Here is a 102,521-nt window from a genome sequence, read left to right on the forward strand (position 1 = left end):
AAAGACACTTGCTCCTTTAAAAAAAACAACTATGACTAACCTAGACAGCATACTAAAAAGCTGAGACATTAGTATACCGACAGAGGTCCGCCTAGTCAAAGCTATGGTTTTTCCAGTAGTCATGTATGGATGTGAGAGTTGGAATATAAAGAAAGCTGAGTGCTATAGAATTGATACTTTCGAATTGTGGTGTTGGAGAAGACTCTTGGGAGTCCCTTGGTCTGCAATGAGATCCAACCAGTCCATCCTAAAGGAAATCAGTCCTGAATAATCACTGGAAGGACTGATGCTGAAGCTGAAGCTCCAATCCTTTGGCCACCTGATGTGAAGAACTGACTCACTGGGAAAGACCCTGCTGCTGGGAAAGATTGAGGACAGGAGGAGAAGGGAACAAGAGAGGATGAGATGGTTGGATGGCATCACCAGCTTGTTGGAAATGAGTTTGAGCAAGCTCCAGGGGTTGGTGATGGACAGGGAAGCCTGGTGTGCTGCAGCCCATGGGGTCGCAAAGAGTTGGACACAACTGAGCGACTGGGCTGAACTGATTCAAATTCCTAAAGGCTCCAAATCAAAACCAGAATTAGATGTCACCTTAGATCTGTTGAATGACTATTTTTTTAAGTTTTTATTTTATATTATAGTATAGCAATCCACAATGATGTGATTTCTGGTGGAAAGTGAAGGGACTCAGCAATGTATATACATGTATTCATTCTCCACCACCTGTCCAGGCTGCCACATAACATTTAGCAGGCTATCTTTAAATAGATAAGACACAATATACTAGCAAGGATGTGTAGAAAAAGGAAAGTCTTGTGCACTGTTTTGGGGCGTGTAAGTTGGTATAGCCACGATGGAAGACAATATGCAGTTTCCCTGAAAAATTAAACCAGGTGGGTTCTGTAATCAGAATCTACCTGAACTCACCTCTTCCTGTGGACACATTGAATCTACAGTGACAAATAAGAAAAATTTCCTCCAAAAGCAATCCAGAAACCAGCTGAGCAACTCCTATGCATTGAGCAAATGAGAAAAGAAACCCACATTGTGTCTTAGCCATCCCTGCCTGTTTCAGTCTCAACATCAACCCCATCCCTGGCACAGAGACACACATTCAGCAGGGACTTGTAACTCCCAGCTTCCCCCTGAAGAGTGAAGGGTTTCGATAGGGACAGGGTAGGTGATTGAATAGTTAATCCCACTAGGGGAGCATAGGTAGAGAGGGTCTTTCGGGATCGCTCCAGAAAGCGCGCCTTTTCTCTTCCCAGCTTACTCCCCTCTGCAGGGAAGTCTCTAGGTCCATGCACATCTCTGCTATTAACACATACAAGTGGAAAATGGTACTGGCGTACTAGCGACAGGGCAGGAAAAGAAAGAGATGCAGACGTAGGGAACCGACGTGTGTAACACTGGGAGGACGCGGGTGTGGGGTGAGCTGGGAGCTGGAGGCTGACCTGTGTGCACCGCCATGTGTGAAACAGATGGCTAGTGGGACGCTGCTGTACAGCCCAGGCAGCTCAACTCTGTGCTCTGTGACAACCTAGATGGGTGGGGTGAGGGGAGTGGGAGGGAGGTTCAGGAGGGAGCGGGTATACGTGCACATCCGGCTGATTCACTTTGCTGTACAGCGGAAACTAATGCAACATTGTAAAATGTTGTAAAATATACAAAAAAAAAATTTTATACCCCAATTTAAAAAAAAAGAGAAAGAGAAGAAAGCAGGCTTGCTTAACTCATGAAACAAAGCAGGCTTGCTAACAGCAAAGCAATAAATCATCAGTTATACTTGCACCCTGCTGGTTGATGCCACCAAGTTAATGATCGCTAGGACATGCACCTCTGCGCACACTAAAAATAAAAATACAGTGGAAAGGGGACATTACACTGAAACCTGAGATGATTTAGCACATTTTAGTATCTTCAACCACCTTTTTGTTCACTTCCATAGCACTGTGACAGTCCCAGCTGGGCAATATAGGGTCAAAAACTCCCCTGCCCAACACGTAGAAGGAGTTAATGAGGGAACAGTCAACCTTCTCCAAGGTGCCAGGGGATTAGCTTTAACTACTGTTTACACACACACACACACACACACACACACACACACACTCAGCAATGACCCTAGAAGCTCCGAGATCCCAACTCTTTCCATCTTACGCCTCTGCCATGTGGCCCAAAGTAGTCGTTCAAGCTCTGGCCATCACTTTTTCATTCCACCCCAGAAAAGATAAGTGGGAAAGAAGGGAAGCACTCCTTTTTCCCAAGGCATTTGCCAGAGGTCTCACAACACCTACGCTTGCATTTCATTGACCAAAATGAGGTCAATGCGGCCACACTTGGCTACAAGGGGGAGTTAGGAAAGGCAGTCATCCGGCTGCACAGAAGTATTCCCAGTCTGACTCTAGACTCTTTCCACAAAGAAGGGGAGAACTGATATTGGCAATCTCTGATACCAACGCCAAAATAATTTTCCCAGGCCTATCAGCAGATGCCTGCAATTGTTACTGCAGTTGCTTGTGTGTGTGTGTGCGTGTACACACACGCACGACTGCATGTTCCCTACTCCAGGGTGTGGGGGAAGAGACATGGTTGTCTATCTTATCGATGTATGAATCACAGTTCAGCTGACTCCAATCCCCAGTTATACCTGGACTTGGCAAGACCATTAGAGAGCCTGATATCAGTCAGCATCCTGGGCTGTGCATGGCAAACATAAGCTGTGTGTCCATATATCAGAGGCAACTGTTGCTAATGTTCAGTTCAGTTCAGTTCAGTCGCTCAGTCGTGTCCAACTCTCTGTGACCCCATGAATCGCAGCATGCCAGGCCTCCCTGTCCATCAACATTTCCCGGAGTTCACTCAGACTCACGTCCATCGAGTCAGTGATGCCATCCAGCCATCTCATCCTCAGTCGTCCCCTTCTCCTCCTGCCCCCAATCCCTCCCAGCATCACAGTCTTTTCCAACGAGTCAACTCTTCTCATGAGGTGGCCAAAGTACTGGAGTTTCAGCTTTAGCATCAGTCCTTCCAAAGAAATGCCAGGGCTGATCTCCTTCAGAATGGACTGGTTGGATCTCCTTGCAGTCCAAGGAACTCTCAAGAGTCTTCTCCAACACCACAGTTCAAAAGCATCAATTCTTTGGCGCTCAGCCTTCTTCACAGTCCAACTCTCACATCCATACATGACCACAGGAAAAACCATAGCCTTGACTAGACGGACCTTAGTCGGCAAAGTAATGTCTCTGCTTTTGAATATGCTATCTAGGTTGGTCATAACTTTTCTTCCAAGGAGTAAGCGTCTTTTAATTTCATGGCTGCAATCACCGTCTGCAGTGATTTTGGAGCCAAAAAAAAATAAAGTCTGACACTGTTTCCCCATCTATTTCCCATGAAGTGATAGGACCAGATGCCATGATCTTCATTTTCTGAATGTTGAGCTTTAAGCCAACTTTTTCACTCTCCTCTTTCACTTTCATCAAGAGACTTTTTAGTTCCTCTTCACTTTCTGCCATAAGGGTGGTGTCATCTGCATATCTGAGGTTATTGATATTTCTCCCGGCAATCTTGATTCCAGCTTGTGTTTCTTCCAGTCCAGAGTTTCTCATGATGTACTCTGCATATGAGTTAAATAAGCAGGGTGACAATATACAGCCTTGACGTACTCCTTTTCCTATTTGGAACCAGTCTGTTTTTCCATGTCCAGTTCTAACTGTTGCTTCCTGACCTGCATACAGATTTCTCAAGAGGCAGGTCAGGTGGTCTGGTATTCCCATGTCTTTCAGAATTTTCCACAGTTTATTTTGGTCCACACAGTCAAAGGCTTTGGCATAGTCAAGAAAGCAGAAATAGATGTTTTCCTGGAACTCTCTTGCTTTCTCCATGATCCAGCGGATGTTGGCAATTTGATCTCTGGTTCCTCTGCCTTTGCTAAAACCAGCTTGAACATCAGGGAGTTCACGGTTCACGTATTGCTGAAGCTTGGGTTGGAGAATTTTGAACATTACTTTACTAGCGTGTGAGATGAGTGCAATTGTGCGTTAGTTTGAGCATTCTTTGGCATTGCCTTTCTTTGGGATTGGAATGAAAACTGACCTTTTCCAGTCCTGTGGCCACTGCTGAGTTTTCCAAATTCGCTGGCATATTGAGTGCAGCACTTTCACAGCATCATCTTTCAGGATTTGAAACAGCTCAACTGGAATTCCATCACCTCCACTAGCTTTGTTCGTAGTGATGCTTTCTAAGGCCCACTTGACTTCACATTCCAGGATGTCTGGCTCTAGATGAGTGATCACATGATCATGATTATCTGGGTCGTGAAGATCTTTTTTGTACAGTTCTTCTGTGTATTCTTGCCACCTCTTCTTAATATCTTCTGCTTCTGTTAGGTCCAGACCATTTCTGTCCTTTATTGAGCCCATCTTTGCATGAAACGTTCCCTTGGTATCTCTAATTTTCTTGAAGAGATCTCTAGTCTTTCCCATTCTGTTGTTTTCCTCTATTTCTTTGCATTGATCGCTGAAGAAGGCTTTCTTATCTCTTCTTGCTATTCTTTGGAACTCTGCATTCAGACGCTTATATCTTTCCTTTTCTCCTTTGCTTTTCACCTCTCTTCTTTTCGCAGCTATTTGTAAGGCCTCCCCAGACAACCATTTTGCTTTTTTGCATTTCTTTTCCATGAGGATGGTCTTGATCCCTGTCTCCTGTACGATGTCACGAACCTCTGTCCATAGTTCATCAGGCACTCTATCTATCAGATCTAGGCCCTTAAATCTATTTCTCACTTCCACTGTATAATCATAAGGGATTTGATTTAGGTCATACCTGGATGGTCTTTCGGTTTGCCCTACTTTCTTCAATTTAAGTCTGAATTTGGTAATAAGGAGTTCATGATCTGAGCCACAGTCAGCTCCCGGTCTGAACTGAACTGAGTGTCAAACACAAAGACAACTTATACTTCTTTGTACACGGGGCTCCAAAAGCCTGCTTCAGGATAAAGCTGCGCTCTCACCACGGAGAGGTCTACATGCCAGCGACCTCATCTTGCTGTCTCCTCAATGTTCTCATGTTACTATTTGTTCTGTTCTGCAGACATCATTGTCAGTTATTCTATTAAGTTACACATAGTTTATCTCTGACAAATTGAAACGTACACACAAAACAAGTTCTCACCGTATGTCAGGCTTAAATATGTCACGGAGCCTAAATTAGAAAGGACGTGTCACAGCGGAAGCTCCCTGCCAGAGCATGGGTCATATCTGAGGAAGGATCCAGGACAAGCAGGTGGCCAGAGGGGCTGCGGCTCGAAGGCAGCTGGAGGTCAGGCCCCCGTCTGGGTACTGAGCCAGGGACCTAAACAGTGCCTGGCTCAGCTGCAGAGCAAGCAGGACCAGACCGCGAAATGCCCTGGAGACCACGAAGAGCGTGACTTTAACCTAGGAAAGGGGAGTCCCTGAAGGCTTCTCGGAGGGGGAGAGTGAGATGAGGCTTGTTGCAGTGACGGGGCGCTGGCAACAAGGTGGGAAGGGTTTGAAGCCAGGCAGCAGAACAGCAGTCCAGGCGAGCGGAGACCAGATCAGGACTCAGCCAAGTCCCTGGTGGCAACGGAGAAGACGGAAGTCAACAGGCATCTCTTAAGAAAGGAATCGGAATAAAGAAAGGCCGCCAGCCACCTGGATGATATGTGGGATGTGCAGGTATGAAGCTAAAGGAAGACTGAAGGCAGTTCCATGTTTCTTAGCACCAAACTGAGACGCTTCCAGGAAAAGAGCAGGGTGGTGGTGTTGGAGATAGTTTCTGCTAAGAAAATTTAAAGTTCTTGTCAAATTTCCAGGCTCAGATGTCAAGAGGGCAGTCTGTTTGTTGTTTGTAGGTCAGAAGATATCTGTGGATTTGGGGGTCATTAGCAAACAATGGGGAGAAGGCAATGGCAACCCACTCCAGTACTCTTGCCTGGAAAATCCCATGGACGGAGGAGCCTGGTAGGCTGCAGTCCATGGGGTCGCTAAGAGTTGGGCACGACTGAGTGGCTTCACTTTCACTTTCATGCACTGGAGAAGGAAATGGCAACCCACTCCAGTATTCTTGCCTGGAGAATCCCAGGGACAGAGGAGCCTGGTGGGCTGCCGTCTGTGGGGTCACACAGAGTCGGACACGACTGAAGCGACTTAGCAGCAGCAGCAGCAAACAATGGATGTGCCAAAATCAGGGGTGGAAATGGGCTCACTCAAGGATGTCTGGGGATCTAGAGGGGCTGAGAGTGGGATGGGGTGGGGAGGCATGTTCAGTAGGCAAAGGTTGACCACAGACAGCTTTGAAAAGGCTGAGCGAAGGACTGAGCATCTGACGTGGGGACAGTGGTCTGGGTGGAGGCGACAAAGTGGAGAAAGAGATGGCTTTTAAAGCATGTTCTCTCAGAGTTTTGTAGTTTATATTTATTGTAATATCTTTATAGTTCTTTACTTATTGCATGCATTTTATTATTCTTAGTGATGTCATTTCCCCATGAGTGTCTTCTTTTAAAAAATATGATGTCCCAAAGTGAACTACCTTTCAGGTATTTTTACAGATAGGTAAACCATCACTGGATAGGTACTATGTGGTAATCATAGTCAAGAATTTGGTGTTCAGTGTCTGAAAAGTAGAAAAGCAGTTCCTTTTACAAAATTCCAACTGTATAAGGTTTGCTTCTATCTGAGAATGTTTGTGGTAATATTCAAAATATGCTACCACTGCTATGGCAGTATAAATTAATAACTAAGTAAAACACATTTAAAATTCTTTTTATTCTCTAAATTAAAATGTATAAGATTATGTAACTGCTTATTCACTCAGATAAATTATTCATCTAGTGTAATAATTTTCAATCAGTTGTTGATTTATTTAGAAATGAATAGCTTGATCTTTTGTTCGTCATAGCTTTTTCTGACTAAATGTTGCTCTGGTCTGATTTGATTCTGGGAAGCATGTACATTTCAATGAATTCTTAATTAAAAGGATAGTGAATGTTTCTGGCACCTTAAAAATAAAAATAAAAAAAAAATAAAAGCATGTTCTCGGGTAAGAGAAACACCAATGGGGGATCTCAAAGAACTGCAGTAACTGAGGGTAAATCTTGTAATAGAGGCACTCTCAGGGGAGTGTTGATGGCCAAGGGCATTTACCAGCTCTAGTGAAGGGGGAGGGGACAAGGACTGGGGGCACTTTCAGCATGAAGAAAGTTTGAGCCAGGTCCAGATGGTTGAATAAGAGGAAGAATATTCCAGCAGAAATGATAGTGCTTACAAAATGCTAAGGTTCTGAACAGCATGGCTGTCTTAGACAATGTAAGGGGCTTGTGTGAGCGCAGCTTGGTTTAGAAGGCGGTGAGCAATGGAATATGGTGATAGAAAGGCAGGTCTGGACCAGACTGGGAAGAGCTTCACAGTTGTCCTTAAGAGCACATACCCTAAAAAGTTTTAACAAGTCTTAGCAGGACTGTTCCTATAGAAGCAATGCAAACCTACTGAGAGTGGATTAGGTAAGGGAATTTATCGTGAAGAACCAAGGGACCTGCATGAACCTGATGCTGGGAATTACAGCAGAGAATGGGCATGCCTTCCTCTCCCTCTTTCTTTCGGGGCACATGGGCTGCTTGCAATGTGCCTTTGTCTCTCTCAAAGGTCATTTGTTCTTCTCCCAAAGCCTCAACACGTCTGGTTGGGGTTTCCAAGGCACCGATTGTGAGTGCAATTCCACATGACTTCTGTGCTCCAGTGTTTAGTCCGGTTTGGCTCATAATCTGTACCTGATGGTCTGTGACTTCATTATCTTGGATCCAACACTGGAGGCTGGAGAGAGGGATTCCCTTGTACAAACCTGGGTCTATAGATCTGTCTCAGTGCCTCTGAGGAGCAGTGCCAGAGACAGGGGCATGGATTAGGAGAGCACGCTCTGTGTTTCTACATAGTGGCAGTGTGTTGGGATATCAGCAAATCCTAGACAAAAAACATGGCACATCTTCCTGGAGTGCAAATTTTCTCTTTAATTCATTCAAATTTTAATTGTTTATACAGCCTGGATCAATGCCTAGAAAATAAAGTAAAAACACCAAGTCCTATCCCTTTAGGAGCCTACCTTATTACAAGGGAGAGACAGCGCATACTATGTCACATAGAAGTAAATGCAATGTAAGCTAGAGAAGGGGGGATTAGGATCAGGTTTGGCTACAAATAACAAAATCCTAAAATAAGCTTGAACATGTTAAGAAGGATTTTTTTTGTTTTTGCTTATAAGAACTCTGGAAGTAATAAGTACAGTGCTGGCATGGTGCACCACAGTATCAGGAATTCAAGTTATTTTCATGATTGTTCTGCTCTGTGTGCCTGCCAACATGGCTGCTGATGCTCCAGCCATTACATATGACTTCACCCAATAAGAGGCATACACAGTGCATCTTATACCCCACATACACCACTTGCTTTTATATTTCATTGGCTAGGCAAATCATCTAGGTGCCCAAAAACTGGGAAACACCCTCTTCTTTTAGGTAGTCATGTCAGGTAAAAATCAGAAATCTGTTATAAACAGGGAGTGTGGATATTGGGGAAAACTAGCAGTGTCTGTTGCAATATGAGCAAATAACGGCAAAGTGGCACACGTCACTCAAGACGGTTAAGAGACAGTTTCTGTGAGAACAGATAACAGAGACTGGGAAAGAGAGAGGGGTCAAGCATGTCCTTATATGGGGAGGAAAATGCCAGGTCCTGGGAAGGCCTGTGCTACAAGAGATCAGGACGGCTGGCTCTTCAAAATGACCATCAGAGGAACTCAGGGACCCAATGAGACCTGTTCTTCACTGCAGTAAAGAATATCCTCATGCAGATGGGAGAAGAGAGGACATTCATGGGTTTGGAGGTGTGGGTTTGAGTGGTTTATGGAGGCTGTTCAATGTGGACACCTCACTGGAGTTGGGCAGTCAGTGATAGGAGTTCCCATCTGGCGGACGTGGCAGGAAAGGACCCTCGAACTGGGCTGAGGCCCCTGTCTGCTCAGCACCCTGTGGAGGGACCGTCCACCAGGGAGGGGTCCCCTGCAGGAGCTGTCTGCTGTCCGGAGGAGAGACTGCCCAGCTGCCCTTCAGTGGAATTTTGAGAGATTTCCAAAGAAAACAGCAGTTACTGGTTGACAACACTATCTTCCCGGGACAAAGAGCAAAGTCAAGGTGAGGAGGGCTCAGTCCTGACACTTACTACACAGCTGCAGCTGGGAGCCTGCAGCTGCACTGAGGGTGCTCGCCCACCCCACAGAGGGGGTTCCTGGTGAGGGTGCTTGCCCGCCCCACAGAGGGGGTTCCTGGTGGGAGGGTGAGGGGCACAGGCGGGACTTAACTTGGGTTTTACTCCGAGATGGGAGGACAGTTGACCATTGAACAACACAGGTTTAAACTGCAAGGGTCCAGTTATTCCTGGATTTTTTTCAATGGTAAATACTATAGTACACGAGGAAGCACCTTTAAATACTCCAATTTTCGACAACGTGGCGCCCCAGTGCCCCTAACTCCCAGAGTTCTCCAAGGGTCAACCACCTCGAGCAGAGAGCTGACGGAAGGATCACCTCGACTGCTGTATTCATTCACCCCAGCTGCTGCAACACAGCTCCACAGACAGGGCTTATTATTGTTGTTCAGTTGCTCAGTCGTGTCTGACTCTTTGTGACCCCATGGACTGCAGCACACCAGGCTTCCCTGTCCTTCACCATCTCCTGGAATTTGCTCAGACTCATGTCCATTGAGTTGGTGATGCCATCCAACCATCTCATCCCCTGTCGTCCCTTCCTCCTGCCCTCAATCTCTCTCAGTGTCAGGGTCTTTTCCAATGAGTTGGCTCTTTGCATCATTGTAACAAAGCTCCACAGACCAAGGGCTTAGAGAACAGACACTCTGCCACAGTTCTGAGTGCTAGAAAATCAAAGCCAAGGTGCTGGTGGAGTTGGTTCCTCCCAAGGGCGGCAAGGAAGGCCCTGTCCCAGCCCTCTCTCCTTGGCTTGGAGATGGCCGTCGCCTCCCCGTGTTTCTTTCCATCATCACCTTTTTCTGGTGTGTCTGTTGCAATTTCCTTCTTATAAGGACGCCAGTCCTTTTGCATTTAAGTCCACCCTCAGGACCTCATTTTACCCCACCCACCACCTCTAAGACCTGTCTGCAAATACAGTCACATCCTGAGATGCTGGGGGTAGGACTCCACTGTGTGGATTTTGAAGGGGATGGGGCTGACCCATGGCAGCTGCTGTGCAGGAGATGCAGTGACTAGGGAGAGGGAGGAGCTGGCGGGTGGAAATAAGGGGGCTGCGACGCTGACCTGCGTGAGCCAGGACCACATGTTGATGCGGTGGGGAGAGGGGGCTGGGTTCTGGGGGCACCGAGATGGTGAAATGATAGTTTACTGAAGGGTTGGATGTGGGGCGGGCTGGAGCAGAGTCAAGAATGACTTTCACACTGTTGGTGGGAATGTGAACCGATACAACCACCATGGAGAACAGTACAAAGATTCTTTGAAAAACTAGGAATAAAACTACCATACGACCCAGAAATCCCACTACTGGGCATACATCTTGAGGAAACCATAACTGAAAAAGACACAGGTACCCCAATATTCATTGTAGAGCTATTTACGATAACTAGCACGACAGAGGATGAGATGCTTGGCTGGCATCACTGACTCAATGGACATGAGTTTTGAGTAAGCTCCTGGAGTTGGTGATGGACAGGGAGGGCTGGTGTGCTGCAGTTCATGGGGTCACAAAGAGTCGGACACGACTGAGCAACTGAACTGAACTGAGGACATGGAAGCAACCTAGACGTCCATCGTCAGACGAATAGATAAGGAAGTTGTCATGCATGTACACGATGGTATTTTACTCAGCTATATAAAGCAATGCATTTGAGTCCGTTCTAATGAGGTGGATGAACCTAGAGCCTATTATACAGTGAAGTAACTCTGAAAGACATATATCATTTACTAATGCATATAAATAGAAAGATAATATTGATGATTTTACGTGCAGGGCAGCAAAGGAAATACAGACATAAAGAACAGACTTTCGGACACAGTGGGAGAAGGAGAAGGTGGGATGATTTGAGAGAATAGCATTGAATTACCTTAGATAAAATAGACAATCAGTGGAGTTTGCCATAAGACGCAGGGCACCCAAAGCTGCTGCTCCGTGAAGACCTGGAGGGGTGAGGTGTTGGGAGGTGGGAGGGCAGTTTGGGAGGGAGGAGACACACGTGGCCTACGGCTGATTCATGTTGATAGATGTGCTGTCTGTCAGTACTGTAAACGAATTACCCTCAACTAAAATAATTAAATTTGAAAAAAGCAACAAAGTTTAAAAAAAAAAAAGAATGACAATGAGGATTTTAGCCACTGGTCTATTAGAGCTGCTGCTCACTGACCTCCTTCCTTCCATCCAGCCTCAGGGCCTTGGTACTTGTTTTCTCAGCTTGAAATGCTCTTCTTTTCCTTTTGCTCCTCGTTCCATTTTTTAATGTCAGTGTCCCCGCAAGAAAGAGACAGTTCCTGACCTTGTGATTTAAAGGGGCGGCTGCCCAACCCTCTATCCAGTCACCCTGTCTGAAGTCACTGCGTGTCCTGGTAACTCGATCTGTCTCTCACTACTGACATGGCAGAAACGTGGCACAGGGGCCTGCCTGTATTCAGTTCAGTTCAGTTCAGTTGCTCAGTCATATCCGACTCCTTGCGACCCCATGAATCGATCGCAGCACGCCAGGCCTCCCTGTCCATCACCAACTCCCAGAGTTCACTCAGACTCAACGTCCATCGAGTCCGTGATGCCATCCAGCCATCTCATCCTCAGTCGTCCCCTTCTCCTCCTGCCCCCAATCCCTCCCAGCATCAAAGGCTTTTCCAATGAGTCAACTCTTCTCATGAGGTGGCCAAAGTACTGGAGTTTCAGCTTTAGCATCAGTCCTTCCAAAGAAATCCCAGGGCTGATCTCCTTCAGAATGGACTGGTTGGATCTCCTTGCAGTCCAAGGGACTCTCAAGAGTCTTCTCCAACACCAGGTTCAAAAGCATCAATTCTTCGGTGCGCAGCCTTCTTTATGGTCCAACTCTCACATCCATACATGACCACTGGAAAAACCATAGCCTTGACTAGACGGACCTTAGTCGGCAAAGTAATGTCTCTGGTTTTGAATATGCTATCTAGGTTGGTCATAACTTTTCTTCCAAGGAGTAAGCGTCTTTTAATTTCATGGCTGCAATCACCATCTGCAGTGATTTTGGAGCCAAAAAAAATAAAGTCTGACACTGTTTCCACTGTTTCCCCATCTATTTCCCATGAAGTGATGGGACCAGATGCCATGACCTTCGTTTTCTGAATGTTGAGCTTTAAGCCAACTTTTTCACTCTCCTCTTTCACTTTCATCAAGAGGCTTTTTAGTTCCTCTTCACTTTCTGCCATAAGGGTGCTGTCATCTGCATATCTGAGGTTATTGATATTTCTCCCAGCAATCTTGATTCCAGCTTCTGTTTCTTCCAGTCCAGAGTTTCTCATGATGTACTCTGCATATGAGTTAAATAAGCAGGGTGACAATATACAGCCTTGACGTACTCCTTTTCCTATTTGGAACCAGTCTGTTGTTCCATGTCCAGTTCTAACTGTTGCTTCCTGACCTGCATACAGATTTCTCAAGAGACAGGTCAGGCGGTCTGGTATTCCCATCTCTTTCAGAATTTTCCACAGTTTATTTCGATCTACACAGTCAAAGGCTTTGGCATAGTTAATAAAGCAGAAATAGACGTTTTTCTGGAACTCTTTTGCTTTTCCCATGATCCAGGGGATGTTGGCAATTTGATCTCTGGTTCCTCTGCCTTTTCTAAAACCAGCTTAAACATCAGGAAGTTCACGGTTCATGTATTGCTGAAGTCTGGCTTGGAGAATTTTGATTATTACTTTACTAGCGTGTGAGATGAGTGCAATTGTGCGGTAGTTTGAGCATTCTTTGGCATTGCCTTTCTTTGGGATTGGAATGAAAACTGACCTTTTCCAGTCCTGTGGCCACTGCTGAGTTTTCCAAATTTGCTGGCATATTGAGTGCAGCACTTTCACAGCATCATCTTTCAGGATTTGAAACAGCTCAACTGGAATTCCATCACCTCCACTAGCTTTGTTCATAGTGATGCTTTCTAAGGCCCACTTGACTTCACATTCCAGGATGTCTGGCTCTAGATGAGTGATCACACCATTGTGATTATCCGGGTCATGAAGATCTTTTTTGTACAGTTCTTCTGTGTATTCTTGCCACCTCTTCTTAATATCTTCTGCTTCTGTTAGGTCCAGACCATTTCTGTCCTTTATTGAGCCCATCTTTGCATGAAATGTTCCCTTGGTATCTCTAATTTTCTTGAAGAGATCTCTAGTCTTTCCCATTCTGTTGTTTTCCTCTATTTCTTTGCATTGATCACTGAAGAAGGCTTTCTTATCTCTTCTTGATATTCTTTGGAATTCTGCATTCAGATGCTTATATCTTTCCTTTTCTCCCTTGCTTTTCGCTTCTCTTCTTTTCACAGCTATTTGTAAGGCCTCCCCAGACAACCATTTTGCTTTTTTGCATTTCTTTTCCATGAGGATGGTCTTGATCCCTGTCTCCTGTACGATGTCACGAACCTCATTCCATAGTTCATCAGGCACTCTATCTATCAGATCTAGGCCCTTAAATCTATTTCTCACTTCCACTGTATAATCATAAGGGATTTGATTTAGATCATTACCTGAATGGTCTAGTGGTTTTCCCTACTTTCCTCAATTTAAGTCTGAATTTGGTAATAAGGAGTTCATGATCTGAGCCACAGTCAGCTCCTGGTCTTGTTTTTGTTGACTGTATAGAGCTTCTCCATCTTTGGCTGCATAGAATATAATCAATCTGATTTTGGTGTTGACCATCTGCTGATGTCCATGTGTAGAGTGTTCTCTTGTTTTGCTGGAAGAGGGTGTTTGCTATGACCAGTGCATTTTCTTGGCAAAACTCTATTAGTCTTTGCCCTGCTTCATGCCACATTCCAAGGCCAAATTTGCCTGTTACTCCAGGTGTTTCTTAACTTCCTACTTTTGCACTCCAGTCCCTTATAATGAAAAGGACATCTTTTTTGGGTGTTAGTTCTAAAAGGTCTTGTAGGTCTTCATAAAACCGTTCAACTTCAGCTTCTTCAGCGTTACTGGTTGGGGCATAGACTTGGATTACTGTGATATTGAATGGTTTCCCTTGGAGATGAACAGAGATCATTGTGTCGTTTTTGAGACTGCATCCAAGTACTGCATTTCGGACTCTTTTGTTGACCATGATGGCTACTCCATTTCTTCTGAGGGATTCCTGCCCGCAGTAGTAGATATAATGGTCATCTGAGTTATAGATCCTAGATCAGGGCACTCAAAAATGTGACTGAATGAGTGAGTGAGCAAGTGAATGAATGCCCTAGTGCCAGTGGACGTAGCGGGTGAGGAGCAGGGATACAGAAGAGGTTTCCAGCATGGAGTACTGGGGAGATGAGAGAAACCCAACTCAACGTGGCTTTAATAGAAGCTCGTTTGCTCATTAACAAGAAGGTTGAGAAATGATCTGCTGAATCAAACCAGCTGTGAAATACACCCTGAAGATTACATCAAAGGCTTCTTGTCCTATTTCGACTCTGTCTTCAGGTTGAAGCAGACTTTCTACAGAGTTCCAAGTTTCACCCCAATATTAATTCATCAGCCCAAAGACAGGAAGGAGCATTTCTGGTAGCATTGTTGGCAGAGTCAACAAGTTTCATTTTGAGAACCCCCAATAACCTCAGCTTGAGTCTCGGGAGCCCCAAGGCGGCTAGTTCATCCCTAAACCAAATTACAGTTTGGTTTGTCCTACAGCCACTTTGTCCTAACGCAGGCATCCCCAGCCTCTGGGATCTATGCCTGATGATCTGAAGTGGAGCTGATAAAATAATAAGAAATAAAGTCCACGATAAATGTAATGCCCTTGAATCATCCCCAAACCATTCCTCACTCCATCTCCCTGGTGTGTGGAAAAATTTCTTCCATGAAACCAGTCCCTGCTGCCAAAAGTTGGGGACCGCTATCCTAGATCAGTGGGGGTTCAGGAGCCCTTTACACAAACTTTTTTTTTTAAACCTAAGTTATACCGATTGCTATTTACTATATTGGAAATTAAAGTGAGAAGTTTAAAATATTTGGTAACTCTTTTTAGGAAACAGTAATAAGCCCTTTATATGTTAATATATTTTATAGGAAAGAATTTCAAAACGAATTTAGAAGAGCGACACTTTTAAATTTTAAGTCTCTTTAATGTCTGGCTTGGTTGAATACAGCTGGATTCTCCACATTGAATCTGTTGCTGTAGGTTTGTTTTTTTTTTGGCTGAGGCATCTGAAGAAAATCCAGGCTTAGATGTGATTGGAAGAGGGAAGGAGTTTAATAGCCTTCAGATAATATTATTTTATATTATACTAAAACACAGGAACTGGTCATTTCTTAAATGTTGTTAGCAATGTAGAGTTTGACACGTCAAATTTTTGAACGCTGTTACACTGAAATCCACTGGTCTGCCTTGCACTTTGAAATTTACCTATGCAAGATTTTTAGACCCCAAGAACTGATGTATAAAAAAATGCTTCACTGCGTTATGCTGGCTTTCTAAATGTTGATGTGATACTGAAAACACAAAAATTATCACCACAGAAGTAAAAATCAGTCCAATTATTGCAAACATGTCAAGTTCACAAGAGCAAAAGTAGGTTTTTCAAGATCCTAATTTTCATTTAAAAGCTCAAGGTTTATTATTATCAGCAATACAGTCAGTTCTTCCTTGAAGTGACAGCACCATTTTGTTCACTTTTGATAAAAAAAAAAAAAAAAAAACCTATGGTTATTCTGGCAGGTATACCTGTTACTCGAGTAAAAATTCTGTTCTATGAAAATACTAGCTAGTTGAGCTCACAAATCAAACTTTTTTCTCTGAAGAACTATGGTACATCAGATGGGGTGCATCAAATGGGCTTCACACAAATGATCATTTACTCACACAACGTTATTGATAAAAGGAAGTGTACTCAAGGTCATAATTTAACATAATTAATGTTTGTTGTTTCATCGAGGGTATTCTTAAGTGAAATGAATGGTTTTTCATGAGAGTCCATGGTGACGGACACATGGCCACTATGCACTCTGGTATTGATGCCAACTTGGCCTTGATGCCAAGGTGCTAGTGGGTTTATCCACCAACATGACTCCCAAGTTCAACACAAATAATGTTTCAGTGTCATTAGGAGTATATTTTTGACTTTGGACCATCTATAAAGGTCTTGAGGAACTTCAAGGGTTCAATGTCCACAGAAACAAAAACAAGGAAACCCACGAGAAATCACTGCCTGTCGTGGGACAGGGGTTGGAGTCAACTTTCCCCAAAGCACGCGAGCTGTATCAGGGAGCAGCAGACATCTGATCTAAATGGGAATCAGGGCTCTGAAGAGGCAGACAGGACAGGCGGCTCACACTCCTCCACTAACAGCAGCAGGAAACAATAACTAGAATTGTTAATTACAACTGTGAGCAGGTTGGATTCGAGACAGCTGTGAGGACAACTTCATTTCATTCAAAACTCCAAACAGTGTTTAAGCGTTTTAGAACCACAGTGCCCTCTCATTTCAGTTTTACAGGTAAAAATAAATGAAAACTCGAGTGGAGGCGGAGTGCTGGACCACGTTCTAAGTTGCTAGTGAGGAGAACTAGCCTTATTTTTCCTCATCTTAAGGGAAGTGGAGAGGAGCTTCCCTTTGCTTCTGTGGGTGCTACCGTTCAGATCACACCTTCTGTTACAACTAAGTCGTAGTCAATTTACAGTACAACTGATCAGCTTACAGCTTTCTTTAATTACATTCCACACCTGAGTTCAGGTGGCATCACCCAGGGTGGCCCAGGGCCCTCAGACCTCACAGCATTCAGCATGTCCGTTCTGTGGCTTGTCACACAGACACAGCCAAGTTTATTCAACTCTGCTCTCTGATTGCTCCATGGAGACGCTAAGACCTTTGGAGAATCAATACTTAGTATCATGCCAAGTAAAATCTCCTCCATGTGAAGACTGCAGAATGATTACCCTGTATTTTTAGTATGCTTTTTTACTTTTTAGGTTAACTGTTATGTGTAAGTTCCCCCACTACTTGGCTTTTATTTTCATGTAGGTTGTCATGTTTATAACTTTTCCCCAAAATACACAGAGGTAGTGACATTTTTTGACTAATTCATTCGTTCCCCTCCGATTTTAAATGCCACTTTCGTGAGACCCGACACGAAAGACACAGACACCGTAGTACCGGATAAAGATTTTGCCCTCCTGAGCCATCCGCCTCCTCGCTCGCAATATAATATCACAGTCACATTACAATACTTGTAGTGCCTACTGGGAAAATTCCTCAGGCTACAAACTGTTGCTACAAAAAATCACCACATAGTTAAAAAGTTAAATAAAACTAGCTTATCTTACAGTTCTGAGGTCAGAAGTTTGGAACGGGCCCCACTGGGGTTGTGAAAGTCCGGAGCAGGGCTGTGTCCTTCCGGGGCTCCGAGGAACGGTCCACGCCCTCGTCTTGCCTTCTCCCTGGCCCCAGCCCTTCCTCCATCCTGCAAGCCGATGGGGGGCCGAGGGGCCGAGGGGCGCGTTCGCCCCCCCGCCCTCGCCCCGCGCATCTCTCTCCAAGCTCCTTTCCTGGCCCCTCCTTACATATTAAGGTGCCTCGTGATTCTATGGGGAACACCTGACTAACCAAGGACTACGTCCTTCAGGTCATGGGACTGGCAGTCCTGATTCTGTCTGTGCTCTAAGTTATTCACCAGCTCCAGAAACTAGGCGGATGTTTTCGGATGGCCATCACTGCACTGTTTCCCTACAAGAAGATTACAATGCTTTCTTTCCTCTTTTCTTTTTTTGGAGGCACAGGGTGAAATGTGGGGACTGGAAAAGACCCCAGACAGGGGTAGAACTGCACCACCTGCAGTGGAATTGTGGAGTCCTAACTGCTGGACTCCTAGGGAAGTCCCTACAGCGCAGTTTTCTTGTTTTTGTTCAGTCGCTTAGACGTGTCCAACTCTTTGCAACCCCATGGACTGCAGCACGCCAGGCTTCCCTGTCCTTCACTGTCTCCCCAAGTGTGCTCAAACTCATGTCCACTTAGTCAGTGATGCCATCCAACCATCTCATCCTCTGTTGTCCCCTTCTCCTCCTGCCTTCAATCTTTCCCAGCATCAGGGTCTTTTCCAATGAGTCAGATCTTCCCATCAGGTGGCCAAAGTATTGGAGCGTCAGCTTCAGTCCTTCCAATGAATATTCAGGGTTGATTTCCTTAAGGATGGACTGGTTTGATCTCCTTGCAGTCCAAAGGACTCCCAAGAGTCTTCTCCAACACCACAGTTCAAAAGCATCAATTCTTCGGTGCTCAGCCTTCTTTATGGTCCAACTCTCACATCTATACATGACTACTGGAAAAACCAGAGCTTTGACTAGACAGACCTTTGTTGGCAAAGTAATGTCTCTACTTTTTAATATGCTGTCTAGGTTTGTCATAACTTTCTTCCAAAGAGCAAGCGTCTTTTAATTTCATGGCTGCAGTCACCATCTGCAGTGATTTTGGAGCCCCGCCAAAAATAAAGTCTGTCACTGTTTCCATTGTTTCCCCATCTATTTGCCATGAAGTGAACGGACCAGATGCCATGATCTTAGGTTTTTGAATGTTGAGTTTTAAGCCAGTTTTTTTACTCTTGTCTTTCACCTATATCAAGCAGCTATTCAGTTCCTCTTCACTATCGGCCACAAGGTTGGTGTCAACTGCATATCCGAGGTTATTGATATATCTCCTGGCAATCTCCATTCCAGCTTGGGCTTCATCTAGCCTGCCATTTTGAATGCTGTACTCTGCATATAAGTTAAATAAGCAGGGTGACCCTTGCTCAAATAATTAAATAATCAAATAATTAAATAATTATTTAATAGTAATAATTATTATTATATTAAGGGACAATATAAGCCTTGGCATAGTCCTTTCCCAATTTAGAACCAATCTGTTGTTCCATGTCTGGTTCTAACTATTGCTTCTTGACCTGCATACAGGTTTCTCAGGAGGCAGGTAAGGTGGTCTGTTATTCCCAACTCTTTTTCACAGTTTTCTGTGATCTATACAGTCAAAGGCTTTAGTGTTGCCTATGAAACGGATGTTTTTCTGAAATTCTCCTGCTTTTTCTATGATCCAACGACTGCATTCGTGCTAAGTTGCTTCAGTAATGTCCGACTCTTTGTGACCTTATGTACTGTAGCCCACCAGGCTCCTCTGTCCAAGGGACTCTCCAGGCAAGAATACTGGAGAGGGTTGCCGTGCCCTCCTCCAGGGGATCTTCCTGACCCAGGGATCAAATCCGCATCTCTTACATCTTCTGCATTGGCAGGCAGGTTCTTTATCACTCGTGCTACCTGGGAATCCCAAAGGCAGAGGAACCAGAGATCATATTGCTATGATCCAGTGAATGTTGGCGATTTGATCTCTGGTTCCTCTGCCTTTTCTAAATCCAGCTTGAACATCTGGGATTTCTCGGTTCATGTACTGTTGAAGCCTAGCTTGGATAATGTTGAACATTACTTTGATAGCATGTGAAATTGTGCAGTAGTTTGAACTTTCTTTGGCACTGCCCTTCTTTGGGATTGGAATGAAAACTGATCTTTTGCAGTCCTGTGGCCACTGCTGAGTTTTCCAAATTTGCTGGCATATTGAGGGCAGCACTTTAACAGCATCATTTTTAGGATTTGAATTAATGCAGCTGGAATGCCATCACCTCCACTAGCGTTTTGTTCCTAGTGATGTTTCCTAAGGCCCACTTGACTTCACACTCCAAGATGTCTGGTTCTAGGTGAGCGATCACACCATTGTGGTTATCTGGGTCACTGAGATCTTTTTTGTACAGTTCTGTGTATTCTTACCTCCTCTTCTTAATATCTCTTGCTTCTGTTAGCTCCATACCGTTTCTGTCCTTTATTGCGCTCATAGGCGCAATAAAGGACATTTGTTCCCTCGGTATCTCTAGTCTTCCCCATTCTATTGTTCTATGTCTCACTATGTTCTTTTCCTTTGCATCTCTTGCCCCCACAGAATAAAACCAGTTTGGTGGACAGCAAGATCAAACCAGTCCATCCTAAAGGAAATTGGTCCTGAATATTCATTGAAAGGACTGATGCTGAGGCTGAACCTCCATTATTTTGGCCACCTGATGGGAAGAGCTGGCTCATTGGAAAAGACCCTGATGCTGGGAAAGATTGAGGGCAGCAGAAGAAGGGGTGACAGGGGATGAGATGGTTGGATGGCATCACCGACTCGATGGACATGAGTTTGAGCAAGCTCTGGGAATTGGTGATGGACAGGGAAGCATGGCGTGCTGCGGTCCATGGGGTCTCAAAGAGTTGTGGACATGACTGAGTGACTGAACTGAACTGTGAGGCTGAATATCATGAATCCTAATAATCAAGGATAAAAACCAAGTTTACATTTACCATGCTGAAAAGGTGAGTACTTTCCTGTACATAAAATATAAAATGTTTTTCATAATCAAAAGAAAGTTACACTTTGGTGTATCACCAATCTGTGATACAGCTGGTCTTCCCAGATGGCACTTCCAATGCAGGAGATATAAGTACATGGGTTTGATCCCCTGGAGGGCATGGCAACCCACTGCAGTATTCTTGCCTGGAGAATCCCATGGACAGAAAAGCCTGATGGGCTACAGGGTCACAAAGAGTTGGACACAGCTAAAACAACTTAGCACGCAGGCATACACATGGTACAGTTATATAATAAAACATTTTTCTGAGTATTCTATTTTTGTGGTACATGAGCCTGTAAACATTTATTTTCTCATTCTAAATAAATATCCATATTAAAATCCAATTTTGTATTTGTAAAGTTATATACTTTTATTTTTTCCCCTCCCTAAACTTATGTTCTTTAAGTGCTCTCCTTTGTCCCGACTGAGGAAGTTCCATGCCCCACAGAACCTGTTTCCACCCTTCAAGGATGAAACCAAACTCCACCTGGTTTACTCAAGCCTGAAACTGGAGAGGCATCCTTCACTCTTCCCTCCCCATCCTTATCACTAAGGTCAAGTAACGCCCTCAGATCACACCTTCTGGCTATCTCTTGCCAAAGTCACCTCTTGGCTTGTTTTTCTGAATTATTTTTATTTGCCTCTGTAACAAATTAATCCTATTATCCCACCCCAGACCAGCAAAGGTCATGGCCTCAGGGTTTTATTTGTTCTCTCTTTATCTCTGACACCCAGCAAGAAGTGGGATGTGGAATGCTGGATACATATTTGCTAAATCAATATTTCTTTGTTAAAACTTGAAATGATACAGGAAGTCCAGCTGACCTTCATTTAATCTTACTTCCTCTCCCCTGAGAAAACCACTGTCTTCAGTAGTTTTTGGACTTTTACATCTAGAAATATAGATTTTTGTTCTTTTTTTTTTTTACAGAAATGTGATAATAGTGCATATATTATCTAGCAGGCTTCCCAGATGGCTCAGTGGTAAAGAATCTGCTTGACAAGCAGGAGACACAGGAGACTCGGATTTGATTCCTGGATCCAGAAGATCCCCTAGAGGAGGAAATGGCAACTCATTCCAGTATTTTTGTCTGAAAAACCCCAGTGACAGAGGAGCCTGGCAGGCTATAGTCCATAGCATTGCAAAGAGTCAGACTCTACTGAGCATGCATTATCCAACAACTTGCTTTTTTCACCTCACAGGCAGATCTATGATGATACATTTGGGTCTACTTTTTTTTTTTTAACTGCTGTGTACCATTTCATTTCTTGTGTCATCTTGGTGTATTCATGTAACCACTCTGCTACTGACTGTTTAACTAGATTTATTGAGTCAATGATATCTGTCCATTTGATCTGCCTGAGAAGATTCCAGGAGTCCAGAACACCTTGTATTTCACAATGTCCCATTCACTTGCCCCTTCTCCATCTTCCATATGATTCTGCACTCAGATGGGAAAGGTGTAATAACTTTAGCACACAAAGAATAACAATTTCTTTTTAAATTAATTTTTAATTGAAGGATAATTGCCTTACAGACAGCTTCCTTTAACTGTTGTTCAGTTGCTCAGTAGTGTCCAGCTCTTTGCAACCCAATGGACTGTGGCATGCCAGGTTTCCCTGTCCTTCACTGTCTCCTGGAGTTTGCTCAAACTCATGTCCAAAAAAGAAAAAAAAAAAAATTAAAAAAAACCCTCATGTCCATTGAGTTGGTAACTGAAGTATCATTAACACAAGCTTTATTTACAGTAATTATCAGATTTTGTGATATACAATGATTGAATTGTGCATTGCCAACAACAGCCATAGCTCAATCCAGAAGAAATTTTAACTGTTAGGAGCCCTGATAGGCTTCCCTGGGTTCAGAGGATAAAGCGTCTGCCTGCAATGCAGGAGACCGGGGTTCGATCCTTGGGTTGGGAAGATACCCTGGAGAAGGAGATGGCAACCCACTCCAGTATTCTTGCCTGGAGAATCCCATGGACAGAGGAGCCTGGTGGGCTACAGTCCACGGGGTTGCAAAGAGTCGGACACAACTGAGCGACTTCACACACATAACCTGAAAACACAGTCTGATCAATAAAAAAGACTTGGAAGCATAAAATATATTCCGTGAGGATAAAATGATGTGGCAGAAGTGGAATGAAAATGTTTTCAAGGAGATAAAGGATCAGTGTAAAATTCTAATTGGGAAAAATCTTGTTGATGTTCAGTCACTAAGTCGTGTCCAACTCTTTCTGACCCCATGGACAGCAGCACTCTAGGCTTCCATGTCCATGAGATTTTTCAGGCAACAATACTGAAGTGGATTGCCATTTCCTTCTCCAGGGGCTCTTCTTGTCCCCAGGACCAAACTTGAATTTCCTGTGTCTCCCACATTGCAAGCAGATTCTTTACCCACTGAGCCAACCCATGGGCTCCACTTAAAAGATTTCTGTAATCATTTAATTTAAAATTTTATTCACAACTCATGGGAACTTACTTCTTTTTTAACTGATTAAACTTATGATAAAAATAAGTGTAGATATTAGCTTAAAAACAAGTGAGGGAAATACACAACATACTTCTAGGGGGCACCTGAATTTAAAAAAAAGGACACGTTACTTGTGGCACACAGTTTTCCTCAGCCTTGAGAACCTGTGAGCTCTTAACTTCAGTCCTGCAGACATGTTGTTCTCACTTGGAAGGTGCTTCCTCCTCCTTCTCATCCCTAGTTTTACCCTAGCAAGCTCACACTCGAGTTTCATGTCAACTCTCTGCCTGAGAAGCCTTCTATGTGCCCAGCCTAAATGAGATCTCGTTATTATATGTCCGTATGGTACCATGAATTCCCTCTTTACATAAAACTCACCCCACTGCAAGGGGTTAAAATACGTACAAGGTTAGAAAGTAAAGGCAGAAGGTATGGCCTGAGTACAGCCTAAGAGGTGGGCAGGAGAGTAAATTTGTGACTGGGAGTCTGCAGATAAGGAGGCTGCAGGGCACAGGGGATAATCGAGTGGGAAGGGGCCAAGTTTGGATATAAATAGAGGACAAGGGCAGCTCAAGTTCTCAGTGTCCCCATGCCAGAACCTGGCACAAAACTTTACAACCTGCGGACCAACAGTAATACAGGGCTGCTGCTGCTGCTGCTAAGTCACTTCAGTCCTGTCCAACTCTGTGCGACCCTATGGACAGCCCACCAGGCTCCACTATCCACAGGATCCTCTAGGCAAGAATACTGGAGCCGGTTGCCATTTCCTTCTCCAATACAGGGATAATCCACAAGAAGTAACATATTTACACATATCACACACATTTACTGACTTCATGTGTACAGACTGTAATGTTAACATTGAACCAGTTTTATCCCTTCATGTCTGTATGCTTAGTAACTCAGTCCTGTCCAACTCTTTGTGACCCCATGGACTGTAGCCCGCCAGGCTCCCCTGTTCATGGGATCCTCCAGGCAAGAACACTGGAGTGCATTGCCATTTCTTTCTCCAGGCGATCTTCCCAACCCAGGGATTGGGAAGATTTCTTTCTGTTCCTTTCCTCCATTGCAGGTGGGTTCTTTGCCTTCTGAATCACCAGAGAATCCTATCCCTTCATGCATTTCCCTAATTGTACAGATGTCTGGTCTCATTTAAGTCAAGGAAGCATGGGGACACTGATTGTGCACACTATCCATATCCATGACTTTTCCCCTCCAGTATGAATCTAGTTCTCACTGGGCATTGCTTTCCACATAAAAAGGGGTGTGCTTGCTTTGGCAGCACATATACTAAAATTGGAATGATACAGAAAAGATTTGCATGTCCCTGTGCAAGAATGACATGCAAATTCAGGAAGTGTTCCATATTAAAAAAAAAAGAAAGACCAAAAATCCTGTTGAAAATCTCTCTACTGTGAATGCTTACCTGCTGGCAATATACCTGTGCAAACACTTGTTCTTTGAGCAATTTCCATTCATCTGGCTTTGTCCCTCAGGGTGACCATTTACCAGTCATGTTACATGTCAACTGTGTACAGTCAAATCAGGTAGCCACTGTTCTGGACCTGATTACAATTTTCCACAAAATGCCACTAAATGCGTTTGGCTGGGCTTCCTTGGGTTCAATCACTGGGTCAGGAAGATTCCCTGTTGAAGGAAATGGCAACCCACTCTAATATTCTTGCCTAGAGAATTCCATGGACAGAGGAGCCTGGTGGGCTACAGTCTTTCGGGTTGCAAAGAGTCAGACAGACACTTTCACAGGCTTGCATTCAGAAAAAAAACTTTTTTTTCTTTTTTCACTTAAAGGATTACACAGTAAACCACACTCATTGTAGTCAAAGGATGGTAGAAGAATCCAGAAGGCCTCGGAATCTGTTTCCATAACAATAAAACAGCTGCCCTGATGTCTTAGATTTTTGTGAAAGTCACAGAAGTATGTCAGTACTTTATTCCCCATATCCATGCAGACATGGCAACCCACTCCCATGGGTTGGAGGGAGAATCCTGTGTACAGAGGAGCCTGGTGGGCTACAGTCCGTGGGGTCCCAAAGAGTCAGACATGACTGAAGTGACTGATCCACCACCACCACCGTGCAAGTACCTTCAAGAACTACACAAAAAATGAGGCTAAGCATAAGCTATCAGGAAGACATTAAACAGCCAGGCCTGCGGAAGTGAAGCAAGAGTGACTCTGATAAGCCTGGAAGGGGAGGGAGTTTGGGTGAGAACGGACCCATGTATATGCATGGTTGAGGCCCTCTGTTGTCCATCTGAAACTATCACAACATTGTTAATCTGCTACGCGCTGTGCTGTGCTTATCAGTCCTGTCCGAGTCTTTGGACCCATGGACTATAGTCCACCATGCTCCATGGGGATTCTCCAGGCAGGAATACTGGAGTGGGTTGCCATGCCCTCCTCCAGCGGATCTTCCTAACCTAGGGATCAGAGCCCAGGTCTCCCCACATTGCAGGCGGATTCTTTACCATCTGAGCCACCAGGGAAGCCCGTTCATCTGCTATACCGCAATATAAAATAAAAAGTTAAAAAAAATAAAATTTGGCATCCAACAATTAAAAAAGTAAGAGTGAATCTGATCAATTAAACAACCTTGTAAAAAGGCTGTCCAGCTACGCGTGAACGTACAGTGATGAGAAAGAAGAGACCTGATTCAGACACAAGCTAGAGGGCGAGTGAAGGGCAGGAAGCGGGGTCCTGGGCACCCGCCGGGGAGCAGAGGCAGGAGCCGAGGCGAGCGGGTGGGCGCCGCCGTGAAGAGGAAGGGCAGCCTGATTGTAGAACCCAGGGCGAGAGCCCCGAGAGCCTCTGTGGCTCTTCTGTAACTGCCCCGATTGTCTCCTGCTGGCCTTGACCCAGGCGGCCTGACGAATCTGTCAGCCGGGCAGCCAGGGTCTGCAGCCCCTTCTAGGTGCCGAGCTTCACCTGTGCGCACCACGGGAAGGGGACGACTCGGCTCCAGGGCGCATCCCGGCGTCCAGGGGCCTTCGGTCGTACGAGCAGGTGGTGGGGCGTCCCCTCAAGTCCACCTGTGCTCAGAGCCCGACCACGGGGCGCCCGGCCACCTCGATCCCCTCGCCGACCCGCACCCACAGGACCGCATCCCTACAGCCAGTCACCGCGTCGCTCCCGCGCGCGCGCCCCCGGAGGGGGCGGGGCTGAGAGACCTTTGGAGCATGCGCAGTTGCCCGAACGGGGCAGTCCACGCGGCTGGGGAGCAGCTGCGTTTCAACCGTCTACAGCGCTCACCAATCAGGAGGCGAATTCTTGCCGCGGGGCCCCGCCCCCGGCGGGGGACTATAGCAACGGGCAGCCTATCGGGAGGCGTGTTGTTGGCGTGGAGCCCCGCCCCCGGCCGGGGCAGAAGGTCATGGGGTGTGAGCGGTCTTGAGCTCCCCAGCCCTTGAGGGCCTTGGCGTCCCTTGCCCCGGGCCGCGATCAGCGCGCCCCGCCCTTCGCTCGCCAGCGCGCCCGCCCTCCGGCGGCGGCCCGGCCCATGCGGCTGGGGGCGGAGGCCCGAGCGGGCGCGGGCCGGGCGTCTCAGGTGCGGCGGGCTGCCGGGCGCGGTGAGGGGGCGGCGGCGGGGCCGGGCGCGGCCAGCTGATTGGCCTGCGAGCAAGGGCCTCGCGGAGGCGGGAGGCGGCGGAGCGGCGCAGGGCCGGCGGAGCGCCGGGCGCGCGGAGACGGGAGGATGCTGCTGTCCCTGGTGCTCCACATGCACTCGGTGCGCTGCGTGCTGCCGGCCGCCGTGCTCCTGGGCGCGGCGCCCACCTACGTGCTGGCCTGGGGCGCCTGGCGGCTGCTCTCCGCCCTGCTGCCCTCGCGCTTCTACCAGGCGGTGGACGACCGGCTCTACTGCGTCTATCAGAGCATGGTGCTCTTCTTCTTCGAGAACTACACCGGGGTGCAGGTGAGGCCCCCACGCGCGGGCCGCCGCCCCTGCCGCTGTCGGGGGACCCGGCGGCGGGGTGGGGGGGGGGGGTCGCGGGCGCATTTCCCAGCTTCGACCCGCCGCGTGTCCCCCGGCCGGTGCAGGTCCGGCCCTGCGAACACGTGCCGCCACCCCATCCTCGCCCTGCGGGCCACGTTCACGGTCGCGTTCCGATGCTTCGGTGCGGGCACCCCGAGTCTCTGGGTATAGCTGCAGGAACGCTGTTCTGAGGCCACAAGTGGGATCAACCGCTCCCTTTTCCCGCTTCTGTAACTGTCTGTCTCGTGCTTGGCGAAGTCGGTGCAGATGGACATTTAAGTAGGGCAGGCAGTTGACAGTTTCTGGCGCTTGGTCTGAGAGGAGATGGTCATGCTGGAACTCGAAAGTGCGCTCTTAGAAATCGGAGACCTTCTCTGCAGACAGATTGGTGTTACTCTTTGGACAGGCAATGCAACTTTGTGTTTCGCGTTCTTCCCCAGGATGCTTGAAAGCTGGGTATGAAAAGTAATACATTTGTTACTGTAGAAGCCTTACCGGAGATAACATTCTTGCCAACTTTGACTAGGCTTAAGTGTGTGGCTAATCTTTTTTGTTTTTCTTTCTGTTCCTTTCCTTCTCTGTAGAGAATGGATTATGTGTAGATTAAATTCGTAAAACAAAATGAGAAGGCCCTCTTTATTTAATTTTTTGAAGTCTTACACAAAAATAGCAACTATGGGAAAAAAATGTGAATTTTCCTTTTTTCTCCAATTTGAGGAGAAAAATAGAGCTTAATTGTTGGTTTTCCTTATACCCAGCACTCTTCTTGTTGCGGGTGGATTGGAGTGAATGGGATGGCATTATTATTATTTATTTTTTTTTTTTGTCTTTTCTCCCCCCTAGTGCTGTTGCTTACACCCTCTTGTCCACCAGCTACTATTTTGAATTTGCAGTTGCATTGCTGTTAATGCCTGATGACTCTGAACTTGCCCCAGTTGGAGGTTTGAGGGGTGGAAACTAGAAGCCAGGGCCTCTGTTTAAATCAGTATTTGTGTTTCCTAGAAAAGAAAGACTGCTTTTCCAGATAACAGTTTCCTGATCTTTGACTTTTACAATGGGCTTCATTTAAAATTTTCACTAATTCAGAACAGTCATTTCCCCACTGGGTTCTTACTTCACAGTTGTCTAAACGTGAGATTTTGTCATGGTACGTATTTAACTTTACATCATATGTCAGTTGGTGCAGGCTAGGAAACAGAACATATAACACAGTCATTTACCTCTTCGAAAAAGAATTCTACCTACAGTGTAGTTGTTGTTTTTTAAAATTTTAGTTAAAAGCCTGTAACATGTCCCATGCTATGCAACATATACGGCTGAAATAATTTGTGTAATAAGTTTCTTATTCTAAAAAATGTGTCTGAACTTTCCGGTGTTTCTGAAGTTGTATATCTCACCTTACGTCTGTTCAGTATAGACCTCAGCACGTGGTTTTTTAAAAGTTTAGTCTGTTGATGATCAGTTCTGTTCAATTCAAGGATTCCTAACAGACTTCATCAAGGACCCACGCTAAATAAAATTTTGAATTATACTTGAGACCATCAGATATCCTTTTATAAATACATGAAGAACCAGTATCTAGTGATAATCTTCTAAATGTCAGGATTCATTTTTCTTGTGTATTTAAAAAAATGTTGCACTTTCTCCTCCTTCTACTGGAATATAGGAAAAACTGATCATTGATATTTGCAGACCAAAATATATAGTGATACACAACATGCCTCCTCATTAAAACCTAAGTATTTTAGTTACCATCTTCTTCCTGTTTAAATCAGTTAGTAAGAACTGGTTTACTTTAAAATAGATTTTACATTAATGATTGCTAATCCCTACCTCCCTAAATGCTAACATGATACATTGTAACAGTCAGATATGAAATTCGGTATGAAATAAATTTAGTTTTTCAATTGACCTGTTTCAAATATAAAATAGTTTAAATAACACTAGAAGTAAGACAGAATTAAGTCCAAGATTTTAATGTTTATATAATGTGTTCAATTAGAATACTCTAATAATTTGTACATTTACTTTAAAGGTTGTTTCAAGTTCCTCAGAAACCCTCAAGGCCTTCATATCTGGAGGCGATTTATAACTAGTTCTTTATTTTGGTAGCACTGTGTCCTCAAAAGTAGTGCTAAACTCTTAATGAGATAAATTTGTATTCCGTATCCTGTAAAAAGCGGGCTTCCCAGGTGGCACGGTGGTCAGGAGTCCTGCCAATGCAAGAAACTCGGGTTCCATCCCTGGTTCAGGAAGATCTCCTGGAGGAAGGAAATGCAACCTACTCCAGTGTTCTTGCGGAATATCCCATGGACAGAGGAGCCTGGCGGGCTACAGTGCATGAAGTCTCACAGAGTGAGACGTGACTGAGCATGCATCTTGTAAAAGCAGCTAAGCTATTAGAATGAAAGGTGTGTTTAGAATCAGAGAAGGGACCTCACAAGTCAAGCCCTTTATCACATTTGGATTCTTTCTTCACTTCTGGTAAAATGTTGCCCAGATTCTTCTCAAATATTAGTAGTTCTATGTAGAATGTAAATATTTCCTTGTTTCCTTTTATTTTCTCCTTCTTCTACTTATTTATCATTCTCGTGAAGACTTTTAAAGACCTTAGACTACTACCTTCAGCTCAGCTAGGAGGCGCAGAACCCGGAAGATGCTTAAGCAGAATGACACAACCTTTGAAAGAGGAAATTAAACATTTCTCAATCAAATATGATTCCAATCTAACACAGTTTAAGTCTGGCCGGGGAACAGACTTATAAGAAAATCTTAGAGAAATGTAATCAGAACCTTGTTTTTATACTGTCTAGAAATATCAATCCTGGATTATAAGCAACACAGTTATTTTGGGTTGCATCCATATAAAAAATTCTTAATTACCGTATTTTTCTAAGTTACAGGTGCAATAAAATATTCAAACACTGCAAAAAGATTTTGAGACAGTTAAAGTTCCCTTATCTACACACCCTCTCCCAGCCTGCAACAGTGTGGTGTGTAACTCTGGATTTCTACCAGGAGCTTTTAAATAAATGTATGAATTGTGGAGAGACTCCTCCATTTTAAATTAAGTTCTTGGATGGGTTTTATAGTAGCATTAAGTGTAATCTAACCTATGGGGATACCTCTGTGCCGTTATGATGGAAAACAAAAGAAAAGAGGGCTCTCAGTATATACAGTTTACTTTCTCTCTTTCCTAAATGGGTCTAGTTTTATAGAGTCTTTTATAGACTTATACAGAGTCTTTGTGACTCTGCTAGATTATTCAAGAAGGCTGTATCAATTGTTACGAACCACTCTGAGCTTGTATACTTCAAGCAGGAGTAACATGCTGTGTTTCATTCAGGTGATAACTGAGTGAAAATGAAGACTCCTAAGCGTGGCCTTCAAGGCTATCACAGTTCCGCCCTGGCCAGCTTTTCCATTCGCTGATTGCACTTTTGTGCAACTGCTGTGTCCTTCCCAGTCCCCGCTCCCCCATTCCCAGTGCATTCCGAGAATGCGCCCTTGCGCTGCTCTTCTCAGGATGCTTGCTTCCAGCTCAGGCACTTTTCCTCTTCACCTGTCACGATCTCATCCCATCTCAATGTCAGGATCATTTATATGTAACATTAGCATGTAATATTAACATAGCAGGAGCATATTTATATATATATATATAGTCCCCTTTACATGATTGTAGCTCCTTGGAGGTGGCAATAGTGACTTGACTCGATTGTTCCCTTTCAACAAAAGGGCAGAGCACTCTGCACGGGATGCTGATCTGTGTTTCTTTGGAAATGTGGGCACATCTCACTTGTAATCCGTGGGGGCTCTTGAATGGCCCTAATAGTTGACCGAAGACTGAGAATAAGGTCAGAGACCTTATAAAAGGAGTTCTGAAACAGCTGGCAATAGAGAGAGACTTTCGTATACTTGTCAGTAAAAACCTGCACTTTTTTGCAGTTTTTAAAGATAAGCAGTTCTGTCAGGTTTGTTTTATTTACTCTGCTTCTTTCCATGAATTAGCAATGAAAACCCCAAATAAATAAGTGTTGCCTGTGGATTTAGAGGGCTATATGTGTGTGTGAGTGTATGTGATAGTATGAAGCAGAGAGAAATGATAGGGGTGATACTGGGAAATGGGGTCATAGGGGTTAGCACTTAATATGTGCTAACCACATGCGAGGCACCAGTGTTTCCATTGATAAAATAGCCTCTGCTCCCAGCATACAATTTAGCAGTTAGAAAGAAGTCAGTTTTTTTTTTTTTTAACTGAATGTATAATGGGATGTTATAAAATGACAAAATGAGCAAAGAGTGGAGGAAACACTGGAGTATAACAATACAAGTGGTCACTTCACTGGGGGAAGGTGATTCTTCTGTGTTACATGCTGTGTGGTGAAGCCAACTCCTCATGTGTGTACATGTTGCTTTGCTCCCATTCTTAATTTGTGTTTCTGTAGGAAAACATTTTGGAGAAGGCAATGGCACCCCACTCCAGTACTCTTGCCTGGAAAATCCCGTGGATGGAGGAGCCTGGCAGGCTGTAGTCCATGGGGTCGCTAAGAGTAGGACACGACTGAGCAACTTCCACTTTCACTTTTCACTTTCATGCATTGGAGAAGGAACTGGCAGCCCACTCCAGTGTTCTTGCCTAGAGAATCCCAGGGATGGGGGAGCCTGGTGGGCTGCCGTCTGTGGGGTCACACAGAGTTGGACATGACTGAAGTGACTTAGCAGCAGCAGCAGGAAAATGTTTATGTCAGTTTTAAAATTTTTACTCAAGACTTTCTTAGCTCTTTGTGGTTAATGTTCAAAGTGAAAAAAAAATTACATAAGCTTCTAATACGTGGGACACCCTCTCATTTGACAATTTTTATTTGGAATTTTTGCAAGTAATTTGTTATATTCAAAAGATTTTTGGATGTTGGGTGAGATTCCTAGTTCTTTGCCATTCTCTGTTAGCTTGAGTAAACCAACTTTTCAACTCAATATTCTCATTCTTAAATGGAATACTTATTTTCCTGTTATTTTGAAGACTGAGATAGTATGTGAAGCTGTTTAGCTCAATGACAGATCCATCACAGATACTCAGGAAAAACACAATCTGTAAATGAAGACAGTATCAAGCGATACATATGACAAATATATTGTATAAAGAGAGCTTTGTGATTTGTAAGGTTCCACTTAAATGTTGCATAATAATTATTTTTATACTGATTATTAGACAAATGACTATGTTTATATTTTAACCTTGTTTCAGAAGGGCATCATACTTTTCCTATTCAGGGAAATGTTTCAAACTGGGCAGAAAAGACCATTGTTTCGTGTGTATTACAGTAGAAATCTTGTATGTGATCTTGAAATAATATATTTTGTTGACATAGAAATACATTTAAAAATTCACTTTAAGTAATTATGAACAATCAGTGTGAATTACATATGCAAACTTATTTATGCTGAAATTATAGCTGCATTTCTACATAATCAGACTTTTTTTTTTAAGGAAGATAAACTAGATATCTGTTTCTCTTATCCATTCATCATTTAACACAGTTTTGAGTGAACAGTTTCACCTTATTGTGTAGTAATAATAACAACATGAGCTTCCCCTGAGGCTCAGATGGTAAAGAATCTGCTTGCAATGCAGGAGACCCAGGTTCTATCCCTGGGTCTGGAAAATCCCCTGGAGAAGGGAATGGCAACCCACTCCAGTATTCTTGCCATGGACAGAGGAGCCTGGAGAGCTACAGTGCACGGGGTCTCAAAGATTCAGACATGACTGAGCGCCTAACACTACTGCTAATAGCAACAGTTAACGTGGGGGGATCGTTACTAGGAATCATGTGAAGTAGTTCTCATGGTCTCAATTATTTCACCACAACCTGTGGGGAGTATTACATTCATTTTACAGGTTACCAAAAAAAGGCATGGAGAGGTTAGGTACTTGTGCTGAAGTTCATAAAGTTGGTAAGGTGATGGACTAGGATTCACATCTCCGTCTCTATTTGAATTGAACGTTTCTGCCTGTGTCTTAATGATGATTATATTGCAGCACAGAGGAGGCAAAATGTTCTGTAGCTGGGCCTGCAAATTAAATCGACAGAAGTCAGAACAGAAGAAAAGGCATACAAATTCCACTGATGTCGGTATTTTTTAAAAAATTTAGTATTTTACACGTTAAATAAGCGTGTTTTTATTGGAGCATCACAGAAAAGAAGTGAAAACCAGAAGAGGTGGTTAGACTCAGCCCAGGGATGTGTATGTGTTAGGCGCCGAGTCCAACTCTTTGTGACCCCATGGACTGTAGCCTGCAGGCTTCTCTGTCCATGGAATTCTTCAGCCCAGGGATGTATATATCATTTTATTAACAACAAAGGACCATAGACTGTGGAGACACAGCTAGATGGAGGAGAAGTGTGTTGGGTTCTTGGGGCTGGTAAATGGTGGGACGGTCCCTGGGAAGTGGATAAGAGTGTTTAGTAAGGTTTGCTGACTCATTGATGAGTGGAGTTTAATGTCACCTTTACAAAAGGAAGTTTAGGGGGAGGACAGCTGTATGTGCTGTTTCTCAGTTGCCTTCAGCTCAAAATAATCCTCATGTCAAAGTGCCGTATTTTGGGGTGGATATTCTGAGCCCTTTCTACAGCACCATGTATATTGAAGGACAGTGCAGGAAGTTTTTTTACAAAGTTCGTATTTCAGTTTACATGCTGAAAGAAAACAGATATTACTGAGATCAGTTCAGTCGCTTAGTTGTGTCCAACTCTTTGCAACCCCATGCACTGCAGCACACCAGGCCTCCCTGTCCATCACCAACTCCTGGAGTTTACTCAAACTCATGTCCATCAAGTCGGTGATGCCATCCAACCATCTCATTCTCTGTTGCCCTCTTCTCCTCCTGCCCTCAATCTTTCCCAGCATCAGGGTCTTTTCCAGTGAGTCAGTTCTTCCCATCAGGTGGCCAAAGTATCGGAGCTTCAGCTTCAGCATCAGTCCTTCCAATGAACACCCAGGACTGATTGCCTTCAGAATGGACTGGTTGGATCTCCTTGCAGTCCAAGGGACTCTCAAGAGTCTTCTCCAACACCACAGTTCAAAAGCATCAGTTCTTCAGTACTCAGCTTTCTTAATATTCCAACTCTCATATCCATACATGACCACTGGAAAAACCATAGCTTTGACTAGGTGGACCTTTGTTGGTAGTGTCTCTGCTTTTTAATATTGAGATAAATGAAGAATTTTGTTTGTTTGTTTAAGAGAAAGTATGCTGTGTTTTATGTCCCCAAGGCATTGTTGGGTGGGTATTCCACTGTGTGAGATATGTGATTACTTTAGATTCCATTCTGCCATCCCCTTTTAGGATACAAAAGAGGGAGTCTTCAAGTAGTTTACAAATTATGAGAACAAACCAAGAGAAAGGTTAAGGTGAGATCCCGGTAAGAGGACAGTGTTGCATGAAACCCAGGTCTGCTGAAAGCTTTCTTTGTGCAACCTAAACGAGCTTGTTTGACTGGAGCAGAGCTGTAACCAGTGTGTTTCAATCACAATGAAGATAATCAAAGAGCATTTTTATTGTCTGTTAAGTTAATAAAATTAAGAAAACATTGTTATTTTTCTCTGGAGGGATTTTACATGAGTTTTAAAAAAATGGATGAACCCCAAATTGAACAATTGTAATGAACCTAAAATTACTCAGAAACTTAGGAAGAACCAAAACAGCCATGTTTTCCACATGCCTTGTGTGAACAAATTACCTGCCAGTGAAGTGATTGTAATTTGAAATACACGTACTAGAAGACTCACAGAATGATCCCTTAAGTCAGTCACTGGTGTATTTAAAATATTTGTTTATGCCCCAGCTCTTTACCGTTGAAAGTGAGGCGTAGCTTTATCCACTTGTGAGAAATACAGGTGCAGCGTATTGATTCAGTGAGCATCTGTTGAAAAGCATCTGGGTGCTGGGCTCTGGGCAGAGAGATGAGGCTCTGAACAGGGATGAGGTCCCTGTCCCTGAGGAGCTTGTGGGCCTCAAGGGGAATGTGATGTGAGCTAGAAATAGGGGTACACAAGGAGACAGGGTTTACTGTGATGCAAAAGAGGGAGTGATGAATCTTGGGGTCCAGCTTATTAGAAGGCAGGAAGGCTTCCTTGAGAAGGTGAATAAATGGTGTGAAAAAGCTGATCTAAGATGACGGCAATGAGAGCGCGCAGGTGGCTTTAGGTAATCATAGAGTCATTTAACAGTGTATGTGTATGGGTATTTTGTAAGTTATTATGAATTTTTTAAATTTGGGAAACCCTTTTTGTTGTTTTAGTTGCTAAGTTGTGTCTGACTCTCTGTGACCCCCATGGGCTGCAGGCTTCCCTGTCCTTCACTATCTCGCAGAGTTTGCTCAGATTCATGTTCATTGAGTTGGTGATGCTGTCTGTCCATCTCATCCTCTGCTGCCCCCTTCTCTTGCCTTCAATCTTTCCCAGCTTCAGGGTGTTTTCAAATGTCAGCTCCCATCACTTCAGGTGGCCAAAGGGAATTGGAGCTTCACCATCAGTCCTTGTAATGAATATTCAGTGTTGATTTCCTTTAGGATTGACTGGTTTGATCTTGCAGTCAGAGGGACTCTCAAGAGCCTTTGGTACACATACACATATATGTGGTACATAAACTACAATCATGTATTCCTTTCCTTGGCTAATCAATATTTACTTGAAGTACTTAGTAATCGGCATCTATTGCAGTAAGGTTTACAGTTCATCATTTCACTTACTTTGCTTTTAGAGCTTTTAAATTTTCAAATATTAAGGGCAATTCTTTGTAACTCTCCTTTCTGTTGAATTCCAAACAAGTTATAGTGACAAGTTAAAAAAAAAAAAAGCAATGAATCCAAATACCTACTTTGAGATCCTAACTCATGTCAGAGGCTTACCATCTTCTTTTGCATCTCAACTGGAAACAGCTTTTATTTCAGTGAGATGCATATTGAAGAATAATCGTTTAAAGTATGAACTATGCATTTATTTTCCCTTTAGTGGCTTTGAATTAAGATTTTGTTCTTTTCACATTTTGCCCATCTGTTTTGCCCACCAGAATTCGTTACTTATCTTACTTTTTCTAGATACCACTGAAGGTCTGTTTTTAAACACTGGACCTGTTGAACTTTAACAAACTACATTTTGAAAATGCCAGTTCTTTGGAAGCTATTTAAGGATGGGGGAAATTAGCCTCAGGGAAAGCAGAGGTGGCTTTCCTGCAAAGGTTTTGGGCTAATGGTTGTGTCTATAAACAAAAGTAGGAAACAGGTTTTAAGGCCAGTGTGGTATATAGTATGTGGACTGAGCCCAAGTAGTGAAGGTGTGGGATCTTCTTAAGTGGTGCTGTTGACCCGTCACGGGTCCCTGCGCAAGGCAGCGTGGTTGGCCTGTGCTCGGCCCGCTGCCGAGCGAGGCTGTGGCGCTGGACCAGATGACGGCCAGACGCCACTCTGCTGCCGCTGCGCGTAGTAGCCATTTGCCCTCCTGGAGATGGTTTGTCATGAGATTAGAGGGCTGCGCTTCTGTTTGTGGTTTTCTTTTCACCCTCACCATGCTTGTTTTATTTTAAAGTGGAATATATTTAGTTTTATAGGAAATAAAGTTTGCAGTGCTATGTTTTCTGTATGATTGATAACTATCATCCTGTGAATACCCATTATTTGAATTTTTAAGGTTATTTTTGACACACAGAAGTTTTACCTATTCATGTTATTCATTATGATGTTTGTTATAAGTATGCATTATGAAATGACTACCACAATCAAACTAAAAAAAAAGAAATCCTTTTAATACCTTGTTTGTCAGCTGCCTTCAAAGGCTGTAGTCTCTTAATGAAGTGAAAGGGAAGGAGAGGCCCCCTGGGTGGCTCAAGTACTGCCTTCAGCCTGAGGACAGGCAGGTTTCCAAAGAGTGGTTTTCAGATTGAATCAATTAAACCACAGCCTGTCGTTGTGAGTATTCTGTCCAAGGAAGTCAAGCCAGAAGTTCTCTGTCACAGTGCTTTGAACCCAGTGAGTCCTACCTGGAGGTCCCAAAGCAACTCTGGGTCATTGCTGAGAGGGTGGGTCACTCACAAACTAGGACTCCACTTTTTAAACTTGCATGGATCAAGTCATTGATCTTGGTTTTTTGTTTTGGTGTTGATAAACTTTACTAATAAAAAATTATTGAGCAAGCAGCTTGGTGCTCTGTGATGACCTAGAGGGCTCGGATGGTGAGGGTGGGGGGGAGTGAGGCTCAATTTATATTGAAGAATTACTGAGCAAATATTTAAACACATATTACCCACATAGACTGAAGGCAGGAGGAGAAGGGGACAACAGAGGGTGAGATGGTTGGATGGGATCACCGACTCAATGGACATGAGTTTGAGTAAACTCTGGGAGCTGGTGATGGACAGGGAGACCTGGCGGGCTGCAGTCCATGGGGTCGCAGAGTCGGACACGACTGAGCGACTGAACTGACTGACTGACTGACCCAGTTTTCTGGGTCAGTTTTAGTATAGTTTTCTGAGGAAGATAATAGAAATTTCATTCTGAGTCCCTGGTCTCCAGAACTTGGTCATCTAATTACATTTATCTACAGAGATAGAGTCCTTTGTTTGTTCTGTTGTTAAGATATTAATGAGTAGTGTTGTATTCAAAAGACAATCTCTGCGACTGTCTGAAAGGATAGTTGTTGCTCAGTCGTGTTCTAAGTCCTGTCCGACTCTTTGTGACCCTGTGGACTGCAGCACACCAGGCTCCCCTGTCCTCCGTGTTCTCCCGGAGTTTGCCCAAATTCATTTGTCCACTGGGTGGCTGATGCTATCTAACCGTCTCATCCTCTGCCACCCTCTTCTCCTTTTGATTTCAGTCTTCCCTAGCATCAGGAAAAAGATCGATCTGTAGCTAATTCATTGAATAATCCATGATGACAAGATATGGAAACAGAAATGCCCTGAAGAAAAAAATTACACTGTTAGGAGTCATTTCCTTTGAAGCCTTTAAAAATATACTGCCAGTTTCTTTAAATGATTGATTATGAAGTATTTCAGACATGCAAAACTATAGAAAGACTCCTGTAAGGAGCACCTGCGTACCCACCCCCTGTTAAAGATGTAAAACATGAATGCTGGAGTTGAAGCCTACTGTGTACCCCTTACCCTTCTTGCAGCCCCTCTTCCTAGGGATCACTTGAACTCCATCCAGGGAGTTCTGTATGGAGTCGTAATAGAGTCCTAATCAGGATCCAAGTTTCCCCATTACTTCCCGGATAAAGTTTTCGTCCTTAGCTTGGTTTTCAGAAGACACTGCGTTCTGGCTCAGCTCTCGCTCCGGTCCTCCCGCGCCATCTCCCTGACTGCGGGCAGCCCCGGTTTGGCCCAGACCCTGCCAGGCGCACCCGTGCTGGCCCCAGACGCTGCCACTCCATGCCTTGGCTCCCCCTTCCTGATCATCCCTTCATCATCTCCCGTAGTGTTATCACACCTAACAAATGCTACTGCAGCTCTGCAGTTGACAGTTCTTTAAAATAGACTGTATTTTCATAATATTTGCGTTAAGTTTCATCACAGTTGCTGTGTGCACACCGGTGTCTCCCCCTGTAGGCTCTTTGAAGGACGATATACCTTATGAACAGGGTTTCAGATATTGTGAGAAATCAGTAAAAATTCCGGAGGATGACTGATCATTGTTTCTCTTAGTGACCATTAACCCTCCCTGTGCTCAACTTCTTTCTAGTCATATGCTGTTGTTGATGGCCTGTAAGGCTCCTAAGAGAAGTCTAATAGCTGGTAATCATGGATGACATATTCATGACATCATGTTTTTGTCAATGTTTTGCATTGTCATATTTTATATGTTACAGTAGAACATGTTTTAAAATATCAAAATAATGTTTCTCTTTTTATCTTTTAGATATTGCTATATGGAGATTTGCCAAAAAATAAAGAAAATATAATATATTTAGCAAATCATCAAAGCACAGGTTTGTATTTCATTTGCATTAAACTTGGGTCTCTCCACACACAGTAGAGAAGTAATTCAAAGTAATGTTCTGATATATTTAAATGGATTTTTTGTTGTTAAAACTTGAATTTTCAATGCAGATATTATATGTGACCTTGTATTTTTGTAATTTTACTGTTTTGGAAAAATAGGACTGTGAAAGCTATGAAATTTCCTTGTCCCTCTGCTGGGTGTATATAAGCTATTTTCTTTCCTTTTCTCTCTTTCTTTGACTGTCTCTTTAAAGACTCCTGTATTCTCCCTTTTTAAGTTTTGTTTTTAGAAAAAACAAAATGTTTGTGAATCATCCTGTATGAACGTTTTAGATTTTTTATTGTTAGGCTACAGAAAGGTTGTACCAATTTGTATTTATTCCTAAACACAGTATTATTTTCTGATGTCTGCAGTTCCTTTTGCTTCTTCAGATGTTTTGGTTTAATTGCCGCTTCCTTTTCTATCAGAAGAATCACAGAAGACTCTGGTCTCCAATATAGCAGGGTGTACTTTAAATTAGGTCAAGGTGCTTTAAAAAAAAATTTAAAAGCTTTTTATATTGAAATATTTGTAGATTTACAAGGATTTGCAAAAATAGTGCATAGACTCCCGTGACTCCATTGCCAAGCTTCTCCCAAAGGCGGCATCTTATGTAACTACGCTACAGTATCCAAACTAAGCAACTCAGGTACTTTTTAGTTCTCCAAGTACTCTAGTCAAAAAGACATCTGATTTCATTAGGTTTTCAAAGCTGTAACTGCTCTTGATGCACACTTCCTAAATTCCATTTTTATTACTTTTAAAATATAGTAAGCAGAAGTTCAAGACTGAAAACAGACTAATGAATGACTAACACCTGACTGGGAAATCACTGATGCCCGTGGCTGTCCTTTATCTTCATCCTGTCAGCTGTGTTTCTTCATAGTTACTTTCATCACTACCTGTACCTTCGGAAAGGTTGTAAAAGAGAGATGCCTTTTTCTCAACTTAGCTTATTAATAGTTACACTCAGTTTTCTAGGTCAAGAGTTGATGTTACAAAGTGAATAGGAATTTGATGTATTTGTATTTCCCTAATTTTATTACCCTAACTGCTAAGACAATTTGACTTAATTACATTTGACTTTAGGAAAGCAACCAGCCCTATGGTCAGAGTCTGTTTCTAACTCTGGTCTATATAAAGCAGCCTGACTTCCTCCTTTATTTTCATGCTTTCTCCAGTCACACTGAGCTTTTTATTAGTGACACAGTCTTGCTATTCTGGTCCTGCTGCTGATGGCCAATCTTTACCAAGGTTCCAACATCCAGATAAAAAGGATTTCTGGTTCTAGGACAGGGAGTGGCTCGTTTAGCCCATTTTACTTTCTATTGAGCCCCTGGTTAATTTCACTTAGAGCTAGGTTTCTATTTAAGAGGTCTCTCTTAAAATTCCTTGTTCAGGTTCCCTGCCAACTTGCCTTTTTCCAGGCTTCAATGGAAAGAGTGTTCTAGGGACAGAGCCGTGGGCCTAGCACAAACTTGTAGAGTGAGGACTCTGAACATTTCCCAAGGCCGCTGCTGTCCTTGGTGTGCTCACCGTGCGCTGGCCTTTATATCCCTCACTCCCAAGTGTGGACTTCGGAGACTGGAAGGGTAGAACGGGAAGTGTGAGGGCGGCAGTCAGTGCTGGCTGATGGGAAAAGCTGTGCGTCTCATGGCGAGAACCCGGGCTGTGCATGCCCTCACCTGACCTGGGTGCTGGCCCTGCACCAGTCAGCCGTTAGGAGTTGGGAGGGTTGCTTTTTGAGTTCTTTAAAAAATCCAGGGAATCCCCCGACAGTCCTGTGGTTAGGATGCTGCACAGCGAGTGCTGGGGTTCAAGCCTTGGTTGGAGAGCTAAGATCCTATAAACCGGTGGCATGGCCATGAGCATGAATAAAAAACCTGTAGCTTAGGAACATAACTAGACAGCGATTTTAAATTACTTTAGAATTGCAGGCTTCAGTTAGAATATGGGCACGTAAAATTCTGCCTATGGTCTGAGGTTCTGCAGACCCCTTGTTTATCCAGAGACGTGGGCCCTGGGCCTGCTGTGTCTGGGTGCCCTTTATGAAACCCTTTCGAGACCCTGAAAACCACCAAGTAAACTGAAAATGTCAGAAGAAAGAACATTTCAAAGACTGCTGTTGAGCTCAGACCTCACAGCTCATGCTCTCCCTTGGCTGGGCTGGCCACTGAACTGGCGTCTCAATCTGTCCCTCTGCTCCCTTGGTTTCACTTGTGGTGAGCCCTTGGCATCTCTGTGTTTTCCGTCTCTGTTGATTGACTTTTCTCCAGGGTCAGCAGGACTGCGGTGGCCGCTGTTCCTTTCCCTCCACCTTCCTTAACTCTCTGCTTTGAACACTCTGGACCTTTTTAATCTCATGAAACATTCCCTTCCCTTGGTCTGGGTGACATTTTCCTTAACTAACAGCGTGAATGGTGAGTAGACCTTCACTGAAAGGCCTGGGCTGTGGAGCCAGACCCCAGTTCATATGCTGTTATATAGCATGCTGTGTGTCTGTGGGCGATGACTTAGCCTTTCTGAGCCTGTGAGTCATGTCTACTGGTCAGGGCTTTTAGGCGGTTTCCATAACCTGGCTCTAATCTCACAGAGAGCCTGGCTCAAGGGCAGCCAAGCGTAGGAGTGATGGTGTTGATGACGGCTAATCCCCAGGTCACCTTGCATCCATGATAGGCGAGTACTTCACATGCAGGGTCCCTTTCAGCCAACACTGTGCCCTTAAGAATTGGAAACTCTTGTTCCATAGTAGCACAGTTGAGAAGTGCCTCACTTCTCTTGCTGCCTCTCCTCTGCCCTTCCCTCCTCTCTTCCAAGTTAATAATATAAACTGAGGCACTGCTTGGGCTGGATCACCATGGAAGAATTCTTACACAGCCGCATTTCTTGATCTCTTAATTAAGTTATTCATGCCAGAACACAAAATGTGATAGATATTAAGGTAATATCCCAGCCATCAGTAACTCAGCTGTAGTCTGGTGTCTTTTATCTGAAACCTAGTTGAGAATTTTAAAAAATTTAAAAAAAGATAATTGACTTGAAGAAATTGGAGGCACCAAGCTTGTGTGTTTTCACTACTTAAATGAAAGTCACACAGTCATGTCTGACTCTTTGCGACCGCATGGAATGTATAGTCCATGGAATTCTCTAGGCCACAATACTGGAGTGGGTAGCCTTTCCCTTCTCCAGAGGATCTTCCCAACCCAGGAATCAAGCCAGGATCTCCTGCATTGCAGGCGATTCTTTGCCAACTGAGCTATCAGGGAAGCCCTTTGACTACTTACGTTAGTTCCTAAAACTTTTTCACTAAATGTTTCAAAAGTGTAAGGGCATAACCCAGGAAGGTTCATTACAAACATAACGTATTTTGTAAGTTTGAAACTTTCTCCTTAGAGTTATTGGAAGGTGTATCTAGGCCATAGTATAGCCATGTGTGTTTAATATAAAAATGCGTTTTCAAATTCCTCCAAATTTAAAAAAATGGTTGTCCCTGAAAAAAACCAGATCTTGTTTTTAGCCTGTACCAAAATTTGTTACAGAATATCCCGCAGTCTGGAAACAATACACTGAGTTCTCCATGTGTTCTGAGTCTCTACTTTCACATTAGGTACAGTTTTGACAAACTTGATTATTTAGTTTCTATGGCGTGGTTAGGAAGAAGTCTGTTTATCAGTGTGTGTTTAATTGATTTGAATTAGAGGGGAGCGGGTAAGGAGACGACTTCTAAGGGAAGGTACACACTTTGGAGAAAACTGATAATTGATGTTCAGTAGAGTAGGTGTTGCTGCCTGACAGACACAGATGCTGGGGATCATTCATTTACTGTAGGGGACATCTTTCAGTTCAGTTCAGTTCAGTCACTCAGTCGTGTCCGACTCTTTGCGACCCCATGAATCGCAGCACGCCAGGCCTCCCTGTTCATCACCATCTCCCGGAGTTCACTCAGACTCACGTCCATCAAATCAGTGATGGCATCCAGCCATTTCATCCTCTGTCGTCCCCTTCTCCTCCTGCCCCCAATCCCTCCCAGAATCAGTCTTTTCCAGTGAGTCAACTCTTCGCATGAGGTGGCCAAAGTACTGGAGTTTCAGCATTAGCATCATTCCCTCCAAAGAAATCCCAGGGCTGATCTCCTTCAGAACGGACTGGTTGGATCTCCTTGCAGTCCAAGGGACTCTCAAGAGTCTTCCCCAACACCACAGTTCAAAAGCATCAGTTCTTCAGCGCTCAAGTCTTCTTCACAGTCCAACTCTCACATCCATTCATGACTACTGGAAAAACCATAGCCTTGACTAGATGGACCTTAGTCGGCAAAGTAACGTCTCTGCTTTTGAATATGCTATCTAGGTTGGTCATAACTTTTCTTCCAAAGAGCAAGCGTCTTTTAATTTCATGGCTGCAGTCACCATCTGCAGTGATTTTGGAGCCCAAAAAAATAAAGTCTGACACTGTTTCCCCATCTATTTCCCATGAAGTGATGGGACCAGTTGCCATGATCTTCATTATCTGAATGTTGAGCTTTAAGCCAACATTTTCACTCTCCACTTTCACTTTCATCAAGAGGCTTTTTAGCTCCTCTTCACTTTCTGCCATAAGGGTGGTGTCATCTGCATATCTGAGGTTATTGATATTTCTCCCGGCAATCTTGATTCCAGCTTCTGTTTCTTCCAGTCCAGCATTTCTCTTGATGTACTCTGCATAGAAGTTAAATAGGCAGGGTGACAATATACAGCCTTGACGTACTCCTTTTCCTATTTGGAACCAGTCTGTTGTTCCATGTCCAGTTCTAACTGTTGCTTCCTGACCTGCATACAGATTTCTCAAGAGGCAGATCAGGTGGTCTGGTATTCCCATCTCTTTCAGAATTTTCCACAGTTTATTGTGATCCCCACAGTCAAAGGCTTTGGCATAGTCAATAAAGCAGAAATAGATGCTTTTCTGGAACTCTCTTGCTTTTTCCATGATCCAGCGGATGTTGGCAATTTGATCTCTGGTTCCTCTGCCTTTTCTAAAACCAGCTTGAACATCAGGAAGTTCACGGTTCACATATTGCTGAAGCCTGGCTTGGAGAATTTTGATTATTACTTTACTGGCATGTGAGATGAGTGCAATTGTGCGGTAGTTTGAGCATTCTTTGGCATTGCCTTTCTTTGGGATTGGAATGAAAACTGACCTTTTCCAGTCCTGTGGCCACTGCTGAGTTTTCCAAATTTCCTGGCATATTGAGTGCAGCACTTTCACAGCATCATCTTTCAGGAATTCAATAGGAATTCCATCACCTCCACTAGCTTTGTTTGTAGTGATGCTTTCTAAGGCACACTTGACTTCACATTCCAGGATGTCTGGCTCTAGATTAGTGATCACATGATCATGATTATCTGGGTCGTGAAGATCTTTTTTGTACAGTTCTTCTGTATATTCTTGCCACCTCTTCTTAATATCTTCTGCTTCTGTTAGGTCCAGACCATTTCTGTCCTTTATCGAGCCCATCTTTGCATGCAATGTTCCCTTGATATCTCTAATTTTCTTGAAGAGATCTCTAGTCTTTCCCATTCTGTTGTTTTACTCTATTCCTTTGCACTGATCGCTGAAGAAGGCTTTCTTATCTCTTCTTGCTATTCTTTGGAACTCTGCATTCAGATGCTTATATCTTTCCTTTTCTCCTTTGCTTTTCACCTCTTTTCTTTTCACAGCTATTAGTAAGGCCTCCCCAGACAGCCATTTTGCTTTTTGCATTTCTTTTCCATGAGGATGGTCTTGATCCCTGTCTCCTGTACAGTGTCACAAACCTCATTCCATAGTTCATCAGGCACTCTGTCTATCAGATCTAGGCCCTTAAATCTATTTCTCACATCCACTGTATAATCAGAAGGGATTTGATTTAGGTCACACCTGAATGATTTAGTGGTTTTCCCTACTTTCTTCAATTTAAGTCTGAATTTGGTAATAAGGAGTTCATTATCTGAGCCACAGTCAGCTCCTGGTCTTGTTCTTGTTGACTGTATAGAGTTTCTCCATCTTTTGCTGCAAAGAATATAATCAATCTGATTTTGGTGTTGACCATCTGCTGATGTCCATGTGTAGAGTCTTCTCTGTGTTGTTGGAAGAGGGTGTTTGCCATGACCGGTGCATTTTCTTGGCAAAACTCTATTAGTCTTTGCCCTGCTTCATGCCACATTCCAAGGCCAAATTTGCCTGTTACTCCAGGTGTTTCTTGACTTCCTACTTTTGGATTCCAGTCCCCTATAATGAAAAGGACATCTTTTTTGGGTGTTAGTTCTTAAAGGTATTGTAGGTCTTCATAGAACCATTCAACCTCAGCTTCTTCAGCATTACTGGTTGGGGCATAGACTTGGATTACCATGATTATTGAATGATTTGCCTTGGAAACGAACAGAGATCATTCTGTCATTTTTGAGATTGCATCCAAGTACTGCATTTCGGATTCTTTTGTTGACCATGATGGCTACTCCATTTCTTCTGAGGGATTCCTGCCTGCAGTAATAGATATAATGGTCATCTGAGTTAAATTCACCGTTTCCAGTCCATTTTAGTTCGCTGATTCCTAGAATGTCAACGTTCACTCTTGCCATCTCCTGTTTGACCACTTCCAATTTGCCTTGATTCCTGGACCTGACGTTCCAGGTTCCTATGCAATATTGCTCTTTACAGCATCGGAACTTCCTTCTATCACCAGTCACATCCACAGCTGGGTATTCTTTTTGCTTTGGCTCCATCCCTTCATTCTTTCTGGAGTTATTTCTCCACTGATCTCCAGTAGCGTGTTGGGCACCTACTGACCTGGGGAGTTCCTCTTTCAGTATAATATCATTTTGCCTTTTCATGCTGTTCATGGGGTTCTCAAGGCAAGAATACTGAAGTGGTTTGCCATTCCCTTCTCCAGTGGACCACATTCTGTCAGACCTCTCCACCATGACCCACCCCTCTTGGGTTGCCCCACTGGCATGGCTTAGTTTCATTGAGTTAGACAAGGCTGTGGTCCTAGTGTGATTAGATTGACTAGTTTTCTGTGATTGTGGTTTCAGTGTGTCTGCCCTCTGATGCCCTCTTGCAATACCTGCCATCTTTTGTTTCTTTTACCTTGAGCGTGGGGTATCTCTTCATGGCTGCTCCAGCAAAGCGCAGCCGCTGCTCCTTACCTTGGATGAAGGGTATCTCCTCACCGCTGCCCTCCCTGACCTTCAATGTGGGATAGGTCCTCTAGGCCCTCCTGCGCCCGTGCACCCACAGCTCCTTGGACGTGGGGTTGCTTCTCCCGGCGGCCGCCCCTGGCCTCGGGCGTGCCGTTGCTCCTCCCGGCCGCCACCCCTGGCCTCGGATGTGGTGTAGCTCCTCTTGGCCGCCGCCCTTGGGGCATGGGGTCCTCCTGGCTTCTGCCCCTGACCTCCGACGTGAGGCAGCTCCTCTTGGCTGCGTTTAGTGCTTGCAGCTGCCCGCGATTAGTGCGCGGGTCGCAGCCGTCTGCGCTTGGACATCTTTGCTTCCCTCTATTTAAATGGGGAGAAGGAAATGGCAGCCCACTCCAGTATTCTTTCCTGGAGAATCCCGGGGACGAGGGAGCCTGGCGGGCTGCCGTCTGTGGGGTCGCACAGAGTCGGACACGACTGAAGCGACTTAGCAGTAGCAGTGACAGAACTTAGAGATGTATTAGTTGTACCTCTGAAATCATCAAGGAAGTTAAATGATGAATGGTTAAAAAAAGGAAGATTTGTACTGATTGATAAAACATTTTTCCAGAAGGATAACTTTGAATGTTTGAATTGGCTAAATCTTCTGTGGCGCACTCTGTCCAGCGTGGTGCAGTGTGTAAAGGAGTCCACACAGCGGAGAGCTCATCCTCCTGTGCTCCTCGGAGAACTGTCCTTTTTGGTGGAAACTTGATGATAAGGATCCCTCTTGGCTGCCCCCTTTTTATACTTCCCATCTCCTCCTATTGGTTGTATCCTGTGCAAAATAGAGCTTTCCTGCCACCCATCAAGAAAGGGAATGCAAATGGTCATACACTCAAGGCCAGTTGACAGTTGCAAGTTACATAACAACAGGCTCTGTTGTGCCTGTCTTTCCATATTCAGTCTGTTACAATCAGATATATTTATGTATAGGATATTTATGAGCCCTTAGTGGGCCCCTAGCTTTCTAAGGTTACTTGAGGAAGCCCCGGTGGTTAGTTTGTATCCCTGTGTGCCCAGGGGGCGTGTGCAGGAGTTGGAAAGGTCTCTCTGTGAGCTCTCTTGGTTGTGTCTGGGTTGGGCTTTAGAGATCAGCTTGCATCCTTTTTGGCTAGGCCACCCCTCATGGCTCCTGCGTACCTTCCTACCTAACAAAAACATATTTCTCCAAGAACCTATTCCTTTTGCTCTCATTCACCTGACCCTGAATATACCTGTAATCCTGTGACTGAATCCTTTCACAGATTCTTATCAATGTTTTTTCAAGTATACCTATCTTCCAGTTCCTCTGTAGATACTAGAACAGTCTCCCTCACATTTCATTTTTATCATTTTCATTCTTATGAAGAAATAGAATAGTTTGCAGCCATTTATTTTCAAATCAGATTTCTCTGGTCTTCAAGACTCTATTGTTTGCTGTCTTAACTTCATTTCATTTTCTCTTTATCTCTTTAAGTCATCTCCTGTTTGGCATCTTCTTCACCCTTTGCTGGTCCCTGTTTCTTTGCTTTGGGAAGGAAGGCTAGTTTCTCTGTTCAGAATTTGTTCTGCTGGAAAGATCAATTAACAGCATATCTCTTCCTACAAGTTTTTTGGGTTTGGTATTATCAGCTCACTGGTGGGTTTTTTTTTTTTAACTGCTGCCTTCTCAGTTTTGTTTGTTTGTTTGTTTGTTTGGTTTTTACCATTTAGTAATAACATATCTACATAACTAGAGTTTTTTACATAGTAAAAAGAATACATATGTGCTCAGGATAGTTGTAAACTTTGAGACTTCTTTGTTTTGAATTCCGTTATAGCCTATGATTGTGTCCTGAAAGTCATTGGTGAACATAAAACATCCTTGCCTTTTGTTGAGCATATTAGTCTAAATGGAATATTTTCTTGAACGTGACAGCTTCATTTAGCCAGTCTCTGCCTATCATTTCATGTTTTCTAGACTTTAAGAATTAGGGAGGCTTATCTGATTCTTTGTTCCTGCATCATTTGTGTTACTTTGATGGTTTATGGTTTTTGCATATATCCCTGAAATAAGAAGCTTTTAAGAAGTGTAAAAACAAACCTGAAAAAACCCACAGAATTTGTATTTTTCAAATGTCTGGGGTTGATTTAAAGAAATTTAAAAATTCTACTAGTAATATTTTCAAAGCACGTCTTTGTAACAGTCTTGAGAAGAGGCTCTGCTTCTGTGGCAGGGATCACTTAGGACTGATGGATTCTGTCTTTGCAGTTGACTGGATCATTGCGGATATTCTGGCCATCAGGCAGAATGCTCTCGGACATGTGCGCTATGTGCTGAAAGATGGGCTCAAGTGGCTCCCGCTGTATGGCTGTTATTTTTCTCAGGTACTTTTTTCCATGCTTCTTTCTTTCTATATGTATGGATGTTTTAAGTTTTTTGGGTTTATTTTTAATGGGTTTACCAATTCATTCTAAATTAATGTGGTTCTATTTGGCATTTTTAATGGTGTGTATTTATATATATATATGTCTGATTACCCAAATTGTTAAATAAAAATTGCAAATGTACCAAAATCATATAAAAAATTTTAAAGATAAAAAATGTGATGGACCCTTAATAAATTAAAAAGTAATTGTCTGTAGGATATAAAAGAGTAGTGGGCTATATATGTAAAGTACCTAGCATGAATGTCAGGTACATAATAAATATTCAGTGTATGTTATTTCATAAAAGCCCTTTAAAATCACATCATAACCATCAGGTCATGAAACTATACAACAGGTTCTTTGATATTCAGAAGGGGATTACTAGCATTTTTCTATGCCTTTTCTGAATAAATTATGCAATTTTGGGGGGGCTTCTCCAGTGGCTCAGCAGTGAAGAATTCGGCTGCAGTGCAGGAGACACGAGTTCGATCCCTGGGTCGGGAAGATCCCCTGGAGGAGGCTCTGGCACCTCTCCAGTGTTCTTGCCTGGACAATCCCATGGACAGAGGAGCCTGGTGGGCTACAGTCCATGGGTGGCAAAGAGACACGACTGAGTGACTAATACAGATACACTTGGAGTTTTCTAAATGTTAAGAATGAAATTTGTATGGAAGACATGCTTGATAATAAGACTTTAATACTCGATTAAAGAAGAGAGGCTAAAGTTACGGTAAGCCCTGAAAAGATAGAAATCTGGACGTCACCCCTTGGACAGTCTATGCTGCCCACAAGTCCCGTGATCAGAGTTCCTATGGTGTTGGAGGTTAGAGTCTTGACTGTCCATTTCCTCTTTCTTTTCCTTATTTCCTTCTAAAGGAAAATAAAATCCAAATATATTTTGATAAAAGTATTTTAAACTATTTCGTTCATGTATCAATGGGAATAAATCAAAAAGTGGTGGACTTTGTGTTACCACTCAGTCGTGTCCGACTCTGCAACCCCATGGACTGTAGCCTACCAGGCTCCTCTGTCCATGGGATTCTCCAGGCAAGAATAGTGGAGTAGGTTGCATAACTTTATGCCAGGAAGTGAGATTTTCTTTTAAGCGGACTTGTTTTTTACAGTCTGTATGAAGCAGAAATAATGCTGTTCAAAAACAGTTACAAGCAAAATGTGAGGAAACAGTCAAGTTTTCTTTTTATTTTATCTCTGGTGGTGTATTTTAAATGCTTTGTTGTTGTTCAGTTGCTCAGTCCTGTCTGACTCTGCAGCCCATGGACTGCAGCACACCAGGCTGCCCTGTCCCTCACAGTCTTCTAGCGTTTGCCAGGTTCATGTCCGTTGAATCGGTGATGCCATCCAACCATTTCATCCTCTGTCATCCTCTTTAATTTTAATATATAGATATTCAGAAAATTAAACATTTCTAAACCACCAGCTTGTGAACATTGACAGGTGTAGTTTACCTTCGAAATTCAGAACAGAATCCTCTCTGCTCCCTCGTCCGAACAAATACAGATGTTTTGGGAACCTTACTGTTGTGTTTAACAAAAAAAAAAATCGAAAAGGCACTAGAGAGCTTTTGCTCATTTAAGCCCTGTGAGTGTAACTAGAGATATGTGTGACAGCTGTGACTGACCTGAGCTCTCTACACTTTCTTCCACTCTGCTTTCAATTGTGACCATCTTTATTGTAACACGTATCCATTCTCTTATATTACACTCGTATACATATTCTGCTTCATCACTAATCAGGGAGTTCCTAAGGGAAAGATAGCTGGTCTTCACTTCTGTAGCTTCTGTATACCTGGGAAAGAACTCAGATTTTTTTTTTTTTAATGAAAATTGAGTTTAATAAGCACATTAAGTGATTAGTAGGAAATAGTGTGTGAAGAGGAGACATAATGTCATTGAAAGCTTGGGGAAGTTTCACATTGCAGTATATGTTTCCTGTGGCTCTGATTCTAAAGAGTTTGTGAAGAATGACTTTATCCTCATGGGTTCTCTCAGTTTGGGTAAGTACTGCTTACTTACGTGGGTAAGTACCTGCACTCTTAGAGCACTGAGTTTCTTTTCTGTACTCAAGCAAGTCAGCTGATGTGTGAAGGAACCACGTTCAGAATCTAAGGCCACCCTTCGCCTCCTCTATATCCTGTCCCCTCCTTGCTTCTCTTTATTTCCTTTTACTCATATTCTTGATTAAGACAAAATCAAATTCAGCCAGTCCGTTAATTTTACAGATGAGTTCGAGTTAGCATAGAGGAAGACAAAAAAAGACTGACCTGATGCAAAGTTTCAATGACGTGCACATATGAGGGTTAACTGAGGTTATCTTAAATTTTATGAGGACCTCCCTGGTGGCTCAGCGGTAAAGGATCTGCCTGTCAGTTCAGGAGACTTGGGTTCTGTCCTTGGGTCGAGAAGATCCTTTGGAGAAGGAAATGGCAACCCACACCAGTATTCTTGCATGGGAAGCTCCATGGACAGAGGAGCCTGACAGGTTACAGTCCATGGGGGTCACAAAGAGCCGGACACAACCGAGTAACTAAACAATGTTTATGATGGTGTTTGTATTAGCCCGCCTGGGCTACCATAATAAAATACCACACTATGACTTAAACTACAACAGAGGTTTATTTGCTGCCAGTCTGGAGGCTGGAAGTTAAAGAGGTTTCTCTTGAGGCTTTGGTTTGCAGGTGGCTGTCTTTTCCCTGTGTTTGTCCTTTACATGACTTTGTGTCCTAATCTCTTCTTACAAGGCACCATTCCTATTGGATCAGGGCCCACTCTTATGACCTCATTTAACCTTAATTATTTTCCTAAAAACCCCATTTCCAAATATAGTCACATTTAGGGGTTAGGGCTTCAACATAAGTCAGTGGAGTAACTGAGAGCTAAGATCCATCTGATTGAATTTTTGATTCGGAAAAAGAAAAAAGTGTTTTTAAGGTAAGAAAGCATTTTTAATTGACAGCAGAAGTAAATGTTTGTGACGTTTCCTATGATAAGCCACACCTGGTTTTATTTGAATTGTACTGAAAACACAGAATTCAGCTAATGTTATTTAAAGGCTACTATTTAAATGTATTCAATATAACTTAATTCCTAAAATGTAATTTTATTCTTCACCCCAAAGTTAACCCTTTTGATGCCTGGTCATTGGACATCTTAATAGTAAATATGTTTTTGCCCTCTTTTTTTTTTTTGCATGGCAGCATGGTGGAATCTATGTAAAAAGAAGTGCCAAGTTCAATGAAAATCAGATGAGGAAAAAGCTGCAGCGCTACATCAGTGCAGGAACTCCAGTAAGATTACGCTCAGTTTTATTTTTTTTCTTATCAACTCTCAATTTGTAATTTAAGGATTAAAGTAGCATTTAAGAACTGTTCTGAAAATCTATTATCCCATGTGTAATAAATAATTCAGAGTTTTGGAGGCAGCAAAAAACCTTCGAAATATAGGTAAGCAGTTATTTTTGGCCGTCAGAAAGGTTGCTGCAGGTGATTCGATCCTTTCCGGGTGGTTGTCAATATTGACCTTAAAGAGGAGTAAGGAGAACATTCGGTGTCTTTAGTCTATAAATAGAAGCAGAGCTGCCCTTGTAACGTTACACTTGAGCTTCTTACGAGCTCCTCTGACTTTTCTTCAGCCTCAGGTGGAGTTTTAGAAGAACGACTGTTTTCTGTCAGTATGAATTTGGATTTCTTGTATCTACTGAGTTATTTGAAAAGTCAGAAAAAGTATGAATATCTGCAAATGAAGAATCATTGCATGTAAACATTATTTTATGAAACCTTGTTGCCCACAGAAGAAGCCTCAGCATTCTCCTTGCAGAATGCTCATTGCTTCCCTGTGGCTCTCCGCTCCCTCTGAGGGCAGGGCCGCAGGGGAGCCGTGCCTCCCCGAGCCTCGTTCCCCGGGGCCCTGTGTGGTTGTCTGTCCTGGTGCTCAGAAACGTAGCTGACAGGTTCAAGTTCTCTTTTTCCCTTCCTCACCGCCTCTCCCCTCCTCCTCCCCCCAGCTGTCCTCTCTTTCCACTTCCCTCTCTCTTCTCTGTGGCTCATGGTGCCTCCTTTCCCTGTGTGCTAGGTGATCTTTGTTTGCTGTTGATTGTATTTGGAAAAATTATTTGCAGAAATCAGCTCGAGCATAAGATGAAAGAGAACACTGGCATTTGTTTTAGCCCCGTCTCTGGAGGCACCTCTCCCTTGGGCCCACCCAAGCCCATCCTGAGCTTGAGGCTACCTGGACCACCCAGGCCGTGCCGTGAGACAAGACCTTCTGAGACCTGCGTGACTGCCTGGCTTACTTTTACCCCAGGAGTGTGGCCCTTCTGGTGTTCCCTTCACTTCTGTTTCACTCACTGTTTCTAATAAGATCTGTGGCCTTAGATTTTTGTTCCCTCACTTTTTGTATCTCTTAGAGCTAAATTCTGCTCTGGGCTTACTTCTGCTTTTCTGTGTTTGCGTTAGTTTTGATCTTACATCTTGTCAGCTCTTGGATGCTCTTAGGATGACGTTACATCCAGCTTTCTAAATTGTTTTCAATAGGAAAGTCAGTGCAAAGAGCCTGCTGTGTGCTGTGCTTAGTCGTTCAGTTGTATCTGACTGTTTGCAACCCCATGGCCTGCAACCTGCCAGGCTCCTGTGTCCTTGGGGATTCTTTAGGCAAGAATACTAGAGTGGGTTGCCATGCCCTCCTCCAGGGAATCTTCCCAACCCAGGGATCGAACCCAGGTTTCCTGCATTGCAGGTGAGTTCTTTACCAAGAGCCACCAGGAAAGCCCAAGAATACTGGAATGCGTAGCCTATCCCTTCTCCAGGGAATCTTTCCAACCCAGGAATTGAACCAGGGATTTTTGACCAGTTGAGCTACGAGGAGAGCCCTCAGATAACCTAGCCTTTCACTCTGGGCTCCCAGAGAGCATTTCTGTTTTTCAGGGGCAAGGGTCTAGTGTTTTGGTGGTCAGGCAGTGCTGCTGAGTGATGGATGCCAGGCTCATGAGGCAGCACAAGGGGCTGTCCCTTCAGGTCACTGCAGGGATGAGGCCACTTGCATAGAATCTGGGTGGTCGCTTCACTGTTTAATATTTCAGTGCTGTGAAACAGATACGTATTTCTCAGACTCTTTATTAGGCTCTTCTGTTTCTGAAAGTTAATCACATAATTGGCAAGGTAGAATGTATTTATAAAGTCAACTTCCATGTGACTTAATATTCCTCACTGAAATCAATGATTAATGATTAAATCAGCTCTTATTCACCAGTAGTATTATTTGAGAAAGCTTTCCAGGTGGTGCTAGTGATAAAGAACCTGCTTGCCAGTGGAGAAGACATAAAAGACATGAGTTCAATCCCTGGGTTGAGAAGACTCCCTGGAGTAGGAAATAGCAACCCACTCCAGTGTACTTGCCTGGAGAATCCCACGGACAAAGGAGCCTGGAGGGCTATAATCCATGGGGTCGCAAAGAGTCAGACACAACTTAGCACACATACACATTATTTGAGAGACTGTAGGATTTTTTTTTCCCAAAAATTACTAAGAAATACATCTTCTGAATAAACATTGCTATGTGAATATTTTGAAATACGAATATCTATTACCTTTTATATTATGGAGATTTATATATTTATATATGGTTTCCATTAGATGAGGTGTACTTAGGGACCCTGATGTCTAAAATTTATACCTTTTCAAAAGTGATTTTGCAGAATCTTAGTAGGGGGAACCTCTTTCATTAATGAATTGAGGCTTTGTATGAGTCAGCATTTCATGGCAAGCTTTTAAATCAGTGAATATTAGCATGTAATTAGAAATGTTGGCACCCCACTCCAGTACTCTTGCCTGGAAAATCCCATGGACGGGGGAGCCTGGTAGGCTGCAGTCCATGGGGTCGAGAACAGTCAGACATGACTAAGCGGCTTCACTTTCACTTTTCACTTTCATGCATTGGAGAACGAAATGGCAACCCACTCCAGTGTTCTTGCCTGGAGAATCCCCAGGATGGGGGAGCCTGGTGGGCTGCCGTCTATGGGGTCACACAGAGTCGGACACGACTGAGGCGACGCAGCAGCAGCAGCAGAAATGTTGTTAGATTATTAATGACTGACATCTGAATAAATATAGGACTGCATTTCAGATATATTCTATGCTGTGTCATGACTTAATTGAATTTGTGCATTTTGGTTGTTCTGCTTGAAATAAAGGTCATAGGTAATTGAATTTTTTTTCACCACCATGGGAAATACTCTTAGGATTTACAGGGTTATCATCAGTAAGTTAACAGCGACAACAAAAACACTCACATAAAACAAACCAAATCTTTATGTCTTCACAGATGTATCTTGTAATTTTTCCAGAGGGAACAAGATATAATCCAGAACTAACAAAAGTTATTTCAGCTAGTCAAGCATTTGCTGCTCAAGAAGGTAAGTAAAAAATTAACTACATTTGAAACTATTATTTTTAAATGTGTCTAAGAGTAAATTTAAGTGCTTGCTGTATATGTATTCTGGTACCATAGATTCAGGTAGAATCTATCCAGGGACATGATTATTTAGATGGAACCTTTGTTTGCAGTGTGGCTTCTCTGTGATGGACAGAGTTTCTGTCCTGTAGGTTGACAGACCTAGACTGGAATCCCAATTCTGACATTTATTAGACGTATGGGTGCAAGCTGCCTGATGTTACTGAGGATCAGTTGGCCCACCTCTTAAAAAACATGTAGTCAGTCTGCCAGATCTGTGGATTCTACGTCCATGGATTCAGTCAACCACAGGTGGAAAATATTTTTAAAAACTTTTTTCAGAAAGCTCTAAAAAGCAAAATTTGAAATTGCCATACTGGCAACTGTATACATAGCATTTGCCTGTATCAGTTATTATAAGTGGTCTCAGTTCAGTTCAGTTCAGTCACTCAGTCATGTCCGACTCTTTGCGACGCCATGAATCGCAGCACGCCAGGCCTCCCTGTCCATCTCCCGGAGTTCAGTTGATTTAAAGCATATGGAGGTTGTGCATAGGTTATATGCAAGTACTCGGCCATATTTACATAAGGGCCTTGAGCATCTGGGGATTTTAGTATCCAGGGAGTGGATGGGGATACTGGGGTGAGGGAGGGTATGCTTGTTCCCATCAGTTCAGTTCAGTTCAGTCGCTTAGTCATGTCCGACTCCTTGTGACCGCATGAACTGCAGCATGCCAGGCCTCCCTGTCCATCACCAGCTCCTGGAGTTCACCCAAACTCATGTTCATCGAGTTAGTGATGCCATCCAGCCATCTCATCCTCTGTCGTCCCCTTCTCCTCCTGCCCCCTAATCCCTCCCAGCATCACAGTTTTTTTCCAGTGAGTCAACTCTTTGCATGAGGTGGCCAAAGTACTGGAGTTTCAGCTTTAGCATCATTCCTTCCAAAGAATACCCAGGACTGATCTCCTTTAGAATGGACTGGTTGGATCTCCTTGCAGTCCAATGGACTCTCAGGAGTCTTCTCCAACACCACAGTTCAAAAGCATCAATTCTTCGGCACTCAGCTGTCTTCACAGTCCAACTCTCACATCCATACATGACCACTGGAAAAACCATAGCTCTGACTAGATGGACCTTTGTTGGCAAAGTAATGTCTCTGCTTTTGAGTATGCTATCTAGGTTGGTCATAACTTTTCTTCCAAGGAGCAAGCGTCTTTTAATTTCATGGCTGCAGTCACCATCTGCAGTGATTTTGGAGCCCCCCAAAATAAAGTCTGACACTGTTTCCACTGTTTCCCCATCTACTTGCCATGAAGTGATGGGACCAGAAGCCATGATCTTAGTTTTCTAAATGTCGGGTATACCTAAATCTGTGTAAGGATTAAAGATATGTGAAGCTCCTAATGGAGAATATTACACAATTAGTCTACAGTACTTAAAGCTATTGATGTCCCTAATAACGAAGATGTTCTTAGCATCCATCTTTTAGGGACCTGGATAGCTGATATACTGGTCGGTGTACAGTTTCGCCGGGTGGGCTGTGCTCCCAGAGGTGTCTGGGAGGCTGGCTGGATCACGTGCAGTCTGTCTGAGCGGGTGTGTCGTTGCAGCACTGGCCGGGGCCTCTGCGGTGCTTCTGAGGATCTGCTGTGTCTCTGCTCTGACCCCTATACAGTGAGCAGTTGAAATGGGCTGGTGCATCAGAGAAAGAGAGTGTTGCTTCTAGTTAATTTCGGCTAATCGATCATGCTTGGAGGTGGAATCCTTGGTGCTTACTGAAGTTCTCTCCCGAGATTTCTGTCGCGCTCGTCTCCTTTTCCTCCCGCCTTTCCGGCGCTTCCCACTAATCTCCTCTCTGTCCTCTTCTGCTTCATCCTTTCCTGTTTCCTGTGCTGTTTCCCGTGTCTGACTCGGGTCTTTTTCATTTATTTCGCCTTCTGTGTTTTTCACGGTGGCCTTCCTCTAAATCCGTAGCTGTCACCACCATTTATTTGACTGCTGATGCCCCACAAAACACTGTCTCTGACCCACACGTCTCTGCCCGACTCTGGACTTTCCTGTACAGCTGCCCAGTAAAGAGTTTCACTTGCTTGGCTCAAAGGCATGACCCACACTGGCTGTGTCAAATGCACTGCTTCTCTTCCCACGCACACACCCTGTCAGCTGGGCCTCCCTCTGCAAGGTTCGCTCAGCTTTTCTTTATGGTGTATATCAAGTATCCTTCTCGAACCAGTGTTTAGTCTTAGATGAACATTAGCTTTGGGCTGCATTCTCAGGCATATATTATTCATATAACCTTAGACAAGTTGCTTTATTTTTTGGTCTGTTTTCTTATTTGTATCAGGAATTATCCTCATAGGGCTTTTGTGAGGTTCAGTGACATAATGTTTATAGAAAGTCTGATATATGTATATGTATATTACATATACATACATTTACTAAGTCATTACTTCTAACTTAGAATGTGGAGATTTGCCACAGGTGAATCTATTAATAATGGCAAAAAGCTATAGCTGATCGTAAGGGATAAAATAGAAAGACTGATTCCTTTAAGAAATACTTATTTTACAAAGCAGAGGAGTCCTTATGCAGATGGTGGTGAGGACACATGTTTGTGATGTATAAAGAGATGAGACGGGAGAAGCACAGACAGCAGTCCGTGGGAGTTGAAGGGAAAGAGAACCAGCTGACAGAGGGTGCCCATCGGAAAGGCAGAATTAGGACCGACACGTGTGGTGAAAGGAAGGGATTCTAGGTGTAAGAAACAATAATAACAAAGACCTGGAGTTACGAGCAAAAAGTCTGATGTCTTCAAGCCCAGGATGAGCGAAGAAGAGCTGTGTGAGTCCAGCCACCACAGAAGACTCTGAATTCTGTCTGGGCGTGGTGGTCTGGGCTTCACTCCAGAGCTGAAGCCACTGAGCAGTATTCTTTTTTAAGTCGTTCATTGTGTTTTATTGAAGAAGTCACCGTCTTAATTCCCGTTCTAAAAGCATGTAATGACTGAGCCTACAAGAGTTTGCAGGGGACGGGGGAAAGGGTTCCATGTCCAGGTGGGCTTAGAGAATGTTGCTTTCATATCCTTTCCTTGGGGAGTTTTTCACATTTGTATGTATTAGTCTCAGAAAAGTTCTATTGTAAAAGTGTCTTCTTTTGTTTAAGGAGCTGTTTACTAAATTTATATAAGAAAGAAAACAATGACCTAGAATTGTTACACAAAATGTGGGGGTTTTATGGAGTAAATTCTTAGGATTTCAGAATATTGCAGCTCTCCTAAATTATTCCTTCTCTAAGGATTCTACATTGCTGAGCCCTGACTGTAACAAAATATGTATTTTACTCTTTGAAGCTTTAAAGAGTTTATAGGTGAACTTGTTTGAGACTCTTCATAAAGTCTCGAGTTATGAAGGCTAATAAACTATATAAATTTTCAGAAACTCTTATGTGTCATCTCATATCCACTTTAATTCTGTTTGGAAATTAGAATTTTATGTTAGATGAGATGAAAGAGAAACAATAAAGTTAATATTTGGGAATTTTTTTATTGTTACTTTTCATGTGTCTTGTAAAATCTGGTGCATTTTGTTGTGATTAAGGAACCAACTACGTCTTGGAACATGTGTTTTTAATGAGTTGATTTGAGTTGAACTTGGGAGAAGTTAACCTAGAGCGCTTTAAGTCCTCATAGACTGCTAATTTCATTTTTGATTTCTAAATATGTAACACAGTCTGCTAAGGTGGTACAAGTAGCTGTATAATGTCTTTCAGAAGTTTATGATTTAATAGAAGAGAGAAAACATGATTGTGTTTGTTATTCACTGATGTATAACACATTATCCCAAACTGTAGTGACTTGAAACCACAAACATGTTATTATTTACGTTATAAATTTAGTAGCTTATATATAACTACTAAAAGTTACTTATGTTTAAAAATCCAGACTAATTTTATAATGCTAAAGCAAGTGCTTGTAAGTAATTCTTAAAATAGCATAATAATGATATATACTATAGCTTTTTAAATCTGATGATACCTTGGTCACCAGTAACTGACCATCACTGGTCTGCCATTTTTCTGTGAGTTACAGATCTTTCTCAGAAAAATGGATAATTTTTCTCATGGATAACAATTTTTACCTGCTAACTGACCATTCTTTAAATCCTGTAACTGGGAAAACTCGCTATTTGTTAAAAATATATTTTCTTATAACTCTAATGGTAATTGTTTTCCATCCCACACAAAGGAAATTGATTTGTGAACAGTATAGCTAGAGTGTTTCCTGTTTTCTTTCCTCTTTGCTCACAACTAAATGAGATTGCTTGAAAATAAAAACAAACGAACTCGTTTTTCCAGCTGTTAAGCTATTTTTTCTTCCGGAAAATTGAAACTTAATAGCACTTCTTGTTAGTTTGCTGCTTTGCTTCAAAACATTAACTTTGCTCCTAAAGTACACCTTTATTTGAATCTGACTTAGTAAACAAATAGAAAAACAAACCAAAACCAACCTTTTTTAATTTAGAGTTTTAACATTTGACACTTGTTTACATGTTGAGGTCATTACATCACATACCATTGATGTGGTGATGGCTGGTTAAGAGGTGGGAGTGGTGGGTGTGGGTGTGTCTGTCTGTCTAATAAATCCTAAATATTTCAAAGCCCTGTCTATCACTCTTTCCTAGAAGTATTTTCCTTCAAAAATATATTAGTCACAAAATACATTTATTTATAATTAGTTGTTATTTAAGGCATGTCTGCATTAGAGTGTCGTGAATTATTGGATTATAATTGCTGTACACAGTTGCATTAGTTTCTGCGGGGTAACCATGTGAACCGTCATCCGTCCCCTTCCTCCTGCGCCTGTGGGAGCCCCCAGCCCACTTGTCTAGGTCGCCGCAGAGCCCTGAGCTAAGCGCCCTGCTTAGCGCCCTGTCTGCTTTGAGCAGACTCCCTCCAGCTGTCTGTGTTATGTGTGTACCGCAGTGCTTCTCTCTCCACTCATCCCGTCCTCTGCCTCCCCCTCTGTGTCTGCAAGTTCCCTCTCTACGTCTGCATCTCTCCACTTCTGCCTTGTACATAGGTTCATCTGAACCATTTTCCTAGAATCCATGTATATGTGTTAATATACGATATTTGTTTTTCTTTTTCTGACTTACTTCACTCTATGTGACAATGAAGACTCTAGGTTCAAATCTCTATCTCTATAGATGACCCAGTGTTACTGTCTACTTCATAGATTGTTAGATTAATGAGCTCTAAATTCCGTTTTTACTTGAAACTGTTAGTCATTCCTTTAAAAAAGACTTATTCATATTTCCAAATAAATTAGTTCACCTTTGGTCATCTGTCCATTGGGCTTTCCCCCACTTTCTGCCCTACAGGCCTCTATCTTGGCCTCTCTCCAGCATGCCCTTTTTCCTCAAGCCTTTACCAGTTGGTATGAGTAAGTGAAAAAAATGTTTAAGTGTGAGTAATGTTTTTATGCTGGGCTTCCCAGTTGGCACAGTGATAAAGAATCCATCTGCCAAAGCAGGAGATGTAGGTTCAATCCCTGGGTCAGGAAGATCTCTGGGGAAAGACATGGCAACATGACCTAGTGACTACACACACATCATCCCACTTGACTCCCGCAAATTAAGTACAAGTCCTCAGAATGCATGTGTGTGTGCTCAGTCACTCAGTCATGTCCAGCTCTTTGCAACCCTGTGAAATTTAGCCTGCTGGGCTCCTCTGTCCATGGGATTTCCCAGGCTGGAGTGGGTAGCAGTTTCCTTCTCCAAGGGATCTTCCCAACCCAGGGATCGAACTGGTGTTTCCTACTTGGCAGGAAGATTCCTTACCACTCAGCCTGGGAAGCCCTGTGTATGTCTGTATGTATACATATAGCAATATATATACATACATATATATTGTAAAATTTCCTACTTGGATCAATAAAGATTTTCCATTCAGTGGTATCATTTATTTAACAACAAAATTTCAGTTATATGAAGCATCACCCTGTTGGCCCTCAGGGACAAGTTTGGTCAAGGGTAAGCTAGAGTATTGTTAGTGCCAGCTGGGAGTCAGGAGGTCTGGACGTGGAAGCAAGGCAAAGCAGATACTAAAACAGAGATTAGATGTTGACCAGGAAGAATTAATTTAATTAGCTAACATTTTCCTGTTCCAGGCTCAGGGGTTTTCTGAGTTCCCTAGAGGCAGTGTGGTGGGCTCAAGCTCAAGTAGTTAATTACGAATGCCTATTGTTTGACTCTGTACTGAAATTCCAACTGGTCTCTATAGTGTTATTATGAAATTAGTTTTATAATAATGACCCAGGGTTTGGGGATAGTGGAGTGGCCCCATACCTTCCACAGTGAGAACATTCTGACTTCACTTCTTCACCTACTAGTGATGGGTGTTTCTTATTCATCTGCCAGTCGATTTTTCCAGACCTTTGTTATAACTCATTTTTAGGGAAGTGTTTCTTTTCTGTCTTCTTACCTTCTTACCGACTTACTTCGATTCTAATAATTAATTGCCACAGGCTGATACTGTGGAACTGTGGACTTCATAAAGTTGGGTGAATTCCAAGAGCGGAGAAGGAAGTATTAACTAATTTAATTGACAAATGTTTCCCAGCCTGGTATACTGTTCAGGTTTTTGTTATAAGTTTGTGAATAAATTAAACTGTTTCTGCCCCAGGGACTCAAGTCAGATATGTGGTTGTGGGAATCTTTTTCTTTCCCACACCACTCTGCATTTTAAAAATTCTTCTGCAGGAAGATCCCAACATGCTATAGCTGTTCTTTCTTATGCAGCTAATTTTCCCTGGAGAGAAGCAGTAGAAAACCCAAATTGAGTGTTTTTTTTTAATGGTTTGTTTTCTTGTCACTTTTTCAGAGAGCTACACTTTTCTGTTAAACTGTCAATAAATATTCTAAACCAGGAAGCGGGGCGGCGGTGGGGAGTGGGGAGTAGGAAACGGGAAGTTCAGTTCAGTTGCTCAGTTGTGTCCGACTCTTCGAGCCGCCATGGACTGCAGCACACCAGCCTCCCCTGTCGTTCACCAACTCCTAGGAAATAGGAAGGGAAAGGAGCAAATTCTTAACTCACGGGAGCACTAATGAACATGTTGAATTAGTCTATATAAATGGTAGTATTTTCCCAGTTAAAGAAGCTTTTAAAAGTGCATGTGTGTGTAAATAATTGTACTTTCACACCAAGACTTGTGTGCATTATTCACATGCAGTTTACATGGGTGTCCATAGTTGCATTACTCATAATAGCCAAAGGGTGAAAACAACCCAGACATATGTCAGTGGATTAACACAGTCTGGTATATCCATGCAATAGAGCATCATTCAGCCATAGCGAGTAATAAAGTGTTGGTGTACACGCCAGACACAACAGTCCACATGTTTCGATCTCGTTTATATGATTTGTCCATAATTGGGAAATCCATAGAGACTGAAAGTGGCTTTATGGTAACGGGGAGTGGAGTGGGTATCTTCCTGGCCGTGTCTGCCAGGGTGAAGGGTCTTTGGAGTAATGAAAACGGTCTGGAGTGTGATAGTGGTGATGGTTCTAAAGTCCTTTGAATAAACTAAAATCAACAGAGTTGTATACTTTACAGTGGTGAATTTTATGGTCTGTGAATTAGATTTCAGATTTTTAAAAAAAGTTTACTGAGAAACTAGCTTCTTTAGTTACCCTAAAAGTTTTGAGTCAGTATTTCACATTTTATATGGATCACAGCAGCTCTCAGTTCAAGTGTTGTACACAGTGGGGGTTGTTTGGGTAGTTGTACTTCATCTCTATTTGAGTAGACATAGAACTAAAAGAATCTTGGACTTGGAGTCAGGAACTAGGAATTTTACTCCTGAATCTTGAGTGACCACAGGCAAGGTACTACCACTTTTATTCTGTCGCGAAAAATGAGGATTATATGTTTGCTCTTGTCTGAGTTTTCCAAATTGGAGGGTTTCTGAGAGGCATAAGCTTTTTGAGGGCAGGTTTTCCAACAGCTTCCTGCATGGTCTTGTACATGTGGGTGTGTGGTAAGTGCATTAAATGAATGTTGGTTTAAACTGAGAAAGGCACATGAAAGCGCGGTCTAAACTTTCCTATAAAAACAGTTTAGAAGTTACAGTCTGTTGCCAAGGGGTTTTGTAACTAATACACAGCCAGGCTGACTCAACTTCTCTTCTAGGCCTTCCAGTATTAAAACATGTGCTGACACCAAGAATAAAGGCAACTCACGTTGCTTTCGATTCTATGAAGGATTATTTGGATGCCGTTTATGATGTTACAGTGGCTTTTGAAGGGTCTGTGGATGATAAAGGGCAGCGGAAGGAAGCACCATCCATGGCTGGTAAGTTTGTTTTCAAGTAGTAAGTCATATATGTTTATGAATGTGGGATATATTTTTTAAAAGGGTAAGTGTGTTCTATTGTGTTACATTGATATATTTTCAAAATATGTACCCTTGATGTATTTTTTATTAATCTGTAACGGCAGTAATTTCGTTAGCTCTGCTTGGCTGTCCCATTAGTCCTTTGGATTTGCCCAGTATCGTTAACGTGGCCTTTTTCTGCCCAAGGTTCATACACAGAAATGGAAAAGCTCCATAAAGCAAAGGAAGGAGAGATCAGGGAAAATGCTAAGCTAGCAACGCTGAGTAGTGCCCTCGGTCAATGTTCTCTTTATGTGTGTTTTTCATGCAACATTTGTGAACTCTGGTATCACAGACAAGAAGAAGGACCTTCACGCATGACTTTTTCTTTTTTCAACCATGGGCTCAAGTATTAAGGACCTGTGGGCCAGGATTTTAAGTGGGCAGCATGTTTTAATTCAATATAAGCGCACTCTTCACTGTTGGAGACCTCTGGATGTGGGGCTGGGCAGCGGGAATCATGTGGAGTTTTCCGTCCACTCTTCAAGGTATATCGGCCTAGCATTTCCCCTCGGCAGCTGCTGGATGTGGAACCGGCTTGTCTAGCGCGTCTCAGCAGGATCTCTTGAAGGCGAATGTTCAGAAGGGAGAGTGACTCCCAGAGGAAGGAGGGGAAAAAGGACAGGGGGGTGAGCAGCATGCGGCTGAATGGTGGGAAGTGGCTGGCGGCGGAGGAAGGGCACCTGGGGGGGCCCCATCTGCGGACTGACCGCTCTCCTGGCTCACTGTCACCGCAGAGCGAAGTGGGAGCTGCAGCGGAAGTGCGCGGGCTTGTCTCTACCAGACCGCATCCACCTGCTCCCCCTCCACCGGCGCCCCTTGTCTTCATCACTTGTCTCTTGTAGGTACAAATTTAATTTACAAACAAAAGGCAACGTATGATACTTTTTACTCTTTTTGAACCATTGAAAGGGCCCTTGACCGAGTTTTACATTTGAAGACGGACATCCATGTAGTTATTCAACAGTATTGCCACGAGTTTATCAAGCATTCTTTAGAAAACAAGACTGAGCATATTTTTTTGTTTGTGGAAACCAGATGTAATTCCCATAATAACCTTTTCAGAAGGCTGCTTTTATTAAGTCGAGGTCCCATGGTAAGAACCCGTGGGGCGGGCAGGGTCCCCAGGGCGCTGCTGGCCGGGGCCTCGGTGCCCAACCCCGAGCTCCTTCACGTCGTCGCCGCCTGCTCAGGGCCTTTGGGGCTGCTGGTTTCCTGCCCGTCACGGAGACCCTCCTGCTCCGCCTGCGGTGGCTTCTCAGACTGGGGGCGGTGTGTAGGCCAGGCCACCTTCCTGCCGTCACCCTCATCCGAGCTGTGACCTTGTCCCTGACGAAGGCACCCCTTCATAGCTCACAGAGCTTTTGCACTCCCAGGGCACAGCATGTACAGAAGGCAGTGCTTGGTGTTGGTGACTTCACCTCCTCACAGTTAGGCCAGAAGTGCCTTTTGGGGGCCCACGTCTTAGGGCTGGGTTTCCCAGACCTGGCCCTTCCTCCCGCTGCTCCGCTTGTTCAGCACCTTAGCTGGCTTTGGGTCGTCTGGACACAGGGCCTCTAGTTTTGAAAAGGTTGGCTTTTCTCTTACATTCAGAAGCCACGTACAAAAAAATTATTTCATTTCAGTCAATTAAGAATAAATATTTCTTCAAGCAAAAACACACCAGAGTAAAACCAGAAGACTGAAGACAAGGGGTAGGGGAAAAAAGCTAATTTCCTTAATGTACAAAATGTACCTATAAACTGATATGATCGGTCACTCAGTAGAAAAATGAGTAAAGGGTAAGAACAGCTAGTTCACAGAAAAAAATGTTCAAAAAAAGTCAAAAACCATTTTTTGCTATCAAACTGGCAGAAGCTTCAAATAACAGGTTAGATCCCATGCCTGTAGGTGGGTAAAGTGTCCCAGGGACTTTTGCACTTTATTGGTAGGAGGAGTGCAGCACTTTTTTCCATAAAGTTTCCAGATGGTCCATTGATGTGCCGTAGGCCAGTGTGGCTCCCAGCCCTGCAGGGGAATTGCTTCCATCCGAGTTCCCTGGGGTGCCTCAGCCTGGCTGCTCACAGGCTGTCCTGAGCGGGGGCGGGGCTGTGTGCCCGTGACCCTGCGGGGATGACCCTGCCGGGACCCTCCTGGTGACCCGAGTCTGGCAGCCGGGGCCTCCCAGCAGAGCGGGAGGCTGCAGGCAGTGAGCCGTGTCCTTCCCATTTCCTGGTCTGTTCCGCTCAGGGCCCGTCAGGGGGTCCTCCTGTGCTTGCCTGCTTTTTCCAACAGTATCCAAGTGCTTCTGTGGACAGAGTCCATTGGGCAGAGGTGAGACAGGGCCACTTGAGTGTGACTGATTTATAACTCCTGTTTCTAAAGTGAGTGTTACACTGGAAGAAATTGTGAGCTAAAGGACAACAATTGATATTCTGTTTAAGTATTTTATATAGTTCTCGGGTAACTTTTTCTTTTAATATTTTCTTATATGAAAATAAGATATACTTGAAGGGGAAAATTACAGGTAACTCAGAAGGAAAAAAACTCTACAAACTCACCTGTTCAGATATAACCCCAGATAACACCTCAGATATTTTTCTCAAAGTCTTTTGTAATGTCTGTATGTTGGTGTGTATATCTGCCTGTATGTATTTATATAGACATACATATATATAAATGTGTGTGTGTGTGGTTCTTTTTTTTTTTTTTGGCTTAAGAGTGTCATGAAAATCTTTACATGTCATTATATACACTTAACATGATTTTTTTAAAGACTACATAGTGTTCATCGGTGTGCACGTATAACCGTTTACCTACTCCGTTTTTTGTTGGGTTCAGGTCGCATTGTTCTGCTCTTGGTTTTTCCCAGAGGGACGGGGGCGGGTTATGAGCCAGGCAGGGCGCAGAGGCCCCTGGGTTGCGCCCCGCCCCTCTCACCCAGCTCCACAGGCACAGAGCAGCGCGACTCGGTTGCTCCGGAGACTCGGCCTTGTGACCTGTCTAGAGCCTTGGAAGACTTCCTGTGCGGCCCTGGAATACAGTATACTCTAGGGACCTGCTGGGAAAGCTGTAGTCAGAAAAAAATCACACCTTAATTAGAATAATTTTCCCTACATTCCCTAAATATTATGGGGTAATTTTTGCTCATGCCCTGTGAAATGTGCCCCAACTAAAATAGTTTTACTAAAGTAGACATAGGAGCTTATGAAATACTGAAGAAAGTATTTCCATCACTCATTTCTTGTCTCTGGTGGGAGTACCTCCTGGATGTCGCTGGCGCTGATCTGAGCTTGTATGGTCTGTATCTGGATTCCTGACCGTAGGGACTTGGTTTGACTCCACTGCTGACAACGCTGGGCCTTGCTTCCTTCACCCCCACAAAAGAATGATAGTCTTGGCCTGCAGAGGTGCATGAAAGGTCAAGTGAAGTGACATGCACAAACGTGGGATGTAAATACCAAAACACTATGTACATTCTTAGGTTTTCCTGGTGGTTCAGACGGTTAAGAATCTGCCTGCAATGCGGGAGACCTGGGTTCAATCCCTGGGTTGGGAAGATCCCCTGGAGAAGGGAATGGCAACCCACTCCAAAATACTTGCCTGGAGAATTCCGTGGACAGAGGAGCCTGGCAGGCTACGGTCCACAGGGTCAAAGAGTCAGACATGACTGAGCGCCTTTCACATGTACCTTCTAGGTGAGAGAAAGCCAAAAGTGTCCAGGGGACCTTCAGGGTCCTTTCTCACACTGGCGTCGTTAAGGATGGGTGACACGCTCCAAACACTTGAGTTCACATGCATTCGTTTCTGACCCCACAAGTGCAGCTGGTTTCGTATCCTTGCATATTCTGTATGTCTGTGCCCTGGGACTCGGGGGACATCCAGGGTAAATGCAGTGTCAACCAGATACCTGCCTAATTAAGGGGCAGGAAATGTTAGGGGCAAGTGTAAATGATTAAGTGAAGGCAGGAAAGTTGGTGCCAGCTCCTGCATTTTTACGTATCAGAAATAGAAATAGGGTGAGGTGAGGAGCCACGTGCAGCCAGCAAATTCCAATGACTGACACTCCACACATGTGTGTGCTGGGTCCTGTCCTGCCCTATCACCCTCACGACAGCCTCCTGGGCCGGGTCTGCTACCGTCACATCTTGTGGACGGACACACGTGGAAAAGTGTGCAGAGAGGCTGCACGCTGAGCTCTGCCCAGTCAGAGCCCAGGCTGCCTGACTCACCGTCTGTGCTCATCACCCGTGCACAGTTCTGCTCCTGAAAGCACTTCCTACACTGAAGTCTTTGATTTAAAGAAAACGGAACTTGAGGAAAGAGAAAAGTATTGTAAAAGTGCAATCTTCCTATGGCAGTGTTTTGCACATTTATCATCAAAGCTAGTTCACTTCTAAGAGTATATAAACAATAAGATAATTTTTGATGACTGAAATGCGTTACTGAGGCTTGACACCAGAAATGGAGGAAAACAGTTGCAGAGAGAATTCACAAGAAGGGCAGAGTGCAGGGTCCAGAGGTGGAGACTTTAAGGATCAGCTTCCTGTCTTCCTCCAGCTTCACAACACACCAGCCACTGTTTCCTGAACACACCTGTGAGCACATTCCAACTTGAGATAAACGGTCTTGTCCCCCTACTTGCATGCCCACCCAGGGAACATAGTTGTCTCTTAAATCTCTTAGCAATATTTCCTTGTTCTCCAGGAATTTAAATATGCTAGCATGGTCATGTCCTCACAGAAAGTCACATCCAAAAAAGGAAATTTCCGGGCTCAAAGTTCTTTCTTATCTTGGAATAAATCCTGACCTCATCCCTTGTGCAACCTGGGCTGAAAAAAAAGACTGTTTGCTAATTTTTAGGTTAGCATTTTTTAGGAACTAGCTGTTGAAAGGCCCACAGCTATTCCACAAAAAGAAATTTGGTTCCCAGAGCAACTGGAATACATTAAAATATGGCAAGGATCAGGGAAGCAAGGCGCACCAGTGAGTAGACACCACTGGCAACTCACGGAGTTGGGGGTGGGCGGAGGCCTGTGGAGCCGTGGCAGAGCCACGAGTCAGTGCTGGGGTCTCAGGGGTAGGGTGGCTCCATGTGCCCAGTGCTTTCCCAGGCACATCCATCCGGTCCCAGTGACCTGTGACAAGCACTCGGCCCCATGAAGGCGACTGGTGGGGCTGAGGGTGGTTGGCTTACGGGGATCCTTTAGAGGGTGGGTGCATACTTCTGGTCCTGACCTGGGCTGCCTGTACAACTTACAACACTTGTTGTATGAGAAGTACCATCTGGTTGATTTAACTCATGACCTAGGGAACTATGGGAGACTTGGAAATTATAGTGCTTCAGCCTGAAACCCCAGACCACCAGTTTGTAATCTTTATTTTTGTTTTGTCTTTGCTAAAGAAAAACTCTGAACTTTGTTTTAAAACTTTTTTAAACCTCATTTCGTTAGTATTTTATATAACTGAATTCTAAACTAATAAAAATGAAATATTTTTGTTTCTTGTTAGAATTTCTCTGCAAAGAATGTCCAAAAATTCATATTCACATTGATCGTATAGACAAAAAAAATATCCCAGAAGAACAAGTATCCATGAAAAGATGGCTTCATGAGCGTTTTGAAATAAAAGATAAGTGAGTAATGATAGTTCTCGCCCTTCAAATACGTTGGCTCAACTTGGTCACTATAGTAAACAATGTGAAATGAGTGTAAACAGATTACTGTCTTAAGAATGCTTTTTACAAACTCAAATCTCATTCCATGTTTTGTCTCTTCATGTTTTAATCTTGACAGTTACAAGTCACTATGAAAGATCTTGTTATGGGGGCTGTCCATCATTATTTACCACATTTCAGTAATTTGTGTAAGATGGAAAGTTTTTTTTTTACAAAAAGAGACACTCAGAAAGCTTCGCATTGTGATGCTTCAGGCCTGGGGGAGGGTGTGCAGCCTGAGGGCCAGCGGGGCGTTGGGGAATCCAGCCGTGGGTGGAGGATGGTGCCTCACATGTATGTGGAACTGACCCCAGGGCATTTGTTGGAAAAACAAGGGGCAGTTGACATTTTTGTGACCAAAGTGTCATTTTGCTGTTAGTGTTTTGGGGCCTAAACAGTTTCTGGGGTTGACCTGGTGTCTCTCCTGCTAATAACATGACTTTGGAGCAAATGTTGAGTGTTACTCTGAGTACCAGGTGGGGGCCTCTCGGGATTGAGGGCAGCGTGTGAGGCTCCCTGTGATTTACACAAATTCCTAAAAGTAGAAGTTTTAGGATTTTGTTTTTAGGAAGATAAAAACTGAGTTAACTTCAGGATATATTATTACTGTTTGTTTTGCTATCAGTGGATATTTTTTCTGTTTTTTTAAAGCTGTGTTTTAAATATTGACACTTTTTTCCCTCTTGAAAAAACTGGATCCATGAGTTATAGGATGTACCATTAAAATGACTTTTTAATGTCTAGAAACTCCAATTAAAGCAACTCTTTGGGTATTTCCTTATAAGGACTTGTAACTTCTCTAACAGGCACCCAGTAAATATTTGTTGAATTAAAATATTTAAATGACTAAATCTGAAAGTTAAAGCAATTTTCTTTTTTCATTCTGGCCATAGATTGCTTATAGAATTCTATGATTCACCGGACCCAGAAAGAAGAAACAAATTTCCTGGAGAAAGTGTTAATTCTAAGCTAAGTCTCAAGAAAACCTTACCATCATTCTTGATCTTAAGTGGTTTGACTGCTGGTTTGCTTATGACTGAGGCTGGAAGGAAACTGTATGTGAAAACCTGGATTTATGGAACCTTGATTGGCTGCTTGTGGGTTAGTATTAAAGCATAAACGAGTAGCTGTCTCCAGGTGGTGGGATGCGCTGCGCTGTTTATTGTTGGTGGCTGCACGTTACATCCGATTGCTCCTGAATTTAATAAGAAGTGTAAATAAAGCCTTGTTGATTGAACATTGGATAAAATAGAATTTCTGACTAAAGCCAATATTCAGTTGGTCTTGGGCAAACATACACAGTTTTGCAACTTCAGTCCAGAAGCTGTTGGAAAGGGAAAAGGTAAACAGTTTATATTATTCTTGGCATTTCCTATGAATTAATGTCAACTGCAGAAGATTGTTAGGATTGTATAATTTGTGTTATATCAAATAGTGGCATTCATGAACATTAATTTGCAATATATTTTGCTGTATTCATTTTCAACTTTTTTAAGACTTGACTGGGCCAACTCTTATCACTAAAGTACTTAGTGTCTTGCAGCTGTGAAATATTTTGCCTTTTGTTTAATTTCTCCGTCAATGAAAGAAATTGTAGTTAATCAAGAAGGGCACAAGGAAAGGGCTGGGGAATGTTGGTGGGAGAAGCTCTGTGTTAGCACGGGCTTTTATTGTATTGTGTTGTTAGCTAATTACACTTGATATTTGCAAAGTAGTATTTCTAATATTTACTGAAACAGCTTCATTTGCACACCCTGTACTCTATACAAAAGAATAATGTAAAAAAAATGAGAAGTTAAAATTGTGATCCAGATTCATTGTAGCAGAACTTTAAATTGCTCAGCTTTTTGAAGATTTAGGCTAAGCTCCTAGAACTTCATGACATTTGTGCCATAAGTACTTGAAAACCTTAAGATTTCCTGTTATTTTTTATGTTGAAATAATCAGTGTGAACCTTTGTTAGACCTGAGTCCACAGATACTTAAGACGGTGGGAGCTCTCAGACACCTGACTAGACTTACTAGCATGTGCCTTTTGCCTGTTACCCTTGGGTTCAGCGAAATGTCTAATCCAAAAAATCATGTTTTCATGTCATCATGGTTGGTTTCCGTTCTACTCGAGTTCCTTTCCTCCAGATCATCAGCAGAGGTGCAGCCTACAGCGGACGTGGGGCCTCACCGGAAGCACTGTGTCCTGACGCAGGCCTCACCCGGAAGTGCTGTGTCCTGACGCAGGCTTCAACCGTTTAAGCTCTTGTGAGCCCGCCCACTGCCCGCGGCAAAGGCATTTTGTGGTGTTTTACGTCAAGAAGTCGCCTTCCTCAAGCCAGTAAATATAGACTTAATCCATCAGGACAGAGTGAGTTTGTTTAGTTCCCGTTTGTGTTAATGAGGCCACGTAATTCATCAGAGTCACCTGAAAAGAAGACTGATGTTTCAGGAACCATGTCACACAATTTTCAGTCTTGGAACAACAAACCCTCAAGAAGAGGACCTTTTAAAGTGTGATCTGCTCTACTTTTATGTTACAATTCAAGCTCGATTGCCTATTAGTCCCTTAAGATACCCATTTCTGCTTCCAGGTAATGAGTTTTTGCTGTAAAATTGTATCAGTGCCCCAGATGAAATACACCTCTTAAATCGTGATAAACAAAATAGAAATAATAAGAGAAATTTTGTCTGATTTTCCAGAAGCAGAGTAAGTTATTTCAAGAAACCCCTCTGAAGAGTTGGGTAGTATGAACTGGTTTGTGATAGTTTAGTATGTGTATGTATATACACAGATGAGTATGTGATGTGTGTGTACACATAGTCCCACAGGATACCATCGGCCTCATTATAAATGAAGGTGCAGGTAAAACTTTTGTTTTTATGCCACATTGCAGTTCTCTTACCTTCTAAAGCGCAATTATGTCAATGCCATGTCTTTGTTAAATACTCTTTTTCAACAGTCCTAAACTTAGGAACTATTTCTAATTTGATCACAATAAATGTAAGTTGTGTAACTTATTTTGAATGTCATGGATATGCTCTAAATTTAAATTTTAAGAAGCAATACCACTGGAATTATGTTGAGTATAACTGATTTGAAGAAGGCCAAGTGAGCTGCACAAGATCACTTGAACAGCATGATTCTTATAACTACCCTTATATTCTTCTCACAAAAGGTCTATAAAATGTTTAAATTTTTTTTGTATCAAAGTATTTCAAAAATTAGAAGCTTCTTTTTAACATGTATTGATATGACTTGAATTTTCTGAAATTAAGAACTCTATATACCAGTAAATTATTTCACATAATATCATTTAAGGTTTTGTTTATATTATTGTTGACTTATGGCTTAGTACTTGTTTTTTCTTTAAAAGACTGCAGTCAATGTGCATGCTTTTATCTTTTTCACAAAAGGGTGTGTTTGGATGAAAGTAAAAGAGATAATAAAATCTTTCACTGTCTCTGATGTCTGTGCTATTTAACATTTTGTGATCCAAAAATTCACCAATGGTCTCTCTCTACATAAAATAGGCCTTATGGCTGGCCCTGCATTCTGAAATAGTATTGAGCAATTTTTTTTAAGTACATTAAAATCTTCAAAATTGTGATACAGCGTGTTAATTTGGTTATATAAGTTCATCCATATATTTTATAAGATTTATGAATGAATGTTAGTAGCTCAGTGGTGTCTGACTCTTTTCGGCCCCAGGGACTATAGCCTGCCAGGCTGCTCTGTCCTTGGGATTCTCCAGGCAAGAATACTGGAGTAGGTTGCCATTCCCTGCTCCAAGGGATGTTCCTGACGCAGGCAGATTCTTTCCCGTCTGAACCACCAGGGAAGCTTATAAGATGTATGGTGATTATTAATTGCTTGACAGTTTTGAAATTACTAAGATACCACACTGAAACATGTCAGATGCTTAAAATTAGCCAGGTTGGTGAGTCAAGAATGAATCCAACTGATCCTTACATCACACATACTGGTGACTTCTTTCATCTGTATCATTTCCGTGTAATTTTTTTTTTCATGGTACAATTCTCCTTTGTATCCAGATTCAGTTCAGTTCAGTTCAGTTGCTCAGTCATGTCTGACTCTTCAACTCCATGGGCTGCAGTATGTCAGGCCTTCCTGTCCATCACCAACACCCAGGACGTACTCAAACTCATGTTTATCGAGTTGGTGATGGCATCCAACTGTCTCATCTTCTGTCATCCCCTTCTCCTCCCTCCTTCAATCTTTCCCAGCATCAGGGTCTTTTCAAATGCGTCAGTTCTTCGCATCAGGTGGCCAAAGTATTGGAGTTTCAGCTTCAGCATCAGTCCTTCCAGTGAACACCCAGGACTGATCTCCTTTAGGGTGGACTGGTTGGATCTCCTTGCAGTCCAAGAGACTATCAAGCGTCTTCTCCAACAGCACAGTTCAAAAGCATCAATTCTTCCAGTGCTTAGCTTTCTTCACAGTCCAACTCCCAGATCCATACATGACCACTGGAAAAACCATAGACTTCACTAGACAGACCTTTGATTTCAAAGTAATATCCAGGTTACATAAATTTTATTGTTTCTTTCATAACGTTATATGGTTTATACTTACCTTCACTGAATAAGTCCATATCAGTAAAATGATCTGACTAAGTTGACCATTAAAACTAAGAAATGTTGTATAACCTTTGCCCATGAAGCATAGGTGCAAAGTAACTGCCAGATGTATAGCAGACTCACATTTGAGAAAATGGAGAAATGTCTGTCCTGGGATTTCATGTGTACAATTGCAAATGTATACAGTAAAAAAAAACTGTAATCCTAATAAGATTTGTTCTTCAAGTGTTACCTTGAGGAAGAGGTTTTCTTGGCACATATTCCAGATACCGCCTTGTAATAACTTACATATCTTTGCTTATAAGTAGGAATTTGAAGGAGGGGCAATCTCTGTTATGAGTTACACCTACTTTTAAACTAAAGATTGGCTAACTTGGAATGTTACGTTACGATTTAGTATAACTGTCTTTATAAACACAGTAACTGAACCTAAAACCTTACACAGGTAAAACCTCCATGGACTGAATCTAAAACTTTTTATTCAGATGTTTCAGTGTGCCATTTGGCAGTCACTTATCTGTGTCAGTTTATAGTTCCAACATCACATTAGCCCCAAGATTTCACTGATGTTTTTTCAAATTTGTGGATAATTAAGTAAATTCATTACCTCTGCTAACTGGGGAAACATTCTGGGACTATTTATACGTGAGGTCAAAGAGAGAGTTCAGTCAGTCAGGTCCGACTCTGCGACCCCATGAACGGCAGCATGCCAGGCTTCCCTGTCCATCACCAACTCCCGGAGCTTGCTCAAACTCATGTCCATTGAATCGGTGATGCCATCCAACCATCTCATCCTTTGTCATCCTCTTTTCCTTCTGCCTTCAATCTTTCCCAACATCAAGGTATTTTTCAATGAGTTCTTCCCATTAGGTGGCCAACGTATTGGAGCTTCAGTTTCAGCATCACTTCTTCCAATGAATATTCAGGACTGATTTCCTTTAGGATGGACTGGTTGGATCTCCTTGCAGTCCAAGAGACTCTTCAGGGTCTTCTCCAACACCACAATCAAAAGCATCAGTTCTTCAGTGCTCAGCTTGCTTTATGGTCCAACTCTCACATCCATACATGACCATTGGAAAAACCACAGCTTTGACTAGATGGACCTTTGTAGACAAAATAATGTCTCTGCTTAATATGCTCTCTAGGTTAGTCATAGCTTCCAAGGAGCAAGCGTCTTTTAATTTCATGGCTGCAGTCACCATCTGCAGTGATTTTGGAGCCCAAGAAAATAAAGTCTGTCACTGTTTCCACTGTTTGCCATGAAGTGATGGGACTGGATGCCATGATCTTAGTTTTCTGAATATTAAGTTTCAAACCAGCTTTTTTTCACTCTCCTGTTTCACTTTTATCAAGAAGTTCTTCAGTTCCTCTTTGCTTTCTGCCATAAGGATGGTGTCATCTGCATGTCTGAGTTTATTGATATTTCTCCCAGCAATCTTGATTCCAGCTTGTGCTTCATCCAGCCCAGCATTTTGCATGACATAGGTTAAATAAGCAGGGTGACAATATACAGCCTTGACTTACTCCTTTCCCAGTTTGGAACCAGTTTGTTGTTCCATGTCTGGTTCTAACTTGCTTCTTGACCTGAATACAGATTTCTCAGGAAGCAGATAAGGTGGTATGGTATTCCCATTTCTTGAAGAATTTTCCACAATTTGTTGTGATCCACACAGTCAAAGGCTTTGGCGTAGTCAATAAAGCAGAAGTAGATGTTTTTCTGGAACTCTCTTGCTTTTTCTGTGATCCAACGGATGTTGGCAATTTGATCTCTGGTTCCTCTGCCTTTTCTAAAACCAGCTTGAACATCTGGAAGTTCTCGGTTCATGTATTATTGAAGCCTAGCTTGGAGAATTTTGAGCGTTACTTTGCTAGCATGTGAGATGAGTGCAAATGTGTGGCAGTTTGAGCATTCTTTGGCATTGCCTTTCTTTGGGATTGGAATGAAAACAGAGATTCTTGGTTATTATCCTTAGCGGGGAGAGGGGTGGGAAGGAGCCTGTTTTTCAAAGTCACCCTAAATAGAAAGCTGAATAACTTCTCCTGTGTTGAAGAAAATCTGACTTGTGCAGCAAACTCTGAATAAATGTTTACTGATGGTGGGAAAACAGCTCAGTTATTCATCCATATTAATGATGATTCATGATTTTATCTGTGACTATGTAAGAAAGACATGTTCTGCAACTTTATTTTTATAAATCTTTATATCTAAAAAAGAATGCTTATTTACTAAGAGTCTAGTCTCCTTATAGTATGTTCAGAATAAATTCTGACTTACATTCTTGGGTTTATTGATGCTTCATTAGTTCAACCAAAAAAGGGAAACTATAAATCTCAAAAATGAGTTACCTGGCAATATGCATGGGTGCATGCTAAGTCCCTTTAGTTGTGTCTGACTGTGTGACCCTGCGGACTGTGACCCACCAGGCTCCTCTGTCCATGAGATACTCCAGTCAAGGATACTGGAGTGGGTTGCCATGCCCTCCTCTAGGGGATCTTCCCGACCCAGGGACCAAGCTGGTGTCTCTTTTGTCTCCTCCATTGGCAGGTGGGTTCTTTACCACTAGTGCCACCTGCGAAGCCCCTCCTGGCAATATATGTGATGACAAAGGCTGTGTTTGGAGATAGTTATTTCATACATATGTGATGTAGGTATGTTGCATCGACAAATATAATTATAGAGTATTATATGTTACTTTTGAAGCTCATTTTCCTTTGGTTCTTCCTGAGACATGCTTACTGCCTGGTGGGGCAGTGTGCTAATCCAGGGGCACGATCTCTCATCTGATCCCCACAGCAAGGAACCAACTGTTGGCTGTTGAGAGTGAGCAGGCACCAGGTGGACTGCCAGGTTTTGGGTCCCAGATTCGCCACTTGACATTTGACCTTGGGCAAGTTAAAATGGTCGTGTCATTTTTCCAGTGCTTATGTATGGATGTGAGAGCTGGACTGTGAAGAAAGCTGGGCACCGAAGAATTGATGCTTTTGAACTGTGGTGTTGGAGAAGACTCTTGAGAGTCCCTTGGACTGCAAAGAGATCCAACCAGTCCATCCTAAAGGAGATCAGCCCTGGGTGTTCATTGGAAGGACTGATGATAAAGCTGAAACTCCAGTACTTTGGCCACCTTATGCGAAGAGTTAACTCATTGGAAAAGACTTTGATACTGGGAGGGATTGGGGGCAGGAGGAGAAGGGGATGACAGAGGATGAGATGGCTGGATGGCATCACTGATTCGATGGACGTGAGTCTGAGTGAACTCCGGGAGTTGGTGATGGACAGGGAGGCCTGGCGTGCTGCGATTCATGGGGTCGCAAAGAATCGGACACGACTGAGTGACTGAACTGAACTGAAGTTAAATGTAAAATTTCTGTGACCCAATTTTAAAAAATCTGTTAAACAGCCATAACAATCATGTTTACCTCAAAGGCTGGCTGAAGTCTCAGTAAGTCAGTGCATCTGAAGTATTTTGTGTAGCACATGGAATGTAGCAGTACTAAATACGTCTGGTTCTTCAAATCCTCCTCCCACCCCTGGTTCTACAGATGAGGAGATTCAGAGTTCAAATAAAGTACACAAAAGTCACTTAACTAATACTTCTGACAGAAAAAAGCACTCCTGCTTAATGAAGATGTAATGCAGTATTTCAAACTTTGTAAGTGCCTTTAAAAAGTGGATGATGATAACTCTGATCATAGTTATTTTAAGATTACAGTGGTTTTTTAAATCTAGATAAAAGAATATAGAGATTACAACAGGGGAGATTCTCCATCTTTCATAAGAAAATCTGCTGATCTTTCCAAACTGACCCCACGTTGGTCCTGAAGGCTGAGGAATGTCTGTCCCCTCAGACTGGCAGCACAGACTGCTTCCGAGGTCGGTGAACGTGGTTGTAACAGCGACCTCAAAGGGCTTTCCGTGCAGTGCCGTGTGCACGCATGTGTGTGTGTGTGTGCACGCATGTGCATGCTTGCGTGCTCAGTTCCTCAGGCGTGTCAGACTCTGCACATTGACTGGTTGTAACCGGCCAGGCTCCTGTCCATGGTGTTTTCCAGGCAGGAATACTGCAGTGGATTGTCATTTCCTCCCTCAGAGGATCTTCCCCACCCAGGGATCGAACCTGGGTCTCCTGCATTGGCAGGGGGCTTGTTAACCGTCTGAGCCACCACCAGGGGAGCCCCAAACGACCCTGTATACTGCGTCTATGTATATGTCCATAAGCAGTCCTGCTTTACGCTAGAACTAGCAACTTTCTTGTTTGAAGTTTTTTGGTATGCTGTTCTAATCTGGCACGGACAAGACTAAACTTGATACTGTGAAATGAAATAAAGTATATTTTAAAGGATCAAGGCAACAGTTTATTCCTTTCTTCATGTGTGCTAATGTCTTTATCCTTTTTTTTTTTTCTTTTTGCCTCTGTGTTCCTTCCCCATGGAGAAGGCAATGGCACCCCACTCCAGTACTCTTGCCTGGAAAATCCCATGGATGGAGGAGCCTGGTAGGCTGCAGTCCATGGGGTCGCTAAGAGTCGGACACGACTGAGCGACTTCACTTTCACCTTTCACTTTCATGCACTGGAGAAGGAAATGGCAACCCACTCCAGTATTCTTGCCTGGAGAATCTCAGGGGCCGGGGAGCCTAGTGGACTGCTGTCTCTGGGGTTGCAAAGAGTCGGACACGACTGAAGTGACTTAGCAGCAGTTAGCAGTCCTTCCCCATCTGTTTCTAGAAGTTGAATAAAGGACTTTAGGTCAGAAGTAACTCCACACAAAGCACCCTCCCCCGGCCCTTCTCTCGGGGAGCTCCAGGCCCCGAGCTTGTCTGACACACTTAACTCCTGTGCCCACACTGGTGTCTGCTGGCTCCCGGTGTCAAGTGTGTCGCTTTGTTTGCTGACACATTTTATTTCTAACTGCTGGCCCGGCTCTAACCTGCATGTGTGTCTGGCATTGGCTTCTGGTGGGCAGACTGGTCTACAGGATGACAGAGGTTGGTTGGGGCTTGTGGGTCCTGAGATTGCATCCCAGTTCCCTGCATACTAGGTGCCCAGCGCGTTTATTTCCCTCACTCGATAGATGCAGTGAAACTGAAAGGAGCTCAGTCGTGTCCGGCTCTCTGCGACCCCATGGAATTCTCCAGGCAAGAAGACTGGAGTGGGTAGCTATTCCCTTCTCCGGGGGATCTTCCCAACCCCAGGGACTGAACCCAGATCTCCCACATTGCAGGCGGATTCTTTACTGTCTGAGCCACCAGGGAAGGCCAAGAAAACTAGAGTGGAGTTTTCCAAGGAAAACTGAGTTCCTTCTCAGGGGAGCTTCCTGACCCAGGGATCAAATCAGGGTCTCCTGCATTGAGGTGGATTCTCTACCAGCTGAGCTACCAGAGAGGCCGATTTAATTCAGATGATCATTATATCTACTACTGTGGGCAAGAATCCCTTAGAAGAAATGGACTCGTGCTCACAGTCCACAAGAGTCTGAAATGCAGTACTGATGACAGAATGATCTCTGTTCATTTCCAAGGCAAAGCATTCAATATCACAGTAATCCAAGTCTGTGCCTCAACCACTAATTCTGAAGAAGCTGAAGTTGAATGGTTCTGTGAGGACCTACAAGACCTTCTAGAACTAACATTAAACTATGTCCTTTTCATCAGTGGGAACTGGATTGCAAAAGTAGGAACTCAAGAGATACCTGGGGTAACAACAGGCAAGTTTGCCGTTGGAATACAAAAGGAAGCAGAGCAAAGGCTAACAGTTTTCTTAAGAGAACACACTGGTCATAACAAACACCCTCTTCCAACAACGCAAGAGATGGCTCTACACTTGGAAATCACCAGATGGTCAATATAAAAGTCACATTAATTATATTGTTTGCAGTCAAAGATGGAGAAGCTCTCTAAAGGCAGCAAAAACAAGACCGGGAGCGGACTGTGGCTCAGATCATGAACTCCTTATGGCAAATTCAGAATTAAATTGAAGAAAATAGGGAAAACCACTAGACCATTCAGGTATAACCTAAATCAAATCCCTTATGATTATACAGTGGAGGTGACAGATTCAAAGGGTTAAATCCGATAGAGTGCCTGAAGAACTAAGGATGGAGGTTCATGACATTGTACAGGAGGCAGTGATTAAGACCATCCCCAAGAAAAAGAAATGCAAAAAGGCGAAATGGTTGTCTGAGGAGGACTTACAAATAGCTGAGAAAATAAGCGAAAAGAAAAGGAGAAAAGGAAAGATATACCCATTTGAATAGAGTTCCAGAGAATAGCAAGGAGAGATAAGAAAGCCTTCCTCAGTGATCAGTGCAAAGAAATAGAGGAAAACAATAGAATAGGAAAGACTAGAGATCTCTTCAAGAAAATTAGAGATACCAAGGGAACATTTCATGCAAAGATGGGCACAATAAAAGATAGAAATGGTATGGCCCTAACAGAAGCAGAAGATATTAAGAAGAGATGGCAAGTATACACAGGAGAACTATACAAAAAAAGACCTTAATGACCCAGATAACCATGATGGTGTGATCACTCACCAGGAATCAAACATCCTGGAATGCCAAGTCAAGTGGCCCTTAGGAAGCATCACTACAAACAAACCTAGTGGAGGTGATGGGATCCCAGCTCAGTTATTTCAAGTCCTAAAAGATGATGCTGTGAAAGTGCTGCACTCAATATGCCAGCAAATTTGGAAAATTCAGCAGTGGCCCCAGGACTGGAAAAGGTCTGTTTTCATTTCTATCCCAAAGAATGCTCAAACTACCACATAATTGCACTCATCTCACATGCTAGCAAAGTAATGCTCAAAATTCTCCAAGCCAGGCTTCAGTAGTATGTGAACCAAGAACTTTCAGATGTTCGAGCTGGATTCAGGAAAGGCCAGAGGAAACAGAGATCAAATTGTCAACATCTGCTGGATCATCGAAAAAGCAAGAGAGTTCCAGAGAAACATCTGCTTTAGTGGCTACACCAAAGCCTTTGATTGCATGGATCATAACAAACTGTGGGAAATTCTTGAAGAGATGAGAATACCAAACCACCTTACCTGCCTCCTGAGAAATCTGTATGCAGACCAAGAAACAACAGTTAGAACCGGACATGGAACAACGGACTGGTTTCAAATTGGGAAAGGAGTACATCAAGGCTGTATATTGCCACACTGCTTATTTAACTTATATGCAGAGTACATCATGCAAAATGCTAGGCTGGATGAAGCACAACCTGGAATCAAGGTTGCCAAGAGAAATATTAATAACCTCAGATATGCAGATGACACCATCCTTACGGCAGAAAGCAAAGAGGAACTGAAAAACCTCTTGATGAAAGGGGAGAGTGAAAAAAAGCTGGTCTGAAACTCAACATTCAAAAACTTAAGAACATGGCATTCAGTCCCATGACTCCATGGCAAATAGATAGGGAAACAATGGAAACAGGGACAGACTTTTTTTTTCTTGGGCTCCAAAATCACTCCAGATGGTGACTGCAGCCATGAAATTAAAAGATGCTTGCTCCTTAGAAGAAAAGCTATGACCAACCTAGACAGTGTATTAAAAAGCAGAGACACTAGTTTGCCTACAAAGGTCTGTCTAGTCAAAGCTGTGGTTTTTCCAATGGTCACGTATGGATGTGAGAGTTGGACCGTAAAGAAAGCTGAGTGCCGAAGAATTGATGCTTTTGAACTGTGGTTTTGGAGAAGACCCTTGAGAGTCTCTTGAACTGCAAGGAGATGCAACCAGTCTATTCTAAAGGAAATCAGTCTTGAATGTTCAGTGGAAGGACTGATGTTGAAGCTGAAATTCCAATACTTTGGCCACCTGATGGGAAGAACAGACTCATTGGACAACCCCCTGATGCTGGGAAAGAATGAAGGCAGGAGAAGGGGAGGACATAGGATGAGATGGTTGGATGGTCCAACTCAATGGACATGAGTTTGAGCAAGCTCCGGGAGGTGGTGATGGACAGGGAAGCCTGCTGTGCATATCCGAGGCTCGATGTTGCACAGTTAATCACTGGGCCAACAGATCAAATATCAGTTGAAGTCTTTCTAAAAAGCAACTGTGTCTCACTTTTACAGTCTGAAGTCAACAAATTCTTTTTAAAAGTCGATGGCATCACCAATATTTAGCAAGTGATATGGAAGTTATGGTTTGGGAAGGTCATCCAGGAATTGATGCTGATGAAGACAGAAAAGCACAACCAAGGAAGCCAATGTGAGGCAAACACGATGCTACTGAAAGGTTTTCATTCTGGGTTGGGCTTCGAGTGGCTATCATATCTCGTCAGTTTCTGTATGGAGGAAGGGGGGTAGGGTGGGGGGTGGGGGGATTTTTGTGTGTATCTTCAAGTTTTTCCAAATTAAAAACTTAAATTTACTAGGCACATAGGTTATTTTGTTTAGCACTATTATCAGAACATAATTCCATATATTATCATGACTAGTAGTAATTCAGTAAAGTCTTAAAATCTGCAGTATTTGAAAAATCCTCTTTCTGGTTATCTCTAAATGAATTCAATCACTTAATGTTATGTGTTACAGTGACTGCAAATAATTATTGGAAAATATCTGTGTGCTGTCGCATCTGCTTCTAATGAAAAGCAAAGCTCTTGTTACTTCTGTCTGTTCCTTTCATTCTTTCCAAAGGGAATTACTTGGGATGAATTGTGTTGAAAGGCAGTATGTTTATAGCAGCCGCAGAAGACACATTAAAAATGCTGACAGCAAAAGAATGAGACTTTTTATTTTTAACAAGGCTGCAGTTGATTTTGAGAAGTGCATAGGAAACAAGATAATTCCCCTAAGTTGTTAGAAGAACAATCTTGTAATATTGTGAATAATGTCACATTGTGTGTGCGTGCTCAGTTGCTCAGTTGTGTCCGACTCTGCAACCCCATGGGCCGCAGCACGCCAGGCTTCCCTTATCTCCCAGAGTTTGCTGAGACTCACGTCCATTGAGTCGGTGATGCCATCCAACCATCTCATCCCCTGTCGTCCCCTTCTCCTCCCGCCTTCAGTCTTTTCCCGCATCAGGGTCTTTTCCAATGAGTCAGTTCTTTGCATCAAGTGGCCAAAGTATTGGAGTTTCAGCTTCAGCATCAGTCCTTCCAATGAATATTCAGGGTTGATTTCCTTTAGGATGGATCTCCTTGCTGTCCAAGGGACTCTCAAGGAGAAATAGGTAGGGGTCCCCAAATGTCCTGTTCACAACAGTGAACATTTATTACCTTTTTTTTTTTTTTTAAATCTCATCCCAAAACAGAACTGGGCCCTAAGAAATGTGTGACATTTGCTCCATAGACGATGTAACAGGTCTGCGGAGACAAGGCCAGTCGGAAAAACACGTCCCCTGTCTCCGGGAGTCCAGGGGTTTACAGAGTAAAAGCCGCTGGTCATTTCTTTTGAAACTGTAAACGTGTAAGAGCAGAAGATAGTTCGTTGATAATATTGCATAATACTTAGATTTTCACATTAAAAGCTACTTTGAAGCCTACGTCCAGATACCCCATGGGGAGCCGGGGGTTCCCCCGTGATCATGGACTTCGGGGTGAAAGGCACGTTTGGAGTGTAGACAGAATGAGCCGGAGCCCCCACCCAGGCGAGGAGAGCAGGAGGAGCAGCCTGGGTCTGGGGGCGGGAGAAGCCTGTTTGGTGGAAGCACGGGGCAGTGGGTGGCGGGGCGGGGAGGAACCAGCAGGCCTCACCAGAGCGTGGCGCTGGGCTGGGGACCCGAGCTGCCTCACCCGCCCATCCCGTACAAGACTCCGAGGACAGGCAAGTGCATGCTGCGTCACGGCCGAGGCCCGTGAAGCCCACCCGGACTCAATAACTTAGGCAGAGTTCCTGAAGAGCCAGGGGCGGAGCCAGGTCCGAATCCGTGCCTGTGAGCCCAGCACCTGGGACCACTCACCCCAGGGCCGGCGTCCCAGCGCCTCCCAGGAGGCCTCTAGGCCCCCCGACGGCCGGGACGAGGGGCAGCCCCGCCCGGCCTCTGCCAGCGAGGCGGGGGCCCCCGGCTCCCTGCGGAAGTCAGCAGCCCTCGGTCACCGGCAGGGCTCTGTCATCTAGAAGGTCATCGCGACCAGCGCCTACGTGGGAAGCTCTCTGGCTGCACACCGCCCGCCCAGCAGGCCTGGGAGAGCTGGCGGGCACAGCCCCGTGTGGTCGCGGGGAAACCCAGGGTTTCCTCCCCACCCACCCCTTTCTCCAGAACTGCACGGCAGGACTGAAGTTGGCCTAGACGTACGTCTGATTCTCCCTGGGGTCGGACTTCTGCCTTCTTGCTGTTCTTCCGTTGATGAAGTTTCTGCCTGCAGAAGAGCCTTTGACAACGTGACCTCCTTGACCCGACCCAACCAGGAATCAGAAAGGACAGGCTGTCACGAGCCGCCGCCTCCGCCAGGGTTTCTCAGCTCTGTGCTCTGGTTTGGCTCCTTCAGGCGCGTTCATGCCGGCTGTGTGTCGGGGGAGGGGGCTGGGGAGGCGAGGTTCGCGTACACAAAGTGAGGCTGGCGGTGGGCTGTCTGTAAATGCCGAGGGTGACTCCGGAGCGAGGAGTGGATTTGGGGTGGGGGAGAGTGAACGCACGCGCGCTGCGTTTGGGTGTCTGTCTGTGGGGTGCCCCTCTCCGTGTGGACTGTCAAGGAGAAGCCTGGGGGGGCACAGCTGATGGACATTGGGCAGGTGTTGCCCCAGGAAGGAATGTCTGCCCTCTCGACCACCGGCCTTGTCCGAATTCCCAGCCTGGCCCAGCCCAACCCACAAATCTTCCTGTTCTCAAAATGCCGCTCATATCTAATCTGGGCAAATCCACTGTTGACCTGTCAGCTTTCTTTCCCAGGGCCCAGCAGTGTCCAGTGGAAGCAAAATGACCGATTGGGTTTGTGAATGAATACGTGTCAACCTGCCCCCGCCTCCAGGTGTGAAAGTAGTGTGGGCTTGATTCTGGAATCATGGGGATTGTTATTCAGGACCTCAAAATGTGACTGGTGTTAGAGAGAAGGTCTTAAATGGTGATTACAGTAAAGTGAGGTCATTGGGTTGGGACCCTGATCCCAGTGGACAGGTGTTCTTTCATTGCTAAGTAATATTTGACTCTTTTCGACCCAATGGACTGTAGCCCACCAGGCTCCTCTGTCCATGGGATTCTCCAGGCAAGAATACTGAAGTGGGTTGCCATGCCCGTCTCCAGGGGATCTTCTCGACCCAGAGATGGAACTCGGGTCTCCTGCATTGCAGACAGATTCTTTACCACTGAGACTCCTGGGAAACCCATCTTAGAGAAAGAGATGCTAGGGATGTGTGTGCAAAGGAAAGCCCAGCAGACAGAGTGGGAAGGCGGGCCTGGAGCAATCTAGGAGGTCACATGGTTTAAAATTAGGGCCTTGTTATTTCAACTCATTTTACTTCAGAGGCAGAAGCCAACAAAGGTCCTATTTGAGGAGCCCAATAAAAGCCCCCATACCGTGGGTCATCAGAAGACTCTTCTCAAAGGTAATCGATGTGAGGTTCAGGGGAGCCCAGAGCATGTCTTGCTCCTCCCTCTCTGCAGGCCTTCCTGTTTGTCCTGGGACCGCAGCATTGGAGGGTGCGGACCGCAGAGGTTGTTGGGGTCACAGACCAGCACCTCCATAGGCCTGAGGCTCCCTAAGTCCCCAGTCAAGGTCACAGCCGCAGGCCTGGGAAGACAAGTCTCCTTGGGACAAGCCACGAAGGAGGCAGCTTTCTGCGGCAGGGACCAGCCTGCCCGAGGTACTGAGGGACTCACAGTCCGCCTTGTGAACACAGCGAGGCCCAGCCCAGCCGGTCCTGTGGACCCCGAGGCCCCAACAGCTCCGGTTTCCCCGCAAAGGATGGAGAGGCCGGAAGGGCCAGACTGATGGGAAAACCAAACCAACAGCCGGCTTTTCCCGCCGCATCCCGGGGAGACCCCGCCTGCGGATGGAGACCGGGAGTGAGGGGGGCCCGTAGGCGGCCCGTGGCCGGAGCGAGGCTTCCTAAGCGGCGGGGGCGCGGTCCCGCGTAAGACGGAGCCTCCGAGGACCTGAGATGAGGATTCCTAGGTAGCGCATCTCAGCTTCCGTGACCCGGGAAATATTTTGGCTCCAGGCTCTTTTCTCCCAGACGGGCTTCCAGATTTAGTACATTTGTGTTTGGCTCTTTTTTGTTGTTGTTTTTGAAAACCCCGCCTAAATTAGACTTCTCTGCGCGTGTCCTACGCAAAGCCGCCGCCCAGGGGAGCCGGCGCTGGGCCGGGCTCTCCGCGGACGGGGGTCGCAGAAGGGGCTGGCGCGCCGTCTCGTGGCCAGCGGAGGGACGACAGTTTGGCCACTGGCTTCAGCCCACGTCCTTCAAGGATGAGTTTGGGAACCAAGACGCAGAAAGCAAGACAGCGGCTTCAGGGCCGAGCCATCCTGTTAACACCGAGGGACGCTACGTAGCTGCCCCGCAGCCAGGCCAGGCCAGGCCTCGGTTCTTTCCCGGGCTCTCGCTTGCTCCCAGGTGATTTGCTCCAGGCACCCCGAGTCCCTCCTGCGTCCTGAGTGCCGGGAGAAGGTGCCCAGGGGCGCTGTCTTCCGTGGGGAGGACACCCCGCCTGCCCAAGCGCCCAGAGCCCTCGTCAGTCACCCCTGCCTCGCCGTGCGGGGACAGAAGGTCCCTCCTGTCCTGTCGGCCTCGTGCGTCCAGCTGGACCCTCCCCCTTTCACACCAGTCTCGCACATGAGGAAAGTGGGGTCAGCTCCCAGGTTAGGACACAGTCCTGCCTTTGGGGGCTTCCTTCTCCCAGCGGGGGAGACCCGCTATTGCTGGCGTCACTAGTGGAGACCCGGCTGCCATGTGCTGGAGAGACTGGTTTTCCCTCGTGCAGAAGACCTAGAGACAGAGAGGTCAGCTCTCTCTTTGGACACCAGGAAAGATCTTTGCTGCAATCCTAGAAGCAAGGGGACAGTTTCCAAAAGCTGCAGGGCGGGGTTCACAGAGAGCCTGGCCTCAGAGGCCTGGGGTGCCCTCTGGGATGTCTGAAGTCAGGAGATATGAAGGAAACAGCCCTCTGTAATTCCCTTTCCGTTGCTATTGTTCAGTCACTAAGTTGTGTCTGACTCTTTGCAACCCCATGGGCTGCAGCACGCCAGGCTTCCCTGTCCTTCACTATCTCCCGGAGTTTGCTCAGACTCATGTGCATTGAGTTGGTGATGCCATCCAACCCTCTCGTCCTCTGTCACCCCCTTCTCCTCCTGCCCTCAGTCTTTCCCAGCACCAGGGCCTTGACTAGTGGAAAACTGTGCCCCTAAATGCACGTAGAGAGTTCTGAAGAAGGTCAGGAAGACATGCCTTGTGGGATGTTACTAAATGGTGAGGGGCCCATGTATAACCTACAGCAGGTCATAATTTTTCTCACTACTGAAATGTGTTCATTTCCAGACTGGACACAGCTGGCACGGACAGGGGGTCGTGAAGCGTGGGTTTTTGCTCCAGTGTCCATCAGTCATAGTATCCTGGAACTCCTGCCCCTACTGAGTGTCTCTGAGGAAGTCTCCTTGAGTCCTGGTTTCCTCATTTGCAGTCTGGGAACAGGCAAGAGTTCCTTCCGTCTTGGGTTGTTGGTAGGACCAGGTGAATCAGTGCATCAGGGCTGGCATATAGGTGTTTGATAAATGTTTGCTATCATAACCTGAATTCCTGTTAACTCATTCAAATAAATCCAAGGAAATAAACATTAATTTTAAGCTGGTATATTTTTCTGTGACTAGAAAAATTGGCTAAAAAATTGTTGTTTAGTCACTAATTGTGTCTGACTCCTTTGCGATCCCATAGACTGCAGCCCACCAGGCTGCTCTGGCCATGGGATTTTCCAGGCAAGAATACTGGAGTGGGTTGCCATTTTCCACTCCAGGGGATCTTCCCAACCCCTGGATTGAACCCATGTCTCCTGCATTAGCAGGAAGATTCTTACCACGGAGACACCAGGGAAGCTCCTGGCTAAAAAATAGAACCATATTATTTTTTTTTTTTGGTTTGGTTTTTCATGAAAAAAAAAAAAAAAAAAAAACACCTCTCCGCAAACTTAAATGAGCAAATGAACTAAAGGAAATTTGCCACTATGGGGAGTCATTAAATTTCAAGGCTTCCCTGGGGGCCTCAGAGAAGCCATCACTTCATGATTCCAGGCCATGGAATCATTTGAGAATGCCCTTCCCGGGACTGGATAAAATGATGCAGGCTGATTTTCCATCTGCAGGGCTGTGAGGATGGTTCCCACTGGGCCCTGACCCATCTGAGGCCTGTGACTAGGTGACTGCTTTCTTTCCACATGGAAAAACTGCCTTTAATGGGAGAGATCATGATCATGGAACCCTTTGTGTCTCATGATGGACAGCGTTTCCTAGTTCATTTCATTTCCCTTGACCACCAGAAGGTGCTGACTCTGTTGAAAACATGAAAGGCTATCTGCTTTAACTAGCCCATCCCCAAACCACAGCCATTAGCCTCGAGTTGGAAAGCATTTTCCTCCTGGGGTTGCTGCCTAGGTTTGAACAGGAATGGACTTCACACAGGCAGCTCATTGAAAGAGGGATGGATCCAGACAACCTGGTCTTACATCCTAACATTACTTACTGTGTGATCTTGAGGAATCCTTCTTTCTCAGTTCCTGTGTATTCATCAGTAAGGAAGGACGGATGCTAAAGCTGAAGCTCCAATACATAGGCTTCCTGATGCGAAGAGCCGAGTGACTGGCAAAGGACCTGATGCTGGGAAAGACTGAGGGCAGGAGGAGAAGAAGGTGGCAGAGGATGAGGTGGTTGGATGGCATCACCGACTCAATGGACATGAATTTGAGTGGACTTTAGGAGACAGTGAAGGACAGAGGAGACTAGTATAATGCAGTCCATGGGGTCACAAAGAGTCAGATTCAACTTAGTGATTCGGTTCAGTTCAGTCGCTCAGTCGTGTCCAGCTCTTTGCAACCCCATGGACTGGAGCACGCCCGGGCTCCCTGTCCATCACCAACTCCTGAAGTTTACTCAAACTCATGTCCATTGAGTCGGTGAGGCCGTCCAACCATCTCATCCTCTGTTGTCCCCTTCTCCTCCAGCCTTCAATCTTTCCCAGAATCAGGGTCTTCTCAAATGAGTCAGTTCTTCACATTAGGTGGCCAAAGTACTGGAGTTTCAGCTTCAGCATCAGTCCTTCCAGTGAATATTCAGGACTGATTTCCTTTAGGATGGACCGGTTGGATCTCCTTACAGTCCAAGGGACTCTCAAGAGTCTTCTCCAACACCACAGTTCAAAAGCATCAGTTCTTTGGCACTCAGCTTTCTTTATAGTCCAACTCTCACATCCATACATGACTACTGGAAAAACCATAGCTTTGACTAGACGGACCGTTGCTGGCAAAATAATGTCTCTGTTTTTTAATATGCCATCTAGGTTAGTCATAACTTTTCTTCCAAGGAGGAAGTGTCTTTTAATTTCATGACTGAAGTCACCATCTGCAGTGATTTTGGAGCCCAAAAGAATAAAGTCTGTCACTGTTTCCACTGTTTCTCCATCTATTTGCCATGAAGTGATGGAACCAGATGCCATGATCTTAGTTTTCTGAAGGTTGAGCTTTTAAGCCAACTTTTTCACTCTCCTCTTTCACTTTCATCAAGAGACTCTTTAGTTCTTCTTCACTTTTTGCCAAAAGGGTGGTGTCATCTGCATATCCGAGGTTATTGGTATTTCTCCCAGCAATCTTGATTCCAGCTGTGCTTCATCCAAGCCCAGCCTTTCTCATGATGTACTCTGCATAGAAGTTAAATAAGCAGGGTGACAATATACAGCCTTGACATACTCCTTTTCCTATTTGAAACCAGTCTGTTGTTCCATGTTCAGTTCTAACTGTTGCTTCCTGACCTGCATACAGATTTCTCAAGAGGCAGGTCAGGTGGTCTGGTATTCCCATCTCTTTCAGAGTTTTCCAGAGTTTGTTGTGATCCACACAGTCAAAGGCTTTGGCATAGTCAATAAAGCAGAAATAGATGTTTTTCTGGAACTCTCTTGCTTTTTCCATGATCCAGCGGATGTTGACAATTTGATCTCTGGTTCCACTGCCTTTTCTAAAACCAGCTTCGACATCTGGAAGTTCATGATTCACATACTGTTGAAGCCTGGCTTGGAGAATTTTGATTATTACTTTACTAGCATGTGAGATGAGTGCAATTGTGCGGTAGTTTGATCATTCTTTGGCATTGCCTTTCTTTTAGATTGGAATGAAAATGGACCTTTTCCAGTCCTGTGGCCACTGCTGAGTTTTCCACATTTGTTTAGTGACTGAATGACAACAAAGAAAAGAAAACCGAGGAGTGTGGCGTTTTGTTATATGATGCTCAGATGAGGCATAGATAGTGGCTGTGTATGAGGACGTGGGTGGGAAAGGCTGGTGGGTTGGCGAGGATCAGGTACCGGAGGGACTGTGGAAACCCTAAGAGCGAGCTTGAGGAACATTGGTAACCATATGTCAAAGGCAGATAGTTATTTATTCGGCAGGACAGGTCAGCACCAGGTAACTCGTCCAGTGTGTGTTCAGGAGGAAAAAGTCTGTTTCCTGGAAACTTCCAGAGAAGTCTCTGAAACAGTAGGTGCGTGTGATATATTAAAAATATATAAGTCCTAGCTGTATTTCACGAAGACAGTGATAAGCACACACGCAGTGGGAGGACAGTGTGAGCACGGGAGACACACGGTCCTCCACGTGAAGCCAGTGGGTTGGAGACAGGCCCCTGTGAGCCAAGGAACAGCAGCAAAGCACCAGCAGCCACAGAAATGAGAGGCTCCCCGAGGGCTTCAGGGGAGTGGGGCCCTGCTGACACCCAGAGTCTGGACATCCGGCCTCCAGAACCGAGATAATACGTTTCTGTTCTCTCCCTGTGAGGGCATCAAAGCCCACAGCTTTGTTTTGAGGCAGCTCAGGAGGAGACACAACTGTTACAGAAAGATGATCTGAGAGACGGTGCCCTCCTGGAGGGGGCGGAAATGCAGCTCCGGGCAGGAAGCTTTCCCAGAGAGAGCAGCTGATGGAAGTTGAGACAAGACTGGGGTAAGCCAGCCTGGAAACGGGCCTCCTGGTGTCTTGAGTGCTGCGGGACGCTGCCATGTCCCTTCTGGGAGCATTTTCATGTACCTTTTGATGCTGCTGTTTTGACCAAAGGATAATATATTTTTAATGATTAAAAGCCAGTGTGCACGCGATGGACTAGACTTCACCCAACAGCAGCCATGGTTAAACGGCTTATTTCTCCCCATAAGAGGTATCGACTGTCTCATGTGGCTATCTTATTTGTTACCTTTTCCTCCATTGTTTTTAGTTTACGACTTAATTTTTAAACTTTATTGACATGTCACTGACATGTCAAATTTGTGTGTATTTAAGGTGTACAACTGGATGTTTTGGTAAATGTATGCATTATGAAAACATCACTGCAGTCAAGCTAAATAACTTACCCATCACCTCTGCACAGTTACCCTGTGTGTGTGTGTGTGTGTGTGTGTGTGTGTGTGTGTGTTGGGGGAGGGTGATCACTATTATGTGCACACCCTTTTCATATATAAAACACAAAAGCAGTAATGTGGGGAAAATTTCTCCAGCCTAGTAGTTTTCCACACCGGCTCAGAGGTGAGCTGTAAATGGTACAAATCACTGGAGGACTTGGCTGATGTTCCCCTGGTTTTGTTTCAGGAAGTGACTACCCCGAGCTCGGTGGGGGGCAGGTGGAGCAGAGAGGGTTGTGGGGTCTCTTCCTGTGAGCCCTCTGTCCCCTGGAGACCACTGGGCCTGCAGGAGCCATGCGGTTCAGGTTCTGCCGGGGACTGGAGTCCTTCCAGGGAGGCAGCCCCAGTCTCTGTCCACCCTGGAGGGCGCCATCGGGGCTCACCATATCTGCGTGTGTGCCAAGTGGCTTCAGTCGGGTCCAACTCTGTGATCCCGTGGACTGTAGCCCGCCAGGCTCCTCTGTCCATGGGATTCTCCAGGCAAGAGTATTGGAGTGGGGTGCCATTTCCTCCTCCAGAAATCTTCCTGACCCAGGGACTGAACTCACATTTTGTATGTCTTCTGCATTGACAGGCGGATTCTTTACCACTAGTGGCACCTGGAAGTCCCATCACATGTACTTATATCTGCAAAGAGACAGATGGATGGATGGATCATTTTTTTATCCACTCATCCAGGTTGCTTGTGCGTCTTGGCTGCTGTAAGGACGCTGCCATGAACACGGGGGTGCAGACACCTTTTCGAATTAGTGGTCTTTTCCTTCAGATAAATAACCAGAATTGAAATCCCTGGATCCTATGGTGTTCTATTTAGTCTTTCAAGGAAACTTTGTATTGTTTTCCACAGTAGCTGCACCAATTTACATCCCCACCAACAGTGTACAAGGCTGCCTCTTCCCCACATCCACCCAACACTTGTTATTAGTGGTCTTTTTGCTGTCTGACAGGTGTGAGGTGCTGTCTCTTTGTGGACTTGATTTCATTGCCCTGATGACTAGTGACATTGAACCTCTTTTCATGTACCTGTGGGACATCTGTATGTCTTCATTGGAAAATTGTCCACTCACGTCCTCTGCCCATGAGAGGAAATGAAAAATGAGATTTTTTTTTCTTTTTGGCTATTGAGTTATGTGAAAGTGAAAAGTCAAAGTGAAAGTCACTCAGTTGTGTCTGACTCTTTGTGACCCCTGGACTACACAGTCCATGGAATTCTTCAGGCCAGAATACTGGAGTGGGTGGCCTTTCCCTTCTCCAGGGAATCTTCCCAACCCAGGGATCGAACCCAGGTCTCCAGGATTGCAGGCAGATTCTTTACCAGCTGAGCCACTGAGGAAGCCCATTGAGTTACGTGAGTTCCCTTTTAACCATTTTAAGGGTAGAGTTCAGTGGCATTAAATGTGTCCACACTGTTCTATATCAGTTATTACTTCCCGCCTCCAGGGCCTCCCAGGTGGCACTAGTGGTAGAGAACCCGCCTGCCAATTCAGGAGACATAAGAGATGTGATTCGATCCCTGGGTCAGGAAGAGCCCCTGGAGGAGGGCATGGCAACCCCTTCCAGTATCCTTGCCTGGAGAATCCCATGGACAGAGGAGCCTGGCGGGCTACACACAGAAGCGACTTAGCATGCACACACCCACCCCTGGATTTTACCCCGTTTAAACAGACTTTATATTGTTAAGGCTGCTTTCGGTTCAGAGTGAAATTGAGGGGAAGGCACACAGAGTCCCCACAGCCCTGGGCTCCGTGAGCTCTGCAGGGCAGCTCTCTCACTGCCTGCAGTCAGGGGTGACCCCTCCAGCTGACGCCCTTCCTCCTGGGAGCTGCCGCGGTCCCAGCGCAGAGGGCTGTGCTCTGGCAGACACGAAGACCCCACCAGGGGATGCGGGTTAGATTTCAGGAGAGGAATTCGAAGGCCTCTACAGGTTTATCTGGCTAAGATCCCAGGCCTTGTGGAGGCCTTTTAAACTGGGGTCCTGGTGAAGAATGAAGCCCCAGAGGCAATTACCTACCTGCAGAGGTGAGGCTAACTGATTAGACAGCCCAACACACAAATCTGTTTATACCTGGCTTTTTTTGTTTGTTTTTGTTTATTTTTAATTTCTAGTTGGGAGAAATGACATCAAGTTTGTATGCAGATGGGAATAACCCAATGGAGACTTTAACAATTAGTATATTACCTAATGTATTGACCATATATATTTGCCCCTCATCTAACAATCTGAATTTACAAATGCATTTCCCCTAGAAACTGGTTATGTATTTCTGACTCTCATCTCTCACTGTCAATACTTCCACCAGGAACTTATCATCTTAGTAATTTGATTGATGATTAAACTCTTTCCTGGTATTTTCTAGAGCCTATAGTAATCATGCTTTTCAATAGAAATTTGATTTCCTTTAAAGAGCTTTACAAATAGACATTAAACAGAAATTAGCTACCATTATGTTTTAGCGGTAAGAAAAATCACTACTGATATAAAAAATGAAAAGGAAACTCATGTCCAGGGCAGACTGAGTCCTCTCCTGATACTTCAGCTACTATTGATTCAACTATTGATTGAACTCTGTGTAATTGTTTGCAGTTCCAGTGATTGAGGCCTGGTCTTGAGGCTGACCAGGTGGGACATCACTGTGGAAGCTGTGTTTTGTAGCAGGCATCTGGCTGGGGGAAAGACAAGCTAAAACCTACCCAGAGGGGGAAGATTTTCCTGCCATGTAGGAGGGGTTGATGGGAACTGGTGGTGGCTCAAATGCAAGTGTCTGCCAAATCCACCTGCCAACACAGGAGACGTGGGTTCGATCCCTGGGTCAGGAAGATCCCCTGGAGGAGGCCATCGCAACCCACTCCAGGATTCTTGCCTGGAGAATCCCATGGACAGAGGAGCCTGGTGGGCTACAGTCCATGGGGTCACAAAGTGTCAGACACAACTGAACACACACATGCACACCCCACAGTGAGGGCAGGGGACATGAAGCAATGCGGAGGGCTGACCGTCAACAGAGGGGAAAGAAACCAACAGTGTGGAGCCTTACTGCAACAGGATTTCACCTTAATTCCTCTCTTTCTTCCCTTTTTTGGTAGCTAATATTTATCTTGAGTCTCACATGCCAAACACCATGGTAGGCAGGATCCTTGTGTGACCTCAGGAGCACTGATGAGCTCCGTGCAAGACAGGCGCTAGCATCCGGCCCACTTCCTGGATGAGGAGACTGAGGCGTGAGGCAGGACCCCTGCCAAGGTCACGGCAGGCCCACTTGATGCAAAGCCAAGCCCTGCCCTTTGCCTTTGGCTGCTCCTCATGGAGATCCAGGTCCTGCTGCTCAACGATGCATTTATTTTTCACCCCAAGTTTATAGACGTTGTGTACATGTTCAGATAAAAATAGACTGTTTCTGGGAGGCAGCCAAAGCTGATGAGAAAGTATCTTGAAAATTGCCAAGTGTTACAAAGAAGGTTTTTTAAACAACCTCATTATACATTATTGCACAAAGTGTTACTGTTTCTATTATTAGTGGACATGTCCTAGAATTGCTTTTTTGTTTTTATGCAGAAGGACTGAGTTGGGGATATGTTGGAAGGGAAAGAAAAAAAAAAAGATTTCTCTGACCAGCACTCCAGATAGAGGATATCTGAGTCTTATGCAGCAGGTACCTGTACTGCAGATGACACCCCCCTTATGGCAGAAAGCGAAGGGAAACTGAAGAGCCTCTTGATGAAAGTGAAAGAAGAGAGTGAAAAAGTTGGCTTAAAACTCACCATTCAGAAAACTAAGATCATGGCATCCGGTCCCATCACTTCACAGAAAATAGATGAGGAAACAGTGGAAACAGTGACAGACTTTATTTTCTTGGGCTCCAAAATCACTGCAGATGGGTGACTGCAGCCATGAAATTAAAAGACACTTGCTCTTTGGAAGAAAAGCTATGACCAACCTAGACAGCATATTAAAAAGCAGAGACATTACTTTGCCAACAAAGGTCCACCTAGTCAGAGCTATGGTTTTTCCAGTGATCATGTATGGATGTGAGAGTTGGACCATAAAGAAAGCTGAGTGCCAAAGAATTGATGCTTTTGAACTGTGGTGTTGGAGAAGACTCTTGAGAGTCCCTTGGACTGCAAGGAGATCCAACCAGTCCATCTTATAGGAGATCAGTCTTGAATATTCATTGGAAGGACTGATAGTGAAGCTGAAACTTCAATACTTTGGCCACCTGATGTGAATAACTGACTCATTTGAAAAGACCCTGATTCTGAGAAAGACTGAAGGTGGGAGGAGAAAGGGATGCAGTTAGGATTAGCCTCCAAGAGAGCCTGGAGGATGGAGGTGATGTCAGTTGATGGAGTTGGAGTTGGCAGGGTGGCAGAGAAGGGAAAGGGTGGTCCGAGGAGGCAGTGGGACTGGGGAATGTTTTGAAGCAACATTTGTTTGAGTGAACATGCAGGTGGGTGTGGAATCTTAGCCGAAGCACCTGGAGAGAGAGGTGGTGGGGATAACTCACCTAGGAAGGTCAGGAGGGAACAGGAAGGGACGGAGGGGCAGGGGTGGGAGATGGTATTTTGTAAGGACAAGGACCGGAGATAGCACAGAGGCTGAGCAAAGATCCCAACCCCTTTCAGCAAGAGGACATGGGAGGCCAAGGGGCTTGCTTCCCTTCTGATGGGGTCTATCTTCCCAGTTCAGCTAAAGCACGAAGACCCTCAGGATCAATGCTGTGGGCACCACTGCAGGGAGGAAGGGGAGGTGGGGAAAGTGATTGTAGATATACAAAAAGCCCGGATCAAAGCTAAGAGAGTGCAACCAAAGAGGCTCTCTCCTGCTTTGTGGGTTTTCTCCCAGAACCTGGATAATGGCTATCCCTGTTGAGTGTGAGCTGAAGTTGCCATCAAACCTCTCGAACTTCTGAGTCATGGGCTGGCCTGTGGGGGCCTGGGGGAGCTGGGGGGAGCTGGGGGACTGCGGTCCCTCAGTGGCTGGGTGGGGGGCACGTCCAGGGCCCCTCTCCTCAGGCTCTGTAGATGCTCCTCACTGGGGGCTCACGGTGACCAAAGGGCCAGCTGGAGCCTCCTTGCTGTGCCACTGCAGAAACAGACACTGAAAACTCTTCATTCCATAAACGTGTCTTGATTACTCAGAGTGTTAGAACCAGGCAGGGTCCTAGGTTCCGGGGTGCACTGGGGAGCGAGGGGGCCTGGCCGCTGCAGGGGGCTCACGTTCTGTTCAGTTCAGTCACTCAGTCGTGTCCGATTCTTTGCGACCCCATGAATTGCAGCATGCCAGGTCTCCCTGTCCATCACCAACTCCCGGAATTTACCCAAATTCATGTCCATCGAGTTGGTGATGCCATCCAGCCATCTCATCTTCTGTCATCCCCTTCTTCTCCTGCCCCCAATCCCTCCCAGCATCAGAGTCTTTTCCAATGAGTCACCTCTTCCCATGAGGTGGCCAAAGTATAGTTTCAGCATCAGTCCTTCCAATGAACACCCAGGGCTGATCTCCTTCAGAATGGACTGGTTGGATCTCCTTGCAGTCCAAGGGACTCTCAAGAGTCTTCTCCAACACCACAGTTCAAAAGCATCAATTCTTTGGCGCTCAGCTTTCTTCACAGTCCAACTCTCACATCCATCCATGACCACTGGAAAAACCATAGCCTTGAGCTGATGGACCTTTGTTGGCAAAGTAATGTCTCTGCTTTTTAATATGCTGTCTAGGTTGGTCATAACTTTCCTTACAAGGAGGAAGTGTCTTTTAATTTCATGCCTGCAATCACCATCTGCAGTGATTTTGGAGCCCCCCAAAATAAAGTCTGACACTGTTTCCACTGTTTCCCCATCTATTTCCCATGAAGTGATGGGACTGGATGCCATGATCTTTGTTTTCTGAACGGTGAGCTTTAAGTCAACTTTTTCACTCTCCTCTTTCACTTTCATCCAGAGGCGTTTTAGTTCCTTTTCACTTTCTGCCATAAGGGTGGTGTTATCTGCATATCTGAGGTTACTGATATTTCTCCCGGCAGTCTTGATTCCAGCTTGTGCTTCTTCCAGCCCAGCGTTTCTCATGATGTACTCTGCACATAAGTTAAATAAGCAGGGTGACAATATGCAGCCTTGATGTACTCCTTTCCTATTTGGAACCAGTCTGTTGTTCCATGTCCAGGAGACCACAAATGCCAGGTGCACAAGGGACCACAAATCCCTGTGCGAAGAAGCAGCACCCGGGAACCAGAACCTTCCGCCGATCTCAGCCCCTCGGCGCCGAGAGACCCGTGCTGCTCAGAGCAGACTCGCGGAGGCCCGGGGCCTCCACTCACACCCGCGGGGCCTGGTTGGGGTCTGGATGGAGCCGCTGTCCGACGGCGGGGCCCCGGCGTCTGTGCTCCGCGGTGAGGGGCGCAGGCAGGCAGGCACGCTGCCGCTGTTGGCATACACGGCACCCAGGCTGAGACAGCACCTGCCCGTGGAGTTGGATGCGTGACCCGACACCCAAGGCGGCGGCTCTGCGGCAACCTGGAGCGATGGGGGGGAGGGGGCGTTGGGAGGGCGGGCAGGAGGGAAGGAACACGTGTGTGCCTGTGGCCGACTCACACACGGCTCGCAGGGGCCATGACAATATTGTAATTACGGACTTCCCAGGAGGCTCAGACGGTAAAGCGTCTGTCTACAGTGCTGGAGACCTAGGTTCGATCCCTGGGTCGGGAAGATTCTCTGGATAAGGAAATGGCAACCCACTCCAGTACTTGCAAAGAGTCAGACAATATTGTAATTATCCTCCCATTAAAATAAATATATATTTTAAAAAAAAAGAAACAACCTTTCCTTGAAGAAAGGGGATCGCTGCTCCGTGCAGCGCCTTTCCGAATGCTGGGGGGAAGGCTCCCGAGGTGCAAAGCCAGGAAGGCACCAGGAGCCCCCATCACCTTAACCCTGGACTTGGACGGCTGGTGAAAACCCGAAAAGCCATCGATCGCTTCCCAGCCTGGATGGTAACCAGCCTCGGGACTGGCCGCAGGGAGGGCCCCCCGGGGGAGCCGGGTTGAATTCCCGGCTGTGTTGCCCTTGACGCCCCTGTCTGGGCAGGAGCAAAGAGGTCTGGGATGCAGGGGGCGGGGTGGAGGCTGGAATTCAGCCCAGGCCCTGGGACTTAGCGTGTCTTCCTCTGACCCTGCTGCGGCCCCCACCCCCGGACGCCTCTAATCTGCAGGCTGTCTTCTCTGGGATGGCCCCTGGGGGACTGAGCTTTCTCCCAGGGCTGGAGGACCTTCCTCTGCGTGTGCTCTGGGAACATCCCAGCTGAGGGCGGTGGGGTCGGGGGTGGACTCCCTGGGCCCTCCTGTCCTTCCCCGCAGGCCCGGGGAGGTGTGGTCCCTGCAAACCTGCGGCTGGGGCCTCGAGGAAGCAGAGAGGAGAGGCCGCCTTCAGCGCTGGCTCACGGAGGACAGAGTGTTTCCTGTGCACTTCGCTGGGCATGTTCTGCGAGCCTGGTTTGCATTCAGTGGATATTTTTCTTGGCTTGTCACCAAAGCACAGCTTGCCTGGAGGTGGAAGAAACCAATTTGTTAACAATCCTCAGAAAAAGAAGAGGCCGGGTGGGTAGCAGGAGAATGGAATCCAGAGGCAAAATCCCAGCCAGCCCAGAGAGAGGCCTGGGTCCAGGCTCTGCTTTTGCCTCCTCCTCTGGCCCCTCACCCTCACCCCTGCAAGTCCTCCTCCTCCTCCAGGAAGCCTTCGAGCCCTTCTCCTCCTGGTGATGTGCTCAGCTCTCTTTGCTTCTTTGCAGGAGGCATTCTGCACAGCCACGAGCTGGATGCATCGCTTTGGTTTGCTTTGATGCTTGTTAAGATGGCGCAACCCTGCTTGGAGTTGTCTGCTCTCAGGCCACTGGGTTCCATGTTTCCTAAGTCCAGGACACCTGTGACTCAGTTTTGTTTCTCTTAATAGTCTTCATTTTTTTTTTTTAAAAGCAGTTTAGGTTCACAGCAAAATTGAATGGAAGGTACAGAGACTCCCCATGACCCCTTTGTACCATGGCCTCCTCCCAGGAACCACATCCTGAACCAGATGCCATATTTGTTTCAATCAATGAACCTCCACTGACAAATCCTAGGGCTCCCTCTTGGTGTTGTGCATTCTATGAGTTTGGACAAGTGTAAAAGGATGTGAATCCACCACTATAGCATCATTCAGAGTCTTCTCATTGCCCTAGAAATCCTCTATGTTTCACCTCTTCATCCCACCACCCCTCAATCTCTGAAAACCACTTATCTTTACAGTCTCTATAGTTCTGCTTTTTCCAGAATGTCACAGAGTTGGAATTACACAGCATGGAGACTTTTCAAATTGGCTTCTTTCACTTTGTCCTATGCGTTTAAGATTCCCCCATGCCTTTTCATGGCTTGATTTTATCATTGAATAATATCCCATTGTCTGGAGGAACCACAGTTTCTTTAGCCATTCACATTCTGAGAGACACCTTGATAGCTTCGAAGTTTTGGCAAGTATGAATAGAGTTGATAAAAATATCTATGCGCAGATTTTTGTGTGGACCTAAGTTTTCAACTCCTTTGGGGCAATGCCAAGGAGTATGATTGCCGGATCGTGATTGCCGGTAAGAGTATGTTTAATTTCTAAGAGAGCGCCAAAGTGGCTGTACCATTTTGCATTCCCACCAACAATGAATGAGACTTTCCTGCTGTTCTACATCCTCACCAGGCTTTGGGGATGTCAGTGTCCGGGTCCGGTTATTTTCCTAGGGGTGTGGGGCATCTCCCCACTGCTTAAATTTGCATTTCCCTGATGACATCAGATGCGAGGAGCATCTTTCCATGTGCTTATTTGCCATCAGAGCGTCTCTTCTCCCACACAGGGACAGGGTCGCGCTGGGCAGTCATTGGGTTCTGAGCATTGGACTTGGCCTCTCATTCCTTATTCTTGAAATTAGGAAGAGAGCTTGCTGAGGGCAGGGTGTGTCTCCCAGGTCAGACCTTGACCCTGGAGAGTCTGGGCACTGTGGGGTAAGAGGACATCTGCTTGTGTGATCACAGAGAGGCTACATCACCCACCTGAGCCTCAAGCTCATCACCTGTGAAATGGGGAGAGGCCCAGGACCTTCTTTAGAGAGTTGTTTCCAGTAGTAAACCTGCTGCTGTATATAGCATAGCTCTGAGCCTGGCACACGGGCAACCCCAGGAAAGATTAGAGAATGGTGACCGAGACTGTTCCGCTTGCATCTTGGAGGAAGGACCAGCTTCCATTAGCCCAGATAACAGCTGAGGTGGGACAGGGGAGCTGGAATCATTCTCAGCGCCAAGAAATCTGAAGCCAGCTGCCAGGCTGCCTTCCTGTGTTGTCTCATTACGAAGATTTTTATTTTTTCTAAAATAGGTGCCTAGGAGTTTGGGGTGATGAGTAGGCAGAAAAGGTTAAGACAAAGCCACCATGCCATGGTTGCAGCTTGATAAACTTCAACTCCCAGAGCAAGTATTTGGCTGGAAACACATAGTTATGACTTGAGAATTAAATGTAAAGATTAGGAGACATTACCTAATATGGGGATTCACCCAGGAGTCAGGCTGAGTTATCAGCAAAGGGGTGAGCTGGTTAACAGAAGGCTAGTTCTTGGGGTTCCTCACTCACTTTCCTGGCTCCAGCCAAGGCCCGTCCTGGCCTGCCCTCTCCTCACACCATCAGCACACAATTAATGAAATGCTGGAACGGGCCCAGACGAAAAACTTGTTTAGAACACTTCCTCCCCACTTCACCAGCACACAAACATCTATTCTGGGTTTGGGCTATTTTCCAAGTTGTGTTACATGATAATAAACAAGCTTTTTTTTTTTTTTTTTTTTTATGACTGAAACTTTAACTGGGTACTTTGCAAAACACAATTAAAAACATTATTTGGAGAAACTAGTAAGTGGAAAAGTTCAAGACGTAAAGAATTGCATGTGGGTTATAAAAATGTTTTTCTCTAAGCTCTGTTTATTCCTTGCCATTTGGAAAGACCTGCTTGGACACATTTCTGCCCAGGAATATGTGCTTCCCATAGATGTTTGGACTTTTTTATATAGGCTATCAATAATTAGCTATCTTATTTTAAGGATAAAAAATGGGAAAAGTTCAAGAAATTGATGAGCAGGCTTAAATTTGCTGAGAAGCTTAGAATTCATGACTGAAATTTACAAAGTAAATCAACACACTGTGAAGAAGTAAATTAACCCAGAATGACAAAATGAAGGGATGGTTCCCATGTAACCTCATAAATTTCCTGCTTGATGCATTTCAAGTCTCTGATTTCTAATAAAATTCTCATGAGAACATACTATTGCTCCATAAAAACTCCTGAACTCTCCCCATGAGAACCAACTGGTTTATAAGGGCACGAGGGTTCAAGGCTGTGGTTTATTTATTAAAAATTCTCAGTAAATAGATCATGGTCCACTGGAGAAGGCCCCACAATTATGGGGCAGCCGCGTGTCATTCCTCCTGTCCCCAGGCATGAAGAAAAACAAGAAGAAACACGTCAGAAACTCTGAACCAGGAAAAAAATTGTAACCTTCCCCCGTCCCCCTTAAAGAAAGTTCTATGTGAGTTGCTCCGGGCTTTTATCCTAGGTGCAAAGGCTAGGGGAAACTCTCACGGGAGTTTCATCTTTGCCTTAGGGGAGTCTGGTTGACAGCGAGCCCGCAGGCGCAGAGTGGAGTCTTGGTGTCCTTTCCCTTTGGGGAGCACCCCCGGGGCACCCCTCCTGTGACCACACAGCAGACAAAGGCTGTCAGGTAGGTCTGCACAATCTGAGAGATTCCAAATGTCTCAGAGAAGAGAGGTTTTAATATATTTAAATGTGGTCATGAAGATAAGGAGTTCGTGGCATACTCACCTCCTCCCACATGCCTACCACCTGGGAGAGTAATCTCTACTAACCTTGTGTTTTCATCTGTGCCAAATACTTGGTGAAAAGCTGTATGTGGGACCTTCCTGATGGTCCTGTGGTTAAGATTCCATGCTTCCAATGCAGGGGGCGTGGGTTTGATCCCTGGTTGGGGAACTAGGATCCCATGTACTGCGCGGTGCAGTCAAAAAAAGAGAAAGCTTTATATTAGACCTCACTCAATT

General features: G+C 44.6%; 1 protein-coding gene, 1 long non-coding RNA gene and 1 other non-coding gene across 4 annotated transcripts; all 3 read left to right on the plus strand.

Annotated features, from left to right (window-relative positions):
* The first annotated feature begins 5,280 nt into the window (after nt 1-5,280).
* LOC128068340 (uncharacterized) lies at nt 5,281-22,286 on the plus strand. The gene is made up of 3 exons (XR_008201474.1): nt 5,281-5,693; nt 20,186-20,595; nt 21,565-22,286. It is a non-coding gene; the product is annotated as an uncharacterized LOC128068340 (long non-coding RNA).
* Nucleotides 22,287-24,372: 2,086 nt separating this feature from the next.
* Nucleotides 24,373-24,478, plus strand: LOC128068418 (U6 spliceosomal RNA). The gene has a single exon (XR_008201483.1). It is a non-coding gene; the product is annotated as a U6 spliceosomal RNA (small nuclear RNA).
* Nucleotides 24,479-26,816: 2,338 nt separating this feature from the next.
* AGPAT5 (1-acylglycerol-3-phosphate O-acyltransferase 5) lies at nt 26,817-72,618 on the plus strand. 2 transcript variants are annotated; one of them, XR_008201473.1, is made up of 9 exons: nt 26,817-27,035; nt 39,008-39,077; nt 48,551-48,666; nt 51,923-52,012; nt 55,044-55,134; nt 63,361-63,522; nt 69,094-69,217; nt 70,192-70,640; nt 71,434-71,559. XR_008201473.1 is itself a non-coding variant. In XM_052661418.1 (9 exons), exons 1-9 carry the CDS (start codon nt 26,817-26,819, stop codon nt 71,545-71,547), a joined length of 1,194 nt encoding a protein of 397 aa, XP_052517378.1. In that variant the 3' UTR covers nt 71,548-72,618. The 2 variants fall into 2 exon arrangements, 1 of the variants encoding a protein (XP_052517378.1); XM_052661418.1 differs by having other exon boundaries at nt 70,192-70,399; nt 71,434-72,618.
* The last annotated feature ends 29,903 nt before the right edge of the window (nt 72,619-102,521 follow it).

Source organism: Budorcas taxicolor, chromosome 24 (genome assembly GCF_023091745.1).
Source record: "Budorcas taxicolor isolate Tak-1 chromosome 24, Takin1.1, whole genome shotgun sequence".
NCBI classification, from domain to species: domain Eukaryota; kingdom Metazoa; phylum Chordata; class Mammalia; order Artiodactyla; family Bovidae; genus Budorcas; species Budorcas taxicolor.

Bases quoted from the DNA above. Each gene is read 5' to 3' on its own strand.
- AGPAT5 (XM_052661418.1), top strand. From the start codon at position 26,817: ATGCTGCTGTCCCTGGTGCTCCACATGCACTCGGTGCGCTGCGTGCTG. The intron at 39,078-48,550 runs GTTTGTATTTCA...CTGTCTTTGCAG, and splicing joins AGCAAATCATCAAAGCACAG to TTGACTGGATCATTGCGGAT. The intron at 70,400-71,433 runs GTTAGTATTAAA...CCTTTCCTCCAG, and splicing joins CCTTGATTGGCTGCTTGTGG to ATCATCAGCAGAGGTGCAGC.